This window comes from Pangasianodon hypophthalmus, chromosome 17 (assembly GCF_027358585.1).
Source record: "Pangasianodon hypophthalmus isolate fPanHyp1 chromosome 17, fPanHyp1.pri, whole genome shotgun sequence".
Classification (NCBI taxonomy): domain Eukaryota; kingdom Metazoa; phylum Chordata; class Actinopteri; order Siluriformes; family Pangasiidae; genus Pangasianodon; species Pangasianodon hypophthalmus.
The window spans coordinates 7,507,622-7,621,638 of NC_069726.1; the positions used below are offsets into that span (position 1 = coordinate 7,507,622).

Consider the following 114,017-nt stretch of genomic DNA (forward strand, 5'->3'; position numbering starts at 1 on the left):
GTAATGAAGAAACAGCAGAATGAAGAAAAAGTGTGATCTCTGTGACTTTAACTGTGGCATGGTTGTTGGTACCAGAAGGGCTGGTTTGAGTATTTCAGAAACTGCTGATCTCCTGGGAATTTCACACACAACATTCTCTAGAGTTTACATAGAATGGTGCGAAAACAAAAAAACATTGAGTAAGCGACAGTTCTGTGGGTGGAAACACCTTGTTGATAAGAGAGGTCAGAGGAAAATGGCCAGATTGGATCAAACTACCAGGAAGGATACAGAAACCCATATAATCACTCTTCACAACCGTGGTGAGCAAGCTTTGCACACCTAGATTTGGGCAGGTTCTCCCATTCTTCCTGACAGATGGTTGCCCTTCTGGTAGGTTCTCCCATCTCTGCAGAGGACTTCTGAAGTGCTGTTAGAGTGGCCACCTCCTTGACCAAGGCTCTTCTAGCCCAGTTACTGAGTTTGGTTGGATGGCCAGCTCAAGGAAGAGTCCTGATGGAAGATTGGAGTTACATTGTCTGGTCTATATACAGTGACTCCAGAAAGTATTTACCACATAATGTTTAATCCTCTTTTTGCCGTATTGCAACATCAAATGTAAGTATATTAGAATGGGATTTTTCCTGCTCATTTTGAAGTGACTCTCCACAGAAATAAAATGAAATAAATTATGTAGATGTCCACAGGATTATATAAAAATAAAAAATCTAAAAACTGCTTAATTGTATTCACCCCCAGCTTTCTTTTATCATTTGGTAAATTAGGTGCAGTATTTAATTTTCTTGAGCACTCACATTAAATATTGTTAAATATGTGTTCATTTCAAATCCACCTTTGTCCAATTGTTTGCTTGCACAATAATATCACTGACTTTGGGAGGTCTCACAGCTAAAATGGCAGATCAGATCAGTCCTGCTCTCATAAGGACCTGCTCTCATGCCTGGAGAGTACTGAGATGAAGTTATTAGGAGAAAAAAAGCTGTAGAAGGTTATAAACAAATCAGCAAAGTTTTCAACCTTCCTAGAAGCACTGTGAAATAAATTGTAACAAAATAGAAAAATACTGGCACAGCCCAGACACTACCAAGATCAGGCTGTCGTTCCATATTGAGCGCATGAGCAAGAAGGGCAATTGTCAGAGAAGTGTCTAAGTGTCTCAGTGTCTGAAATAGGCTGTGAGACATCAGCTTTTCGAAAACAAATTTGAGACATTTGGTCTAAAAGCAAAGTGTATATTTGGCGCAGACCAAATACAGCCCAACATCCAGGTAACAGCAATCCTAGAATCAAGGATGGTGGTTGTAGCATCATGCTCTGGGGTTGCTTTACAGCAGGAGGAACTGGAAATCTTGCTGCTATCAAAAGTAACATAGATGGAGCCAAATACAAGCGAATTGTAGAGAACCTGTTCCATTCAGCCAGAAGTCTGTGTTTAGCACAGAAATTTACTACAAAGGAATGGCTTGAAAAAAAGAAGGTTTAAAAAACTTTAAAAAGTAATACTATCAGTGTGTTAAACATACTTTTACCTTTAATTTTACATGCCCAGACTGTTATATATGCAGACTTTAACTCATGATTGCTTGCATGGATTCACAAGAAACTTGAAAGCCATATACAGGACAAGATTCTAAGGTTATATGCAAAGTTTATGATGTGGTGATACATAGGGCTGGAGCTAAAGTCAATTAACTGTTTCTCAGGAATTGTAATTACGATTGAACTGAAATTTGGTATCTATTTGCTAATCTGAAAGTGGATTTTTGATGATGACCTAATTACTTACAAACATGGCTGCTATTGGCCAATCAGCTTTTAGCAGTCATTTGACAGGGTTACCGTTGAGGTCTCCTCACAGAACTTGAATGGTAGGGACCCACTACGATCTGATGCAATCTCACTCAAATTGGCCAGTGGGGGGCACTATTAATGTGTGTGCACACATATCTCTTGGAAAATAAGCAGCATAGTTTAATTTCTTTTTTAGCTTGATTGTCTTACTGACTTTTGGAACATTTATCTTTTGGAACATTTATCCACCCACTCAAATCTGTGACAATTTGCATAATATGTGAAACCTACTTTTCCAAACTAGTCCAAAAGAAAATTTGCCTTTTGGACCACTTAGCGCTGCCTATGGAAATTTGTGATAATTTGCATAATATCCAATTTGCATAATATTTGGCCAATCTTCACTATCTTGATGTCAAAATACAATGTGTGTGAAACTCAATAATGATCAATACATGTTGACATTTCTAAACAATATGGTCACCATACCTCAATCAGTTCTAAGGAGGTGGAGACTAATTTACACAGCTCTAATGCATGATTGTTTGCATGGTTTCACACAAAACTTTAAAGGCATATACAGGACTAGTAAGCCATGCAATACCTCTAAATAGCCACTGGGGGCACTGTTAATTTTTTTTTCTTCCCACAAAAAAACAAGTATAAGCTATCTACTGTTAATTCCACGCCACAGGTTAGCATTGTTTGGTGGATGAGCGTTTTGTATCTCTGACCCCACACTCTGGAATTCTCTTCCCAAAAACATACGTGATCTTTCTTCAATACAGGATTTCAAAACCGACCTTAAAACACATCTTTTTCTTTCTTGTTTTTCTGATCTCTGACTGTATGATCTGACTCATGCCGTAGATTTCTTGTTTATTTCCTTTGTTCTTTGTCTGCTGTCATGTTTATCTATTTTCATATTGTAAAGTGACCTTGAGTTTGCAGAAAGGCGCTATATAAAATAAACTTATTATTATTATTATTATTATTATTATTATCTCTGGAAAAGTTTAATAGAGAAATTTCCTTTTCCTTGTAATCCTTTGACTGAACACATAAAAATTGCCTTTCGGAACATTTAGCCACACCTACTCAAATTTATGAAAATTTGCATAATATCCTAAATATATCTTTGAAAACGTGTCCTAGGGTTTTTGTCCTATGTTCTCAAAATTGCTGTCAAATTACTCAGCAGAGTCTAATATCCAACAATTATCAAAAATACGTTGAGATTTGCAAACAACAAGTGGGATGGAGCTTGATTTACTAAAACAGGTGTAACTGAGGACCGGTTGTATGGATCCACACAAAACTTGAAAGGCACCTTCAGGTCAATGTTATGAGGAGGTGTGCAAAGTTTGCTGTTTTGCTGAATGAAAAGTTTGACTGAGCTGAATTTGGTGTTCTGGTGTTTGGTGAATCTGTAACTGGATTTTAATTTCTATTGGGTTACTTCAAAAACATGGCCACCTCATACAATTTGAGACATTTCATACTTATTAAATTATGTTTATGATGAAATCTCTATTTTTCTATGCAACTTGGCAAGAACTGGCCACTGGGGGCATTCTTTGCTGAAGGTGCTTGGACCCTACTAATCGCTGTTATTATAACTTTTTTTTTTGGCTAAAACTGATTGTGCAGACCAACCTGTAGGTCCTACAGACATGAACCTTGGTCAGTACAATCAGCCTAATGGTGGCGCTTTAACAAAGTGTTTTAAATTTTGGCTCGTATTTTGTCCGTATCACTGAAGTCCTCTAGTGAGATTCTTTTTGCTATTTATTCCTTGGGTTCTCCTACTTTTGAGAACTTGTCCTAGGTCTTTTTGTCCTATCTTCACAATTTTGGTGTCAAACTACTCTGCAGAGTGTGACCCTCAAGATTCTGAGGTCACATGCATAGTTATAGAGGTCATACAAAGTGGCAGAGCTAAGATTAGATAACTTTTTCTCAGCAACTGTGAGTTTGATCAAGCTGAAATTTGGTATGGTGCATCTATGGGCTAATTTGTAAGTGCATTTTTGATGTTGACTTAATTACTTAAAACATGGCTGGCATCAGCTAATACGTTTTCAACAGGAATTTGACAGAATTAACGTTGAGCTATTGTCATGAAACTTGAATGGTAGGTATGGGTATGGAACCACTGCTATGTGATGCAGTCTCATTGAAATTGGCCTCCAGGGGGTGCTATTCATGTTTGTGCACACAAAAGCAGTCTCTTGGAAAATAAGGAAAACAAGGATCTGAGAACCTCTGCAAAGGTGGGGCCATGGTCATTGAAAGAGGGGCAGAGTTAGATCCGGAAGTATTTGGACAATGACAGAGTTTTTATGATTTTGCCTTTATACACCACCACAATGGATTTGAAATAAAACAATCAAAATGTGATCAAAGTGTAGACGTTCAGCTTTATTTTAAGAGGTTCCACAAAAATATGGCATTTACGATTTAGGAATTAAAGCCATTTTCAACAAAGTACTTCCATTTTCAGGAGCTCAAAGATATTTGGACAATTGACTGACAAGAAGTTAATTGACCTGGTGCGGTCCATTCCCTCGTTACTTCAAGACAAATGAAGCAGATAAAAGGTCTGGAGTTGATATCAGGTATTGAGTTGGCATTTTTGCAGCTGTTGGACCGGAGCTAATAATATGAAGTCCAAGGAGATCTCAATGCAAGTGAAGGAGGCCATCGTTAGGCTGAAAAAACAACATAAATCTTTAAGAGAGATAGCAAAATCCTTAGGTGTGGCCAAATCAACAGTTGGGTACATTCTTAAAAAGAAAGAAAGCACTGGTGAGCTCAACAACATCGAAAGGCCTGGAAGACCACAGAAGACAACTAAAGTGGATGATCGCAGTATCCTTTCCTTGGTGAAGAAAAACCCCTTCACAACATCAACAGAAGTCAAGAATACTCTGGAGAAGGTAGGTGTATCATTGTCATAATCTACAATCAAGAGACGCCTTCATGAATGTAAATACAGAGGGTTTACAACAAGGTGCAAACCACTGGTAACCCTCAAGAACAAGAAAGTCAGATTAGACTTTGCCAGAAAACATCTAAAAAAGCCTCCCATGTTCTGGAATAAGATTCTTTGGATGAAACCAAGATTAACTTGTACCAGAATGATGGGAAGAGAAAAGTATGGCAAAAGAAAAGAACAGCTCATGATCCAAAGTATACCACATCACGTGTCAAACATGGTGGAGGCAGTGTTATGGCATGGGCATGTATGGCTGCCAATGGAACGGGCTCACTGGTGTTTATTGATGATGTGACTGCTGACAGAAGTAGCAGGATGAATTCTGAGGTGTATAGGGCTATACTCTCTGCTCACATTCAGCCAAATGCTACAAAACTGATAGGACGCCGCTTCACAGTGCAGGTGGATAATGACCCTAAACACACTGTGAAAGCAACTCAAGACTTTTTGAAGGCAAAGAAATGAAATATTCTTCAATGGCCAAGTAAATCTCCTGATCTCAAACCAATAGAGCATGCTTTTCACTTACTGAAGACAAGACAGAAGGCAGAAAGACCCACAATCAAGCAGCAACTGAAGGTGGCTGCAGTGAAGGCCTGTCAAACTTCTCCAGAGAGGAAACTCAGAATTTGAGTTTTGAGAACCTGGGCTCCAGATTCAGGCAGTCATTGACTGCAAAGGATTTTCATCCAAGTATTAAAATTATGGTTATATTTACAATTATGTCACTTTGTCCAAATACCTTTGAGCCCCTGAAAATGGAGGTACTTTGTTGAAAATTGCTGTAATTCCTAAATGGTAAATGCCATATTTTCGTGGAACCTCTTAAAATAAAGCTGAAAGTCTACACTTTGATCACATCTTGATTGCTTTATTTCAAATCCATTGCGGTGGTGTATAAAGGCAAAATCACAAAAACTCTGTCATTGTCCAAATACTTCTGGACCTAACTTTGGATTCAATTAGCTATTTCTCAGGAGTCAAAAGTCCTTTTGAGCTGAAATTTGCTGTGCTGCATTGTTCTGCTAATGTGTAACTGAATATTTAATCATCACTTAATTACTTCAAAAATACATCTGCCTTCAGCCAATCAGCTTCTGCAGGCATTTCAAACAGCCAGCATTGTGGTATCATCAAAAAACATGATAATATGGTCATTTATGGTCTCTTTATTGTTCTATGTAACTTGGCAAGTACTGGCCACTGGGCCCAACACACCTGCAGATTGCTGCTTGTGGCTATATTTTGTTTTGTTTCTTTGATGACAGAAGATGACCTACCTGCTCTGGGAGACAGCCTTGTAAGCACCTGAGGCCATCCAACTTCTCTACCTATATCCAGATCTTTCTTTCTTCTATATTTATGGTGAGTTTAGCATTGCATGCTAAATTTTTTTTTTTTTTTTACAAACTACACACTTTGGCTTCATGAGTCACTTCCATTTTGTCTCATATGCTCCACCTTTGTTGTAGGTGTGTATATAACCCATATCATATGTACCTTTTGGCTACAATCTGCTACAGTATGTGAAGTTGAATAGATGGAGTGTGTCTATATGCCTTCAGACAGACCACTCTTACCTCTACCATCAGATTGGCATAGAATTTCTCCTACCCTCAGTCCCTTATTAGTCCAGAGACATGGACATTTTCAGTTTCATCTTGATTAGTTTGTATACTGGTTGTATTTCGTACAGGATCGGCAGTGTTCTGTTATCATCTGTTTTACTATTTCTACTCTGGTCATTCATATGCCTTATATGAAATGCTCTTCTTGTTATAGGCACAAGAAGAGTGTTTAAACAATTCTGAATTGTATTATATTTGTCATACAAATATAAATATTATATCCTTGTGTAGTTTTTTTTTCATATGCCATAGTTATGAAAGAAATGAAAAACTCCATTCTTATTTCCATTGTATGAGTTTCTTTTTGATTGAGGTTTGTGAGTTTGGAAATTTGGAATTTGAAAAATTGTTTACTTGTGTATTGACTATATTTAATGCCTGTATTACTGTAGTAATTTGGGTTTTAATTGCTGTTTATTTACAGAAAATACTTTTGCAAGTTTTGCAGCTGCTAGTATTTAACAAGAAAATGGCTGTAGTTATAGAAAAATGCTGATATATAGGATATGATAATACCATTATTTATACAGTACATCTCTAGCAACCACAACTACCACAGCAATGCCACATATTTAACAGTAATCCTATTTTTAAAAAAAATGCACAGATTTAGTGTTTATGAAAAACGTATGGTAGTGTTTTTATTTTTATATAAATATACTTTTATAATTTTATTTTATATAAATAAACAACAGGCTTTTACCGTAAAATATACAGGGAAATATTTGACCATATTGCAATACACTTTACTGCCATATTTTTTAGTTTTTTTTTTTTTTTTTTAAATTTAACAGAATTATTTTTTCAGCGTATATTTCTGTAACAAAATGTTTATTTAGCAATCCGGTTCATGTCAGGCTGCATCAGTCCACCCCGTCTTTCATTATTTTCCTATAACATCATGCCATTCTATACTGAGTAAAATACTGTATAAAGTAGTACTGTTAAAAAGAAAATGATTGTTTATGTTTTGTGGTTGTTAATTATGCATCTCTATAGCTGATTATATCTTATTGGTCTATTACATATAAGGCTATAGGTAGACATCTGTAGATATTTCATCTGCATAAAGAGACACAGAGATAGACACTCAATTTTTGGCAGAATTCCAAACTTAAAAGGAATGGTGCCATAACTTAATAAAAACGGTTTGCAAGGATATGGGAGAGATTGGACTCAAATGAAAAAAGGGTCACGCTGAAGGCAAGAAAACTTGTCATAAAACAACAAAAGCACAATATTTCAGGTGATTTGTCAGGCAGTGACTTATCTTTGCCCCATGAGGGCACTAAAAACCTAAAATTCCAGGTACGAGGCATATTGAGTTATAATTCAACGCCACTGCCTATATCTGTTTAGTGCTCCATATATTCATATCTGTAGCTTTTGATTTACAGCTGAAGTGCGCTTGGTATTTTAATAACTTAGATATAAATCCTACTCTACCACTATGCTTCCACTGAAAAAAAAAAAAAAAAAAAAAAAAAAAAAAAACTGGGGGAAAACCCCAGAGGTAACAATGCCAGCAATGTCTGTGAATTCTGGCTTTGACAATTCCTCTTCCCTGGAGTTTATAATTGATCAGTTATTATGTACAAATATTATTACAGTTATTAATTTTGTTTTGTATAAACTACTACAAACTATAGCCTAACTTAAAGCACCATGACCCTGACCAGGCATTTATCATTACATTTACATATTTAACCTCCCCAAATGTCAAACGAATGCATCCCTTAGTTTTGTCTTATACATAGGATTGCTCACAAGCTGCTATGGTGAAAAACTGGCTTAACCAATGAGGATCATGCACTTTCTGTTAAAAAGCAGATACTGTAGCTGTCGACATGACAGCATGTGAAGTACTGGAGGTTTACTACAGGAGGAGTAAAAGAAGAGTAGTTTTATAATGTAAACATAGATAAAATGTAGTTTTCCTCTATTACTAGCATTTCAATCATTTTCAGTGGAACTGTCATAAAGCACCTGATCAAAATGTATAATAATAGCTACAGTATATATGAGTAATAGCAATTTTGGATGTGTATGTAGCCTATTAATATTTCAGTTTTATAATCAAATATAAAATTCCAACAACCTGTAAGTCCTAAATATGATAATATATATACATCATTAAGAATTATGATCAGGCAATTTTTCAGTGGTTGAATCTCAAATGGCATTCTACTGGCCACATTCTACTGGCCACATCTACTGCATTAGGTAGTTTCTACAACGCCATTAAAACATACTCTATGCAGTGGGGCTTTACACAGATTCCAGTAGGCTAAGAAATGATAACCTGGCTAAAACATTACTGTAGGAACATAAAGAGAAATATAACACTAAATGATAAAATTATGACATTGCATTCTTCTTCTTATTTTTGCATTCTTCTTATATTTTATATTGTTTAAAAAACAACAGTTTGATTGCTTTATTGCAGTTTTATTGATTTTATTGCTTGTTTTTTTTTTCAGTTATTATTATTATTATTATTATTATTATTGCTATTGTTGTTGTTCCTGCATAATTACTAAGAAATGTAAAGTGTTACCTATAAATTGTTTAACAGCATTATTATAATTTGCATTTGTTATATTTCCAAAATTTTCTTGTAAAAAAAAAGGGCTCCGTGGGTTTATGACATTCTTTAACTTTTTCACATATGGTGCCTTTATCATTGCCACCTGAGGGCACTCTAAGACTAACAAGGTTGTCTAATAAAGTGTCAGTTGAACACAAGTGAACCCTGGGTTGAGGGGGCTGACAAATGCTCATGATCTATATGATAAATTTACAATGGGGAAAATAAATATTTGATCCCTTGCTGATTTGGTAGGTTTGCCCACTCACAAAGAAAAGAAGGGTCTATAATTGTTATGGTAGGTTTATTTTAACAGATAGAGACAGAATATCAACCAAAAATCCAGAAAAAACAAATGATACGAATGTTATAAATTGAGTGGCATTTCAGTGAGTAAAATAAGTATTTGATCCCCAAGCAAAACATGACTTAGCACTTGGTGGAGAAACCCTTGTTGGCAAGCACAGAGGTAAGACGTTTCTTGTAGTTTCTTACCAGGTTTGCACACATCTCAGGAGGGATTTTGGTCCACTCTTCTTTACAGATCTTCTCTAAATCCTTAAGGTTTCTTGGCTGTTGCTTGGCAACTTGAAGTTTTAGCTCCCTCCACAAATTTTCTACAGGATTAAGGTCTGGAGACTGGCTAGGCCACTCCATGACCTTAATGCGCTTCTTCTTGAGCCACTCCTTTGTTGCCTTGGCAGTATGTTTTGGGTCATTGTCATGCTGGAAGACCCATCCATGACCCATCTTCAGTGTTCTGGCTGAGGGAAGGAGGTTCTCATCCAAGATTTTACAAGACATGGCCCCGTCCATTGGCCCCTCAATGCGGCAAAGTCGGCCTGTACCTTTAGCAGAGAAACAGCCCCAAAGCATTATGTTCCCGCCTCTGTGCTTGATTGTAGGGATGGTGTTCTTAGGGTCATAGTCAGCATTTTTCTTGCTCCAAACACGGTGAGTTGAGTTGATGCCAAAGAGCTCAATTTTGGTCTCATCTGACCACAGCACTTTCTCCCAATCCTTCTCTGAATCATTTAGATGTTCAGTGGCAAACTTCAAACGGGCCTCTACACGTGCCTTTTTGAGGAGGGGGACCTTGTGGGCACTGCAGGATTTCAATCCATGGTGGCATATTGTGTTACCAATGGTTTGTCTGGTGACTGTGGTCCCAACTGCCTTGAGATCATTCACAAGCTCTTCCCGTGTAGTTCTGGGCTGATCCCTCACTTTTCTCATGATCATCCTTACCCCATGAGGCGAAATCTTGCATGGAGCTCCAGACCGAGGGCGATTGGTGGTTATTTTGTATTTCTTCCATTTGCGAATAATCGCTCCAACAGTTGTCTCCTTCTCACCAAGCTTCTTGCTGATGGTCTTGTAGCCCATTCCAGCCTTGTGCAGGTCTACAATCTTGTCCCTGACGTCCTTTGACAGCTCTTTGGTCTTGCCCATGGTGGTGGTGAGGTTTGAATGGAAGATAGAGGTTCTGTGGACAGGTGTCTTTTATACACATAACAAGTTGTCGTTAGGAGCACTTTCTTAAATTAAATTAATCTGTGTACCACATGAGCACATAACCAGTTTGTGGGAGCTGGAATTATTGTTGGTTGGTAAGGGATCAAATACTTTTACTCACTGAAATGCAACTCAATTTATAACATTTGTATCATGTGTTTTTTCTGGATTTTTGGTTGATATTCTTTCTCTATCTGTTAAAATAGACCTACCATAACAATTATAGACCCTTAATTTCTTTGTGAGTGGGCAAACCTACAAAATCAGCAAGTGATATATTCACTTTGTTATGCTTGTGGGAAGTTAGGTCATTCCAACATCAAAATAATGTAAAATAAGCAATTTAAATAGTATTTGAAACTTCAGCATTTTTTTTTAACATTATTTTTTTAATATGAATTTAATTTCACTTATTCTATTATTTACATACACTGAAAAAAATGATTCATTGGTTCATTAAATATGACAAAAACAAATCTGTGATTTTTACACAAAATTTACTTAAAAGTTCTGTACTAAATTAATTTATGTAAATAGTAGACTGGGTTAAATTTACTTTAAACTGATTTAATTTTGAACATTATGGATGGGCTGCTTCCAGTATTTCTTGTTTTGAGTTGGCTCTAAGGCCAAAAGCATTATGCCTTGTAAGTATTATGAAATGTTTGGAAAGACCAAGTGTTTCCGTAAATTGTTCTTGCTTCACCCTGTGCTTCTCAGCAGGTGTGTACAGAAAAGACAGTTAAGCAATCATGTAGTGTTCTGCCAGTTCAGTCTTTATGAATGGCCATATACCCATTGGAGTTCTATTACTTGTTGGAACATTTTATGGTGTTAGTGGTCATTAAGTTGTAAAGATGATAAATGGTTTGTGAAATCATGTAAGTTCTATTACATGAAATAAATAAATTTGAGATTTGAAATTTGTGATTACTTACATTTTTATGAGCATAATCCTTGGGCATGTAAACCTTACATAAAAATATGCTTAGTTAAATTTACTAAGACTTCTTCTGCTGTCTAGGTGTCTATGGCAGCCCATAGAACCGTCTGGTAAAAAGTTGTGAAATTTGACACACTGATTGGGGAGGGTCTAAGTAACATACTAATCAAATCAAGTGTTGACAACGCTCTAGTCCCACCATCGGGTCAAATTTGGGCCAAAGTACATCTATGGTCATAACATTTGAACCATGTGTCCAAAATTTAAAAGCCAGTCATCCCTGGATTCCCTGGGTCGAATTGAGTTCAGTGCACTCTATGACGTCAATTTCTCCTTATTATATTTTCCGCCATCTTGGATTTTGTCAAAAACAGTTTTTTCGCTACTCCTCCTATAAATTTTGTCCAATCATCACCAATTTTGGCACACATCATCTTCAGAATAAGCCTGAACATTATCAAAAAAATTTGAATAGTCCAAAGTGTTTGCCCGTAATGGGCCAATGAATCTGATAGCAAAGCTGCCAAACAGGAAGTGAGGCTGTATGTTTGCAGTAACATTGCTCACTGATGCAAAAAACAGGATGTGAGGGTGTATCTCAGCAATGCATCTATGTATCATCACAAAACTTGATAAGTTTCCTTTTTTTCCTTATATCATTTGAAAAGTTTGTTATAAATTCACAGTTCATTTTTCCTATAATTCCCTGGAGTATGCAGAAGTGAACGCACACCAACATCTGAAATTCAAGTGTACTTCCTGTCGACCATCTTGGATTTTGTTAAAAACTTGGGCCTAATTTGGAAGTACATTTATGGTCATAACTTTTGTCCTGTGTGTCCAAAATTTAAAAATTCCCTAGGTTGAGACAAGTTCAATGCACCCAATGATGTCAATTTCCACCTCATTAGATTTTCCACTTGGCACACTGACACGAAACTTGGTACGCATCTTCTGGACCTAAGGCTATGCAACAAATTTCATGCCAGTGCCACCTACTGGTCAAAAGTTACAATAACATTCCAAAAATGCTTACATCTAACTGCCATTTTTGCTACTCCTCCTTCAAATTTTGTCCAATCTTCACCACATTTGGTTTACATCATCTTGAGAAGTGTCTGAACAAAAGTTATCAAAAGGAATTTTTGATAATAAGTATCTTCAAGGTGACTTCGCCTCCTTGTGGTCAAAAACTGTAACAACTTTAATTTTTTCCCTTCATTCAAAATTCACAGTTCATTTTTCCTATAATTCCCTGGAGTATGCAGAAGTGAAGGCACACCATTTGAAATTCAAGTGTACTTCCTGTTGACCATCTTGGATTTTGTTAAGAACTGTTTTTTCGCTACTCCTCTAATAAGTTTTGTCCAATCATCACTAGATTTGGCACACGTCATCTTCAGACTAAGCCTCACAAAAGTTATCAAAAGAATTTTGAATATTCCAAACAGTTTGTCCGCAATGGGCCAACAGATCTGACTGCGAAGCCGCCAAACATGAATTGAGGCTGTATCTCAGCAGCGACTTTGCGCACTGACACAAAACTTGGTAGGCATCTTTAGGATCATGACCTGAGGCCAAGCAACAAATTTCGTGCCAGCGCTGCCTACTGGTCAAAAGTAACAACAACATGCTAAAAATGCTTACATCTAACTGCCATTTTTGCTACTCCTCCTCCAAATTTTGTCCAATATTCACCAAATTTGGCTCACATCATCTTGACACCTGTCTAAACAATCCCTTTAGCTAAAGTTATGACTCTGCTTTCCTGTGATTGCTTAGGCAACAATTGTAGCACGTCTGTGAATGTGCGGCTCACTGAGTCTGGCCCCCGAAAATGCTGCTTGCAGCTTTAATTATTATTATTATTATTATTATTATTATTATTATTATATTAAAAAAGATAGAGTAAAAAAAGAGTGAGTTGTTTATTTATTTTATTTAGGATGTTTTATGTAGTAAACATAGACTAAGGTTTCAGAACATGCTTTGTCAGATGAACCCCTTCAGACTAACTAGAATGAAAACATGAAACCTTTTTTTTTTTTTTTTTTTCATCAGCTTTTGTTCTTGTTTTACGTTAGGCAATTTTTCCTTGAATCATTTGAGTGGTTTCGTGGTCAGGATTTCTCGTTTTGTTTTCAGATGTCTTTTTTTTTAAGAATGCTGGCTTCGTACTTTCATTAGAAAGTTGCTTCAAACAAAAAATTTTGCCAACTTTTGTTCTCTTTTGTGCTTGGATGTTCCTCTTCTTCTCACTTTCATTTTAAGAGATTTTAAGGACTTGTCAATCAATTTGAAGAGAAGATGAAGAGCAGACGTTTTTGGGCATGAAGAATGCATTAGCTAGCTAACACTGTCATTTATGGTTAGATATTTATGAAACTTAATTTAAAAGTTGATTTGATGTTGTAAATATTCCCCGAAGTGTTCACGGAAATCCTGCCCTGAACATGCCCAGGTGACGAGCGCGAGAATTCCCCAGCCACAGCGTATAAAAACAGCAGCACAGACACAGGATTGCATGACACAAAGCAGCTCAACTGCAACACAGAGAGTCTCACAAGACAACTTCAGTTCGCACTTTCTAATCCGAGCTCATTAACCACTGGTACGTATTCTGTGGATTTATACGCATGTGTAGAAAATCTGAAGTCTGCAGGATGAATGTCTGACTGATTGATTGATTGATTAAAATTAAAAGTAACTTCTAACTTTATTTATTTATTTTTTAGAAATGGCTGACAACGATTTGTTAACACTGAAAAGGTAAGTCTTGTCTTGGAAGCAATGAATTAAATAACCTAATACGGTCATGAGGGTAATGTCTTGTGACATTAGTATTTGTGGAATCTGATATTAATACTAAGTCCCAGTCTGTGAAGGTGTTCAGTCACCCAGGTCATTTTGAATGTCCAGGAGTAGAAAGTCAAGGCAAATAAACTTTGCCACTCCTCTGAATGATAAAGCTCCCTGGATGAGTAGTTTAAGCGTTTTGCACGTTTTGACATTTTCCAGCTAGACAAGTTGTTGTAAAACACATTCACTTCTGCTGATGAGATTGGAAAGGCTTCTGGTCTGATGCTGGTAGCTAAAGACTGTTCTAAATTGACCATGTCTTATCAGGATGTTTTTGAAGCATGATGTCTTTGCTGCTGTTCTGTAGCACAACACCTATTATTATTATTATTATTATTATTATTCCATATTATTTTTATTCCTGTGTAGCAAGCAATACAGTTAGAGATTAGGGATTAGAGAGAATTAGAGAATTGTTCATATGCTAAGTCAAGAAATAAACACACTCATTCATGAATTCGTTCCCTTTTAACAGCTACTTCGACAGTGACTGTGGATTTGATTCAGACGACATGGATTTTGACGAGCTGGACTGCTCTGATCCTTTGGCCATGGTAAGTCATGGATACAGATTTGTAAAGCCTCACCTCACCTCAACACAGCTCATGTTTCTTTTCACTATATCAAAACCTGAGCTCACTGTGGACTCTGGTGTGTTACAGAGTGGCAGATGTGACCTGCACAAAGGACTCCGTATCGAGGTCACCAAGGAGCCTTTTAGCATGCGCCGCGTTGCTAACGTTGTAATCGCTCTGCAGAGGCTGAAGCACACTCAAAACATTAAGTCCACGGAGTTCACTGACCAGGAGCTCTTCAATATCATCATGGAGAATGTGATTGAAGGTGCGGTTCATTATATCTTAATCTATATGTATATATTCTTACTTTGCTCTGGTGTGAGATGTAACTGATTCCATGAGAACTGACACACTCCCATCTTCCTCACACAGAGAGCATAGTGATTGATTTGAAGTGCAGTGAATCCAAGAGTTACAGCAGGCAGGACAAGGTTGTGCAGTGCACTATATGTGACAAGTCTAAAAGGGCCTTGGTGCGGAGAGAAAAGCCTCCTATTCTGCTGGCCATTACTCTGAAGGGAGGAAATGAGGAGAATAAAGGTAAACTTCCAATACAAACCACCATCACTACTAACAGTTTACAGGAATTGATTTGCTTCCAAAGTCTGAGGCAAAATTCAGTCAAAGCATATAGCATAGCAGATGGATAAAGACCTTGTTCAGGTGCCAAACTGGGCTCTTTGTCAATGCTGGGATTTGAATTTACAATCTTCCAGTCATTAGCTTACAACCTTAATCGCTATTCTACCACTACTGTTGCTTTACGATGCTGTGTTTTCTCACATGCCCCTTCGTAATCTGCCTCTCTTCATAATTCCTGCCATTTCTTCTGTCTTCTCTCCATCTTCTATTCATCTGCCTATAACTTCACTCTATGGCACCATCCAGAGCTTTGGTTCACCTTATAAGTCCTGACTTGTCACTCTCACTTCTCAACCTTCATACCTTTTCAGTTTAATTCTTTCTTGCTGCTGCTTCCTTCTGGCTTTCTTGTCTATTGTAAAAACCTCTAAGCTGTATTGACATTTAAACAAAGTGAATTATTTTTTTTTGACAGCATGGTTCAACCTCTCAGCCTACACGCCACCAAACTGCACAGAAAACACAAGAGGCCAGCCTGTCTGTTTGGGGATTGTGAAGAGCAACCTCTTTCTCTCATGCACAATGGCGAATGGAACTCCTTTTCTAGGCATAGAGGTATGTGAACATAACCATCTGACAAAACCCACTGGATCATATAGAGTTATTCACTTGGCACACAAACAAGAAAGAATACAATCAAAACAGATTCTGTTGAAAATACGCCTTACGGAACATAACAAATTTTTAATAGAAGTGAATGTGTTCAGTTACAGGGTTGAATGAATGTCTTGCGATGCAACTAAAATGTAAATATTTCATAAAAGGATGTTTCAAGCATGACATTCACATGGATTAATGCAAAAAAATCATTTGACTGTATTTCGTGGTAAAGTGTAGTTATAGCGGCTAGAGAAAGAGTAGAGGTGCTGTCGAGGTTTTATTAATGTTTTAAGTTATTAATCTAAAACATGCACATAGGTTTGTGTGAAAGACACTTTACCTAGTTTAAGAAGTCTTTAACCTTATTTGTAAATTTAATATCAGTGGAAATTAATACAACAATACAACCTTCTTAAGTAAAACTTTTTATACAGCAGTCAATCACAATGTCTGATGAAGTCAAAATTAGAGAAGGCTAACTTATAATGGTTATTATAGAAGTAATGGATTAATTCTTTTGTAGGAGGTAAAAGACAAAGAGAGCCTGAAGGCCATCAAGGAGAATGATGGCATGGAGCGCTTCCTTTTCTTCAGAAACGGTCCTGGTGACTCCCTTAACACCTTTGAGTCAGTCAAATACCCAGGCTGGTTCATCACCACCTCAAAGGATGACTTTAAGCCAGTGCAAATGTGTCAGCAGCAACCCAGTCCCCAGCAGCTGTTCACGCTTCATGATGAGACCGTAGTCTCTCAGAATGAGATCTGATTCAGAAAACCAGCTTCCAGAAAGTATGTACTAGGTACAAGTGTAAATCTGGAGGCTCATTTTATGTTTAAGTCTATCTCAGCTGGAGATACCTGACTGTTCTCTGCTTGTTTGTGGTTTTACAATAATCACAACATGAGTTCATAATTATGTATTTTTATTTAAAACATTTATATTTTTGAGTTACCTGACCACTCTGTGCTTGTTTGTGCTTTCACGATAATTACTGGATGAATTAGGTTTTAATTGAATTTTATTTAACTTATTTATTACAAAGATTGTATTGCTTTCATAACTCTAATTTATTGTTACATAAAAGCCTAATAAAATGCATTTTTGTCAAATGTGTGGCATTGTGTAGGATTTGCATAAAGATGAGAAACCTTATTGTAATTTAGGCTCAAGGCGTGGATGCTCTTAGCTGACTTTGAACTGATTTGCAGATAAATCTCAGACATTTCGTGACTGAAAAGAAAAGCAATTGCATTGTCACATAACTAATCTGGTTGAAGTTGTCATCCCATCAATGTACAGAGATAGTTGGATGAAATATTGTGCCACCAGTTCCATGGTGTATCTTGGCAGATGATGCCAAAAATCATATAAGGTGAAAACAGTAAAAGTATTTTAAGGAAAACCAATGTGCCAAGCTACTGTTTAAATAAAAACAAGTGCAGTCCACCAATAAAATTAGTACATGTACACACTAGCTATACAGATCAACAGATGTTGCATTATTATAAACTAAATGGCAGAAATTGGCAAAACAATGCAAATTAAATCTGATTATTATCACCAAGTGAAGGTGTAACAGAACATAGACTAGACATACTGTTTAGGTCTGTGGCTTTCAATGTGAGATCAGTGGATCCCTCTGGGTCTATGATATTATGATTATTTTTTAACAACATGATGGTGTATCTCTATAATCTACAGGGCCAGGCAAGTGTTTGAACACCTGCAGTTTCTTGTGACTCAGATTCTAATGGTGCTCTAAACAAATGCTTTAATTAACGCAGATGCGCTTGGAGAGTAAACCATCTAAACTGTAGGAAAAAAGCCCCAGACTGTTAGTATCTGTTGTAACAAAAGTACAAGTATTGTGTGATACAAAAGTCTAATTAGAGTGATTAAGACTGTTTTCACTATAGATTCTCTCCAATATGTTGTTGTTGTTGTTTCGGCTGCTCCCATTGGGGGTTGCCACAGCAGATCATTGGTCCGCATGTTTGATTTGGCACAGGTTTTTCATTGGAAGCCCTTTCTGGCACAACACTCGCATTTTATCCAGGCTCGGGAGCAGCACAGAGAGTATACTCCCAGTAGCTAGGTTAGTTTCCTGCCTGGGAATTCAAACCCTGGCCATGACGTTATACTTTCTTGTATTAGTTTTTTTTTTTTTTTCAAAATAGTTTCTTGTTTAATAAAAAATGAGAAATTATGGTTTATAGTTATAGTATAGCTCCCAAATGGCACCAAAAGTGTTTGCCCTATCACTGGGAGATCATGAGTTTGAATCCGACAGTGTTGATGCCACAGCCGTTTATGGCCTGGAGTCCAAGAGAGCTGACACTAGCCAATTGTGGGCATCTGTAAATTCATGTATACAGAAGAGGACAGATGGCACATTCTTCTGATTGTTACTCTGCCTTGTGACACAGCATGAAAAGATGAGGTTGGCTGGCTTCACTTGTCTCTGATGAAGCATGTGTTAGCCTTTACCCTCCCAGGATGGTAGCTGTCGTATGACAGGGAAGAGCTGGTTGGTGGATTGGAATTGGCAGGTGACCAATTTTGGGAGAAAATGGGGGGAAAAAAACTATAGTTTAAAAAAATTTTTGTTTTGAGATTTTCTCAAAAACAATTATTTATCTAATTCCTACTCACTATCAACCAATGGAGGAGGGAGAAGTCTAACACACATCCACCACCGCACGTCCAACATCATAGGAAGAACATAACTACTTTACTCACTGTACATGAGCTAATAGATGTTGATGATTTGCAAATGTTGCTGTGATTGATAGGTGAGAGAGGAAGGCCATCCCTCCTTCACAGAGAGCAAGAAAGTTAAAAACTTTTAACTGGCAGTGTATGCCCTATGCCTGCCATTTTACCTGACAGAATTTTCAATTGTTTCAATAAAAACTTCTTAAAAATTTTATTGTTTATGTCATACAAGCATATTAACATCTACACCACCACCTTTATAATCTATTGGTAGAAATGGTTTGGGTTGGAATGATGTCAGTCACGATGTCTTTTAGGACGATATTTTTTTCCTAATCTACAGCTCAATAACTTCAAAACAAGCTTAATTGTCTTCTAGAATCTAGATAAAATTTTAATAAAAAGAATTAATATGTGAAGCGATCAAGAAACCCCAATAGGACGTTATGACTGAATTCTTGAAAATGAGCAAAATGTCAAAATTATTATTATTATTATTATTATTATTATTATTATTATTATTTTATTTTATTTATTTATTTATTTTTTTACCAGCAATATACTTTGATCTCTCTACTTTAAGAAAACTTAAATACAGTACTGTGCAAAGGTCTTAGGCACCCTGTTTTTTTAGTACAAACTTTGTTATAGAATTTTATTTTATGACTTCTGCATTATCGAGTTAAACATTTCAGAAACTTTAGTTTTCCAGCACAAAATTGAATGTTATAGAGAAAATGTTTGTATGTCAGTAAAGAAAGCAGCATATTAAGAAAGAGACCACGTTTCACACACACAAAAAAACATAATGAAGGCTGCTGGGTTTTGCTGCAAAAATAAGAAGCAAGTGCCACAAAGTCCCCAGAAGAACTCATTTCCTTATAAAACTGCACTAATTGTACCTGAGACTACTATTTTTTTTTTTTAAAGCAAAGGGTCATTACACCAAATACTGACTTTGTTTCATTTGTTCCTGTTTATTGCTCTTTATAGTATTTTTTTAAATGTAGAAACATTTAATTTTATTATTTCTGAAGGCATCTTTGCTCTACAGCATTTCTTTGCATTGTGCTTAAGAAATTTGCACAGTACCGTATATCTTACCAAAACAATGTGGAAAGTTTTTTTTTTATTTAGGCTACATTCTAACTTTTTCATGCTGTCTGTCTATGCCATGTAAATAGCCTGTTTCAGTGATAGAGAGAGTCAGTCTGCCAAAAGATGTCTAAAACCTTGCTAGTTAAATGCGCTTTTCTTACAATTTGATCAAGTTTTTAGATAATTATGTCATAAAGAAACAGTCATAAGCCTAATCAATTCAGTCTGCAAACAGATATCGGCCATCCGCAATGCTCCTGCACTATTACATTATCAAAACAGAGAAGAGTGCTTAGACACTCTGTACAGACGACTGCAAAGTTCTTGTGAAAATATTTAAATGACCTAATAAAAATACATTAATAAAAAGAACCTTAGACTATAGAAGAGAGTTCACTGAATTAATTAGTGATCATTTCTCCAAAGATGTTCGCGTGGACAGAGATATGTCGAGTGAAATGGCTCATGCTTAAATGCGGCGAGTGACTTTTACCTCAGGTGATGGGACAGAAATGAAATCTTTGAAGGGATTTCCTTTGTTTTCACTTTTGATCAGAATTTCAAATGCTAGAATTTTATGTCTGGTTGATATATACAACAGTTTGGGGAAGGCCAACATATGGGTGTGATGGTCAGGTGTCCAATACTTTGGACATATAGTGTAGTACAAACCTTTCTTCACTTCCTGTTTTTTCAGATTCTGTAATCTTTATAACTGCATGAAAATGTCAAAATTTCACCATGCATGGTGAACGTTTTTTCCCAGGATGTCATACATATAATTCTGTGTATGTAGTGGTTTCTCTTCTCTTTAAATAGATGGATTATGCTCTGCTATAAGTTTGCTCTGCTAAGATTATAAGGGGGGTGTTAATATGCTTGTATGACATAAACAATAAATGTTTTAAGAAGTTTCAGTATTTATTGAAACAATTGAAAATTTTATTTTGAACTTAATCACTGGAGATGTGTTGCACACAATAAACGATGCAGAGTTCAGCATGTCATGAACTCAAGTGTTACATGATAGGTTTTTTAATACATGTTGTACGTGACTTATGTGAGCCTCTATTTTTGCTTCCAGAAACCACTAACTAGCACACGTGCTCACACACACACACACACACACACACACACACACACACACACTTATCTGACTTTTCTTATGAGGACATAATTATTAATGAAGCTAATTAATGCTACGCCTACACCTAAACCTAACCTTAACCTCAGCAACCAGAATAAAACATTTTTGCTCTTTTAGTTTTTTAAATAAAAGCTTCATTTTTTGTAAAAGAGCACTTTTCCTCATAGGGACCAGATGTTCAAGGTCAAACGGTCAGATATTCCTATCTGTGTGGGGATACTGAAGTCACTTGGATTCTGCCCATTCCCACCAAATAATTTACTGGATTCCACATATTAAGTATGACGTTCACACAACATATTTACTCAGGAGCTCAAGTAACACAGTTTTAGAAAGATTTTAGAAAAATAATAAAAACTGCCTTTGTCACAAAGCAGCTTTACAGAAAATTTAAATTTTAAATTTATCCCTAATGAGCAAGCCAGTGGCGAAGGTGACAGTCATATTCTGTCCTGATTTTGTGTTGAATGCTGTATAACCCTTGGGTTTGTGGTCCTCACATTAATTCTCTAAGCAGTAAAGTAACCTCCTCTAAGAAAGAAACATTTAAAATAGTTAGCAGAAGGGTCAAGATCACCCCTCCAAAAGTATTGGCACATACTTGCAAACTTTATTTAAGATGAAATATTCCCCAAGTGATTCCAAATTGAATAATATGACCTAGACTCAGTAATAATAAATTTTGTCATGTTCTGCACCTGAAAAGCAATTTTTACTATGAGTTCTGGTGAAGTCCACCTCTAAGGTCTCAGAAAAAGTAAGGACGATGTCAAAAGCATGCAAAATCCTCATTCTTATGATGAAGGTCCCACTATGTGAACACTGACTATTTTATAAATACATGTCAATGTACACTATATGGCCAAAAGTTTGTGGACACCTGACCATAACACCCTTAAGTGGGTCTTCCCGAAACTGTTCCTGAAAAGTTGGAAGCACACAATTATATAGGATGTCTCTGTATGCTGTAGCATTACAATTTTACCTTCACTGGAACTAAGAGGCCCAAACATGTTCCAGCATGACGCCCCTGGGCACAAACCAAGCTCCATGAAGACATGGCTTACCAAAGTTGGTGTGGACTCAACTCAAGTGGCCTGCACAGAGCCCTGATCTCAACCCCACTGATCACCTTTGGGATGAATTGGAACGCTGACGCTCAGTGATTGACCTCACTAATGCTCTTGTGGCTGAATGGACAAATCCCCACAGCCATGTTCCAAAATCTAGTGGAAAGCCTTCCCAGAAGAGTGGAGGTTATTACAACAGCAAAGGGGGACTAAATCTGAAATGAGATGTTCAAAATGCAAATGAATATGATAGTCAGGTGTCCACAAACTTTCGGCCAAATAGTGTACCTATAAGAGTTTTAAGTAGACTTTAATGAAGGTAATGCAATGAGGTAGTAATGAACCATCACCCAACCAACATACATTCTTAGAAAAAAATGAACCCTTTCAGGGTTTTTGAGCTTTTTAAAAGATTTCTATCTGGAAAGATAGGGGTTCACCTTTAGAACATTCAACATTAGAACCCTATAAATCATGGGTGTCCAAGCTTATCCATAAAGGGTTGGTGTGGCAGGTTTTGCAGGTTTTGAATCCATCAGGAACCAGTTTAATCGCAAGTAATCGTGGCTCTTGCTTGGTTGGTTTGAAAACCTGTAGTTGATAAAATTAGACATATCTCTGATATTGAAGGGTTTCCCCAGACGGATAACTGAAGAATTCTGGATGGTACTCAGTTTTATCTTTTTTCCCCAAGAGGGTAACAAAAAATACTTATTGCAGTTTTCTTCCATAATGTCACTCTTTAATTAGAAGTTATGTTTAATTCAAGAGCGGAATGTTGTAGCCTCTCAGCTTTGGTTTGTTACTTTCTAAGACATACAAAACTTTCCATAAATGAGGGCAGTGAATTTGTACAACATCATGGATTTTCAGGATTTTCTCAAATATTATGGCCTTGAACCTATGTGTATAGGAGTGCCATTCAATTTCCTCTTTTATGTAACTTTCCATTTCTTAAGCATTTCTGTTCAATGATAGTGCATTGTCACAAACACTTGCCAACAGTGATTCATTGCCACCAACTGGCAACAGGAAATGAGTCCAAACTTTTTTTTACACTTCTCTTATTTGATTCATTATATTTAATCCAGATTTGCTCACCATAATGTCAGTATATCTATGATGATAAATTGTGAAGGAATTTTTTTATATCTTAAATGATATTGTCATGGTGAGGGTATTAATTAATATGTCACATCATGCAATCAGGAAGTGTGGCATATTTCCAGTCCACGTAATGTGGCCCAATAGTAATAGTAATAGTAATAGTAATTCTTTTTCATAGCATCTCTAGCTGGCAACAGGAAGTGAGGGTTATAAACCAAACTTTTTAACACTCCTCCTAAAGGGAATATCTAATTCAAAACAAATCTGGTCAGTAAGATGTCAAAATATTCAAACAGACAATCTGAAAAGTCAAAAGTTCAAATATACATGCATACAGTAAGTCATTTTCATATATATTTTTACACACACACACACACTCACAATTCCCACGTGTGAGCAGATGAATGGCTGCGCAATGTGCAATTATGTCACCGGACACTTCACTTTCGACATCCTTTATGGGAACTACAGTCCCTTGTAGAATATCCTAAATAAAATAGTAGAACTTTTTTACTATGTATTTTTTATATAATAATAATAATAATAATAATAATAATAATAATAATAATAATAATGGTTTTAGTGCTACGCCGTTATAATGTTCTCAGTAGTGTACTAAAGTGTTCCACCTGATCATCAACTGGCAGGACATTCATACTGCAGTGTGTGATTGCAGTTGTGATTGTTTTTCCTCATAGTTATCAAATACTCATTAGGTTTCTGATAGGACATATCTATTTAAAATTCCTAATATGCAAACTTTATTTAAAATGAAATATTCCCAAAGTGATTCCAGATTGAATAATATGTACTAGACTCAGTAATAAAATAATATCTTTTGTCATGTTCTGTATCGTGTAGCCGTGAAGCCCACCTCTCAAAGTGCTAAGCAGGAAAGTTAAATATTTAGTCCATGGCACCTCGGTCACATATAAGGTGCTAAGGTCTCAGAAAAAGTAAGGATGATGTCAAATGCATGCAAAATCCTCATTCTTATGATGAAGGTCTCACTATGTGAACACTGATTATTTTATACATACAAACAGCTCTGACTCGTCAAGGCATGGACTCCACAGCACCTCTGAAGGTGTGCTGTGGTATCTGGCACCAAGACATTAGCAGCAGATCCTTTAAATCCTGTAAGTTGCAAGCTGGGGCCTCCATGGATTGGACTTGTTTGTCCAGCACATCCCACAGTTGCTCAATCAGATTAAGATCTGGGGAATTTGGAGGCCAAGTCAACACCACTGCCATTAGGGAATATGAAGATGTGTACTTGGTCTGCAACAATTTTAGGTAGGTTGCCATGTCAAAGCAACATCCACATGAATGCCAGGAACCAAGGTTTCCCAGCAGAACATTGCCCAGAGCACCATACTGCCACCTCCGGCTTGCCTTCTTCCCATACTGCATCCTGGTGCCATCTCTTCCCCAGGTAAGTGAAACACATGCACCCAGCTGTCCACATGATGTAAAAGAAAACGTGATTCATCAGACCAGGCCAGTTTCTTCCATTGCTCCATGGTCCAGTTCTGATGCTCACGTGCGCATTGTAGGCACTTTCGGCAGCGTACAGGGGTCTGCATGGGCACTCTGACTGGTCTGCAGCTACGCAGCCCCATACGCAGCAAGCTGCAATGCACTGTGTGCTCTGATATCTTTCTATCATAGCCATCATTAGCTTTTTCAGCAACTTGCGCTACAGCAGCTCTTCTGTGGGATCAGATCAGACGGGCTAGCCTTCACTCCCCATATGTGTCAATGAGCCTTGGGCGCCCTTGACCCTTCCACCGGTTCACCGGTTGTCCTTCCTTGGAAAACTTTTGGTAGGTACTAACCACTGCATACTGGGAACACCCCACAAGTTTTGCCGTTTTGGAGATGCTCTGACCCAGTCATCTAGCCATCATAATTTGGCCCTTGTCAAAGTCACTCAGATCCTTACGCTTGCCCATTTTTCCTGCTTCCAGCACATCAACTTCGAGAACTCACTGTTCACTTGCTGCCTAATACAACATCTGTATATCTGCCTGTATATCCAATCCCTTGACAGGTGCCATTGTAACAATATAATCAGTGTTATTCATTTCACCACTCAGTGGTTTTAATGTTATGGCTCATCGGTGTATGTTGTGGTGTGGCATAATAGCATCCACATGCTAATACTGGCTGTTGACACAGACAGTGATGCACCCTTGGTGCTTGGGCCAATCGGTCACTGATTGCAGATATATATATAAATTGAATATAAATTGAAACAGTAGCTTTGCACACTGATTTTTACAAATAATTCTACTATTTTCATTTCATGTATTGCTAGGCATAATCTTCTAAGACCTGGACCATGGACCTGGAGATAGTTCATCCAACTATCTCTGTACATTGATGGGATGACAATCAACCAAATGAATTATATGACAGTGCAATTGCTCTCCTTTCCAGAATGCAATGTCTGAGATTTATCCGCAAATTTAGTGCAAAGTGAGCTAAGAGCATCCACGCCTTGAGCCTAAATTACAATAAGGTTTCTCATCTTTATGCAAATCCTACACAATGCCACACATTTGACAAAAATGTATTTTATTAGGCTTTTATGTAACAATAAATTAGAGTTATGAAAGCAATACAATCTTTGTAATAAATAAGTTAAATAAAATTAAATTAAAACCTAACTCATCCAATAATTATCATGAAAGCACAAACAAGCACAGAGTGGTCAGATAATAAATATAAATGTTTTAAAAATATAAGTATAAGTATAAATGTTTCAAAAATATAAATGTTTTAAATAAAAATACATAATTATGAACTCGTTGTGATTATTGTAAAACCACAAACAAGCAGAGAACAGTCAGGTATCTCCAGCTGAGATAGACTTAAACATAAAATGAGCCTCCAGATTTACACTTGTACCTAGTACATACTTTCTGGAAGCTGGTTTTCTGAATCAGATCTCATTCTGAGAGACTACGGTCTCATCATGAAGCGTGAACAGCTGCTGGGGACTGGGTTGCTGCTGACACATTTGCACTGGCTTAAAGTCATCCTTTGAGGTGGTGATGAACCAGCCTGGGTATTTGACTGACTCAAAGGTGTTAAGGGAGTCACCAGGACCGTTTCTGAAGAAAAGGAAGCGCTCCATGCCATCATTCTCCTTAATGGCCTTCAGGCTCTCTTTGTCTTTTACCTCCTACAAAAGAATTAATCCATTACTTCTATAATAACCATTATAAGTTAGCCTTCTCTAATTTTGACTTCATCAGACATTGTGATTCACTGCTGTGTAAAAAGTTTTAGTTATGCCCCTCCTCATCCTGAATTTGTTTCTAGTCTGAAGGCTAAAGCCTGTAATTGGGTGATTCCACAATGTTGTTAGTGTCCTACTGATATTACATTTACAAATATGTATGTAAAGTAAAGGTTAAAGGCATTTTAATCTAGGTAAAGCATCCTTCACACCAACCTATGTGTATGTTTTTAGATTAATAATATTACATAACATATTTTGGATTAATTAAAACATGAATAAAACCTCTACAGCACCTCTACTTTACCTCCAGCCACTATAACTACACTTTATCTTGAAATATAATCATTCAAATACTTAAAAATATGATTTTTTTTTGCATTAATCCATGTGAATATAATGCTTGAAACAAGTGACTAACTGATCCAGTGGGTTTTGTCAGATGGTTATGTTCACATACCTCTATGCCTAGAAAAGGAGTTCCATTCGCCATTGTGCATGAGAGAAAGAGGTTGCTCTTCACAATCCCCAAACAGACAGGCTGGCCTCTTGTGTTTTCTGTGCAGTTTGGTGGCGTGTAGGCTGAGAGGTTGAACCATGCTGTCAAAAAAATATTCACTTTGTTTAAATGTCAATACAGCTTAGAGGTTTTTACAATAGACAAGAAAGCCAGAAGGAAGCAGCAGCAAGAAAGAATTAAACTGAAAAGGTATGAAGGTTGAGAAGTGAGAGTGACAAGTCAGGACTTATAAGGTGAACCAAAGCTCTGGATGGTGCCATAGAGTGAAGTTATAGGCAGATGAATAAAAGATGGAGAGAAGACAGAAGAAATGGCAGGAATTATGAAGAGAGGCAGATTACGAAGGGGCATGTGAGAAGACACAGCATCGTAAAGCAACAGTAGTGGTAGAATAGCGATTAAGGTTGTAAGCTAATGACTGGAAGATTGTAAATTCAAATCCCAGCATTGCCAAAGAGCCCAGTTTGGCACCTGAACAAGGTCTTTATCCATCTGCTATGCTATATGCTTTGACTGAATTTTGCCTCAGACTTTGGAACCAAATCAATTCCTGTAAACTGTTAGTAGTGATGGTGGTTTGTATTGGAAGTTTACCTTTATTTTTCTCGTTTCCTCCCTTCAGAGTAATGGCCAGCAGAATAGGAAGATTTTCTCTCCGCACCAAGGCCCTTTTAGACTTGTCACATATAGTGCACTGCACAACCTTGTCCTGCCTGCTGTAACTCTTGGATTCACTGCACTTCAAATCGATCACTATGCTCTCTGTGTGAGGAAGATGGGAGTGTGTCAGTTCTCATGGAATCAGTTACATCTCACACCAGAGCAAAGTAAGAATATATACATATAGATTAAAATATAATGAACCGCACCTTCAATCACATTCTCCATGATGATATTGAAGAGCTCCTGGTCAGTGAACTCCGTGGACTTAATGTTTTGAGTGTGCTTCAGCCTCTGCAGAGCGATTACAACGTTAGCAACGCGGCGCATGCTAAAAGGCTCCTTGGTGACCTCGATACGGAGTCCTTTGTGCAGGTCACATCTGCCACTCTGTAACACACCAGAGTCCACAGTGAGCTCAGGTTTTGATATAGTGAAAAGAAACATGAGCTGTGTTGAGGTGAGGTGAGGCTTTACAAATCTGTATCCATGACTTACCATGGCCAAAGGATCAGAGCAGTCCAGCTCGTCAAAATCCATGTCGTCTGAATCAAATCCACAGTCACTGTCGAAGTAGCTGTTAAAAGGGAACGAATTCATGAATGAGTGTGTTTATTTCTTGACTTAGCATATGAACAATTCTCTAATTCTCTCTAATCCCTAATCTCTAACTGTATTGCTTGCTACACAGGAATAAAAATAATATGGAATAATAATAATAATAATAATAATAATAATAATAATAATAGGTGTTGTGCTACAGAACAGCAGCAAAGACATCATGCTTAAAAAACATCCTGATAAGACATGGTCAATTTAGAACAGTCTTTAGCTACCAGCATCAGACCAGAAGCCTTTCCAATCTCATCAGCAGAAGTGAATGTGTTTTACAACAACTTGTCTAGCTGGAAAATGTCAAAACGTGCAAAACGCTTAAACTACTCATCCAGGGAGCTTTATCATTCAGAGGAGTGGCAAAGTTTATTTGCCTTGACTTTCTACTCCTGGACATTCAAAATGACCTGGGTGACTGAACACCTTCACAGACTGGGACTTAGTATTAATATCAGATTCCACAAATACTAATGTCACAAGACATTACCCTCATGACCGTATTAGGTTATTTAATTCATTGCTTCCAAGACAAGACTTACCTTTTCAGTGTTAACAAATCGTTGTCAGCCATTTCTAAAAAATAAATAAATAAATAAAGTTAGAAGTTACTTTTAATTTTAATCAATCAATCAGTCAGACATTCATCCTGCAGACTTCAGATTTTCTACACATGCGTATAAATCCACAGAATACGTACCAGTGGTTAATGAGCTCGGATTAGAAAGTGTGAACTGAAGTTGTCTTGTGAGACTCTCTGTGTTGCAGTTGAGCTGCTTTGTGTCATGCAATCCTGTGTCTGTGCTGCTGTTTTTATACGCTGTGGCTGGGGAATTCTCACACACGGCAGCGGATGAACGGTTGCACAATGCGCAATTACATCACCAAGCACTTACTTCACTTTTGACATTCTTTAGGGAAACTACAGTTCCTTGTAGAATATCCTAAATAAAATAGTAGAACTTTTTTACTGTCTATTTTTCTATATAATAATAATAATAATAATAATAATAATAATAATAATGGTTTTAGTGCTACGCTGTTATAATGTTCTCAGTAGTGTACTAAAGTGTTCCACCTGATCATCAACTGGCAGGACATTCATACTGCAGTGTGTGATTGCAATTGTGATTGTTTTTCCTCATAGTTATCAAATACTCATTAGGCTTCACAGGACATTATCAGTTTAAAAATCCTAAGGATGATGTCAAATGCATGCAAAATCCTCATTTTTATGATGAAGGTCCGACTATGTGAACACTAACTATTTTATACATACATGTCAATGTACGTATAAGAGTTTTAGGTAAGACTTTAATGAAGGTAATGCAATGAGTTAGTAATAAACCATCACCCAACAGACATGCACTCTTAGAAAAAATGAACTCTTTCAGGGCTCTTCAAGGGTTTCTAGCCTTTTAAGATTTCTATTTGGAAACATTTCCGATAGCTTTTCAACATAGAACCTTATAAAACAAGGGTTTTCAAGCTTATCCATAACGGGTCGTTGTGGCTGCAGGTTTTCAATCCATCAGGAACCACACCTGTTTAATCACTAGTAGTTGTGGCTATTGTTTGGTTGGTTTGAAACCCTGAAGCAGATAAGCTTAGACACATCCCTGATATTGAAGGGTTTCCTCAGAGGGAAGAACTGTTAAGGGTCTCACTTTTACCTTTTTTCCCCCCAAGAAAGTGACAAAAATACTTATTGCAATTTTCTTTCCTTCCTACAAAGGAGGGCAGCGAAATTTTGTGAAAAGCAGTGAAAGGAACTGTACAATATTGTGGATTTTCGGGCTTTTTTTCTAATATTATTTTATATGTGTGTAAGAGTGCCTTTTTCTTATGCAATTTTCCATTTTGCAACCAGGAAGATGACACTTCCTCATTTTGTTATGATGGCAAACAAGACTCGCCAGTTTTCTCTAGTTTCTGTTTTTTGACCAGACAGGATGGTGTCAAACCTTAGTCTGAATTAGAAGGGAATGGTTTGTGGTATCAGAAGTCAGATATTGCCCAAGAATCTGCAGTTGTATGATGTTAATAAGAAAGAATATCTGGTATTGCAATGCAATAGGTGAAAACAAAACTTGCTTAATAACTCAGATCCACACCCTGCATTCCAAAACCTGAGTGTAAAACTACTGCTCTGAACTGAGGGCACATCTAGAAAACGTTAAAAAGAATACTAAGGATATTCAATTCAAATGAATTTAATTATAGTTGTATAGTGCTTTTAACAATGCACACAGCTTTACAGAAATCTGGATATAGATTTAAAAGCCAGAGGCAATGGTGGCAATGAAAATTCCGTGAGACCACATGAGGAAGTATCAGAGTACAAGAATGAAACCTGTCCTCTTCTGGGTGGCACCGGATAAGAGTCATTACTCACCCACAGTTGTAAACTATAGAACCACAACAGGAATATTATTTTTATTGTGTGGTTTCACAATGGGGCTGCCAGTAGCTCACAGCTTCAGGGTTCCTTGATCCTGAGTTCAGGTTACTGTATGGAACTTTTTCCTCCCCAAACATGCTGGTATATACAGTATACGCTAAACTGCCCCTAAATGTGAATGGTGTTCTGCTATGGACTGGCGCCCCACACTCTCAGAAGTAAAGGTACCAAACTGTCATTTTCCTTGTTGCTGAGGTGGTACCATCAAGGGGACATGTTTTGTACGCTTAGTATGTATCTTTTACCTGGGAACCTTAAGGACCACTACTCCTCAAGCTAATTTAGGGTACACCATTTTCAAGAAACTTTCCAGTATTTTGATTTCTTAGTTTTTTTTTCACTTGCACATAATGGTATATTCACCACAAAACTTAAAGATACTAGTTATGAGTTTACATTTTAAGATTTTCCCAGTCTCTTTTTGTAAATGACTGACAAGCAAATCCCAGTTTTGACAATTTTGTTATTAAGGTTCATAAACTTTCCTTTCCCCAAAATTATTTTAAGAAAATGGCATCATAAAAAATATTGTAAATATTCATCTGCTAATAAAAAATCTCAGCTATGGCTAAATAAGCAAAACTATCTACTAAGCTAATTAAGGGTACACCACATGCACTTTACCAGGAAAAGATCAAGTAGTATGAATAGCGAGATATATCTATATATCCATTAGTCATTCTGACAATGACACTGCGACACAGAAAGAGAGCATGACAGTGTGAGCGAGACCATGAGCAAGCAAGTGAGCGAGAGTGAAAGAAAGTTGGGCTGATCTGTTTTTTTTTTTTTTTTTTTTCCCCAGAAATAAATCTAATAAATTTAGAAATAAATAACAGGTTTGAAGGCTGTCTTGATTTAGTTCACTTAAATAATGAATAGGTTTCTAAGTTCATAACGAATGCTCAAATAACTGCTATTTTATACACCTGGAGATCTAGGGATGACTGAATATTTATCTTCTTAAATTCATTCAGCTTCAGTAACTTCTTTTATCCTGGTTGCATTTTTTTTTTTTTTTTTTAAAGAGGAAATTGCACAATGGAACTTTGGATCTGCTTTGTCAATAGCACACATCTAACGGAAAAAAAATGTAAGCACTTATAAGAGCAACAGATTGTGATGTTATTGATGTTATTTAGCTTGAGCTTACTTGAAGTTTGTTTATATGGACATGCCTTTTAGTTTGTATAGAAAGTCTGTATTTCACAAGAATTGCACAACAGAAACAATTCCAGCTGGAAAAAAACGATTATGCTCAGACTGGGAATTCCGTGCCACAGAGTACTCTCATGTTTAAACATTGTGTAAACTAATGAAGCAGAACTGACACATAATGTTGTAGTGTATTAGCTAAATTACTGGTAAAAAATTTAAATATTTATATGTACTGTGTAAATATACCGTTTTTCAATGTTGTGTATCTGTTCATACTGCAAGGGAGTGTACTACAAAATATAACACTGTAGCTGCAGTACAGGTATTCAATTATGTAGGAACCTGCTGCATTTTGTTTAAAACTGATTTGTGAAGGTATGTGCCAACACTCTTCAGTGGCTTATCAAAAAAGAGAGAGAGAGGGTTCCACAAATATTGGGGCTGATCATTTTGGAAATAAAAAGAAAACAAACTATACTTGAAAAAAATTTATATAAAAGCATATACATCATTATTTTGAAGCTCAAAATACTGAAAATAAAAATAATTGAATAATAATAATTTCATGTGCTCATTTTCATGAAACTTTCCAATATTTTGATTTCTTAGTTTTTCCACTTGCACATAATGGTATATTCACCTAAAACTTACAGATACTAGTTATGAGTTTACATTTTAAGATTTTCCCAGTCTCTTTTTGTAAATGACTGACAAGCAAATCCCAGTTTTGACAATTTTGTTATTAAGGTTCATAAACTTTTCTTTCCCCCAAATTATTTTAGGAAAATGGCATCATAAAAAATATTGTAAATATTCATCTGCTAATAAAAAATCTCAGCTATGGCTAAATAAGCAAAACTATCAAATTAGTGGTTCTATTGACAGTATAGGGATAGTACTGTGTAAGGTACTGATTAAACTATTATAATAAGCAGTAAAATTACTTGTATATAAATCAGACAAAGAGAAGCTTGAAGAGCTGTTAAATCAATATGTGTAAATATATTTATAAAATACATAAAACATTTGTTATAATTGACCTCTTCCTCCTTTATGTAGTAAAGTTTCCATGATGTAGAAAAACTAGTCCAAACCAGTCCAAACTGATTTTATTAGTTCTGTGTTAGCTGTCTGTAATTATATTGTAACCATACATATGCTACACTACAAGTTCAAACAAGCTCCACTCAGTTCAGGCCACTTCCAGTGATTCTTACAGCCAAAATCCTATAACTGAGTAGGCCTAGTCATACGTTTTGTACATCAAGCATAGCATGTAGTACTAGCATTACTTCTTTTGTTTTAACATATTTAAATTAGCTATTGTGTTCTCTGTTATCAGTGTATGTTTAGCTGTGGTTCTTTCAATTCACGGATTAATGCTGAAAAATATTTAATACAACTGCTTATACAATTGTCTTTACCCACATTGGTCTGGGTCTATACTGTGTCCTACTGCGCCATCTAATGGAAGCCTACAGTAAAAATGTAGACAACACAACTTCCACACTGATAGGTTTTTTATTTCCTACCCAAAAAAAAAAAAAGTTGAGATTGGGAGCATTTAATGCATGAGCAGTATTCAGTATTACAGAGAGGCTTAGAATTTCTACAAAAACTGTCTCATTACAATTCAGCTACTATTTTATAACTGGAAAAAAAAAAATCAACATTGTCTGCCAGAAATTATTGCCAATCTATAGATTACAAATCAAAAATGCATTAATGTACTGCAGCATCTATCCTACACAAAGGGCAAATACAGGATTTCTTCTTATAAATATACTAGAAATTGAATTTAGTTTACTATATGCATTAAATTGTATAAGGTAATATAATCTGGTTTTATCAACAGAACAAGGTATTTTAACAGCTGAAAAATACTTACCTCCGAGTAAATATGCATTATTCCTAGTCAATCTTTGACATTAATTCCAATTAATATGATGCATCAGGTACATGCTTCTGGATTTGAAATGCAACTACCCTAAAATAGGAAACTTGGTTATATGACTATTTTAAATCAATTTAAAAAAAATAGCTGTCAGTCAGGGAAAACTAGCATAGTCGCTCAATCCTAAAATAACAAGCAGTCTTTTGCCTTTTGCCTCGTCATCCCCCAACCCAAAGAAACATACACACAAACGAAGTCAGAATGCAATTAAAACAAAAGAAAAGAAAAAACAAGAAAACTCCTTTACTTTCCAGCATCAACATGGCGTCTGGAACTGAAGTCACAGATAAACAGTAACTGAGCACTACAATGGCACATATTACAAATACTTTCAGGCAAGGGAAAAAAAAAAAAAAGGACTGAAGTCCATTTCCTTTTACAATGCCCTTGAGTAGCAATATGGAAAAATGTAATTCTGTCAACTACATTGCTATCGTGTTGCATGGAATGTGATAAATAAAGTTCAGTCTAAAATATTCCTCACAGAAGCAGTAAGACAGAAGTGGGTAAAAAGTTCTGGGGAAAAACCAACATAAAGCCTTTTAGTAAGATACTGGGCCACCACGAGGCACATTTCAGTGGCATCCATTGTACAAGTCTCTGGAACTGTATTGGAGGCATAAGCACTGTCTAACACAGCTCTACAAAATCTCCTTAAGGTATACGACTGAGTTGAGATCTGGCGACTCTGAAGTCAAACCATTCAATGAGCCCTCTTGCCCTGTGGATGGGGGCGGAGTCATCCTGGAAGAGGCCCAGCCCATCAGGACAAAATTGTTTAATTAGAGGATAAAAGTGATCAGTCAGAAGAACTTTGTATTGATTTGCAGTGACCCTTAAATGTAAGGGGACAAGTAGACCCAAAACATGCAAGCAAATTCCCCCCTACAGCATAACAGTCATCGTTTGTTCCTTTAATTTGTCACCCATCATTTGTCACCAACATTTTATAAAATATTAAATCAATTTATGACACAAGCACACAAATCACTTTGGTCCTCCTGTACATGAATGGAAATCATGAACTCATTAAAGGTTGGTTTGAGTGCTGAGACTGTGGAAGTGTTGCAGGAATTGTCTGATGATGAACAAACAGTCCAAGGAAATTCTAGTAATTTTTGTTCCAGTCAACTTTGCACGCGCGTGTGCGCTCAAAGACCAACTCCCATCAGTTTCAAGTGTTGCTGAGCAAATTTGTGAAAAAGCGCCTAGTGATTTGGGGCCATGTAGAACACAAAACACTTTCAGAGTGATGCTCAGTCTCTGCTGTTAGTTGGAGTTTGGCTGCTGCAGCAATAGCCATTGTAGTTCAACATGCAAAATAAAACTGTCATGTCAGAAAGAAACTACTATTTTTAGTTTGATAATGTTTTGGGTCAAATGCATTACAATAAATATAAAGACAGAAAACATAATTCCCAGATTACATGGACATTGTGTTTAAAAAAAAAAACAACAAAAACAAAAAAAAACCCTGTAACTTCAGAATGGTATTTATACTATGAAGTTTTGGGCTATAACAGCATCACCTTGTAACTAATCACATATAAACACTAAAAAAATTTGTAAATACTAAAACTACAGAAGCTGAACACTTCACAAGACTGCGATTCAGAGTGTGACAGATTTAAAGAGAGATTTACCTATGAAGAAGGCAGGGGGGGAAAAATTGAGACCCCCAAAAAAGGCAAAACAACAAAGAGCAGTTCCAGCTGCCCGTGCTGGCACTCAGTTGTCTATTGGCACATAAAAAAGTCAGCAAAGGCTTTAACACAGGACCATGCCACATAGACACACACCAATCCAACACACCCACAGCAAATAAAATCAGTATAAGCACCAGTGATGAATGAAATCTGGGAACTTCATACATAACAAGTAAGAATAACTGTAAAAATTGAGTCAGAGGTTAAAATTGAATCCTTGTCCACGCTTAAGCAGCTAGATCAAACAGCTTCAGTCTGGCCTGGAGCTACTTTATCAGTCCTGCATTCCAGAGCCTTGCTTGTACCTGCAAACCCCAGAAATTGAGAAATCCATAAGATTCCACTGCAAGCCCTCACATGCTCACATCCTCTGTCATGCAAGAAAAGAAAGAAAGAATTTCAAATAAGTTCCTTTCCCCTAAAAAAAAAAACTTGTTTCTGATTTATAATGACCGAAATACAATTACAAATATATGAATCACTTGTGATTGCAATGAACACTTTCCACTTTACAATGCATATGGAATTCTGCAATGCTGCACTTCACACAATAAAACAATGAAATATGTATTAATTGTAAAATATATCTGAACTGTAAGGGGCTAAGCACCATACGAGACTATATCTCTTACTGTATTAGCTGAGCTTGGGTATAGATGCATGGTGTATGGACATACTGCTCTAGAAGATACTGAATTTCACAAAGTTTCATTGCAGTTCTATGGAGGGACAAAATAAGAGAAAATGATAATACAATAGGGTCCTTTGGTGCTTGACCCCTAATTTTATCTACTGCACACAAGAACACAAGAGTAGTAAAGTGGAAAACACATACACAATCTACTGGGACAAGAAGAAAGGTGCACAAATTGTCATCTCCAGAATTACTGGTACCCTTCAAAGAAATGAGAGAAAATAAATATAGGAAAAAAAAAAATGCAACATAGAAGGTTTGGTATGGAACCAATGTAGTTTTATGGTAACAATCTTTTATTAAGCAATGCAACCTCTCTACAAAACACTGGTTTTAAAATAACTGGCACCCCACAATTAATATTTGATGACGATTTTATACAAACATCTTTGCCAATTTTAGCTCTCGAATGGTGTCAATAATTCTGGAGTTGTAGTGCTAAAGGGCACCTAACAAAGGGGAAACAAGAATATACCTACTTATAAGTCTCAGTTGGAGAGGCATGGAGGTTAGGACTTTTCTGACAATTCACAAGGACAATGTAATTTATTTCTACTACATGCAGACAAGTTAGTTGCAAGAGCATGAGGAAAAGTTTTCCTCACTGAATTGCGAGGAGGGATTTGATGGTCATAAAGTATGAAGCAATCAAAAAACTCAGGCGTAACTTCCCAAGCAAAATGATGTGCACATGCCTCTGTGCAATGTTCAGGAGTGAATGTCAATGATGCTTCACACAAACAAACTCATGCTGAGCACTGAACTTGCCTTTACCTCTATACACTTAAGAGTAGTTGTCAATTGCATCAAAGAATGAAAAGTGAAGAGAAAATTCTAGCGTTGCCATCAAAGAGAAAAGAAATTGGAGACAAAAAAAAAGCAACAGGTTCAATTAATATTAACAAAAGACAAGGTTAAGCAGTTTCCTTCTACAACTGCCTAATCTCATCAGAACTTTAGACACTTGTGATATTTCACCCTAAAAAGATGAAAATATATAGATAAATAGTGCTTTCTTTGGCTTCATCAGCACTGTGTGCGCAATTTTGGGAGCTCTACTGAGGTGTTTAAAGGTGAAAGATCACTTTAAATTTCAAAACAATTGCAGTGCTTGCACTACTGTCCATTACCAAATGTTACGTTGATTGTGTCCGTGCCTTCAGTCACAGCTCTGTACCTTGGGTGAAGTTCTTCTCATTTAGGAGTTTGGTCTGGCTGTTAGGAAGGATCTTAATCTCTGGAGGACCAGGGCTCTGTGATACCCGAGATGCCATCAAGGCATTGAGGTACTGCAAGCGGGTTACCTGTGTGAAACGAGGAGGAAAACAACCACGTGACAGGCAGAAATGGAGAAATAAAAAAAAAAAAACAAAAAAAAAAACAGGAATACACTTCTATTAGTTATATACACTGCCTGGCCAAAAAAAATGTCGCTGTTTGGGTTTAAATAAGCAAATACTTCAGAGCCTATGATTGGATCATTACTGCAGTGATTAAAATGTTTCAGCTGGCAACAGTTCTTTTAACCTTAACTGATGCAGTGTGTAGCTTCTCATTTCTTAAGCAACCATGGCAGATTACGTATCCCATGGTTGTGGAAAAGATGATACTGAAGGGGAAAATTGTTGGCCTGCATCAAGCAAAGAAAACAACTAAGGAGATTGCTGAAATCACTGGAACTGGGTTATGAAATGTCCAGTGCATTATTAAAGCCTATAGTGGTGAATTGTCAAATTTACAGCAGAAATGTAGTCGGAAAAAAATCTTGAGTGATCGTGATCGGAGATCTTTAAAAAGCTTGGCGATGTCACATCGTAAAAAAATCGACAGGAGAACTCAAGGCTATGTTTAATAGTGAAAGTAAGAGCATTTCCACACACAGTGTGATGAGAACTTACAGGATTTGGACTAAACAGCTGTGTGGCCACAAGAAAGCCATTTGTTAGTGGGACTAATCATAAAAAATGACTTCAATTTGCTCTGGAGCATAAAGACTGGACTGTGGAGCAATGGAAAAAGGTCCTGTGGTCTGATAAAATCAGATTTACCCTATTCCAAAGCAATGGGCGTGTCAGAGTAAGAAGGGAAATGCATGAAGTGATTCACCCGTCATGCATAGTGCCTACTGTACAAGCCTCTGGAGGCAGTGTTATGATCTGGGGTTGCATCAGCTGGTCAGGTCGAGGCTCTGCCTCATTGTGCGGCAATAAAATGAAGTCAGCTGAGCACCTGAATGTACTGAATGACCAGGTTATCCCGTCAATGGACTTTTTCTTCCCTGACAGCACAGGCATATTCCAGGATGAAAATGCTAAGATTAATCAGGCTTAACTTGTGAAAGAGTCGTTCAGGGAGCATGAGGAATCATTTTCACACATGAATTGGCCACCACAAAGTCCTGACCTTAACCCCATTGAAAGTCTTTGGGATGTGCTGGAGAAGACTTTACAGAGTGGTTAGACTCTCCTGTTCTCAATGCAGGATCTCAGGCAAAAATGAATGCAACTCTGGATGGAAATAAATGTTGTGAAGTTGCATAAGGTTGTTGAAACAATGCCAGGACAAATGCGTGCTGTAATCAAAGCTAAATGCAGTGCAACAAAATATTAGATTATGCGACTTTTTTTTTTTTTTTGGCCAGGCAGTGTATAAAATACTGACTATTGTATAACTGTGGCAGGACCAATGGTGAACTGGGATACGAATTAAAATGTACCAAACATTAGAATTTATATCTAGTTTGTATTTGTATTATTTTAAGAATGCTACATACACACACATACAAACTGTTCTAACAAAGTGGGAGGCAGATGTGAATGAAACATTAGACACTCCTTCATGCAGAACATTTCCCTAACAATTTGAGGCTTTGGCAGGTGGACTGGCATCTTTAATACAGACCACAGGTTTGCAGTAGTGTTCAAATACAGAGACCTACACTGTCATTGCAAAACACAGATTTGGATGTCTCGCAACCATTTCTTTGATGATTTGGACATACTGTATGTTTGGTGTCATTATCTTGTGGAATATTTGGCCAAGTCAACCATAATACACATAACGACGCCATTCATCTTACCAAGATAAATGGAACAACGACTACGAAACATCCCCAAGGCCTCACTGATCTGCTATAATATTTCACAGTGGGTTTGGGTGCTTTTCCTAGTTTGCAGGCCCTGTACCTTGGGTGGCATGCTGATTGATGTTCATGCACATACAATCTGTGCTAACAATGCTTTTGATAGTCATTATTTTTGAGTATCCATATTGTGTTATCATGCACTGTAAGTACACGCTAGAAATGGCTGTGTGCAGTAAAATGGTTTACCAAGATCAGATTCACATTATGGTATAAGAAAAAAAGAAAAGAAAAAAGCTTCTGTAACAATGTATAGTTGAGTTTAAAGGCTGTGTGTCTCACCCTGATGAGCTGCAGGTCGGTAAGGGCTCGGACTGTGTAGTCAGGACAGTAACTGGACGGGCTTGTGGCTTCTCCCTGCTCAAATGTGTCTCTCAGGGGGCGACGCTGTGTGGACACTGGCGACTGATGTACTAGGAGGACAATAGTGGATTATAAATTCACCTATGAAACATACCATTAGCTATAACCAAGCTGTGCAAAGCAGACAAGGGAATCTAACTTCAGAGGATTCACTCCACTTCACCCAATACTGATAATAAAGACTTCTACTGAAGTGGACGGTGATAAGTGCTAAATAAATTAATGACCATGATCAATTAATTGTGCATGTATTCAACATAATTAGATAAACTGGGGGGAAGAAAAACCCTGAAAAAAAACAACAAAAAAAAACGTTACACCGCCCCATGACACAGAATGAGCAGCAATTGTCTGGCTTCATGTGACTCGGAGGAAGCACATGATAGCCTTGCCACTCCTGCACTGGTAGCTGTCTTACGATAGTGGAGACCTAACTGGTGGTTGGGAATTGGCAGACTATATTAGGGAGAAAATCAGGGGGGTGGGGGAGGGAACCCTCCTTAAGGTTTACACGTCAAATAAAAACATACCAGAAGAAGGCGCTGTCAGCGCTGACACCCCATAGTAGGTGAAGGCTCCGTTCTCAAACTTTAGGCCCTCTTTTCCAATCTCCACTTCCACACGGCCCTAGACACAATAGTGCTCAGATGATGATCATTAGAACATAATCAGCATACCCCAAAAAAACTTCTTTCTTTTAATTATTTGTGCATCTGTGATTTGATATCTGTTTGCAATTTGCAACTATACATTCATTCCATTAGCAATAAACCACAATAAACTCTGCTTTTATCTCTTGTTTGTGTACACTTCTGTCTCATCATCCTAGTCATAATGTTTCTCCCATTCCTGCCTGTATTTACAGTATCTCAGTTATTTCTGCTGCTGGTTCTCATTTGAACTGTGAGGTTAACCTGTAAAGAGCTGTCCTATGACAGAAGAAATGAACCTCAGTAGAGACAGTGCACTCTTTTGGCATTGTGTTCAGTGTGAAATTAAGCAAAATACTTGTGTTACTTAGGAACACAAACTGTGTTACTAAGAGAACAACAGAGTCCTTCCTCCCAATCTTACAAATATATGCAGCTCCTGCTCTCATCATGATTGACAGAGGAAAAAAAAAAGTTACAAATATGCGAGTTACAAAAGTTACAAATAAACGGCATCTCAGTTGCAACTGCAAAGGGATGTGGTACAGAGCTCATAAATTCAGATCAAATTAATGAGGATATCTGGTCAGCCCAACTCAAAATTACTTAACTTTATTATTTGAAATATAATACTTAGTAATAATACTACTAAGAGAATGCTGGGTATGTGTTAAAATCACTCACTTTACTCACTCAATTTACTTCTTCCCTAAACTCTGTTTCCTGACATTCACATTTTCATGTAACACAAACCAGTTTTCTATGCTTCAGCACACTTGGTTCTGTTTGTAAGTATATTTCTTACTGTTTTTAATTTCTTTTTGTTCATATTACCTGCATGTTGCATTCTATTTTTGTAATTCAGCATCACTGTAAATGAAAGTTACAGTGTCTCAATTGTGCTCTTGTGTGTGCGTCTCAGAGATTTAAATATATGTGACAGTTAAAAGAAAGGAAAAGACCCTGCACAGGCACATATTATAACTCAGCTGTTAAGGGTCTGGGTTAGTAACTGGAAGGTGGTGAGTTAAAGTCCCTGAATTACTAGGGAGCTGCTGCTGGGGAGTTGAGACAGACCTCAACTATCCTGTCTGGCTCACTTGTAAGTTGCTTTGTATAAAAGCATCTGCACCAAATAAATCACTAAAATGAAATGCATTGTTTGTTTACTATACAGGTCCAACTGTACTAAAAAACTTACATAGTGCACATGCTAATGTAAGTTCAAAAAGCAATCCAGGCAGCCTTTTTCCCTGCTGTCACTCCCTCATGTTCTAACACCATATTTGTCATCAGTCACTGATGTAATCAGCGGTGAGGGCGTTCACCCACAGAAAGAGTCGCCATGTTGCATATTTGCTGGTAGAAGCTACATATATAGAGATGTGTATATTTACCATTTTTACAGCTCAAATAGCCTGCTGTGTTTTTGCCCTCAACAAAACTGGTAGAAGGTCTTTGGCTGTTCTATAACACAGGTCTCTCTCACATCTTTGTTTCTGCTCTGCTTGGGTTTAAAGAAGTTAAAATTTTAAGACTTACTGAAGTTTACAACTAGTGCCACTTTAATAAATGACGATTAAAAAACTTTAATAAACTTTAAAACCATATATGTGGAAAGTGGCATTACACAGCTTATTTCATCAGGCCAATAAACTCATATACAGTAATGCAATTTATGTACTCATAATGATAACACATCAAACCTTGAGGTGGATGGGCTACAACAGCAGAAGACCACATTAGGTTCCACTCCTGTCAGTCAAGAACAGGGATCTGAGGCTATCATGGGCACAGACTCACTGAAACAGGACAGTTGTGCCCATGATAGCCTCAGATTCCTGTTCCTGGCTGACAGAATTGGAACCTGATGTGGTTTTCTGCTGTTGTACCCCATCCGCCTCAAGGTTCGATGTTGTGTGCATGCTGAGATGCTTTTCTGCTCACCATGGTTGTAAAGACTTACTGTTTGAGTTACTATATCAGTCTCTGCAGCTTGAACTAATCTGGCCATTTTCCCCTGCCATCTTATCAACAAGGTGTTTCCACCCACAGAACTGTCGCTTACTCAGTGTTTTTTGTTTTCGCACCATTCTGTGTAAACTCTAGAGACTGTTGCTTGTGAAATTCCCAGGAGATCAGCAGTTTCTGAAATACTCAAACCAGCCCATCTGGGACCAACAATCATGTCACAGTTAAATTCACAGAGATCACACTTTCTTCATTGACCTGTATCTGCATGATTTTTTTTATTTGTGCTGCTGCCACATATTGGCTGATTAGATAACTGCATGAAAGTGCAGGTGTTCCTAATAGAGTGGACGGCGAATGTGTATACACACATACATACACTCAACGAACACTTTATTAGGAACACTATACTAATACTGGGTAGGGCCTCCCTTTGCTCTCAAAACAGCCTCAATTCTCTGTGGCATGGGTTCCACAAGATGTTGGAAACATTCCTTTGAGATTCTGGTCCATGTTGACATAATTGCATCACACAATTCCTGCAGAATTTTCAGGTGCACTTTCATGCTGTGAATCTCCTGATCTACCACATCCCAAAAGGTGTTCTACTGGATTCAGATCAGGTGACTAGGAAGGCCACTGAAGAACACAGAGCTCATTGTTATGTTCATGAAAAAAGTTTGAGAAGACTTTTGCTTTGCGACATGGTGCATTGTCAGTATGTAGGAAGTAGCCGTTAGAAGATGGTAAATTGTGGCCATGAAGGGATGCACATGGTCAGCAACAATATTCAAACAGGCTGGCATTAACGGGCCCAAAGTGTGCCAAGAAAACATTCCCTACACCATTACACCACCTCCACCAGCCTGGACTGTTGCCAAAGGCAGGTTGGGTCCATGGATTCATGCTGTTGGTGCCAGATTCTGACCCTACCATCTGTGTGCCTCAGCGGAAATCGAGATTCATCTGACCAGGCTACATTTTTCCAGTCTACACCTGTTCAGTTTTGGTGAGTCTGTGCCCACTGCCGCTTCAGCTTTCTCTTCTTGGCTGACAGACGTGGAACCCGATGTGGTCTTCTGCTGATGTAGCCCATCCACCTCAAGGTCCAACGTGTGCATTCTGAGATGCTTTTCTGCTCACCACAATTGTACAGAGTGGTTATCTGAACTACTGTAGCTCTTCTGTCAGCTCGAACCAGACTGGCCATTCTCTGTTGACCTCACTCATCAAGAAGGCGTTTCCTTCCACAGAACTGCCGCTCACTGGATGTTTTTTCTTTATTGCACCATTCTGAACTCTGAGACTGTCGTGCATGAAAATCCCAGGAGATCAGCAGTATCTGAAATACTCAAACCTGCCCGTCTGGCAAAAACAATTATGGCATGGTCACATTTTTTTCCCCCCATTCTGATGGTTGATGTGAACATTACCCAAAGCTGCTGGCCTGTATCTGGATGATTTTATGAACGGTATAGCTGCCACACAATTGGATGATTAGATAGCTGAATGAATGAGTAGATGTACAGGTGTTCCTAATAAAGTGTTTGGTGAGTATATATACAGTATACAGTCACTGGTCAAAACATGTCGACATCATAACAGGGAGTCAAATATGAAGCAAAAATGTCTCTGAAGACCTCTACTGGCTGGCTGCAGTGCAATTTTTAACCCCACACATTCCCATGTTATTGAATTGGACCCAGGGCAAATTTCTACTTTAAGTTACAGCTCCACAAACTATTATTGGGAATAATTTATATAATTTATAATAAATATTTTTCTTTATAAAAAATGTGCTTTATAAAAGTTATTTGGTGATAAATGAAAGAGCATGATTAGTGACAGTTGAGCCTCATGAAGATAAAGCTCTGGACAGCTCTGTAGAAAAGCCACGTCTTGTTCTGTTGTAAGCTGTTCTAACAGACCCTCAGCGGGGAGTACTTTGCAGTTTTTCTGGTATGTTGCTCATTTTGATACCTAAGGTGCTGTACTGATATTATAACTAGCCAGGCAATGTAAGTTACGAAGTGATGGCATAAATAACAGTAGCTAACAATAGCTCAGTTTTAAAATAATTTATTAAGTGTATGACCTTAACAAACACATGATATAACAAAATATCATGACAAGGTTAGCCTGCCTCTTTTTTTAAACAAACTGTGCTGAGAGACTGGGTTGAGAATAAAACAGCAATTAACTGCAGGTATCAGCTAGATGAAATCATGGAGAGCAACGATTTTTTCATTAAAAATACAGGTTGTGTTGTGTGTAAATGTTAACTGCTGTTTACCAGTATATTTTCAGGTGGTACTTTATATTTGCTACTCCTTACATCATCTTGATTAAAATGATGGATACTGTCAGCTTGCTAGCAAATAGTAGCTCAGTCAGTCATGACTCAAAGCTCCAAAATCTTTTCCCGGTGACTGTAAAATCAATATACCTGCAAAAATTATACAACAACTTTTAGCATTTTATTTATTAATTAATAACGCAGTAATTGCCATGTTGACTTAGCCGAAGTGACCTTTTAAGTTGCACTTTAGGTAATTCATCATGGATGTGCATGCTTATGTATGGGTGTGTGAGAGGCAGACCCACTACTCTGGCTGTATTTACTGCACATGCACTCTAGCTCCAATTTTTGCTAGATGGCAACTCCTATTTCGACCACAAAAAGGCTTCAAAAACACACAACGGGATTGAATGGGATACTATTGGCACCATGTTGTCCACTCATATACACAGTCATTGGTTTTGACAGCAAGGAAAAGAACAAGCCCCGCCTTCTTGCACAAGCCAACTTCACGGTCCTTGACTCACATGTAAGGCCCACATGTAAACCCCCAACTTTTTTTTTTTTTGAAAAATGCTCTAATAAAGAAAGGTCAGACATCAAAAATATTAGGTAATACATCTTAAATTGTACACTTTTGTTACATCTTTCATGAAATATGCTGGAGTTGCTCTTTAACAATGTTAAGATTGTCTGAACATTTGAATAACTACACAATGGAGAAATTCCTCTTTGATAAATGCATTCGCAATTCTCCCAGTACCATTTTACCAGAATAAGTGTGAAGTCATGAAAAATGCATGGCACCACTATGCAGAGTCTAGCACGTTATGGAAATTTCCTTGCTCAGACACCTGATATAACTCAATCCTGATTTACCAGGTTTGGTGGGTGTGTTAGAATTCTTGCCAAATCATGATAAAGCCTAGCCCTCACCGGAAATACGAAAATGACCAGCTCACCTGCAGTAGCAGAATAAAGTAGTCCACTGGTTGATTACGCGTGTAGAGGTAGTGGTCAGGACTCATTTTGTTGTTTGGGTCAAACTTCACTTCTTGATTGACACTGGGATGCCGTAAGAGATGAAATAAGACTTTTTCAGACACGCGCTGTGGGCAGAAATGCTCCACTTCTGTGAGATGCAGGAGAGAGACATGAGAAAAGAGCAGTATGAAATCATGGAAGTAAAACCTAGGAAATTAATTATATTTGAGAAACAAAGAACAATCCAAGAATTATCTTGTAAATAAGAAAGTGATAGTCCCTTCTTGTGGTACTGCTCAAGAGGTCAAGTTATTTCACATGTGTATCTTAAGCAGCCTATGACTAAGAAAAAAGAGACAGCTTTGTTTGCAAGTACAAACATGTCTATATGGCTTCCAGTATAGCTTTGTAGAGAGGATCTGGTATGCACTGAATCAGTCAAGACCAACTAATTCAAATGAATGTTTGTGGGGGGGGAAACAAAAACCTCATGAGACTTGACACGGTTTAATAATATCAAACCTGTCCTTCTCTTACAGCAGAAGAAATAAAGTTTAATATTACCTGCTAAAGTTCCATTAATACAAACTTTCCACAAAAAACTTAGCCTGAGGGCCATGTAGGGCTGAAAACCTACTCCTAAAACTCTTTCATTCAGTCCTCAAAAATACATCGATGGAAAAAGGTAAAACCTTTGCCAAGTGTGTAAAAATCACAAAAATTAGCAGAGTTGGAAGAACATGAAGTTGGCGCTAAGTAAATGATTAGCTACTTATGGAAAAAAAATTGTGTATGGCATCCAGCTTTTAAATTTAGCTTGTCGGTCCAGATATCAAGAATATATTGCCTTTCTACAGCGGTACAGCTCTGTCCTAAGATTCAGTTTAGCAGCTTGCATCTACAAAAACAAAACAAACAAACAAACAAAAAAAGCTGCCTGGAACCCAACATACACAGCACACAGCATGTTTGGTTCACTCGCTGCAGTTCTCACAGCAATCAGACTTTAGAGTTTGCTGAGAACCACCGTTCTGAGACCTTCTCTCTCTGACTGTCTCATATTATGGTCTACAGCTGAGTGCGATTACTTTGTTCTCACCTGCACCACACAGAGGCAGAAACGCACCAGGGATTGATCTGAATAGACTAAACACTGCATATATGGAAGCTAAGGGTGCTGACAGTTATACATAAAATGTTGTAAACTAGTTGTTTTTATAATTACCTAATCATTTATTTAGTGCCAGTTCTGTGTTCTTGGCTGTTTCTTGTGACTTACACATTTGAAAAAGGTTTGTTTGCCTTTTCATTACACTGTACTTCTGACCAGAAAGTTTGGTTTGTGCATGAAACTTATGGCTATTTGGTTTGTACACCAAACCAAAAGCATCAATTTTACTCTGATTAAGATTTGGCAAACTGGCTAATATGTGTGAAAATGCAATAAATATCTTATTCAGTGTTGCAAAAGCCCTTGTGAGAGCTGCTATGGGTATTTTGATTAATCATCGCATTTACACGGTTCAACAAATGCATTAAAAAATAACAACAACAAAAAAAATAATAATAATAAAGGCCAATCTTGAAACTTAAATTATGCATAACCACTGTGTTTTTGATGTACTGACTGGTATATGTATTGACACACTGCAAGCCACACCTCCATGTGTACACACTTCCATGCACCATGACAATAAAGAGCAAAAGAGCAACATATTCACTAGGTTGATAATAAGTTTGAGGTCCCCTGCTTCCTGTCTTTAAAAGTTGTTTGAGTTTTTAGTTTTATTTGAAGCAATTATTAGTAAGTCACACAAAAACAACAGGGTAAAAGTAGGAAGTTTTGGCTACAATAAATAAACTGTCAGACTGCTTGTGAGATTACGAACGTCAGTATGGCAATATAGTCGCAGAACGTAGTTGTGCTGCACTACGATAACTCAAAACAGGCACAAAAATACAATGTCCAGACCTCTGGAGAGAAAGCGGTGTGTAGCAAGTAGAAGCTGAGGAGACGTGCGGATCTTTGCCTCGCCCTCGGGCAGCTTAAAGAGAGAAAACTCCTCCTGTACTGCACGGGGCTCCAAAGGAATCTCCAGTGCGGGAGGAGGACGCTTCACTTTCATGTTCACTGTGGGAGAAAAAGGGGGGGAGCAAGTCTTGGAAGCAATGCATTCAGATGTTAGACTTCAGACACCAGGAAACATCGGAGATACTCACTATAGCCATCAGACTCATCCAGGATCTCCGACTTGATGATCTCTTCGATCACATCCTCGAGGGTGACCAGACCCAGCACCTCGTAGAAGGGGTCTCCCTCTCCCTCATTATTCACCCTCTGCACTATGGCCAGATGAGAGTTTCCTGAGAGAAGCAAGACATTGTCAGGAGTGGTGTACTTCACAAGTAATCAATGTTTTTGCAAATGCATTTAGTCAAGGCGACTGGTGGTACCATCTTGAAGTATAACATCATCCAAAGGAATTTATCAATTCAACTTCAGACAACTGCACTGTTATCACTGTTAGCAATGCCGTACTACCAGATAATCATCTTCAGTGACCTAGATCACATGTATCGAACCCTGGTCCTGTACAGTTTAGTGTTTTCCCTGCACAGATTCCACTAATCATCTAAAACAGTCCTTCTTGAGTTGAAGGGTGTGTTAGAGCAGGGGGACACAAAAATGTGCAGGAAGGGGGGGGTACTACAAGACCAGGGCTGGGAACCGGTGACCTAGATGACTGTATACCATCCTAGACTTTCAGAGCTTGACATGAAAATTACCTTTCTTAAACTCCTCGAGCATGGCATCCAGCTTGGTGTCATTGAAGACAAAATGTAGCGGGTGGTTGTAGAACTTGGTGATGGTGGTCATGGGGGTGCAGTCAGCAGGGTCCACCAAGGCCAGGTCCTTGACGTACAGGATCTCCACAATGTTGGAGCGCTCCTCCTCATACACAGGCACGCGGGTGTAACCACTCTGCATGATCTCAGACATAGTGGTAAAGTCCAGCACGGCCGTGGAGGGGAGCATGAAGCAGTCCTTCAGTGGCGTCAGGATGTCCTCCACCGTCTTGCTCCTCAGTGTCCCACGCCGGAACTCCTCCTTGACAAACTCACTGTAAGGGTCATTCACATTTGCCCGGATCAGCTCCATCACCTTCTCGCGCACTCCACAAGTGCTCACATCACGCCTAAGTGCCAAATCCAGGAAGAGCCCTAAGGGGCATGACAGGGGGCATGTGATGATCAGACAGCTCTGGGCCAGCCATACAAGACCCGGAGCGAGAGAGAAGCCATAACCTGAGCTCACGATATGGGGCAACAACTCTGCGACCAGGAATATGAGCGCAGCACATGCAAATACAGCTGGAAGGATGGATCCGAAGGCACGGTAGAAGATCACACCAAGCACCGAGTGGCCCAAAGCACACAAGAACAGCAGGGAGCACACCAGAAAGTTTCCTCTCCTCCGAATTGGCTCCAGGCGCTTCGCCAACCGTCTCTCATCTTCTGAGCCACAGCTGTGCAGCACATAAAGCTCCAGAGGGTCAAGCCAAAGCAGACTGAGATTTAGGCATCGTAACAGTGAGCATATGAGCACTCCTAGGATTATAATTACGGCTAGACCCCATGTTGGGATCCATTCGGGTGGCAGATCCGGGTCTTTTACACGTAACTTATCCGGCCCCGCTGACTGCCAGTTTTGCCCATCGAATACGCACAAGCAGTGATAAACCGGATGTGTTTCATCGTTTACCTGATCAGAGATGTTTCCATTCTCGGTTTGGACTACTATTAATCCCCCGTTTCCCTCATCCGCTTTAAACTCACCGCGCACTTGGAAAGCAGAGGCATTGCGCAGTGTTTCTTGGCTACATGCGTCTTCAGCGACACTTGCACGGACTTCTTTAGCGAACGCGACCCACGGCCAAGTCCCATTCAGCAGGTAGGAACCGAACAACCGGAGCTTGAAAGTGGAGCCACGCGCAGCAGTCAGGACTCGGTCGCGCATGTACACTCGCTCGGTGGCCTCCTCCAGTCGCAGGCCGAGGACCTGCGGCGAGCTGCTTTGGCTGCACACGCCAGATCCGAACCAGCAAGCAGACACTATCATTAATAAGATACGTAGCTCCGCCGAGCCAACCACCATATTGGAATCAGGCAGCTCGGTTTTAGTCGCTAATCATGTGACAACTGAGCCGGGCTAGCCTCCTACCACTTTTTTTCTCGTTGCCATAGAAAACAACGACAGAAACGTCCTCGCCCGCGCCGCCATGTTGGAGCAGAAGCACCAAAAACGAGAAAAACAAAACAAAACAAAACCAGGCACCAAAACAAAAAACGCTAAGTGAGTTCTCTCCCCAGCGCTCGTGACCGGAATGAAGACCGTTATTTTTTATGTTTTTTTTTTTTTTTTTTTTTTTTTTTTTTTTTATTAATAGCGGAACTACGTGTAGTCGTTTATGGACCAATGAGATGACTGGGGGGGGAGCTAAAGGGGAAGCCACGCCCCCCACAATGGCGTGTTTTGTAATGTGAAATAAACACAGAGGGCTGAGGTGCTGGTGTTACAAAATTCCTGCGCTTTTCTTTCTCTCTTTTCTCCATTTACAGTTTGACTGAAAACACACACGAGTCATTCACCCAGATCGGTGCCTTTTAAGTCACTCAGCAAACACTGATAGAATTACTTCTAGATTTAAAATGTCTGTTATAAATCATAATGAATCTTCTTTAATAAAGTGCAGTTGTAGGAGCTAACAGTCATTTTGAATACAAACAATGAATATGGTAATCAACAATTTTTCAAGGATGGCCATCCAGACTCTAATAGTAACAGATAGATAGGTAGATCAATTAAATAATGAATTAATCCCAGAAAGTAATAACATGAATGAACTAGAAAAGTGCATTTCCTGAAGAAAATGCAGCGTGATTGTGAAGCCAACGCAACTCTCTAAGGTGTCTCTAAGGGGTCAATAGGGTATTGTCAGACAGTGCCTGTGCTATTGCAGCTGGTTCCTAGCTTGATTTTAGGTAGCTATAATAGCATTTCATCTGGATCAGACATGTGGTATGTGAGAAAAATACACTTGAACCTAACCACGCCCCTTGAGGGCACATGGCCCCAGAATCTAGCCCTGAATATGCTTTTCAAATTTTGTGCATATCCATCTAACATAATCATGCGTTACAAGTGTTTGAGTAAATTAAGCCCCACCATTGAATGATTGGTTGACTGCAGCCACATTCTTCACAAATGTCCAGATTTTATTTATTTTTTTTTAAAATAATTCTTAATTATTAACATGGCAAAAATTGATCTCTGATATACTGTTGAAAAAACACTAGCAATCATAGTAGTAGTAACCATAGAAAAATAGAAAAAGAGTGACATTTGCAGCATAGTGGCCATTATTGAAAACATTTGTTTCCTAGACATTATTTCTGTTGTTACTCCTGTCACCATTACGTCAAAGCACATTCATGATAATAACCCCACATATAATAATTCAGTAATATTACACAATAGGTCAATGTGCATATTATCTACTAATAGGCCAGAGGTGGGAAGATAACACATGTAGAACATATTTCCTTCAACAATTCTCAAACGACTGACCATCTACATTCAAAACGCTACATTAATAATGTACAAGTAAAAACCCCAAGTAGTTTATAATACTGAAGAAATAAAACAGACGGAACATTTTTATAGAGAAATAGATGTCTCAGATTTATTGTCCTGTTCATGAGAACTCCTCCAGCAGTCCTTATGAAACACTATGTACACATTGCTTTAAATAGAACAAACAAATATTAGTGGAAGTACAGTACATTTGCTCTTTACACTCTTCCCTTAAAACAAACACAGACAGACATTAATGATCAAACTCAGTGTTTTGAATAGTCACTTAAAATGCATTGCTCAGAAAAAAAAAAGGAGGAGGTCACAATACCATACAAGTTCTGTTAAAGAAGAAGAAAAAACATTGCTATGACAAATACATAGCAAGCAAATGGAAGACAATCATGCTTCTACAAATAATGATGTGAAACATAAGAACACAAGCAGTCAGAGGAGAGGAGCTTTGCTGGTGTGCACGATTCCTCACTGTTTCATGCATCAACACACAAGATGCATGGCCACAAACACTGAGGAGCAAACCATGCACAATGGAAAACAAGCCCGCAGCCCACCTGCATACACGCAATCATAGTCTTTAACCTTCAGTGTTGAAAAATGGTCAAACTGAGGACGCATCAATGAAAAAGGCAGCTACAACTCAGCTGAAATGCCCCCTACCAGGGTCACTGACAAAACATTCCAATGAACATTAAAAACAGATTACCTGCTGGACCTCTAGCCCAAAGGAATTTAATTACTTCTGAGCTGCAGGAGTGTCTCATTCCACAACTCAGGGCCCAAAAAGGGCAACATGTTACTCTAACAAAGGAGATACAGGCAGATCAAAGTGCAAATAGCTTTGGCCAATGTCTTTCCCTATGAATTTAAATGTGTCCTTGTACCTTTGGTCATGTTAAACAGTAATGCATGGTCATAACCCATATGCTCATGAAAACCCATTTTGCCACTTTGCTTTTAACTACATTTTTGGTTTAAATTAAAAAGAGTAGCAAATTATTCTACACATGCAATATCAACTGAGGTAAAGTATAAACCACTTTCTGTTTGTGCAATTCAATTATAATGAACCCTTGCATTAATCTATCTAACTATTGCTTTTTAGCCATCTCATAAAGGCATCAAAACACTTATAAATAACTCACAAGCCATATAAAAATATATTCAACACAAAAACATACTTTTTAACAGAAAACATTGCTGTTGATTTGACTGACCAAGTTACTTTCTCTCAATTCAACTGATTGACACTGCAACTTTAAGTAACAACTATATATGAACTAGGGGACTGGAACATGAATGACAAAACTGTTAGGCATGCCACAGTGTTTGTACTGCACATGAAGATTTGAATATTCTCCCTTTGTCATAACAATTGACCACACTGTAATGCTGCGGAACACCACTGAGGTTTTCCTCTTTGCTAGAGCTGCAGAATTAGGAAGAATAATGCTAGAGCACAGTTCACACTACAATTTATAACCTGTTCACTGAAATGTGTCACTGGTCCTAATGAAATTGCTATCAGTACGTGGATATAATCTGATTCTCATCAGTTCAGCAGGACTAGCTAAACATTTCCAGTACTTAATCTTGCTTTTAATCTGGCATGTGAGGGGAGAAAAACACTGAATTTACAATTTGATTTGAGTCACAGTGGAGTCTGTCTCAGCACCAGTATAGCTACAGTTATTTTCATAGTCTGGAATGTATTCCTAATTTTTACTTCTAACTCTAATATTAGAAAGAGCACAAGGAGTTTTCTAATGACAGTGACTTCCACAGCAAAAGCTAATATTAATTTATATGATGGTAAGATCTGTGCTTTGGTACTGGACAGTTTTGGCCAGGTTTAGCCTCATAAAGGAACAAAATACAGATGTGCCCTGACAAACTGATAAACTTTAAACATAAAACATTAATTCCAGTTCAAAAGGGGAATCATATATACACATTAATTTAGGCACAAATAAATATTTCATAATTTACTGATACCATATATTCTATTCTTACCTGCAATAGGCTGTGGTTGGGTCTGTTACAGAGCTCTCCACTGCTTAAGGGTTGAAACTCATTTAATAAATATCATATATAGTATCAAATATGTACAATATTTTAAATGATTTGCATAACTATGGTTGACATATACAGTCCAAACTGTAGCGTGACAAGTGTGAAATTATCAACCTTGAGAAAGCACTGTGTGGACTGTTGACCTGATAAACCAAAGATAAACTGATGATAAACCAAGTAAAGCAGTGTAAATTCATGCTTGTGCTTAACAGGGTTCACCACACGTTCCAATGAGTGCCTTGGTAACAGCAACTGATACTCTCACTATCCAAAACCTCAAAGGAGAAAAAAAAAGACCTGACATACAAAAGGTTTGGTATGGATTCTTAAAGATTATAAAAGTGCACATTTTGCAATCATTTCTTATATAGTGGTACACTGTTATGTCATTCAAAAATGCCCAAGTGAGTCGATGACATTTTTGGCCATTGCATGCTACAGAAACACTTTTCCAAAATATCAAAGACGGAGGTGTGCACCATGCAATGTCTGGACTTATAGCATACAAAAAAGTGCTATTAATGGTCCTTATGACCTGTGAATGAACTTGGAGTTTCTTACTTTGAAACTACACTTGTAGATCTCCTTCACAACACATGCACAAGCTGAAATCTCTTGCGCTTTTGCTGTAGACATCTCCGTTCTATATTCCACTGAAATGCCATCAAACTGGGCATAGGAGAAAAAAGTGGCATGCAGGGAGGGTTGGAAGAAGATACAAGGTCTGCTCCAAAGTTCATCTGTGTAAGTGCTTCTGTGTTAGATTGCATATAGTTTGTAAATGGCCATGTACATGTGTGTGTGTATGCGCATGGTTGTGGATCAGTGTGGTCCTCTCTGGAGCCTCGGCTCCCCATGCGCTTTGTCAGATTGTGCTCTCTGTGTGTGCCTGGCTGTGAGAGATGGTGTGGATGTGCAGGTGAGGTGTGTGAGTGTTTGGGTTGTTGGGGTAACTCTGTGACTGAGGGTGATTGTTGGATAGAGGGTGAGGGCTGGAGTTAGTGTTAGTACTGGTGTTGAGGTTTGAGTTGGAGTTAGAGTAGGACTGTGGTTCGCCAGTCCGGTGACTATTCAGGCTGTTCTTGTCATTTAGCAGCGCTGTGGTCTCGTTTGTTCCCTCTCTGAGCGCTAATGGTGCTGCGCTGCAGGTCATGGAAGAAGTAGGCGGAGTCAGGGGTGGTGCAAGCATGCTGTCCAATCGAATTTGATTGCTTTGCGGGGACTGTGGAGTGCTGTCCAGTTTGGAGGCCAAAAGGCCGTTTTGGTACTGGGCACGGTTGATCTGGGGAAAAGGGGGAAAGAAGAAAAACAACAAATCAAAATTTATTCCTCTTATGACTCAGAAGTGTACACCACAGCTGCATAAGAAGTGGAAGGTGAAGTAGGGAGCGGAAAGCACAATGTAGATAAAGCAATTTCCTTAGCAATTTGTATGCTCAATTTCTTTTGAGCTATGTAGGCTACAGTATCATATTGCTGTCCTAACTCTTCTGCTTACTAATAAATTACATGGACGACTAGTAAAGTGTTCACTAGTTGTTCAACTAATGAAGTTAATTAAAATGTAATTTTTTTTTAATTCTATTTTTCTTACTCACTTTTTGTTGTTGAGAAATAAACTGCATCAGATAAAGTCTTCTGGGCAGGTTCTTCTCCTTGAGCTGATAAGATATTGTAATGACCTTTAAAATTGCAGCAGAGTTTTCCATAAGAGGAAGGCAGAGGGGAAGTCAGTGAGGGTTTGTTAAAAGAGTAGGGCAGCACAGGACCAGGACTGGGAACCATTTCATCCCAGCATGTCACTTGTTAATGGACTACATTCGGTCTGGCACCTCCTACAATTCACATGGTAACAAAAAACAAACTGCTGATTTGCCCAATGGGCATTTAGGGAAGCTGGTACTGCCACTGACTTTGGGTGTACGCTGCCCAGCCTTTTTGATGTTCTGATAATTTTTTTAAATGTATGTTACGTTAGATTTAGATAGTCTGTTCATAATATCAGGTTTCATCATGTGCAATTCCTGTCAGAGACACGCTAACAGAATCATGTGCAGAAAAATCCTAACAGCATGTTGTGTGTATCTATGGTGCTGTGTGTCAACCAGCCTTCATGCTGACACTGAATGCTTGAGGCAGAAATACCGTGAGGAGACACTGTGTTCCTTCTTTACAAGAGTAATTTTACCAACATAATTCTTTAATCTGATTGCAAACCAGGCATTGCTCTGATGTAGTGCTATAAAAAGGACAAAGCATCTCAAAATTGCAGTGAGAAGTGTCAAGCTGCACTTTGAGCATAGAAGTTATGCTCACGTAACTAAATTTTATTGACACAGAGGAATATATCTATGTATAAAACTAAAAATAGCCTTTTACTTCATATTGCTTAGCTTGGGGGTAGTTTCAGTTTCATTTCAGAAATTATGCAGTAGGGTTTTTCATTTATTCTTTTTTAATATGCATTATCATTGCTCATCTTTGACTTTGCTTTTTGTGTGGAAAAATCTGTAAAATCCTAAACTATTCCCTATCTGGTCATCTTTAATATCTAACAGCACAGAATCAGTAACTTAGGAAATTAGTAGTATTGATCCACTTCTTCTTCTCCATTCATTCTGCAGTGAAACCTGAAACTTTCATTTAGCATTACATTTTCTGTTCCCTAGCAGACATGTTCATGTTGCATACAAGGACCTATCATGCACAATTCCCTCGCATATTCACAAATACGCAGATGTAGAACTATACACCCGGCCTTACCCATAAAGCCCTTCTCTGTGACATAACAAAAATACGCTTTACTGCAGGAAAGCCAGAAATTCGATTTCAAATATGGTGACCGTGCAAAAAAATAAAATAATAATAATAAAAAAAAAATAATAATAATAATAATAATTCACTTGACTGAAACACTATGATATGACCAGGCTTAACCTGTGACATGCCATGGTTTGAGGCTGGATCACATTTGGAACTAATTTGCGTAAAAAGAAAATCTTAACCCTTAGCTCCCACAGGAAATAAAGTAAGTCACTTTGCCACTTCTTAGTGTATACTTTACTCATACCTTAACAAACTGCAGGTCGGAGAGGGCACGCACATTGAAGTCGGGAATGTACTGGGGTGTGGAGGCGCTGTTGAGATGGGAGCTGCTGCCACTGGTGGACAATGCGTCCACTCTCTCTGTGCAGCTCAGGGATGCCGAGCGATTCAGCCCGCTAAGATGTGAAGGAGAGCGAAACTCTGAAACAGCCAGAGAAAGCTGAGTGAGCTGATAAAAAAAAAAAAAAGCTTGAGAGCTGCCAACACATCTCAAACTGCCACACTGATACACTCTTTTACAAATACATGTGTAACAGTAAAGGTGGTGAAAAATATTCACACATCCATGTCAAACACAATGTGTCAAGTAGTACTTACTGTGTGCTTGAATAAGTTAAACAAGAAAACACCAAACACCAACATCAACAAAATGGGAAATGATGATGTTATCATGACAATATCGAGACAAATCAGTGGCACATGCTTATGAGGATCAGCTCAACTAATCTGCATCATCCTCACTGCCAGACGATCAGAGTGACTACAGATACAATACATATACATTAGAACATTTACACAAAACATCAGCAAGGTGATGGCATGTCAACGTCTGCTACAAAACAAAATCTACGCCGATCAGCTGTAACATTAAAACCACCTGCCTAATATTGTGTAGGTCCCCCATTTGCTGCTAAAAGAGAACTCCACAAGACCTCTGAAGGTGTGCTGTGGTATCTGGCACCAAGACCTAAGCAGTAGATCCTCTAAGTTCTGTAAGTTGCGAGGTGGGGCTTCCATGGATCAGACTTGTTTGTCCAGCAAATCCCACAGATCCCACAGAATTTGGAGGCCAAGTCAACACCTTGAACACTTTGTCATGTTCCTCAAACCATTCCTCAACATTTTGCAGTGTGGCAGGGCACATTATCCTTAGGGAAAACCACTGCCATGAAGGAGTGTATCTGGTCTGCAACAGTCTTTAGTTAGGTGGTATTTGTCAAAGTAACATCCAAATGAATGCCAGGACCCGAAGATTCCAAGCAGAACATTGCCCAGAGCATCACTCTGCTTCTGAAGGCTTACCTTCTTCCCATAGTGCATCCTTGTGCCATCTCCTCCCCAGGTAAGCGACGAACACACACCCGGTTGTCCAACATGATGTAAAAGAAAACATGATTCATCAGACCAGGCCACCTTCTTCCATAGCTCCATGGTCCAATTCTGAACCCTGTCACTGGTTCACCGGTTGTCCTTTCTTGGTAGGTACTAACCACTGCATACCAGGAACAACCCACAAAACCTCGAATTTTGGAGATGCTCTGACCTTGTCATCTAGGCATCACAATTTGGCCCTTGTCAAAGTTGCTCAGATCCTTAGACTTGCCCATTTTTCCTGCTTCCAACACATCAATTTTGAGAACTGACTGTTCACTTGCTGCCTAATATATCCTACCCATTGACAGGTGCCATTGTAACAAGATAATCAATGTTATTCACTTTACCCGTAAGTGGTTTTAATGTTATGGTTGATCAGTGTACATACTATGAGTTAATCTGCTGGCTCCCTCTATAGGTCATATTAGTTGTAACTGTTTGTACCTATACTACTATTGCGGTGCCTTTTCTGTGGTCATACACAGAAATGAGCGCTGACTGAAGCAATGGGAACAGTTACAGAGCAGACAAAAACAGAGAAAAAGAACACACTTTTGCCACTATTTTGGCTACTAGTTAAAATTAGGGAATTTATGGAATGTAATTTGGCTGAAAGCTGTGCCTTGCTTTGACATCCATATTGAACCACATTAAGAAACACTTCACTGATTTGACACAAATCATCATATAGTTCAACGACTGGGTTTGACTAGACACAATCAATTCTGGTGCAAGGGCACAGGTGAAGAAGGCAGAGTGAGGTTGTGGCAGAGCATGTGATTTTAGAAGAAAATGGGGAAATAAAACTCCAGTGTAATTCAGTACATTTGGGGAATCAATGCTAAAGCCCTGCAAGTCCAGCAAGTCACATTTTAACAATGATACTTAAACACAATAGAATCCTATGTTATGTTCACCTGCCCAAATTACATTAGCACATAATTATGAATAAATCAGTAGATATTGACATGGACTCATAAAAATTCCACATTTGAAAGAATCGCTTATATGTATGTGTGGTGGTCTGGGAAAACTGCGGCTGAATTCTGAACAATCGGTAAATCGGGGGGGGTTATCTGTCTATAACAGGCTTTGACATTTCTACTGTTAGAAACCAAAAAAATAGATTTTCTCAAAAAAAAAAAAAAAAAAAAGTTTTAATTTAGTTTAAACTTTGCCTATTTACTTTATAAATTTGCCTTCAGAGATCATGTTAGTCTGAAACTGCTAGCTTGCTAACTAAGTGTGCTTTCCTCATGCAGTAAACATTATCACATTTTTGGATATCGAAACAGACACAATCGTAATAGTTCCAGTGTGTAAATGGCCTATATATTAGCTGCCAAATTATCCAGTGGAAAACCAAAAACAGTGAAAAACCTGCAATTGAAAATTTAAATGCAATTTTGTCCCTTTTTACTTTTAGGGCATGGGTAACCAGAATTTAAAATACTGTAACTTTACTTCTGTTTATGTTGCATGCAAAAGAGAAATATTTCAGTTCAGGAACACCTGCAGTCTTCAGAGCAATATAGTACAAAATGTCAAAATGTCACTATGTGAAGGGTTTTCCCAGCCACGCATATCACATATATCAAAAAACTCTAAATGGTTTGATCAACCACTTTAACCACCGCATTTGAACACTGGTTTCACTGACTGATGTACTTGCTGAACGAGGGCTCATGGGAGGATGACCTGGGGAAAAGTGATTTTACTTGTTCGTTTACTATTTAAGCCCTGTTCGACTGCCCCACCCCTGATTCCCATGTTAGTGGCACCCGGCTCACCCCCTCCTCCCCCCGGGGTTAGCTCCCATCGTGCAGGGGTTTACCTGGGAAGCGAGAGAACAGAGAAAACCTCTTAAGAGAAAGGCGCCGTGGCCGAGGCAGCACCACGGAGGGGGACAGAGGGGGGGTGACAGCTGAGCAGAGAAGGAGGGAGTCAGGGAGGAGAGATAGAGAGGATCTTTAAACAGTTCACAAATGGTCCATCACAATTAAAATTCTCAACAATGGGTTCTTTATTTCTGTTAATCTTGCATCAGACTGTGGATTGTAGATGAAATGATTGTTTCCCTACAAGCACTGAACACATCTTTTAAGAAAAATATTTTTGGCTTTTATTGTGCATTTACTTCAAGCCTTCAAGTTTGCTGAGTTCTGTTTACCGCTAAAGCTCCACAGAGGAAGTATAATTGAGTAGATGTCTTGCAGATGACGATCATCTAATTTACTGTGTTAAGGAATTTACATTTAATATTGAGATCATGAAGCTGAAAAGTCAAATGGTAACACATTTTGAAGGGGTAAAGATGATCTACCTCCTCAAAAAGGGAACAGATACATAAATGTACAGTGATCTAAAAACATCTGGATCATATGCTGTGCACAAAAAAAAAACACATGTGGACACACACTCAGACAAATGCTCAGCACATAAAACACCTGAGGTGAAGTCTGACACATACGTGACTGACACAGTTAAAAAATGCAGCATGGAAAAACTTGTAGTTTGAGATTCAACCACTAGATGTTAGTAAAGCAACTGCATCCTGTCTTAAACCTTTGCTGTGCAATACTGAATTTTTTAAAGACAATGACTTGATTTTGCTCTTTCTGCACACCTTGTAATCTCTAAAGTCATAGAGCCTTTTGATACACTGGCGTGAGATACATGATCACTCCCTGTCAGTCTGAAATCCTAAGGTTTTTATAGGATCAGTCATATCTCAGCTATAAAGTCTCAATCACAAGAAAAGTGATTGAGAGTAAATGCCTTAAAGTTGTTTGTATTCAGGTGAATGAGAAATAAGGAGTGTTACCAGAATCATTTTTCTAATCAAAGTGTGAAATTCAGTAGTGCTATATTTCAAGCTACAGTGTGTAGGATTTTATTTTGTTAAAAAGAGCCAGAGGGGAAAAATACTTTATATAACTTTAAAATTTCTAAGCAGCTGTGACACTCCTCTGCTCACCTGACATAACCAGGCCTTATAGTGTTCTTCTCTACACTACATACTAGCTAGCTGGAGCTAGCTGGAGATGTGTAGAACCTTGTGGAAAGCCACTCTGTGTGGACTGGCCCTCAGCAGCATGCTGAGAGATTACACCAGAGCAGTCCTCTTCCCTTCAACCAAAGCTTATATTGTAGTTAGCTATCTAAAATTAGGTGACTTAGACCATTCTGCAGGATATGTAGGACAATGAAGTTATTTTATTCTCATAACACCTCTTTAATACTGAGCAACTGTGAGTCAGGAATACTTGAGCTGTATCCCAAATTGCATACTACAATACAAAAAGAGCATGTCATTGGTGTCATTATTAACTAGTCATACTAGTGAGTATGCATTATGCAGTTTGGGACACAACCTTAAAATCTATAAAACGCATGCACTCACAGCCATGACAGTAATGCTCACAGTGGCAGAAGAGTGCAACACAACCCACATTATGAAATGTTGTTCCCCAAGTAGCTTGCAATGGCATCTTTCTATCAGAGAGGCCAAAGTTCCACAATCTTACATACTGTAGCTTTGGCAAACCAATCAGACTACTCAAGAAGTATCTGGTGTTCCTTTCAGAGTATAAAAGACAAGAAACATGTAAGACAATATGTCCATGTTAAAAAGACTCACCCAAGGATGATGTAGTTAATGCCATGACTCCATAATAAGAAAAGGGACCAGTCTCAAACTTCATGTTTTCATTGCCTGCCTCCACTTCCACCCGGCCCTGAGCAAGACAGGAAAAAAGAAAGACACCGGTACTGTACATTCTGAGTTAGTATAAAAGCATATGGACAGATGTTTTTTGGTGGACTAATAAGTGGACTACTGAAGAAAAGCCATGGCTATAGTCAAAACTATGGTATGATAGTAAGTATTATGTCAAATACTAAATAATCATTGGTAAACATACAATTTACTATGGTAGATTTTGGATGGAGCCAGTGTCTATAATGGAAATTACTACATTATGCTACACTACACCCAATCATGAAAGGACCAAATAAAAATTTCCTCCTTAAGAAGCACATTAAAGAGCACGATAAATTCATTTTGCTCTGTACAGCCAGTTCGAAGACTGTCAACTGGCTATCTATCTTTAACCATAAATTCTGTACTGTGAGTATTGAGAGTTAGAGGAAAGTACAATCTCCACTAAAGCCTTTTTGCTAAGATTCATATCATTTCATTAACGTTTTAGACTTTTAAATAAAATTGTGTAGTTTATGGAAAGAACAGTATACAAGGTCCATAGACAGTAATCAATATGAAGTGAAGTGACTTGTGGCCAAGTATGGTGACCCATACTCGGAATTTGTGCTCTGCATTTAACCCATCCAAGTGCGCACACACACAGTAGTGAACACACACACACACACACACACACACACACACACACACACACACACCATGAACACACACCCGGAGCAGCGGGCAGCCTTTTTTTTTGCTGCAGCGCCCAGGAAGCAGTTGGGGGTTCGGTGCCTTGCTCAAGGGTCTCACCTCAGTCGTGGTATTGAGGGTGGGAGAGAGAGCGTTGGTCATTCACTACCCCACCTTGCCATTCGAAAGTTTGAACACACCTGCTCATAGTCTTTATTTCCAATATTTACTATTTTAGAACTATAATGAAGACATTCACATGTTAGGAATACCACATCAATGGTTATACATTTTACTAAACAACATATATTTAAAGTCCAATTCTTATTAGTCGTAGTATTAGTCGTATGTGGAGCATCCACCATACATGTCCCTGTATATGAGCGGTTACTATAGAAAAAAATAACGTATTAAAACGAGGGGATTAATAATAACCTATTGTTCATGTTACTGCCAGAACTACTGTCCGAGTTAAAATGTGTGTTTGTTTTAAAACATAGAATACATAAACTAATAAAATGTTTTGTGTTTATAACCTCCAACCAAGGAACGTCCATGTTTATGAAAGAGATTTCATTCTACTCACTAACCATTATCTTAATATTGCAGTGAGAACATTTTTCATATTATTGTACATGTCCATGGCAGAGTGGACATAACTCATAGCTATTTTTAACACATCACCACCCTTTTTGGTGGTTTCAAGCCAATTAATAAAACCAGGCACCGCTCTGCTCACAAATCTCACTCTGAGACATTTCTTCTAGTTGGCTCAACTCAAAACATGTCATACTAGAGAGAAATAACAAACATTGGGCAACACTGGCTCTTCCTGTGTTTGTGCAGTAACTCATAAATCTAGTAGCTAAACATAAAAGTTTTATGGTACTGACTCCAACAATCATCTACAACTTGTCCTCTGCATCACACCAGAGTGTATATATAAACTCTTCCAGCTCCTATAGCTTCATCAAACTGGGTTTGCCTTATTTCAAACAGGCTATATGATCCAAACCTTACGAGAGTTGTGGGAGCAGTAATCCTAGGATTAAGAAACCAGATCGCAGCATGAATAGTGTATATGCAGTCAGCAGACCACACACACAGGCTTCAGTGTCTCAGTCCTCATATTTTTCGCATCTACTTGCCCCAGTTACAAGTTTCCCCTCAGAAAACCAGAAACCAGATATGGGTATCTGTTTGCATGACACACGATTGGAATATTCTCACCTCTGCTTTCCTAGTTCGGGTGCACGCATTAGTAAAAGCTCGATTACACACTCTGTTTTTAAAAGCACTGCCAGCAAATCAGAACCAAGAGTAAAGAGATAATACAGAATGGTGTAAATGTGCTGAGGGTGCTAGAGGACAGAATCCAAAACTTACAAAACAATTTGGTTACATAGATTACACAATTATTGGCCTCCTCAATTAATTATCAGTTGTGATCCTGTTTAGTTAGCTAAACTTGGCTAGCATCATTCACCATATCCAGTTAGATATCATTTTTTAATTGACTCAGGTACATTTTTAAGGTCAGTAATAGGTTTTAATTGTCTGACTGGTTACTTATTATGGTGCAATGACTTTTTTTTTTTTTTTTTTTTTTTTTTTTTTTTTTTTTTTAGAGCACATGAAGGATTAAACATTCAATGTGAATAAATACCAATGTGATTAAATATAATATAATGTTAATCTGTTTCACCCTGCAGTAAAACTATTAACTATTGTCCAAGCTGCTATTAGAGAAAATTAATCAACACCTTCTTACCTTCAGCACTGAGAATTCAGCAGTGCTGTAGTATAATGGATCATGTGTAAATCTTTTTTTTTGTGCACTGTCACAGGTTATAGAAAGACTAAAAAGGCCTCTGCTAAAAATTCAGAAAGGAATTATGAATAAATTTAAAACAGATTTTTTATTTGTATGAAAATTGAAATTCAAAACATAATCCAAATGTAATCATATTCAATATTCTTTAGATGTAAACTATATTTTTAAAACAATATCTATAGTCTTATTTCCTTTTAAGAACACTTCAGACAGAAATCACAAGGAAGGCCCTTATTACAATTCAATGATATATATTTTAAATATCGCCTAGAGTGTACCTTAGTTTTTCATTTCCTCATGTTCTTGCTCATGTTTTCACAAACATGACCATTCTTTTTCATTTACCTTCTTTTAGATTCTGATTTTATCCTAGTGTTTTTTTGATGCTGGATGTTTAACAGTTATGTGACTAATGTTAACCTATAGTTGTTGAAAAATACAATTCACTCACCATCTGAGATGAATCTAACACTGAATCTCCCAACCTGTCTACTTCACACCAAAATGCTCTACTTTCTACCCAATATAACCTATTGCCATTAACCCAGATGGTAGATTTAGACCAGATGAAAGCCTAACATTCTGTTCTCTGTCTGTCCGACGGCCGGCATAGTACTGCAAATAAACCATACCTTCTATACAGCAATGTGTTGCTGATCTTTACCGCAAAGTTCCTGGGGAGTCCCTGTCCAGCCACCACAGAGTTCCAGGATATGAAATCCAGGACATGACCTCCTGATCCATTCCTTGGATCACACTGGGACTCTGTGGCCTCAGAAGCACAGTACAGACACCAAACTCTCATTCTTTATTCAAGTGCTGTTGTATTATGTGTCCCAAATCATTTGATTTGATAGAATTAATTCTTCACATTGTATCATTGGTAATACAGCATGTTGGAATATAGCATGAAGAAGTGTCTTATATAAAATTTGCAGTATATAAGGGGTTGTCTCTGTTTCTTTGTGAGCTTCTTAGCTGATTGTACCACTACTAAAATAGGACAAACAAAAAGCATTGATTTATTGTGTTTGTGTGTGTGTGTGTGTGTGTGCGTGTGTTTAGGAAGTGGTGCAAGCAGTTTCGTGATGCACAAGCTCACAAGGCAGCAGGACTTTCTGTCTCTGTTACGTAAGAGGGATCAATTAGTGAAGGGCAGGCCTCATGAATACAATCTACAAAAAGGTCATAAACACTGCACCACCCCTTGCTGTGCAACACTACACCAACTGAAGAACACCCGTGAGCCATCACTAATGGTGACAAACATGGGACATACAACGTACAGACTGCTAGTTAGATAGGATTTATGTAAACAAGTATGCTAGTGTTGGTCCAATGTTCAACAATTTACATATGGTTCTATATATGATGATTAAAAAAAAAAAACATGGCAATGACATGGCCTTCGATAGTATTGTATAATTGTGATTTTACTGACATGATGACTACCCGTTAGTATTCAGTAATAAGGAAATATAAAATGATATGTAATTAAAGTTATACTTTACCAATAACATTAATGTAATACACTTTATAGCCAAAGGTTTGTGGACACCTGACCATCACACCCATATGTGGTTTTTAAACATCCCATTCCAGGTTTATGCCCCCTTTGCTGTTATAATAACCGCCACTCTTCTGGGAAGACTTTTCACTAGATTTTGGAACGTGGCTGTGGGGATTTGAGGTCGGGCACTGATGTCAAGCGAGGAGGCCTGGGGCACAATCAGCATTCCAATTCATCCCAGAGGTGTTCAGTGGGGTTGAGGTGGGCTCTGTTCTCTGTTCACTCAAGTTCTTCCACTCTAACCTCTGCAAACTATGTCTTCACAGACCTCACTTTGTGCTCAGGGGTACTGTCATGGTGGAACAGGTTTGGGCCCCTTAATTCCAGTAAAGGGAAACTGTAAGCATACAAAGACATTCTACAATTGTGTGCCTATTCCAACATGGTGGCAACAGTTTGGAGACCCACATATAGATGTGATGTTCCGATGTCCACAAACTTTTGGCCATATAGTGTATTATCTATATCTTTACAGGTGTAGATAAGAATGTCAATGTTGCTGTAAGAGTCAAACATTACTTTTAGGTATAATGAGCATTTTTAAATTTTAAAAGCACACACTAGGTGCATTTCAGAGAAAGCAGCACATCTACATGCTTGAGGGCTAGCAGCATGTCTCTTAACCTGTTTTAAAAACATATTCTGGTGGTTTCCCCTAACCAATTCATATCAGTCCCTTTCAAAATACACTCATCTATAGACAGAGTGCTTCTATATTTAATATTGAAGCATCTACATCTGTGCCCTGACACTGCTGAGGTTATTGTCAGATCATCTGAAACTGCTTGGAACCATGGCATCTACTTTAACTCATCATTTACCTTTAAGTCCCATATCAGTTCTCATCAAGACTGAATTCTTTAATGTCTGAAACATTGACTCCGGTCTGTGCTTAGTTTAAAGTATCCCTTCATAACTTCCCATGTCGACTACCACAATGTTCATTTTACTGGCCTTCCTGCCAGAATACGCTCAATGAACTCAAAGCATTCTCCATTTACCTTGACAGAAAGTGAAGGCGCCACATCTTTCAAGTGGAAAATAACAAGATGAGAACATACTAATGTGAGATGAGGAAAAAGGAAAGGGCTTCCAGGGGATCACTTCTTATCAGAGTTCAAAAAAATCTACGAAACTGTCAATCATTCCAGATTCACATGTTGATATTTATTTCATCTGCCATTTTTACTGGGGAGAAAAAAGAAGGCTGCTCTTTTTACGTATTTTTGAGTGATAACCTATGCTGGTGTACTACGATGTTGAAGTGCATAGTTCCTATTCAAAATGCATAAAAGGTGGCAGTTTGAACACTGGTTACCCATTCCCTACTGTATCCAATACAAAATACTGCTTCTTAAATGGCTGTGTCTTCGGTTACCTATTCACGCCCATACATCCCAGTTCACTTGTGGCCCCCAGATTTAGACTTTAATCCATGGGTGGCAGTTCTTTCAGTGGTGTAGCACCCAAGCTTTGTAATTCCCTTCCACAGAGCCTCATTGAACCTTCACCTCTCTCTTCCTTCAAAGGAAACTTAAAATGCATCTCTTTTCTCAGTGTTATCAGTCTCTTACCAGGAACTAAGCAGTTCATCTCCTTCAATACACTATCTCTATCTACTTCCTGACATTTCAGTGGACCTCCATCCAACTGCTCTTATTTTCATTATTGTTGTATAAGATGTTTGTATGTGGTGCTCATTAGTGTCTTTGTTACTTGCTTACTGTTGGACTCCGTAAAGCGACCCTGAGTTTGAGAAAGGCTCTATATAATTTAAACACTATTATTATTATTTTTATTATTATTATTATTATTAGCCAATGGAGTTCAGATAGCATTCTCAACATTGCAGTAATACTGACAAAGCAGTGGTATTTTCATGTTTCAGACACAGCAGCTTTGCTGGGATTTTTTTTAAACTGCCAATCTTATTGCCTACTTTATTAGAAACATCAGCTGTGCACAGTTAGAAGCTAAAGCTGATTTTTTTCCCCCATGCACACACTGTGGTGATCATCCTCTAGGCCATCATCAATGGTAAGTGACCACAGAACTGATGTGGGCTGGATAGTTTTGGTTTAGTGGACTGCTCAGCTGCTCAAATAAACTACATGGCAGGTTTCCCTGATAAAATGGGCAGTGATATGTTAATCAGAAGCAAGGGTCTCAACTTGCAGGTGATGAATTAAAGCTTACCTGCAAGATGAGAATGAAATAGTCAACAGGCTTGCCACGCTGATACAAGTAGTGCTGCTGTGAGCGCTTGTCATTTTCATTGAACCGTAGATCCTGGATGACGTCGGGATGCTTGAGAATTCGCAACAAAATCTTGTCTGAGATCTGTAGTGGACTGAAGAGGCTCACCTCTGAGAAAAAAAAATGTATACCATAAATAAATTAGTGCTTTTACACAAATTATGTGGAGTAAGTCAAATTCAACAGAGAAGATGCAATGAACTCACCAGTAGCCAGGAACCGATGAGCAGCTAAGAGCAGCTGGGGAGAGATCTTCACCTTAGATTCGCTTTCATGTTTGAAGGCCGAAAAATCCCTCTTGTTTTTATTTGGGTCCACTTTCTTTCTGTTTCGGTTGTCAGCTAAGGCAAAATGAATTCAAACATGAAACTAATCAGGAAGATACTATTCACAATAATAAAGCAAAAAAAAGGTTATATTCATGACAACTCACTGTAGAGATCAGATTCATCCAGGATCTCTGACTTTATAATCTCCTCAATAACGTCTTCCAGCGTCACCAGACCCAGCACTTCATAGAAGGGGTCTCCCTCTCCCTCGTTATTCACCCTCTGCACTATGGCCAGGTGAGATTTGCCTGGTAGAGTGGGGATGAAACCATTTTTGAATCAAGACACAAAAAAAGAGTAAAGTACTTTGTATTTTATGCACATGGTGGCCTGGGAAAACACTTCACACGGGCAAATTTTGATATCTGAGCTTTCCTAAAATAAAACACGTTTCTCTTATGCATGTATGTCAATGAGAAGTAAAATTATAGCATTTTAAAAGACTGCCAACCCCCAAAAGTGAACAAGTTGAACACAGTCGATAGAGATGCCCCACCACCAAAGTCTAGTCCTTCTTGTTACTAATTTGTATGCCAGAAATACCCTTAAAATATACTTCAAATATGAAGGAAACTATTAAATAAAAACTATTTCAGACATTTGACCTTGCTGTGATTTTGACCCTGTTTGGATCAATTTCAAAGTCATCAGCAAGCAGATCATCTTCTGGTTACAATGAAAATTCTGTATAAATCCTATAAACATCCACCCACTTGTTCTTGAGATATTGTGCTACTGAGAATCTCAGATACACAGACACACAGATGAATGGACAGAGGGATGGACTGCTGGCAAAAATCGTAGTTAACCATAAATGGGCCTTGAGCTCCTGAAAATGAACGCATAAGTAACATCTCTGTATGACAAACAGGAAGGAAGCTATTGAATAAAAACTATTTCAGATATTTGACCTTGCTGGGACCTTCATCCTGTTTGGATCAATTCCAAAATCTAATCAAGCCATCCAGTGGTTACAATGATAATTCCACATAAATCCTATAAACATTCAGCCACTCATTCTTGAGATATTGTGCTAACGCAAATCTCTGACGAACAGACGGAGGACTCACTCATTGGCATAAAAATGGGCCTTGAGCTCCTGAAAGTGTGTAATTAACATGTAATTAACATTTCTGTATGACAAACAGAAATGAAGCTATTGAAGAAAAATTATTTTAGACATTTGACCTTACTGAGACCTCGATCCTGTTTGCAACAATTCCAAAATCGAACCAGTTGACCTGTTCGTTACATTGATAATTCCATGTAACTACTACACTATAGTTACCCAAGGTAAAAAATAGACACGATAAAATAAATAAAAACATTTTTACATTGTTTTAGTGAAATATATTTAAAGTACAGATGTTGACCTATGTTACAGGCAAAATTTAAAACACAAATAAATGAAAATGCTGGTAATGGACCACCTATAAGAAACTAAATTAATGAAATAGTTTGACTTCTGTGTTTGTAGAGAAATTAGTGCTAAATACCAATTTGTAAGTATTGTATTAAGTTCTCTCTGGAAGGAAATGAATATTACTGTTTTTTCCTCCAAACTTGCTAACAATAAATCATATGATTTCCAAACTCTTCACTTGTCTCTTTTTATAACACATATAGCCTGACACAGTAGCTCAATTCATGTCCAAAATGCATTACACAGACCAAATCACTGCAAACATGAATCAAATTAAGCTCATTCTGTCAAAACCCAGTACTAATTTTCCTCAGACCACAGTGACTTAAACTGGAGACAACATAGCTACTATTTTATGTACATTTTAGGCCTTTTTTCTTGCGTTGTTTTGCACTGTAAATAGTTGTCACTTCTGAGGATGTGTAGAATTTTTTAAACCAACTTTTCAGATATTGCTCAACAGAACTGCCACAGAGTGCCATACATTTGATCTTCCAATTAACAAAGGGATCTGATTCATTTCACTGATTCATAACTTCTGATTCATAACTTCACTGATTCAGTGTTTCATTAAAAACAAACTGTGATCAAACTTCAGAACCTAAGGCTAAGTAAGCAGGTCTTCCTAACTGATTACTGAGACAATACACCAGTAGTAGATGAATCATAAGTTTATTAGCTAGTTCATGTGCAAGTGAGTGGTCTTGTTTGCCTACCCAGTCCCATGTTTTGGCTGCCTGGAAACCTAACTGACTAAGCTAAACGTGGTAGTTACTGCTAAAGGTGACTGTGCTAGCAGAAGAGATATAAGACGGCTTTGCACTTTATTTTGCTCTGGTTTTGTTTCCACATACCTGCATGCTCTGTGCAAATGAATTATTCCAACTAGTAAAAACTGATGTGTGTAGTGCAGCAAGCAGTGGGTTTCAGAACAAGTAGTGGGCGCTATAATTCAGCAATATCACACGAGAAAGAGTGTGGTTACACTCGTGGCATTGCTGTGATTTCAGAATCAGAATCAGAATGAGAAACAATTTATTGCCAGGTGCAGTAAAGGACACTCTACAGTACTAGGAATTTGTCTTGATGTCAGGTGCAAACACAGAATCAAAGATATAAAGTCAAGGGGGAGATGAAATGAAGAATACAAAAATACAAATTTGGCTGTAGGCACGAGCCTGCAGGGCGGGTGACAAAGGTAATCACCGCTATGGCAATATTCAGTATAACCACATGACTGTGAGTGTGATATTGCTTTTATGCAACAGTTCTATTAACGAAAAATTAATATTGAGTAAGTGAAATATCAGACACAATATTGACAAATGTTCCATTTATTTTTTAATTGTAAAAAAAATGATAATGTTATTTAAAAAATTAAAAAATATCACTGATATGCTAAAGTTTTCTGTAAGTAGACATTTATTTAACATTTATGGAAGGAGTCTCCACTGTCACTGCTTTGTAACAGTCAGAGGTAAAGTTTTCTCTGTCTTCAGGACAGACAAGTAATATGACAAGCTGCATTTTTGTATTATTAAGTTCTGAGACAGAAAAAAAAAGAGAGGCTCAAAGGACAATGACTCGTTTATAGCTGCTATACTGTAAGCGATAACAGGAACAGGAGCTTTCTAGACATTTTCCACAACATTAAATGTTACTATAAATGGTATAGCAATTAAAAAAAAAAACTGTAATTGTTGTTGAATAAAAGGGAATAAAACACTTCAGGACATTTACAGGAATATGCTTTTATAGGAAAATGATCGACTCTGGCTCAACACCAGTCATTGATTGTTTTCCTATGAGAATCCCGTTGTGTTTTATGCCTTAAATAATGGAGGGTAATCTTATGTACTGAACCTTTCAGCTAGTGAGAAGGACTGCTGTTGACCTTGGCATGTCATTAAATCTGCTGGTAACAACATATGCTACCATGTAGTACACAATGAGTATTCAATATCATCCACTGTTGATCACCAAAAACCTAAATTAGATCTATAATTAATAATTACTCTTTATTAATAAAAAGTGTAATCAAATATACATTGTATGTAATATTCACATATACTAACTGATGTAATAGAATATTGAAATTCATACAAAATTGTATGTCCTCACAGGCATTCGAGGTCATATTCAGGTCATGTACTGACAAAGGTAAATGCTTGGAAAAATGAAAACACAGTAAGCTGAGTTTGGTGATTTGTTAGCAGCCTCGTTTTCCATTTTTCCGTTCCATATCACTACAGTCAACTGACAGTAAAACATCCAAAAATCAGCATACTACTCCTCATATTTCATGTTGTTTTACCTAAACCAAACATGGGGCTGATTCAGGACTGCCCAGATTTATCAGCAGCTTATCGAGTCAGCATTTTCCCATTCATTCACCAAGTTTTTTGAGATCAGCTATAAAGTGGAAGCACATTATTTAAGGTATGGTCCTGCTGGGATGTCTCTGCAGTCCTGCAGTGATTGCAGAAAGCCCTAAGAGCTGCCAGGCACAATCAGAGTCAATGCACAGATTTAGGATTAAGGATTAGTGATGTTATAGAACCATAATAATTCATATGATTTAGTTTAAGAAGGCCAACATAAGACTAATATCATTTTCATATATTCTTTAAACTGTACTATTTGAACAAATATTTAGCCAGAATACAATATCATAAATCCTTAAATCGAGATACTGTAGTCCAAGTGACTGCAAATTACAAAGTCAAACATTACACTGAGGAATGGAACAAGCATTTACTAATTTAATAATTTAAGTCTCATATTTACTTCAGGACCAGCAGATGATTATGGCAGCATAAAACACTTCTGTGGTTTCAATAATTAATGTGATTGCACAAAAACGCTGCAGAGTAAACTAATACAGCAGCCATGTGGTTATTGATTCAGCTCCCAAGAAGTGCAAGGCTGTGGACTCAAAATCAATTTCAACAGATCAACCTTCTGCAATTCAGAATTTGATACATTTACTACATTTTAAGAATTTGGTCAACAAGTCCTAATCATTTACAGACCTGACACTGAAAAGACTCACCTTTTTTGAACTCCTCCAACATGGCATCCAGCCTGGTGTCGTGGAAGACAAAGTGGACCGGGTGGTTGTAAAACTTGGTGACTGTTTTCAGTGTTGTGCAGTCATCTGGATCAACAAAGGCCAAGTCCTTTACATACAAGATGTCAACGATGTTGGAGCGTTCATCTTCGTAGACCGGAATGCGCGTGTAGCCGCTCTCCATGATCTCGGACATGGTGTTGAAGTCCAGCACAGCATCAGATTTGATCATGAAGCAGTTGTTCAGTGGTGTCATGACATCCTCCACTGTTTTGGTCCTCAGCTCTAATGCACCCTGAATCATGTTGAGCTCCTCCTTGACCAAGTCGTTGTACGGTTCTGTCACCTTGAGCATCTCCACCAGCTTCTCCCGGTTGTACACTGTGCCAATTTCCTGGCCCAGAATGTAGTCCAGGAGCTTGCTGATGGGAAACGACAGTGGGAAGGTGAGGAGCATGAAGAACTTGGTCAGCACGATGGTGTTGGCACCAACTGCCAAACCATGGCGAGAACAAAGCGCCTGTGGCACGATCTCCCCAAAGATCACGATGCCCACAGTGGACGCCACTACTGCTCCAAAGCCAGATCCGATAAGATCATCCAGCAGGATAGTAAGCGTGGTATTTACAAGGACATTACCAAGCAATAAGGAGCAAAGCAAGTAATTCCCTTTCCTACGAATGGGCTCGATTTTGCGGGCATACCTCTTTTCTTTATCAGTACCACAACTCTGCACTATGCGAAGCTCCATCGGGTCTAATGCCATGAGCCCCAGATTGAGTCCACTGAACATGCCGGACAGGACAAGCAGGCATGACACCAGGATGATCTGAAGCCACAGAGGGAGCAGAGAAGTTTTCTCCTCCACAACTCGCAGCCTCCCGTCGTTCCCCGGCAGCAGGTGCCACTTATCTTCCGGACTCCTGATGCACGCGATGTAATCCCGCTCGCGCTCGGTTTTGCGGAGCGGCTTAACGTTTACACTCACCACACCTGACGTCCCTCGACTGCTAACGTTCATGTTACTTACGACGCTAATATCTTTAGTAAAATCAACACAAGTCCTGTTTACCGAGTCTCTGTCATCCTCGTCTTCTCCGAGCTCCACGAACCGGATCTGGGACGCGGAGTCCGAACTGAGCTGCAGCCCGTAAAACCTGAGCTGGACGTTACTCTCTTCCGTTACCTGAATGACACCGTCCTCGGTGATTGTGGCCGGTTTGTTGCTCCTCTCCAGTCTCATGCCCAGTATCTGGCTCCAGCAAACGCTCGTCGTCTCCGTTCGACCGCCCACAGAGCTCCAGAGGACTACGATTAAAGTTAGCAAGCAGCCCTGTCCGCTCCACTGTGGCGCCATGTTTGTTTCGTTCCTCGGCGAGCGGCGCGGTGACGTCACGCGCTTCGCCGTTAACATTATCCGCGCCTGCGCAAAGCAAAACACGCGCAGGTAATCTGTAACTGCTGCATCCCAAACAACTTGCGTATATAAGTGCACTACATAGGCTGTAGAAGCCATTACGTTATTCTCGGTGTTCCTAGGACGTAGAGAGTGATTTAGAATTGCGCCATTGTGATTTTTTTACGTCACGAATCAGAAGGTCCAGAGAAGCACATGATGGCGTGCGGTGCAGTGTGTACTGCTGCCTCGCGCCCAGTGTTACCAGAACAGACTCCGGATCCACCGCGACCCTGACCAGAATAAACAGTTACTGAACAAAGTTAGCTAATACACACTAGCTTAGCTACATAGTACATTAGAGTTATAGTACCATTTCCCATCATTGTAATTTGATGCTTGATTTGTGTTGTTTTCCTAATTAGGTTTGCCTAATTCTGTAAGTTGCTGAAATTGATAGAAATTTTCGTTATAAAACAATAATATACACTGTGAAGAAAGAGGTGGAAGTGCATAAAATTAAATTTCATTCATTCATCTTCCGCTTTATCCTGGTCAGGGTCATGGTGGATCCGGAGCCTCTCCCGGGGAACACTGGGATGCCAGTCCCCTGCAGTGCACCATGTCCACACACATTCACACACTTATTCACAGCTAGAGGTAATTTATGATTTTACTATAGCTGTTAACAGTGTAACCACGTTAAACTGGTTCCAGGGACACTGGGTGTAATGCAGGGATACACCCTGGATGGGACACCAGTGCATCAGAGACCACCATGCATAATTTAGCATTGCCAGTCCACCTACCAGCATGTTCTGGGTGGTCAGCCAGGGGAAACCCACCCAGACATGAGGAGAACATCCATAACTCCATAACTCCATAAGCCCCCAGTAACCTAAGCTCAGGATCAAACTGGGGACCCTGGAGCTATGAGGTGCTGCACCACCACAATGAAGGACTTTTGTTTAAAACATCCTACTTCTCTACCAATGTAAACTTTGTGTACTACACTCTTATTTACCATTAAATACACTAGATGGACTGATTTCAGTATATCAGAAACTTCTGATCATCTCGGATTTTCATGCAGAACAGTATCTAGAGTGTAGTAGGCTGAGTGAAATGTGCTATTTCTAGCAGTTCTAGCAGCTAGAGCAGTTCTAGCAGCTAGAGGGGGCTATATGTTTATAAAAAATATAGGTAAACTTGGTCACATAAAGAGCATGTAGGAATAAAACTAAAACAGCTGGAAGAGGTGGTGAGAGTAACAGTTGTAAAAAGGAACCTGGGCGATGTCATCCTATGAATAAAGTGGAGGAAAGTGACAGTGTTGATTTGGAAAAATGACCAGTCATTATACAATGAAAGTGAAGCTATATACAGTCGATATGCAATCTGAAGGGCACAACATGAAGCTGGAGATAGACACCAGCTGTATCTGACTGTTTACATTTGGAGACATTTAAGTCGCTGGGAAAAAGCTCAGCACTAAAGCAAACTGGATTTAAGCTGCAAACATATACTGGAAAACCAATTGAAGTGATAGGTGTTACCCAGGTGGCTGTGGAACACCAAGGGCAAAAGAAAAAAACTGCCAATTGTTGTAGTGGCTGGGAATGGTCCAAACCTGCTGGGAAGAGGTTAGCTAGCAGAACTGAAATTATCTTAGGACCAGATTAAGCATGACAGACAAGTGCTTCAGGTACGAACAGAAGAAGATTTGAGAGTGTTGTTGAAACAGTGAAGTCTTTAAAGAGGAGCTGGGGAAACTGAGAGGAGTTCAAGCCAAAATTCATGTTTCTCCTGAAGCAGTGCCCAGATTCTTCTGCCCTAGATCAGTACCCTATGCTATGTGAGCAAAAGTGGATAAGGAATTTAGGTGGCTACAGAGGGAGGACATTATCAGACCCATAAAGTACTCCGAGTGGGCCGCACAGGTGGTCCAGATTCTAAAAGCTGATTTCTCCATTAGGCATTGTGGTGACTATAAACTGACTGTTAATAGAGTAGCACCCTAATATGCACTTAAAAAGGGAAAGGACTAGGAGTGGACAACAGAGCAGGAAGATTTAAAGAGGCTGCTGCAATCTGTTAACATCTTAGTACATTATTCTGCAGACAGAGATCTTGTTCTGGTGTGATGCGTCACCCTATGGAGTGAGGGCCATGTTATCTCATAGAATGGAAGATGGCAGCGGACGACCTCTAGGATTCGTATTCCGTACTATCATGCCTGCAGAGAAAAGCTACTCCCAGCTGGACAAAGGACTGGCTGTACAGAGGTTTCACAAATACTTGTATGGAAGATCCTTTACTATCTCCACAAACCTTTGATTTTACTGCTTAACGAGAGGAAACCAATTCCTCAGATGGGTTTGCCAAGAGTACAAAGCTGGGCAGTGCTTCTGGCTGCCTATGAATACACCACCATCTACACCATCGTCTACAAACCGGGCAAAGCCCATGCCAATGCTGATGCTTTAAGCAGATTGCCCATTACGGAGGATATAAAGTCGGAAAGGAAAGTTGAACAACTCCCGATGTTGGATGTGTTAGGTGATGCACCTGTGGAAACCTGTCAAATCCAATGCTGGACTTCCTGTGACGTGATGATCTCCAAGGTTCAGGGATACATCCACTGTGGTTGGCCAAAAGTGTTAGACCCAGCCTTTCAACCCTTCTATCAAAGGACAACTGAATTAAGAGTCCTAGACGGTTGTGTGCTGTGGGGGGCTAGAGTTGTCACAACTCTAGAGATATGTTGAACAAGGGCGAGATAAGTTGTTAAACCTGCTTCACCAGACACACACAGGTGTTTCAAGAATGAAAGTATTGGCCAGATCTTACCAAGTATGGACAAGAAAGTGGAGAAAGAGGCCCAACTGTGTCAAGAGTGTCAGCAACACAGGAAAGCTCCTGCTGCAGGAAATTTTTATGGTGTTGAATGTATGTGAATATGTTTAGCTTTTTACCAGTTGCAATCACCTGGTGTTGCAGTAGTGATGTCCATAACAGACAGTTGTGCTTCTCCTATTTTAATAACCACCACTTGCCACTAATATACACCTATCAGTTCAATTACAGCCAGAACTGGTGTCAGAGCTGTGTTGTTGAAGAAAATTAGTCTGATCAATCCAATTAGAAATTATTGTTATATAATTGTTATATAATTGCTAATAATACATGCTGTACACTCTCTGTACTACAAGTCAAGTACAACAACGTAGTGATAAGCATAAAAAAATAAAGATGAAGAGACAAATCTGGTTTTTGCTAAACTTTTTCCAATTAGATATAACACCAGTACAAGCAAAAGTGTCAAAGTTCTTGTTTGTAGTAATCACAAACACTACAGATTCAGTAAACGGGTAAAAAAAAAAAAAAAAAACATTGGAGATGTAACACCTGCTTTGCCCTTCCATACAAAGGCTCTTTCATAAACTCATTACTGAAATCACTATTACCTGCTACTATGAAATAATATAGCAAAGCTGAAATTCTTATGCTTCTTATCTTGTTACATTTTATTCTTATTTCATCTTCATTTCATCTTATAACATCTTACTGCACTGATTTTACGTGCAGCAGTGGAATGTCAGTGGTTAAAGTTGACCACCTCTGGCAACAACTATTAAATAACAATACTAGAATGCAGGGCATGTTACTATGGGCTGGTTTTGGCACTTTCATAATATAATTTACTACTTACAAAATTTGTGTAATCTGGAGCATATTTACTAATACATTTATGACTTCAAACTATGTTCCAGATAAAGGTCAGCTTTGCCTTCTAGTGACTATTTATTTTACAAAACATCTGACACTTTGTACTATGATAGATTATAGTTACAAAGGTGCAGTGGGTGACATTTAGGTTTAAAAAAAAAAAAAGTCTAAACTGATGAGGTCATCAGGGTAAATATTTTAATACAAATCAGCACATAATTACAAACTACAATATACCATTCTACCTCTAACTCTAACAATTTTCAAAATTAATGATTACCAAAACCATTTAGCTGTAAAATACACTATTTAGCATTGGTTTATATGTGCTTATATAATAATAATAATAATAATAATAATAATAGTAATAATAATAATAATAATTTTATATGAAAATTAAAGTGAATAAATGTTGCATTATACATTTAAGCAGTATCAACCAACTCCTATTGATAGAACTATCATGACATTTAATCAATAGCAAATTTCCTCAAGAATATCTACAACTCTTTTGGCTAAAACATATGATCTATACCCCAAATGTCCTTCATCTTACTCACATCTTAATAAAGTTATAGTTAAAAATAAAAATAAACTTGTGTTACTTTTAATACTGATGATAACATTACTAATCATCCAAAACAAAGTATTAACTATAACATAAGTGTATATGCTACAATGGATATAAAAAGTGTACACACTCCTTTTAAAATTGCAGGTTTTTGTCATGTACAAAACAAACGTCAAAAGATAAATCATGTCATTTTCCACCATTAATGTGATATAGCAACAAACAAAATTCAAGCTCTTGTATTATTCACATGTCTGTGCTTTGAGGTAGGATGGGTAGATGGGAAAAAGAAAAAAAAAAAACATCTGAGCCTGCCTAAATCACCCCAAAGAATGCGACAAAATGTTTTGATTAGACCAAGGCAGATATTTTTGGCCATAATTTTAAAATATGTGTTTGGTGCAAAAACAAGACTCCTGCAGCCAAAGAAAACATGGTGGTGGCAGCATCATGCTATGGGTTCTCCTTCTCTTTAGCTGGGACTTAAGCTCTAGTCAAGATAGGGAATCATGGATAGCTACAAATATCAATTTTTTGGCATAAAACCTGTAGGTCTCTGTTAGACAGCTGAAGATGAAGAAAAGTTTTCACCTTTCAGCAAATTAACAAAGCACAAATCCATGTCAGCAAAGGAGTGGCTTCAGAAGAAGAAGATCAGTGTTTTGGAACGGCCCACTCAGTCCAGATCTGAATCCTATCAAGAACCTGTGGAACGACTTGAAGAGGGCTGTGCACAGGAGTTCCCCTCACAGTTTGATAGATCTGGAGCATTTTTTCAAGAAAGAGTGGAATACAGTTGGCAAATCAAGATGTGCTAAGTTGATAGACTCTTACCCCAAAAAAGACTGTATTACAAGCAAACAGTGATTTAACGAAGTATTAGTTATGGGGTGTGCCCACTTGTGCAACTAGGTTAATGTTATAAGTTTTTCCTTTTCTTTTTTTCTCACTTTTCCTGTTTTTTACTTTTGAACTTGAGTTTGAATTGGTTTTTCCTTTTTCATATTTTCCCTAAAAAGTTTCTATTTGTTTTTCACTTTAATTTTTTTGGTTGTTATATCACATTAAAGTTGGAAAAAGATCTGACGTGATTTATCATGGTTTCATTTTTTACATCAAAAAACCTGCATTTTTAACAGGGGTATGTAGAATATTTATAACCATTGTATTTATATCATTCTATCCATTGTCTGAAATGTGTGTTGGTGTGTAGACACATAAGGGATCATATTCAGAGTTGAGTTAAGCACAGGTAGTGAGGATTTAATACTGGATTTTCACACAAGTTATGTGAGAGTTACGCACACAGGGTGGAGTGCGTGTCTCAGTTAAACATGATTTTCTCTTATGAGATATTGGCTCAATCAAGGAGTAGTGTTAAGTCTGGCACCACAGTCTGTAGGTTTGATGTAACCACAATCTGTTAGGCTAAAATTCATGTTATAGACAATTATTAATAGACTAATTTATAGTATCATTCCTTTAAAGTCCATGAAAACTTTTTTTTTTCCATGGAAAACATTGGAGGAGATGGCATCTTGATCTGAGACATTGTTTGAGGTCCAAATTGTTTATGGATAAAACATATTTACAACACTAACAACAACAATACTAACAATACTTTCTTAAAATGAAATGTAAGCATAGCGTATGAATGCTAGGTCAGCTTATCCTTCAAATCATGGGCATGCTTTCTTTATGGGCGAGCACACTGAATTAATCAAAACACTGGCATCAACTCAACAACCTAAAATGCAAGGGTCTAGACACAATTGAAATCCCCCTGCCACCCCCTAATCCATCCCAACCCCTGCATCCCCCAGCTCAGACACCTCTGTTCAGGAAAAGTCTGGCAGCCTTGGAGGCATACACACAAGTGATTTGCATAATTTGAATGCCACACCCAAAATATGTACTTAAAGAGCTCCCTAAATGGTCTCTGAATATTAGCAACTTTCCCTGCGTAAATACTGATGGACTTAACATTTGGACTTAACTGCCAACTCCGAATACAACCCAAAGTGCATGTGTTTGTGTACAGGTATATTCATTCATTCTTTCATCTTCAGTAACTGTTTTATCCTCATCAGGGTCACAGTGGATCCAGAGCCTATCCTCTACACTGGCAATGCATTCAGTGTATTGTGCATATGTGACTATTGAACTTCAAATTCATTTAACATATCATTACTAGACAGTGACCTTGTCTCATATTGGCTACATGAACTACTCTCAAGTCATGCCTGTTCTTCCATGTTCTGAGGTAGTATTTCAGGTAGTACAACATCCACCGTGAAGCTTATCTTCTTTGACTGAAGAATACTGTAAGTGTTATCAAATCGTAGCACATCTGTAGAGAGATCCAAAATTAGAAACATCAGGGGAAAACATGTCATTATGAGTAATACAACAGTGTAATGTTAACTGTTGTGTCATCATATACATGTGTTAGGTAAGGAATACAACACAATGAGGGCATGCTACTGTAGGAAAATAATGAATGATTAGGTGGTGTGATGTGGCCTGATAGGTCCTGTTATCACTTAAGTTATAACACCTACAAACAGTCATTCTCTCACCATCCTCTCTTATTACTCTCTCCAGAAGTTAATAAGACAAAAAGCACAGGTTATCATGTTACAGAGAAACTGGAAAATGCAAAGTCTCCTGTCTTTAAGATTTTCCTGTGGCATTAACACCTGAAACTCCTCCCAGAAAACTTCACCATATTAACTATTACGTTTTTTTTTTTTTTTTTGTTAAATAACACATTTTAAAATCCATTTATCATTAACCTTAGATTATGTGAAGCATCTGCCTTACAAGTCCCTGTGAAAGAGCTGTTACTATAAAAATGATAATGAATTAGAACACATTAATATTAACCTGTGATTTGAATTACAGCCAGCACTATTATCAGAGTATCTGTCTTAGAAAATTAATCAACACCTTCTGACCAATCAGATTTGAAAATTTAACAGTGATGTGGTATAAAGAAAGCTATTAAACTAATTACTTACTCAAGTACACATTTAAGAGATATGAGTGTGTTTCACAGGAAAATATTTGTCTAATTGCTTTGGTGTAAAAATGTTTAAGTGCAAACAGCATTAACATTTACAAAGTTTGTACTTACAGATGCCTGGTTCTTCACAAGTGTAGGATCCATCCTCTGGCACTAGATGTGCATTATAACGTGTAGTTGGCAACACCTCCTGCATTTCTGTGATTTTCTGTTTCACTCCTGCTTTAGTCTTCATGTAGATGCCAAAACCAATATCACTACCATCACTAGCAAACTGCCATCTGGAATTAGCATAAATGAATGAATGAATAATGCTTAAAAGACAAGAAGGACAGATAGAAGGAATTGAATGGATCCATTACTCACCTTAATAAGCAGTTAGGGACAAGGACTTCACACTCCAGCTGGTGGTCAGAACTACGGCTGATGGTGATGCACTTTTCATACTGCACATCAACAGAATCTTTTATGTAGTAGGACTTTGGCACTACACCACCATACTTAATCTGGAAGAAAAATGCAACTAGGTAGGAAGAAGATTGTGTTGAGTTTTCTGCACTGGGGCTGGAATAAGCAACAATAAACAGATCAAAAAGCAACCCAATATTACATACCAATATACCATCCAAAAATTGTGAAAAGTTTTCCAAATCTTCCTAAATTTTCTATTCTTAACTTTCTCCAAGGTAATGCATGACATGACCATCCTTTTAGTATAACTTTCTTTATTAAATATACTGGCTATACACCAATTTGCACAATTATATTCATTAACCACTTTATCCTGGTTCCACGAACACTGGGTCATATGCAGGAATACATCTTTCACCCTGGATGGGACACTAGTGCATCACAGGCCACCATGCATACATATTAACACACTCACACATATTAACACCTGGGAGCATAGCCAATTCATTGGCATTTTTTTGGGAGGAAGGCAGAAACTGGAGAACCCAGATGAAACTGGAGAACCCAGAAGAAACCCATATGGACACGGGGAAAACATGCACAGAAACTCAGGACAGACAGTAACCCAAGCTCATTTATGCGGGCACCCTGGAACTGTGACTGAGAAAAACTTTACCTTCTGAACCACCATGCCCCTAAAGATAATCAATTATGAGTTTATTAGTAACACTTAGCTTGTAACTAATTGACCATTTCATATACAGTGCAGTTTTCTTTATAGTAACAATGTACCATCTTGTTTTGGATGTTTCGCTACAGAAATTGCTAGAATATTTTCTTGAAGTAATTGCTTTCAATACAGAAATATAATTCTCTCTTAATTTCACTTAGTATGTTTGTTCTTTAAAAAATTGGCATATCTGTTTTAAAAATCATGCTGGTCATTCCACTGACATAATAACACCTGGAAAAAAAAACTGCAGTGTCAATACCTGTACTTGCTTTGCTATTTATGAATTAGGGGTGTGACAATACAATGGCATGATACATGTATTGTGATAAGGACATCTGAGATAGTTATAATGTTAATGTTAGACTGTAGCAGTATAGATAATGATAATAAACTAAATAAAACTAAATAAAAGGCAAGGGCGCAATCCTCTTATCTTGTTAATTAAAACAAATTACTTGTCCTATTTTTGCCATGTTATATGTCATTTAACATCATCCTCCCCGAAAGCATAAATTAAAACGGTAAACTATGAGAATGGGGATTTGTTATACTATTCCTTCTGTAGTACACAAACTTCTGTAGACATACTCACCATAGTTTTACAGTAAGGGTTCCCATTTGGATCTGTCAATGTGCCTCCATAGACCACAGGCAGTTGGTCTGGTGCTACATATTTCTGCAGTACTTCTTTCCAGTTGGCTGTAGGAGGATAAAATGACATTTTTTAAAATATTTGGCTTTATCTCTGTCTCTATATAACAGAGATTACATCAGTTTTCTCCAGCATTATAAAAATGAGAATAGAAAATGCAGCAGGCCTACAGCCAATGATGACAATCTTTCGCCGAGTTTCTTCACACAGGAATGGCTTGATCAAGTTGTAGGCAATAGGAAAGATTTTAGGAGCTACAAGAAATAAGAAATAAAGAATCAACAGGTCACATACAGTGGTGTTTGCTATACAATCAGATCATAACCCAAAATAAAATAAAATAAAATAGTTTAATACATAATCACTCACTCATCTCATGCAGTGAGATCATAACATATACATACAGTATAACTACCTTTAATAATAAGAACCCTCTTAAGGCCCTCAGGATAGTTTTCCTCAAACATGGTCAGAATCTGTGTAAATAAAATATGAAATGCAAATAAATGCAAATATTATCAATTGTGCAGAACTGTACTTTATTTAAATAAATAAAATTTGGACAGACTGTCTTACTTCTCCATATGTTTCAACTGCAGGCTTCCAGATATGTTTAAGGCCAAGGTCTTCACAATCGTAGATAAGAGTGATGGACTCCACTGTTTTCCCAAGCTGATAAAAAATGCTCACAAGATTAACATACAAAATGTATATATATATATATATATATATATATATATATATATATATATATATATATATAAGATAAGATGAAGCTAAGGTTTGCAAAGGTGTGATTTTAAAAAAAAAATAGATTTACAAGAGAGTACCTTGAGACACTGCTAAACAGTAAACAGAACAAGAGGGCTAAGCAGTAAAAATTGGGCAAACAAATCCTACCTTCTCAGACTGCCTTAAACACTCTCTCCGTAGAAGCTCACAGTCTCTAATTTTGGTCTTGATGTAGTCTTGCTTGGTGGCAGACATGAGGAGGCCTTTTGGATCAAGGGGGCCAATAATGTCATACCAGACTGGACTTCCCTCTCGATCATACCCGCACATCCCGCCAGACACATAGTGCTCGATTACCTGAACATATCATCCCACATAAGATGTAAAACAAAATACACTCTACAAGGCAAAAGTATTGCTAATAAGTATGCCGTGTTGGCTCTTGTGAATTTGTTGATCACAATTTTACCTCTGGTGGCTTCCAGTCTTCTAGGATTGCATCTACTTTCAAACGCTTGCGAAATTCCAAATGCTGGAAATCAATCACATTGCTCTCAACTTGTTTAAAGTGATTACTAGGTTTCACACTTTAAAGGAACTACAAAAAATAGTATGAAAATGAGCAAAATGTTTAACTCTTCACAAGTTAGTTAAAAGTCAAAAGTTAATGGAATTGAGGAAACAAGATTCTTGTCACAACATTTTTGTCATTAAAACATTTTATACCACAGTCATCTTATTATGAATCGAATTGGTCAGAAGATGTTGATTAACTTTCTATGACAGCATGGCTCTGACAGAAATGTCAGCTGCAAAGAAAATCACAGATTTATATTAATGTGCTTGTCGGAATACTCATTCTGAATTAATCATTTCTATAGTAAAAACTAATTCACTGGGATTTGTATGGAGGATGATCCACATAATGTAAGCCTAATAATAAACAAAAGGAAAAATGTTATTTAACATAGAAAAAAATTACAATTTTCATGGATGGAGGACTTTGCACTTTGGTAAAAGCTACATTTTTTGTCTTATTAACTTTGAGAGAGCGGAAAAAAGAGAAGTTGTTTATATCCGTTATATGATAAGTGACAACAGGAATTAACTTCCACAACATTAAATGTAACTATAAATGGATTAAAGTATGACATTCTGTTCTTTAATAAATAAAAAAATGTCACACTGGGGAAGTAACAGCAACTTTCCACTGGGCACCAACACATCATTGATTATTTTCCTATAACATTACGCCTTGTCGTGTTTTATTCCTTACATATGTAATTGTAACATAGCCACGAAAATGTTTTGTCTCAAAAGAGAAATGTGATTGGTCACAAAGCCTTGATTAAATTTAGATTAGATAAATAAGGAATAAGAATCACCTTTCTAAGCATTGCTTCAGCCTTCAGGACATTGAAGCTTCTGGCTACAAGAGACAAAAACAGAAGAAAATGCTAGATGAATATCATGCATGAAATCATGAAATCATGCAGGTCAGGTGCTTCACTTAATTGTTCACATTATATATCAGAATGGGAAAAAATGTGAACTCAGTGACTTTGTGGCATGATTGTTTATGCCAGATGGGCTGGTTTGAGTATTTCAGAGATTGCTATTAAATGCCTTTGCTAGCAACAACACAGCACACAACTGCTTCTCATGGGAAACAAAATTAACAAAAATACAGCATCAACCAACAAATCACTCACAATCCCTGAGCATCGCACAAATACTTAAATAAAAATATGTAATGTGTTTCAGGGTGGAATTTAGGGTGCCTAAGACTTTTGCACCATACTCTATAATCACTATATGGCTTATACTATCAACTTTATCTTGTTATGTTTTAATATTCTGATTCCAAGATTTCAATTTAAATATTTAAATTTATTTATGATTATTAAAAAAAAAAAAAAATATATATATATATATATATATATATATATATATATATATATATATATATATATATATATATATATATATATATATACATATATATAAACCCTCCAAATGTGAATCATTTGCCACTTACCTCTGAGCCACCGAAGCAGGTAATGGTCGCTTTGATTAGGAAGCTGGGCATATACATCTTCAATTCTCTCACAAAACTAGACAAAATGACAACAACTTTTATAACAACTTCAACATAGCTCTGCTTTTGTTAATGCATATAATAGTTCCTAAACTATTGTATGGCACAACATTTTCATTTACAGTTTAAGGTGAATCATGTGAACCATGCTCACCTGTGCCAGAGCTGCAGCCTGGTTAAGACTGAGATCTCCTACATGGCCACTCATTTGCTTTGCGTAATTAATAAACCTGCAACTTGTGTGAATTACTCTTTTATTTCTGTGTTCATATTCCTCTACCTGTTGTATTTATAAGGTATAGGTAAGAATTGCTCTTTGCCCTCTGGGAAAAACATGAGTGGACAGGGTTTATGGAGAGTGAGAAGCCACACAGTACCTTTGATCATTCTGAGTAATGTTTGTTTTTATGTCAGTTTAGAGTTCACTGATGAGGGACCAAGTAGGAAAATCACCAAGCTAGTATGCTTTGCCAGCAAATGTCTACTATTGATAATAGCTTTAATTGCGCAGTTATTACACAACAGAAATGGCAACATTTATCACTTCAATGTTCATTTCTTTCATCTACAGTAATATTCAGGGTTACTGAACATTTTGAGGGCCCTAAGTGACAACTTACTCAATCATATTATTTTATATGCAAGCTGGAACCTAATTCAGCAGCAGCTAGTTTTCATAGATTTTGGTGGGATAGGATGACATTAATAAGAACATAGCCCCAAACACAACTGAGAGGCTATCAGAATTGACTTATGTTATAAGTTACTATATAGTGAAGTTTTAGATTAACTCCATAACAGGTAGAGAGTCAACAACATACATTCTAGTAGCAGTTTTAGACAAACCTTTGTTCAGCTGTTTTCAATGCAGCAAGTGTGTTTTCCATCATCACCATTTTCTTTTTTTCCACAGTCTTTGCATGGGAAACAAAGTACCAGTGATGCACACACATTTCTGAAATGAGCCATAGTACCACTAATTAGAGCCACCTAAAATGACGCCACAGACAGTGCTCTCTTACATAATCTAGCTCTGAAAAACAGACGGGCGAGTGTTTCAGACTTGGCACAGGGTTATCAATAGAAATTGGAGTTTCTGTGACAGCTCAGACAGTGTGAAGGACATTGCATAACGTCAACCTCTATGGACTACATCCAAGAAAAAAAAAAAAACCTTGCTTGCTCTTTGGCACAAAACTGCAAGATTAAACTTTGCTAAAGAACATGAAAAGAAGCCTGATGAATATTGGGCACACATTCCTTGGTCAGATGAGACCAAGATAAATTTGTTCAGCTCAGATGGGGTTCAGCATGTTTGGCATGAACCTGACAGAACTACCACTGTGAATGCATTAAAAATGGTCTCTGAAGAATGGTAGAACAACTCTCCAGAAATTTATGTGACACTAAATGATATCCTCCATGCTGAGGAGGATTGAGTCTGTCATTAACAATAAAGGTGGACATAGGAAGTATGGAAAAAAATAAAAGATTTGAATCTCAGTAATGAAAGGTGTACTGACTTTTTTTGCATTGAGTTCCTAATGCAGGCCCTGTATTTTTAATATAGTAAATCTAAACTGTTAGTTTTTAATTTTACATAAGAGCAGATACCCTTCTGTTCAACTTAGACGTAATGCAATTAGTATAAGGTGATATAATTTTGAATCATTTGACATTTAATGGAGTTGTGAATAAGGACTATATAAAGATTAACATTTGCAGAAAGGGTGATATAAACGATGCCCCTGTGGATGAGCTGCCACTGACAGAATTAATACTTCATTATCTTGGATGAGGAAAATTTGTAATATAAAAAAATAAAAACAACTGAATAAACTAGCTAGTTAGCCACTAACGTTTTCCATTTCAATAACATCAACAAGCAGAAGCTTGAAAGTGGACAAATTGACTAAATTCAATTAATTGGTATTAATTTCTTAGTAGTGTTTTGGGGCTGTTTCTTCTCTTCTGCATTTTTCTTTTTCTTTTTGTCTCCCCAGATATATATCTGGATGCGTAGTGTGTTATGAGAGGTAAACCTAATACCTGATTAATGCTGCATTCGACTTACCTCATAAGTGGTAATTTGCAGGTTGGAATGTCATTTTCAACCTCGGTGCATTCAACATTCAAAGTGGGAAAAACATGGATGCCTCCATGTTCATCTTTTGTTAGCAACAAGCTAGGCAGCTAACTGTGATTAATGCCGTATATTAGCCTCCTCAAACAATGATCTGTATAGTCACCATAGATTTAACAAGTGAATATGTCTGAAAAAACTACAGAGGACCTCAGTATCCTAATAGCTATGCCTGAATTTGAGAGTGGAAAACAATCACACACACACACAAACATGCAAAACTCCACACAGTCAGTAATCTGAGCTCAGTATCAACCCAGGGACCTTGCAGCTATGAGACAACAAAGCTACAATACAATACATAGTTGAGTGGATTATTGTCAGACTTCACCACAAACTGGGCACCGTATAAATAATCATGGAACTTGTCCACAACTGCCCACCTGAGCGCCAAGAACTCAAGCTGATGAACAGGATAACATTGCGCTGATACACTCAGCTTCCTGCTTGCATAGGCCACTGCCCTAAGTCCACTGGAATGCTCCTGATTCAGGACAGCACCTAGCCCACCCATGCTGGCATCTACATGCTTGGCTTGGTGAGTTCGGCAAAAGCGAGGACTGGGGCATGGGTAAAACAGTGAATGATTTTATGCCCTGGATGGCAAGCCTTCATACATGTTCCATCCCAACGATCTTCAAACAGTTCTGCTTCTTTGTAATAGTTCTTTCCATCTAGGGCATTCTTGCTTCTTTCAGTGGTCAGAGGGTAACCTTTGGTGTGCTCCGTTAATGGCTGCACAATTGATGAGTAATTTTTTTTATAAAACGCTGATAAAACCCACAGAAACCCAGGAAAGACCTCAATGATTTTAGGTCGGTAGGTATTTTCCAGAGTGTTAGCTTCTATCTTTACTGGGTCTGGTGATACTCCAGCAGCTGACACAATGTGCCCAACCTCCCTAACTTTGGATTGATAGAACTGGCATTTGTCAATTGAAACTTTTAGCCCACACTCTCTCAAACAGTCTAGGACTTTTAACAGTCTCTCTTCATGTGCTTCGAGAGTGCATCCAAACACAATGACATTGTTGATGTAAACAATAACTTGTAGGAAATGCATATCTCCAATGGCTTTCTCCATTAGCCACTGGAATGTGGAAAGTACACTGAAACATGCATACTGAATAAACGCGAGCCTGGAGCTCAGCAAAAATTCCGCCTGTCTCCCGAGTCTTCTTCCACACTCTCACACACTGGTACCTATATATATTGATATATATTCTATATTGACCTATTAAGAAGATCGACCAGTGGTTTTCTTGTGATTGACTAGTCAACTGCGAACGATGTAATGAGCACCCCTGCTCTAGAGTGTTTTCTCTGAATGTTCTTGTGTCTCATAGTCTGATGCGATTCTTGTGTCCTCTAGCTAATCCCACAGCCCATTCATCAGTAGAAAACACATCACCTTGGGTCGACAATTTCTGACGCAGTCTCCATTCCCAGGCCTCAGGAACGGAAGACTCACCAAAATTAAACGCCTTCTCATCTATCACCTTCTGGCCTCCAGAAGTTGTGTCTTCGTCCATTGGATACACATGGGCCATTACTGTTTCTGCAGGAATGGATATATCTTTGGATGTTTCTTTATGCACCAGCACTTTGAGGTTTGTTTCTTCCATGGCTGATAATGGTAGTACTACTGGGGTTATAAACATTCCAGCTGGAAGAGTATCCTCCAAGGGTGTGTCCACAACACAGATTTCATTTCTCAAAGGCTTATCAGTCTCCTTTTGGCAGACAGCACACAGTACTCCTCTTGACAGAACAACACAGTTACCAGGCCCCATCCACTTTACTTTGCCCTCAGGTTGGCCAGTGACACTCTCCGTCTCAGGTACTTGAGGAAGATAGATCTCTGAGTGACAAGTCTGAATTCTCAGGGCGTGTGCTACACTGGATCCTTCAGGATCTCGGCTAAGAGCAGCAAGATGTTTAAAGAAACTGGTGCTGGTGCCGATTATGACCGACGCTTGTGGAGGACCTTGGGTTTCAGATGGATAGGGCCAGAATGTATAGCGAGTCCTCCACGACAGTGATAGCGGCAGGGAATGCAACATCAACTACAGTATATCCCCTGGAGTGGTAACTGGATGAACTAAGTCCCCATATGGATAATACAGTCAGAGGGTGAATGGGCACATCAGGTAGATTCCTAGAATACCAGTGGTCAAATGGTCATTTGTGACCCACTGTCTAACAGAGCCTGACATAAACTACCATTAAGCTTCACTTCCACAGTTGGTGCAGTTCCTTTGGAAGACTGCTTGACTCATTGATGTCTGTTTTTTTGAAAAACATGCTTAGTTTTGTGACTTCATATGGTCGTCGTTTGTCTCATACTTCACACTCTTAGCCTTCCACAGAGAGTGAACTAACTTCTGAATCACTTGATCAGCACTTTGTGGAGCGTGACACTTTCTGGCTACATGACAGTCTTCTCCACATCGGTAGCAGAAGTAATCATCTCTAGTTCCTACTGGTTTATTTCTCAACAGCATTGGAGCTGACTGTGGCTGGGATTGTTTTTGCCACTGTGTTTGTGCATGAGGGTAACAGGTGACTATGACTGAAACTCATAACAGCCAACTGCTGCTGCAAATATTGTACTTGTTGCTCACGGACAAATGTTATACTCAGTTGTCTAAGTATTCTTCTTGAGTCGCCTCACTTTAGGTTCAAGCATCATCGATGAAGCAGACACAGGTTTGGGAGCAGCAGGACGTTTAAAGAAACTGGCGTTGGTGCCAATTATGATTGGCAGTTCTTCCATGAGGCCAGTCTTTAGTTTTTTTCAAATTTATAGCCAATCTTCTCTAAAATTCAGTATAAACAGATTCAGTAAAAATCACAGTAACTACACCATTAAAATTTAAGTAACACCTTATAATTTGTTTCTTGCAGTAGCAGTATAAAATAAAAATAAACATCAATTTCTAAAAATGATGTGAACTCAGTACACTAAGTAAAAATCTCTGGTAAGTCAGTAGGAGGACTGATTAATGTTCCATATTTTCCGGTCTACAGTATTCCCCTGATCATTAAGATTTAATTCACATAAAATCCATCAATGCATCATTTAACCATAACTGTTGTGTTTTATGTGTCCAATCATACATCCATTACATCCCTGCACTTTTCATCACTCCACATATTATATTTTAAGATGTCACATTTAACCAGACTCACCTGTGTTTGGTAAATCTTGAAAATGATTAAATTAGAAACATATGTATATGATTTATACTAAATTTGAGCTTATTTATGTCATACAACCAAGTCAAGTCATTACAAGTCCACTGCAAGGGCTTAGTAACATATGTTTTGACTTTCACTTATCAGACCAGAAAATAGATGCTGCTAAGTTAAACTGTCCTGAATTTACCTGAATCTTGTGTTCCATGAGGCCAGTTCAGTGGTGTGCCAAAAGGGCCAGCTGGGGTGAGTTTGACAATAATGATTTCAGCAGCAAAAAAATGTTTCGCCCACCACAGATGCAGGAGTGATGTGCATCTGGTGGTTTCTAAAAAAAAAAACACAAACACACAATGCCATCACTACCAGCAACAGGGAACCCTGAACCCTGCTCTGATATACTCTTACAAGCATTGTTTCAGAGACCTGAGACTAATGTGAGTAGTATACCTTCAGGAAAACTGCACACAGACTTGGTTACTACATCTGCCATAGCATTGTACATCATCAGTGGAGCACTGGGCCTTGATTTTGAATCTGTTCCATAGAAATTTCTATGAAAACTGATAAATGCCTGAAGGCGAACAAATCAGTTATCATTAATGATGAGAAGTTGGTTGCATTTGAAGCGTACTGAAAAAAAATATTCATTATGACTGCCCGATTATTATAAACATGTGTATGATCGTATCATGCTGCACACATCCTTTGTAAAATGCCACACTGATTAAAATGGGAACATATCACAAGTTAGGTGTTAGAGAGAGATTTTTAAAATAACTTTTATTAATACATAATTAATAGCTATAAACAAATTACGATTTGATAATTAAAAAAGTTTATAAATTACAGTTCATGTCATTGTTGCAAAAAGTTATTTTGAAGAATAATTTTTTCCATATTTAATAATGATGCACCACCAGTGACAACTATAGCAGCAACGTCTTCCCTGGCTTCCCCTCTTATCACTCGCCCTGACAAGTATTCTGGTAAACTGGCTCAATGTAAAGGGTTTCTGCTTCAGTGCTCTCTGTACTTGTCTGAGCAAGAAGGGGTATCTGAACAACACAAGGTGGCCCAGTTTGTAAATCTACTCATTGAAAAAGCACTCACCTGATCATTCGCTGTGTGGTCCCAAGGAGGAGAGCATATAATTTGACCAATTAATTAAATTATTTTGCCATGTATTTGATCATGGACCTGAAGGTAAAGAGATTGGAGAGCAACTCCTATCAGTGATCCAGGACAATGTTGGTGCCGCCGAGTATGCTATGGAGTTCAGAACACTCGCCACAGGCAGCGGCTGGAATGAACCTGCACTCAAGGCAGCATATCACCAAGCTCTGCAACACCCACCTCTAAATATTTATTCCCTCAAACATTCTTCATTCCCATTCAGATAAGGCACTCGGAAGGTGTTTCTACTTTTCCGCCTTGATTGACTCTGGTGCAGTTGGAGATTTCATCGAATGGACCATCACAGAAAGGCTCAAGCTCTGTCTTCAACCCCTCCAGAACCCACTTCACATTCAGGCTCTAGATGTGGCCCCATTGGAGGAGGATCTATAACACACTGCACCGAACCTCTTCCACTTCAAGTCAATGCCCTTTAGATGGGGCCCAATTGGAGGAGGATCTATAACACACAGCACTGAACCTCCAATTCAAGTCAGTGCCATTCATCATGTGACCATCTCACTTCTTGTAACAGTCATGTCCAAGTATCCTATTGTCCTCAGCTTCCCTTGGATGCAGAAACATAACCCTCATATATCCTGGACCAGGAGAGAAATCATCAGTTGGTCATCACAGTGTCTCAAATCTTGTCTCCATGGTTATGATCACCTTCAAAAGAAAGCCCTGATGCCTCATGACAAGTAAACATTCCTCTGGTATATTGGGTCTATAACAAAGACTTCAGCAAAGCCAAAGCCAGTGCTCTGGCTCCTCACTGTCTGTAGGACTGTGCCATTGATCAAATGCCTGGGAAATATGCCTTGAAATCGCTATAGCATCTCACAGCTGCGGCAGGTAGAACACAGACACAGAACAGGTAGAGTTCATGCAAACACAGACCTGAGTTTGATTCAGTGATTAATTCCACTGATTCCACTGACTGATTCAGTGGAGAGGTGAGGGTGGTGCTCGGTGAGGGAAGAGTGAGGGTGGCTGGCTTTTTGGGTCATGTGCCGCAGTGAGGAATGTGGATGGAGAGCTGCTGTTGTTGTGACGTGGTGGCGTGGGTGTCGGGTGATGAGTGGCAGTGGTGCGAATTCGGGAGGTGTGCCGGAGGTGAGGAGGTTGCAGTCTCGCAGCGTGCCGCAGGAGGGGACTGCGTCTTCAGTGCTGTCGTCTGTTTCTCTGAGAAAAGAAAGACGGGTCAAACTTATGACATATGAGTGCAACAACCCCCTCACCTCTCTCTGTCGCACCCTATTACAGCCTCTAGGCTTCTGCATGAGGGTGAAGAGCTGCTGCTGTCTTTACTGGCTGCCAGACATGCTTTGTTCTGCTGCCCCACCTTACAGCCATCTACTCTTGCGCTTTCTACAAAATCGGTGCTGAAGTGGCACTGTTCCTTCAGCAGCCGGGTGGCAGTTGCGTGAGGAGTGTACAGTGTTCTATCTGCAAGGGCTGGAGGTCCGCTGTCACATCACATATATCCAATCTCTGCCACAGAAAAACAAGCCATGCAGGATTATGTTGCTGTGAGGAACCTCCAAGGCTGAAGCCCTTGCATCTTCAGCATCAGCCAGCTTTTTCTTTGTGGAAAAAAGGAGGAGATCTCAGGCCATATATTATCAACCAAATCACCATTAAATATCACTACCCTCTACCACCAGTCTCAGCTGCCCTGGAACAACTCAGAGAACTCAGCCTTTTCACCGAGCACCACCCCAAACTGGACTTGCACAGTGCATACAAACTTATCTGAATCAGAGAGGGAGATGAGTGGAAAATGGGATTCAGCACCACCTCTGGCCACTATGAGTAATGTGTAATGCCATATGGGCGCCCCCTCTGTCTTCCAGTGACACATCGACAATGTGCTCAGAGATATGCTGGGGAAATTTGTCATTGCATATATGGATGATATTTTGATTTACTCACCGCCCCAAGAAACCCATGTGAACCACATGAAACAAGCACTTCATCGACTAATGGAAAACCACCTATATGTCAAGGATGAGAAATGTGAGTTTTATGTCATGCAGATCTCGTTCTTTGGCTATGTGGTTAATCCGGAAGGGGTCTTGATGTACCAAGGAGTGGCTGTCTCCAACTACTGTCAAGGAGCTTCAAAGATTCCAGCAATTTTTATCTGTGTTTCATCAGAGGATTCAGCTCCACCACCAGCCCCCTGACTGCCCTACTGAAAAAAGGACCAGAACAGCTAAAGTGGAATCCAGCAGCTGATCAAGCTCTGACAAGCAGCAAGGAAGCATTCACTAGGGCACCCATCCTGACCTGACTAAATCCTTCATAGTGGAGGTGAATGCCTCTGACACTGGAGTGGTCAATGTCCTTTCCCATAGTTTTGGGGAAAAGCCCAAGCTATATCTGATGGCTTTCTTCTCAAAGAAACTCTCTCCCACCGAATGAAACTATGATGTAGGTAATAGAGAATTACTCGCCACAAAACTAGCCTTAGAGGAGTGGACACTGGCTTAGAAGGCACTCTACATCCATTCCTCATCTTCACAGACCATAAGAACCTGGAATATCTATGAATGGCCAAACAATCCAACTCCTGCCAAGGAAGATGGGCTTTGTTTTTCACAAGATTTAATCTCAGCATTTCTTTTCATCACAGCTCTAAAAATGGTAAAGCTGGCTCCCTTTCTCACATTTTCCCAGCTCCACCCAAAAAACTAAATGAGGAAACAATTCTCCTCAAATCATGTTTTGTGGGTGCACTGACCTGGGATCTGGATCACAAAATCACCAAACCAACCATCTCCAGTCTCCTGAATCCTGTCCCAATGGAAAAACTTATGTTCCCCTCATTTTGCGGGTATAACTCATCATTTGGTCTCATATTTCACCAGCCACTGGGCACCCAGGTATTCACAAAACCTACAATCTTCTCCATAACAAATATGGGTGGCCCAACATGCTCATGGACATACACAAGATTATATCATCTTGCACCATCTGTGCCCAGTACAAAGTTTCACACAGGTAAACTAGTGCTGCTACCAGTCCCGCAACGCCCTTGGTCACATCCAGAAATCACTGTGAGTGACCAGCGAGCACAGTTCACATCTCATCTCTGGACGAGCTTCATGGAAAAGGCCATCAGCTTCACCTCTGGCTATCATCCACAAGCCAGTGGTCAAGTGGAGCAAGAGAACCAAGAAGTTAGCAGATTCCTCTGGTCCTTTTGCGCTGACAACCAAGAGTATTGGGCTTGCTTCTTCCCATATGTGCAGAAAGCGTCGAGATACTCAGCCACCCAGCTTACTCACTTTCAATGCATCCTCGGCTATCAACCTCCCTTGTTCATCAACAGGTGTGGGAAACAAAACACCAGCATTTAGAGCAAGTGGCACAGAACAACAAAGATTTATCCAACACACATTGGACAGAGATTCCAGAGTGTCAACCTCGAGAGTCTGGCTTTCCAACAGGGACTTCAGAGTCAATAAAGGCTGCCACAGATTCATGCATCACTACATTAATTTGTCTTGACACACATCAACAAAGTCACCTATCGACTGGAACTTCCACGACACTGCTGTCTTTCCCCTATTTCCATGTGTTACGATGCAAGCCAGCAATCCCATGTCCATTGGCTGAAGGGATTCTCCTTACTACACCACTGGAATCCCTACAGATCGAAGGACAACCAGCCTATAGAGTCAAAGTCATTCTCGACTCCTGCCACAGGGAAGGAAAAGTCCAGTATCTGATTGACTGGGAGGATTGGGGGATGTTCTGTCATGTCTATGCCGGAATAGTGTCAAATTCCATATCCCACAATGCATCACAAACTGCAAACATGGACTGCTTGGACTACAACACCCACAAACCACGTTCGCAGTCACATTCACAGTCACCAGGTTGCTGATCACGCACATGTGGATGCATTTACCACCTCACCTATATAAGCACACCCCAAACACACACACACACACATACCACAAAGTATCCGGTCAGCAACTGATGTACAAAGCCTTTATTCTGATTGCTGTTTATGGTTTTGATTCTGGATTTTCTGGATTGTTTGATTCTGGATTGTGATCTTATCTTGATCTCTGATATCCTGATATCCTGTTCATCGCCTAACCTCATGCCTATTTCTTGACCTTGACCACGTCTAGTGTTTTTGGATTTGATTTTTGTGTTTGCCAGTCCCTTTAAATAAAAGCATTTACCACAACTGTTGCTGGCTCTTCTGCCTGATAAAATGATAGGTTTTTTTTAGTTTGATTTTCAAGTGTTATGAAGGTGCTACCACCAGGAGTTGCCAGGATGGTCTGCAAAATAAAAAACATACAGGTAGATTTTAAAATAGACTAGGAGAGAAATCAATCAGTATTTCTTTATTGCCATGAGGCTTGCATGAGGCTTGTACAAAAAAAATTCTAAAACAATTAAACAGACTAAGAAGTGCAGGAAATACAGAGCTGATTTTTAAAAACATACATAGGCCTTATTTATGTAGGCTATATTGGCAGACATTTACCGTTTGTTGTATTTGATTTGGTATTTTAAAACATTGTATCATATCATTGTGACATCACACTACCAGTGTCGTGATGCCCATTGACTACTGCCCAAACTCTCTGGTGACAACTATGTTGAAGCTCATCTGCACACCTTTGAGGGATAGTTTTCACTGGAGAGATGGCCCAAACCAGGGTCTTGGGTTTATCCAGGAGAAGAGTCCCAAGGACAGCCAGGCTATGCCACTCCCAGGGACAAGCCTATGCTGAATGTGAGTCCCCCACCTCCACTAACCCTCTCCTTTTTGTAAGGGCCCCTTGGTTGAGTAGTTTCAGTTGGGAGAAGGAGAAGCAGAAGGAGGACGACAGAGTAAAACTCTGCTGGAATCAAGTGTTAGAAATAGTAGGGAGCCAAGCATTGCTGTCCTCCTACTTCCTCATTAAGGGAAGCCGGGGCCAGATGTGTGACCTCCTCATAGTTCCATGCTCAAAGATCAACAGGGCAATGTGCCCGACCCACTCTCAACCACTAGGAGGCCACCTAAGGGCCCATAACACACTGGAAAAAGTACTGAATAGGTTCCATTGGCCAGGTATGGAGGATAGGAATGGACCTTGTAAGGCTGTTGCCGAAGTCAGCACGAAGACAAGAGTATATCATACTGATTGTGGACTATGCCACCTGTTATCCGGAGGCACTACCCCTCCGGAAAGCCATGTCCTGGACCATTGCGATAGTGATGCTCTTCAGCCAAGTTGGTATTCCCAAAGCAGACCAAGGTATGCCCTTTTTGTCCAAACTAATGATGGATTTGCATTTCTGTTGTAGGTAAGTCAAGTCAAGACCTCCATATATCACCCCCAAATTGACAGTCTAGTGGAACACATTAACCAGACACTGAAATAAATACTGTGTTAGGTGGTGGATGAGAAGGGAAGGAACTGGGACCTCCTGCTGCCCTATGTCCTCTGGCAGGCCTGACAGCCAGTCCTCACAGACGCCACTTGGGCCTGACAGAGGCCTAGTGTTCCGCACTGCTAAAACCCCAAGAAAAGAAAATTCAAGCTGCGAAGGAGTATCCCCAGCCCACCTCCAAATGCCAGGTAAGTGCCTTTTTGGGGCTAGCGGAGTACTATCAGAGATTTGTACCTAACTTCTCCTCTTTAGCCTCCCCTCTTTCAGACCTCAGGAAGAAGGGACAGTTCGACAAAATGTACTCTCCTGGTGTGCCCCAAAAAAGCACATACCTAGCTGCCTGCTGGAGCCCTTTCAGTACCTCCCTCAGGTGGAACAAGTGGTCTATCCAAGTGGACAATTGAATGACCACGTCATCAAGGTAAGCTGCCTCAGATGAAACTGAGCAGGCATTCCAGGCCCTGAAGGAAGCCCTGACCAGTTCTCCTGTCTTGCAAAGTCCCAACTTCGAGCTCCCCTCCACAGTGCATACTAATGCCTCTGAAACAGGCCTGGGCACTGTGCTGTCCTAGGAGTTTGAGGGAAAAGAACGCCCAGTGTTGTACGTAAGCAGAAAACCCCCACTGAGAAATGGTATGCTGCAGTCGAACGGGAAGGTCTTGCCATCAAATGGGCCATAGAGAAACTTAAGTATTACCTCACCAGCAGGCACTTTACTCTGATCACAGAACATGCCCCACTGGTTGGCTAAGGCAAAATACAACAATTCCTGCATCACCCGTTGATTTCTCTCACTTCGATACTTCTCATTTCAGGTGCAACACAGAGTGGGGTTCCACCACTGCAATGCTGATGGACCATCCTGACGCTACAGACTATGGGCCTAGTCCACCTCAGCGGTACCCAAAACGGGCACAGTAGTTGCAAAGATTTAAGCCCGGATGAGCCAAGCTATTGAGCTGCAGATTTCATCACCTCTCCGGGCTGCTGTGTTGCCACCATCCTGCCGCCACGAGGTCGCTGCGATGTCTAGTTCCTGCCTCACGCCACAAACTAAATTGTGTCCTGACTGCCTCACCTCCTCCACTCCCTTCCCCACAAAATGTCATTAAACAGCCCTTCTGGGGTTTCATTCATTTACTCCATGTGTCTGTGTTTGTGCTTAGCCTCGCTCTGGCTCTTGACGCCACAATATAAAAACAAAATAAAAAATCAAGTAAGCAAGGAAGTAGGCAGGAAGTAAGTGAAAGTACTTTTTCCACCCATTTTGTGATTGATCAAATAAGTCAGTTATTACTATAAGAGAATTTACAGCTTACACACTCTGCATATGCTTTCATATAATCACACACAGAACTGTACATTCCTTGCTAGGTGACTTCAAAATGTTCTCCACAGTGTTCTAGCTGTCTAACCTGAACACTGTCCTGAAGTTCCTCTGTAAACCACTCATGACTAATGGTATTCTCTGAAGTTGCCTGATAATAAGGATCTTCTGTCAGGCACCATGATATCAGATCTTGGCAATGTGTATGTGCAGTGATGAGATATTAAACTTCAAAGAAATACAAAGAAAAAACTCGGTAGGCCAGAAAGCCTGAGTTTCTGAGTGAAAAAGAGAAAAAGAGCAGCAGCCCTCACAAAATCGTTCTACACTGCATGCCCTTTGATTTTATTTTGTACATATTATACAATTGCCTGCATATCTTGTGTAGGGGGAGTCCTTCAACAAATCTCCACAGCCAAAGTTCAGCTTCACTTGCAATGTGTCAGTGTTCATCAGAAGATCCATGGCTTTGATGTCATGGTGAAAAACTCCATTAATACTTGAGTGATAAGCAGCCTGAACCACCAGCCACATGATATCTCCAGCCAATGGTCCAAACATTCTTTGTCCATTGTTACCTGCATTAAAACTCATGCAGGTCCATGAAGGGACTGGATCGCTTCAGAAACAAGATGAAGCAACTAGACATCTCAAACCATTCCAGCAGCTCCACCACATTCTCACAGTGAGGTGGTATGGATACCATCTGCATTAATGCTACCTACAAAGGCGGTCCGTTTGTTGTTTTTATTTCTTCTGTTTGTTCTCCTTATTTGCTCTGCCCTTGGGTTCTACCTATTAAGAATTAGTTAGTGGCTCACTCAGTTTGCTCAGCTCTCCCAAACATGGAGGCCTGTGTTTGAATCAAACCACCACATTACAGAAAGACTGAGCCAGCATCCTGGACCCAGCAGACATTTGCACTGCCAGCCCCTGTGGTGGTTCTCAAGCTGAGCACCACCTGCCCTCTCAGGAAAGATTTGATGGAAACCTAGGGTGATGTTGGGGCTTTCTTTGAGCACCAATCTTCTCAGTTCCCCAGAGAGTGGGCTAGGGTGTCCTACATTTCCCAAATCTTGGTGGAGGTTTGACCCTCATTTAACCTTTGAGGCTCACATTAAACGTCTTTGCAAAACATCATTTCATCACCTCAGGAATATAGCCAGACTCCGTCCTACACTCTCCCTACATGATGCTGAGAAACTCGTCCACACCTTTGTCTCCTCCAGACTGGACTACTGCAACTCTCTTCTCATCGGGATCCCTAGCAAGAGCATCCAGAAACTCCAGCACATACAGAATAGTGCCGCTAGGATCCTGATGAGAGTGCGTAAATACGAACACATCACACCAATTCTTCAATCACTACACTGGCTTCCCATTTCCGCCCGGATTGAATACAAGGTCTCCCTCCTCACACATCAGTGCATCTATGGCAACGCCCCCACTTACCTTAAAGAACTCCTCACCCCACAGATTTCAGCACGTCCCCTCCGCTCCACAAACACTCATCGTCTCCTCCCCCCTAGGACTAATACCCGCACCATTGGGGATCGAGCCTTTTGCGCCGCTGCTCCTCGCCTGTGGAACGCCCTCCCTGAACATCTGAGGGCTCCACAAAGGACCGATGGTTTTAAAAGGGGTTTAAAAACGTACCTTTTTAAAAAGTGTTTTAATATAGTTTAAATTTCTGTGCTAATCTCAGTTGGCAGCTGGTTTTAATTGCTGTTTTTTTTGTAGCACTTTAAGATTTTCTTTAAAATGTAAAGCGCTTTATAAATAAAATGTATTATTATTATTATTATTATAACTTGCCCCTCCGTATGGGGTCCTGGAAGCTGGTTCCATGCTATGTAGGTAACTTCAAGCTTGTTTGGAGAAAAAACCCAGTCTCCTATCAGTTGGTCCTCCTGCGTTCTATGTGCATCAACTCCTCATTTCATGTGTCCCACCTGTGCTCTGCAGCACCCATACCCCGGACCTGACCCTGGGTCCCCCAGGCCTACGGTGGACAAGTTGCCAGCCTACACAATTAGATGACTCTTGGACGTGCAGCGTCCAGTGATGTGGCTGGTATTTTGGTCATTTTAAAAAACTAGAGCTGTACTCTAGTCATTCCTCTGCACCGGGATGATCTTGCCTTGTCACCCTAGCCCCTCTCTCGAATCTTTGAGTTCATTCTCTCGAGAAAAAAAAGAAAATAAGGAAAAAAACCCTTTTGTTTTCTGGTTAGATTCTTGTAGCCAGGGGTTTTCTTCTTTCTAAGTTTACAATTAATTTAAGGTTGAATGCTTCCTGGTGAAATTTGTGCTGTTACTTCTTTCTTGGTTTTTGTTTTCACGAGCCCCTCTGGTTTTTGGTGTTGTTTGCCATTGAACAGGTGTCAGTCTGCATACCTTTTGCTTAACAGTACTGTCAGTCTGCACACCTTTTGCTTAACAGTACTGGTAACACACTTGCTTCTCAACCAGGAGGTCACAAGTTCGACTTTTAATGGTCTTGAATTTGTGTTCATTTCTTCTGTTCATTCTCCTTATTTGCTTTGCACTTGGGCTCTACCTATTAAGTATTGGTTGGTGGCTCAGTCAGGTCAGGTTTGCTCAGGACTTTTGTGGCTGACTTCTGTATTTCTTTGCGAATTCCAATCCGGTCTTCGGATTTTTATTGATGATGAGTTGTTTGCATCTTGAGGTATGGCCTCTATATTTCTGCTCTTGAAGTCTTCTTTGAAGAGTGGATTGTGATACTTTCACGCCTGCCCTGTGGAAGATGTTGGTGATGTCACAGACTGTTGTTTTTAATTTTTTCTTCACAGCTCTCAGAATGTTTCTATCATCAACTGCTGTTGTTTTCCTTGGCTGACCTGTTCAATGTCTTATTGTTAGTAAATCAGTGGAATCTTTCTTTTTCAGGACATTCCAATTTGTTTTATTGGCTATGCCCAATGTGCAATGGCTCTGGTCAATCTTCCCTCTTTTCTCTGCTTCAAAATGGCTTTTCTCCCATAGACAGCTCTCTGGTCTTCATTTTGGTTTATCCTTTTGAACAACAAATACAGTATTCACAGACAAAATCCAGGGCTCAAACCTAGAATAGAAATTCATAGCTATCAATTGTTTAGACAATCAATCTAACAGGGCATACCTGGGCAACAAGAAAAACCTGTCAGGCACATATTCCAATATTTCTGATCCCTAGAAAAATGGGTGGGTTCAAACAAAAGGTGTCATGTTCTAAGTTGTTTAACACATTATCTAACATCATCTAACCTCTAGATAATATATAAAATATCTAGCAAATATTAGGAAATGAAAGCAGAAATTCTGATCTATCATCTCATTTTCCTCTCAAACCCAAATGTCTTCAGTATATAGCAAGATCATGTATTGGCCTTACTGTTTCAGTACTTTTGGTGGGACTGTATGCACACATATACACATACATACACACAAAATACTTGTCACATTAAATCAGATCAAAGCTGGAGTCACTATATGATCCCAGCTCCAGTTACCACGCAGCAGATATGTGCTGAAAATGTCTGTCCTCTCCAGGCTGCAGATGAAAAGCCAAACATGAAAAAAGAGTTTATGATACTACAGTTACAAGATAGCTTAATTCCAGACAAGTATTGTTACTGTGGAGCTTTATCTATACCAAGATTGTATGCCATTTCAGTCACAGCTTGTCTATGCTAATTGTCTGGCACAGTGGAGCTTAAAAGACATGCCAGAGGAAGGCATCAGTCTCCCTGTTTTTTTAGCACCAACAAGCTGTAGCAAGAATTAAGTTAGTCAGCATGATACTGACAAAAACAATGCAAAAGTACACAATTACAATACACAATACAGACAGTAATGCTGATGTGGAATTTGGAAACCTGAGTTGATTTTTTTTAACCCAAAGTATGGGTTAAAAGTGTTATGGTTACTGCAGGGCAGGGTAATATACAATATAATATTGATATCCTGATAAATTATGTCATGATAGACTTTTGAGATTGCGGTTACAATGACAAACTCTGGGAGTAGATAAAAATAAAGCTTTCTACTGTTTTCTATCTTTAAATTTGTAAAATGTTACGTTATTTTACAGATTTCTACACATCCCCCCTTTCAGTATTATTTTAGTTTTATACTTTAGTATAAGCTTTGGGTCCCTGGAGGACTAGTGGTTAAACCACAGCCCTCTCACCACTACAGCCTGGGTTCCATTCTTGGCTAAGGGACCAACCCCATCCACAGGGGTTGCATGCAAGAGTGCACTCTCAGTGCCGGTCCCAAGCCTGAATAAAATTGGGGAGGGTTGTGTCAGAAAGAGCATCCAGTGTAAAAACTGTGCCAAGTCTAATATGCAGACCAATGATCTGCAGTGGTGACCCCTAATGGGAGCAGCCAAAAGAGGAACAACTTTAGTATAATTATTAATAAACTTCTTACTTTTGAGGTTTATTTCTTAACATACAATGCTACTATTTTGCTGGCAGTTTGTCAGGAAACCAATATTTATCCTGATACATATCACATATCCTAAAAATATCATATGATATTTGTCATATTGTTCACCCCAGGTTACAGTGTGAACATTGTGTGAGCAGCTTTTTTTTTATCTTTATATATCAGCAAAACAGAAGCTTAGGGCAGCAATTTTTCCCTCCCTCGACTAAAACATGATAACAGCCTAAAGCTGGACTGTTACAGAATGTGTTCAGCATTTTATGAATGCAATACTTTTGAACAGTTACCTCACACATTTACAAATGATCAGTTAATCACCCTTTAAATACAAAAACAATTACAAACAGAATTTCCTCAGCAACGGTGATCTCAACCACCCTAAGACAAAGTTCCACTTTTTAAGTTTCAAGTTTATTGTCATGTGCAGAGAGTGCTTTAAGCATGTATATACAGTCAGGTCCGGAAGTATTTGGACAATGACAGAGTTTTTGTGATTTTGCCTACACCACCACACTGGATTTGAAATAAAACAATCAAGATGTGATTGAAGTGTAGACTTTCAGCTTTATTTTAAGAGGTTCCTGAAATATCTAAAAAAAGCCTCCCATGTTCTGGAATAAGATTCTTTGGACTGATGAAACCAAGATTAACTTGTACCAGAATGATGGGAAGAGAAAAGTATGGCAAAAGAAAGGAACAGCTCATGATCCAAAGTATACCACATCATGTGTCAAACATGGTGGAGACAGTGTTATGGCATGGGCATGTATGGCTGCCAATGGAACGGGCTCACTGGTGTTTATTGATGATGTGACTGCTGACAGAAGTAGCAAGATGAATTCTGAGGTGTATAGTGCTATACTCTCTACTCACATTCAGCCAAATGCTACAAAATAGGATAGGACGCCACTTCAAAGTGCAGGTGGATAATGACCCTAAACATACTGCTAAAGCAACTCAAGACTTTTTGAAGGCAAAGAAATGGAATATTCTTCAATGGCCAAGTCAGTCTCCAAACAAGCAGCAACTGAAGGTGGCTGCAGTGAAGGCCTGGCAAACTTCTCCAGGGAGGAAACTCAGAATTTGAGTTTTGAGAACATGGGCTCCAGACTTCAGGCAGTCATTGACTGCAAAGAATTTTCATCCAAGTATTACTATTATGGTTATATTTACAATTATGTCACTTTGTCCAAATACCTTTGAGGCCCTGAAAATGGAGGTACTTTGTTGAAAATGGCTGTAATTCCTAAATGGTAAATGCCATATTTTTGTGGATCCTCTTAAAATAAAGCTCAAAGTCTACACTTCAATCACATCTTGATTGTTTTATTTCAAATCCATTGTGGTGGTGTATAAAGGCAAAATCACAAAAACTCCGCCATTGTCCAAATACCTCCGGACCTGACTGTACAATGAAATTCTTGTGCTACAGTTGCACACTCTAGTGTCAGTGATTTTTGCCTCGTGCCCAGTGCTGCTTGTAGAAGCTCTCAGCGCGCATATCAGGTCGCAGCACGGCACTCTCTTCTGTGGTTTCATGTTTTGTTTACTTTGCCATGTGTGTTTTGTTTTGGTTTATGTCTTGTCTCCTCCCTTGTATTGTTATTGGTTGTATCCCTCATCTGTCGCTATCACTCACACCTGTTCTTAGTTTTCCCTTTGATTAGTTTGTGTATTTTTAATCCCCATGTATCTTTGTTTGGCACAAGGTATAGTTCATTGCTTACCCATCTGTCATTACTGAGCCTTATTGTCCTGTTCTGATTCCCTGGTTCTCGATATTGTTTGATTCCTTGTTTATGCTCTTTGTATTGCCTAGTCTTTGTTGTATGTAGATTGCCTGACCTCTGCCTGTTTTCTGTTTGATTCATTTTTAAGATTTGTCTGCCTGCCCCTCTAATAAAAAGCTTTAACTGCATTTGCATCTGGCTCAACTCACCGTTTGTGACAGAATACTTTGCCTACAACATGGATGGAGCAGGAAGGCAAGAGGAGTGCTACACTAAGATGCCGTGCCGGAGTTCGACTCAGTCCATTTCCCCCAGTGGACTTCCATGTATCGCCTGGAACCCTTCGACGGCTCTGAAGACCTTCTGAAAGGATTCCTGCTTCAGAGCCAAATGTATTTTGAGAGCATATTGAACCCCAAGCCTGAAGAGAAGCAGTAGCTAATGTTTTTGTTGTCCCAGTTCACTGGCGGGGCCCATCGGTGGGCAGAGCTTCTAGTGGGCCTGGGAAGCGTGGCAGAATTCATAGCTCTCATGAGAGTGATTCATGGGAAGGCTGACTTTAATTTCAATTTAGAAAAATTTTTGGGGAGGGACGGTCTGACGGCAAAACCCATTCGGCTCTTCACCAGCTACTACATGGAGAGGACGGCTGGAGAAAAAAGAAGAAGCGAAGTCTCCAACAGTGCTCCAGCCCAAGGCCCACAAGGTGGCCTCTCCTGTAGAGCTCCCTCCAGAGGCCGATTAGGCGGCCTCCCATGCCAAGCTCCATCCAGATGCTGACAGGGTGGCCTCCACAGCAGAGTTCCCTCCAGAGGCTGACGAGGCAGCCTTCCCTGCAGAGCTCCCTACAGAGCCTGACAGGGTGGCCTCCCAAGACCTACTCATGCCTGAGGCCAATGAGGCGGCCTCCCAATTCCAGCTCCTGTCTGAGGTCGATGGTGCGGCTACCAAGTTCTGTTCCTGCCTGAGGCTGACGGGGTGAATTCCCAAGATCTGCTCATGCCTGAGGCTGTCGAGGGGGCCTCCAAAGTCCAGCTCCTGTCTGAGGCCAACAGTACGGGATCCCAAGTTCTGTTCCTGCCTGAAGCTGACATGGTGACCTCCCAAGGCCTGCTCATGCCTGAGGCCAACGAGGCAGCCTCCCAAGTCCAGCTCCTGTCTGATGCTGACAGCGCGGCCTCCCGTGTTCTGTTCCTTCCTGAGGCCAACAGCGTGGCCGCCCATATTCAGTTTGAGCCTGACGGCAGTGGCTTGGCCTTCCACATCATGCTCCTGTCTGAGGCCGACGGCAAGCCTTGTTCTCGCCTGACGAATCTACCCCTGGGTCTCGCATGACCCAGACGAACCTACTCCAGCTCCGCAACCTAACCCCAGTGAGCCTGTCCCAGTCCTGCTATCTGACCCTGATGAGCCTGTCCCAGCCCCACCACCTGATCCTGGCCAACTTGTCCCAGCCCTGCCACCTGACCCCGGCGAGCCTGTTCCACCCATGTCACCTGACCCCGGCAAGTCTGTCTCAGCCCTGTCACCTGACCCTGTTGAGCCTGTCTCAGCCCTGCCACCAGACCCCGGCAAGCCTGTCACCGTCCCACTTCCTGCTTCCCACCAAGATGCCCCATGTCTGCTCCCCAGCTCCTCTGGAAGAGTCAACATGTTGGACAATGCCTGCCTCGGACCTTGGGATAGGCTTTGACAATTTACCAAGAGGGGCCGGACTGTACTGGGGAGGATATGTCAGGGATTTTCCCCTCGTGCCAAGCACTGCTTGTAGAAGCGCTCAGCACGCATATCAGTTTGCAGGATGGCACTCACTTCCAACTTCCAAAGTGTTCCAACTTTGATGGTAATGGGGGTGTGCTCCCTGTCCTGTCTCCTAAAGTCCACTACAATATGCACCTATTAAAGAACCAATTAAAACAAAATCACTGCCTTAAAACAATTATTCAGTAAAGACATTGGTAACATTTCCTGATTTAGATTGCTGTAGTTCAGGTTCATGGTGTTTTTTTTCTTCATTGAGCTGATGTGGGGCTCACTCTGGAGTGGAGTCTCTCTTCCATTTAAAACTGCTTCATTTCAAATTATGCATTTCATTTGCCTGACAAACCAGTTTATGCTGAGATTTAATATGGATGTTGATATAAACTACATTTTTAAGTTTAATTTTAATTTTAAGTCAAGGCTCTGTGCAGGCCACTCAAGATCTTCTACACCAACCTTCACACACCATGTCTTTATAGATCTTGTTTTGTGCACAGGGGCATGTTGGAACATCTTTGAGCCCCTTACTTCCAGTGAAGGGAATTCTTAATGCTACAGCATATAAAGACATTCGAGACAATTGTATGCTTCAAATTTTGTAGAAACATTTTGGGGAAGGGCCATATATGGGTGTGAAAATAAGGTGTCATCAAACTTTTGGCTTATAGTGTATATAAAAAGTAAATTCTCACACACACACACACACACACACACACACACAACACATGTGTGGGCCTTCCCACAACTGTTGCCATAAACATTTGGATAGAAGTAAGAAGGAACTATGAGACAGTTTCTACTCTATCCTAAGCCAGGAATTGATCCATTCGGGAAAGAGAGGAGATAGGGAGACTAGGCCCACCATGTAGGCCTATTCAGGCTTTAAATTCTTTAGGATATAACAACTACAGAGAATTTCCACATTGAAAATACCCATGTTACTGGGATAGAGAAATGCGGTTCAAGTAACTGTACCACATTACCATGTGACTTGCATGCCCGATTGTGTCTGCAGGGAAGAGAAGTTTAGGCTCACGACACCCGCAGAAATTGACTAAAAACTATATTTGTGAATCCTGATACACTCTCTCGTTTGAGTATCTTATTTAATAGAAATAATAAGGCAAGAAAATAAATATACATTTGACAATACAGGAAGGCCATAGAATATAATTTAGCTATAGGAGACACAGTAAATTTCCCCAAAACTCAGGGAACTGTTTTGATCGTCCGACATGATGGCGCATTGCTGCAACATACATATTTTTTCCACTCAATTATGTCATAATAATGAGCTATTATGTTGTTAAAGCAATATGTTTTCTCGTAATAATGACATATTATGTCGTAAAAACAACATACACCGATCAGCCCTAACATTATGACCACTGACAGGTGAAGTGAATAATATTGATTATCTCGTTACAATAGCACCTGTCAAGGGTTGAGATATATTAGGCAGCAAGTGACCAGTCGGTTCACTATTGTAGCACAAATTGCTGAAAAGTTAAAGCTGGCTATGATAGAAAGGTGTCAGAACACACAGTGCATCACAGCTTGCTGCCTATGGGGCTGAGTAGCTGCTGCCCATGCTGACCCCTGTCCACTGCTGAAAGCATCTGCAATGGGCATGTGAGCATCAGAACTGGACCATGAAGCAATGGAAGAAGGTGGCCTGGTCTGGTGAATGTTTTCTTTTACATCATATGGACGGCCAAGGTGCATGTGCATCACTTACCTGGGCAAGAGTTGGCACCAGGATGCACTATGGGAAGAAGGCAAGCCGGTGGAGGCAGTGTGATGCTATGGGCAATGTTCTGCTGGGAAACCTTTGGTCCTGGCATTCAAGTGGACGTTTCTTTGACACATAGCAGCTCCCCAAACATTGCTGCAGACCAAGCACACCCCATCATGGCAACGGTATTCCCTAATGGCTGTGGCTCTTTCAGCAGGATAATGCATCCTGCCACACTGCAAAAATTGTTCAGGAATGGTTTGATGAAAATGACAAAGAGTTCAAGGTGTTGACTTGGCCTCCAAATTCCCCAGATCGCAATTCAATCAAGCATCTTTGGGATGGGCTGGACAGACAAGTCCGATCCATGGAGGCCCCAACTCGCAACTTACAGGACTTCAATGATCTGTGTCCTGGTGGCACAAGGGGGATCTATACAATATTACCTAGGTGGTTTTAATGTTATGGCTGATTGGTGTGTGTGTGTGTGTGTGTGTGTGTGTGTGTGTGTGGAGATACATATGTGTGTGTGTATATTATATTATGTGTAGGAATATTATAATATATATCCATTTTCAGGGTCTCAAAGGTATTTGGACAAAGTGACATAATTGTAAATATAACCATAATTTTAATACTTGGATGAAAATCCTTTGCAGTCAATGACTGCCTGAAGTCTGGAGCCCATGTTCTCAAAACTAAATTCTGAGTTTCCTCCCTGGAGAAGTTTGCCAGGCCTTCACTGCAGCCACCTTCAGTTGCTGCTTGTTTGGAGACTGACTTGGCCATTGAAGAATATTCCATTTCTTTGCCTTCAAAAAGTCTTGAGTTGCTTTAGCAGTATGTTTAGGGTCATTATCCACCTGCACTTTGAAGCGGCATCCTATCAGTTTTGTAGCATTTGGCTGAATGTGAGCAGAGAGTATAGCCCTATACACCTCAGAATTCATCTTGCTACTTCTGTCAGCAGTCACATCATCAATAAACACCAGTGAGCCCGTTCCATTGGCAGCCATACATGCCCATGCCATAACACTGTCTCCACCATGTTTGACACATGATATGGTATACTTTGGATCATGAGCTGTTCCTTTCTTTCCCCATACTTTTCTCTTCCCATCATTCTGGTACAAGTTAATCTTGGTTTCATCAATTAAGGTACAATATGATGATATTCAAAGAATCTTACTCCAGAATATGAGAGGCTTTTTAGATGTTTTCTGGCAAAGTCTAATCTGGCTTTCCTGTTCTTGAATGTTACCAGTGGTTTGCACCTTGTTGTAAACCCTCTGTATTTACATTAATGAAGGCGTCTCTTGATTGTAGATTTTGACAATGATACACCTACCTTCTCCAGAGTATTCTTGACTTCAGTTGATGTTGTGAAGAGGTTTTTCCTTCACCAAGGAAAGGATTCTGCCATTCCATTGAATTCAACATCAACATATTAAATTATATTCAATTAAAGCAGATCAAATAAATGGGTTTCATTTATAACATTATAAATAAACTATAATGTTGACAAACTTAAACCTTTCAAATCATGTAATTGTTCTCAAATTTCAACATCAAACTTAGCATCAATCAGCACTGTAACAAATTCCATCAAACAAAATCCACATAATTTAAACACCATACTAACATTTCACAACTTCAAAGTTGATACTTGACATCAACACAGATAAAAATGTTAACAATGTTCATACCAGCATCTTCAGGGTTGAATTTGAGCTGAATGGGTGAAAGTCCTTCATTTGTTAATGAAGACCTTCTCCAAACGTTTCACCTACATGTGCTCTTAGAGGTGCACCTCTTTATTGTTCCCCCCTGGAAATACACCCTTACAGGTTCCATCTCAGCAACGACACTGCCCTCTGCAGGAATTTCTTTATTGGTAGCTCCAGTCCAACAGCTGCCAAATGCCAACTCAATACCTGTTATCAACTCTAGACCTTTTATCTGCTTCATTTGTCTTGAAGTAATGAGGGAATGGACTGCACCTGGTCAATTAACTTCTTGTCAGTCAATTGTCCAAATACCTTTGAGCCCCTGAAAATGGAAGTACTTTGCTTAAAATGGCTGTAATTCCTAAATGGTAAATGCTATATTTTTGTGGAACCTCTTAAAATAAAGCTGTAAGTCTACACTTCAATCACATCTTGATTGTTTTATTTCAAATCCATTGTGGTGGTGTATAAAGGCAAAATCACAAAAACTCCGTCATTGTCCAAATAGTTCCGGACCTGACTGTATGTATGTATATATATATATATATATATATATGATATAGATACATGTACAAAGGGCCTTCATCAAATCATTATCACTACCTTCCTTCAATCAATTCCTCCAAATATCACCATACTGTACCTTCATTGAGCCAGGGAAAAAATTAGGTATAATCATCTATCACCTTATTTCCTATATTATGAACAAGTCCTGCAATAGGTTTCTATTTAAAAAACACAACCAACCTTATAAGTTTTTGATTATATCAATATACATCAGCGATCTGGGGCCTGGGACAGAGTATGTCCTGCATACCACACACCGCTCTGACATTTTTGACACAATCCCTGCAGTGTCAAATCTGTTCATTGATGCACGAATCCTCTGCCACTGCACTCGATGTCCCTGTGCCCACAGCAGTCCCAACATCATTCGGTACACAGCATGTGGGTTGCTAGAGTGAATGGCTGACACCAGGATGTCAAGTTCATCATCAGTTAAGTCACTGTACAGATGCCTCACAGCGAAACCCCAATCATTCATACTTCTCTGCAGCGTCCACCTAGAAACCCCTACAAAATTGGCAATGCACTTCACAGACAAGTCCATATTAAGAAGCTCAGACACATATTCACTGCATATTATAACTCGGGGGGGTTATCACTCACTCACACATAAAACCTTGAGCCAGATGGGCTACAACAACAGGAGACCATGTCAGGTTCTGACAGCCTAGAAGAGAAAGCTGTGGCTGTAGTGGGCACAGGCTCACCAAAAATGGACACGTGAAGACTGGAAAAAATATGTAGCCTGGTCTGATGAATCTCAACTTCTGCTGAGGCACACAGATGGTAGTGTCAGAATTTGGCACCAACAGCATGAATCTGTGGAACCAACCTGCCTTGTGTCAACAATCCAGGTTGGTGGAGGTGGTGTACTGGTGTGGGGAATGTTTTCTTAAAACACTTTGGGCCCATTAATACCAATAAATCATTGTTTGAATGCCACAGCCTATTTGAGTATTGTAGCCGACCATGTGCATCCCTTCATGGTCACTATTTACCCAACTTCTAATGTCTACTTTTCAGCAACAACATCTTTCATGACACAACACATTATGGATGGGCAGAAATTTTGGATTTGATTGACTTGTTAGAAGTGGGCCTCAGGGGTCTTCTAGAGCTTTAAAGGTTCATTAGGCAAGACTTTTTCCTTCCGCTTATCTGGGTCTGGGTCACAGGGGGCAGCAGTCTAAGCAGAGATGCCCAGACCTCCCTCTCCAGCTCGTCCATGTGGATACCCAGGTGCTCCCGGGCCAGACAAGAGATATAATCTCTCCATCTAGTCCTTGGTCTGCCCTGGGGTCTACTCCCTGTTGTCATCCTATCCAGATGCCTGAACCACATCATCTGGCTCCTTTTGATACAGAGGAGCAGTGACTCTACTTACTTTGAGCTCCAAATGTCTGAGCTCCTCACCCTATCTCTAAGGCTGAGCCAAGCCACCATGTGAAGGAAGCTCATTTCTGCCATTTGTATCCGTGACCTCATTCTTTTAGTCATTACCCAAAGCTCATGATCATAGGTGAGGGTTGGGATGTAGATCGACCGGTAAATTGATAGCTTTGCCTTTTGGCTCAACTGTCTCTTCACTACGACGGACCGGCACAATGTCTGCATATCTGCTGATGCTGCACCGATCTGTCTGCCACTGATCTGTCTGTCTCCCACTCCACTCTACCCTCACTCGTGAATCCTCAGGTACATAAACTCCTCCGGTTGAGGCAGTGTCTCATTTCTGACCTGAAGGGAACAACCCACACTTTTCCGGCTGAGAACCATGGCCTCAGATTTGGAGGTGCTGTACCCAGCCGCTTCACACTCAGCTACAAACCGCCCTAGAGCACGCTGGAGGTCACTACTCAATAAAGCCAACAGGACCACATCATCTTCAAATAACAAAGATGCAGTCCTGAGGTCACCAAACTGGACCCCCTCCGCCCCTTGGTTGCACCTAGAAATTCTGTTCATGATCTTGGTGGAGCCCAACGTGCAGCAAGAACAAGTCTGACCTGACATTGGTAATTCAGACCAGATTCGTACTCTGGTTACACAGGGACCTAATGGCCCGTAATAACATGTCCGACACCCCATGCTCCTGAAGCACCCTCCACATGATCCCAAGAGGGACTTGGTCATATGCCTTTTCCAAGTCCACAAAACACATGTAGACTGATTGGGCAAACTCCCATGAACCCTCCATGATCCTTTTAAGGATAAAGAGCTGGTCCATTGATCCATGGCCAGGATGGAATCTGAATCTCCTCCTGAATCTGAGGTTCGACTAATGTCCGGACCCTCCTCTCCAGTACCCTAGCATAGACTATCCCAGGGAGGCTGAGGAGTGTGATCCACCTAAAGTTGGAACGCACCCTATGGTCCCCCTTCTTAAAGATAGGGACCACCACCCCAGTCTGCCAATCCAAAGGTACTGTCCCCGACCTCCATGTGATGCTGAAAAGTCATATCAACCAAGACATCCCAACAACATCAAGAGCCTTCAGGATCTCAGGGTGAATCTCATCCACCCCAGGAGCCCTGCAAATAAGGAGTTGTTTAACTACCTCAGTATCCTCAGCCCTATTGATGGGCAAGTCCTCCTCAGCTGGTTCTGGGGTCCCACAAGCTAACCAAGTTCAAAAGTCCTCCTTCTTCAGCCTGACAGCTCCCTTTACCCCTGGTGTCCTCCAATGGGTTTGGGGATTGCTGCCACAACAGGCACTGACAACCTTACAGCCACAGCTCTGTTCAGCCACTTCAGCAATGAAGGTCTGGAACACTGCCCATTCCAGCTCAATGTCTCCAGCCTCCCTTGGAATGCAGGAGAAGCTCTGCCAGAGGTGAGAGTTGAAGATCTCCCAGACAGGGGCTTCTGCCAACTGCTCACAGCAAACTCTCACCACACTCTTGGACTTATGAGGTCTGTCCAGCATCTTCCCCAAGTGG

General features: G+C 39.3%; 4 protein-coding genes across 7 annotated transcripts; 1 reads left to right on the forward strand and 3 right to left on the reverse strand.

Moving 5' to 3' along the window:
* The first annotated feature begins 13,965 nt into the window (after positions 1-13,965).
* il1b (interleukin 1, beta) lies at positions 13,966-17,251 on the forward strand. Its single transcript, XM_034312378.2, has 7 exons — positions 13,966-14,073; positions 14,198-14,231; positions 14,797-14,875; positions 14,984-15,164; positions 15,272-15,439; positions 15,957-16,096; positions 16,665-17,251. The coding sequence occupies exons 2-7, from the start codon at positions 14,200-14,202 to the stop codon at positions 16,905-16,907; spliced, it is 843 nt and encodes a 280-aa protein (XP_034168269.2). The 5' UTR covers positions 13,966-14,073; positions 14,198-14,199; the 3' UTR covers positions 16,908-17,251.
* An 8,601-nt stretch (positions 17,252-25,852) lies between these two features.
* On the reverse strand, positions 25,853-50,122 carry LOC113544794 (metal transporter CNNM3). The gene is made up of 13 exons (XM_053241537.1): positions 48,488-50,122; positions 47,921-48,064; positions 47,673-47,831; positions 45,679-45,848; positions 40,327-40,423; positions 39,716-39,846; positions 37,469-37,595; positions 28,861-28,894; positions 28,205-28,283; positions 27,916-28,096; positions 27,641-27,808; positions 26,987-27,126; positions 25,853-26,469 (listed from the first exon to the last, which is right to left on the reverse strand). The coding sequence occupies exons 1-13, from the start codon at positions 49,854-49,856 to the stop codon at positions 26,227-26,229; spliced, it is 3,042 nt and encodes a 1,013-aa protein (XP_053097512.1). The 5' UTR covers positions 49,857-50,122; the 3' UTR covers positions 25,853-26,226.
* A 538-nt stretch (positions 50,123-50,660) lies between these two features.
* On the reverse strand, positions 50,661-74,270 carry LOC113544776 (metal transporter CNNM4). 4 transcript variants are annotated; one of them, XM_026943715.3, is made up of 8 exons: positions 72,484-74,267; positions 68,113-68,256; positions 67,886-68,020; positions 67,620-67,789; positions 61,267-61,363; positions 59,461-59,550; positions 56,497-56,672; positions 50,661-54,708 (listed from the first exon to the last, which is right to left on the reverse strand). In XM_026943715.3, exons 1-8 carry the CDS (start codon positions 74,015-74,017, stop codon positions 54,292-54,294), a joined length of 2,763 nt encoding a protein of 920 aa, XP_026799516.3. In that variant the 5' UTR covers positions 74,018-74,267; the 3' UTR covers positions 50,661-54,291. The 4 variants fall into 4 exon arrangements, with proteins under 4 accessions (XP_026799516.3, XP_026799517.3, XP_053097510.1 ...); XM_053241535.1 differs by having other exon boundaries at positions 54,571-55,108; positions 72,484-74,270; XM_026943716.3 differs by lacking the exon at positions 59,461-59,550 and having other exon boundaries at positions 50,663-54,708; positions 72,484-74,265.
* Positions 74,271-77,807: 3,537 nt separating this feature from the next.
* Positions 77,808-86,161, reverse strand: sec14l7 (SEC14-like lipid binding 7). The gene is made up of 12 exons (XM_026943656.3): positions 86,003-86,161; positions 85,789-85,864; positions 85,136-85,179; positions 84,220-84,282; positions 83,919-84,107; positions 83,595-83,690; positions 83,434-83,494; positions 83,189-83,272; positions 82,959-83,065; positions 81,589-81,728; positions 81,334-81,503; positions 77,808-80,547 (listed from the first exon to the last, which is right to left on the reverse strand). The coding sequence occupies exons 1-12, from the start codon at positions 86,054-86,056 to the stop codon at positions 80,435-80,437; spliced, it is 1,197 nt and encodes a 398-aa protein (XP_026799457.1). The 5' UTR covers positions 86,057-86,161; the 3' UTR covers positions 77,808-80,434.
* Between the last annotated feature and the right edge of the window lie 27,856 nt (positions 86,162-114,017).

What these genes read in the sequence shown, in the direction of transcription:
- LOC113544794 (XM_053241537.1), bottom strand. Translation starts at nt 49,856, where the DNA reads ATGGTGGTTGGCTCGGCGGAGCTACGTATCTTATTAATGATAGTGTCT. An exon ending in ACTTTATTCTGCTACTGCAG is followed by an intron (nt 40,424 to 45,678) that starts GTGAGCTGGTCA and finishes TATTGTGTCTAG; the next exon opens with GGCCGTGTGGAAGTGGAGAT. An exon ending in CTCCTTTTCTAGGCATAGAG is followed by an intron (nt 26,470 to 26,986) that starts GTATGTGAACAT and finishes ATTCTTTTGTAG; the next exon opens with GAGGTAAAAGACAAAGAGAG.
- il1b (XM_034312378.2), top strand. Translation starts at nt 14,200, where the DNA reads ATGGCTGACAACGATTTGTTAACACTGAAAAG. An exon ending in CATGGAGAATGTGATTGAAG is followed by an intron (nt 15,165 to 15,271) that starts GTGCGGTTCATT and finishes TTCCTCACACAG; the next exon opens with AGAGCATAGTGATTGATTTG. An exon ending in AGGAAATGAGGAGAATAAAG is followed by an intron (nt 15,440 to 15,956) that starts GTAAACTTCCAA and finishes TTTTTTTGACAG; the next exon opens with CATGGTTCAACCTCTCAGCC.
- LOC113544776 (XM_026943715.3), bottom strand. Translation starts at nt 74,017, where the DNA reads ATGGCTTCTACAGCCTATGTAGTGCACTTATATACGCAAGTTGTTTGG. An exon ending in ATTAACTACATCATCCTTGG is followed by an intron (nt 59,551 to 61,266) that starts GTGAGTCTTTTT and finishes TTCTCTGCTCAG; the next exon opens with CTGTCACCCCCCCTCTGTCC. An exon ending in TCTGTTCTCTCGCTTCCCAG is followed by an intron (nt 56,673 to 59,460) that starts GTAAACCCCTGC and finishes TGGCTGTTTCAG; the next exon opens with AGTTTCGCTCTCCTTCACAT.
- sec14l7 (XM_026943656.3), bottom strand. Translation starts at nt 86,056, where the DNA reads ATGAGTGGCCATGTAGGAGATCTCAGTCTTAACCAGGCTGCAGCTCTG. An exon ending in CAGTTGAAACATATGGAGAA is followed by an intron (nt 83,495 to 83,594) that starts GTAAGACAGTCT and finishes TTATTTACACAG; the next exon opens with ATTCTGACCATGTTTGAGGA. An exon ending in GTCCCTAACTGCTTATTAAG is followed by an intron (nt 81,504 to 81,588) that starts GTGAGTAATGGA and finishes TGCTAATTCCAG; the next exon opens with ATGGCAGTTTGCTAGTGATG.